Below are 144,179 nucleotides of genomic sequence, written 5' to 3'. Positions count from 1 at the left end.
TCTATAAAGGACTTGACCCACGTGGAGTATCAAGAGTTCAAAAGGTTTGTAGGAGAATGGGAAATATTCTGTTAAGGCAGGAATAGTCATGAGAACTCGTTGCATCTTTTTAGTGTTGGATTTTATCAGAGTTTTCAAATGGGTCGGGAGAGGACTGGAAGCCGCCCAGCTCTATTAACATGAATGCACCTAATGCTTTGCAGATTGTTTTCATTTACTATCTAAAAGTGACCTTGGTGGCTGTCAGGGATGAGGTTGCTAGCAAGTGTATAAATGCAATAACTGTTATCACATATGTGATGTTGAAGGCATACGTCAGAAGGAGAAAATTCAGATGCCTTACCAGGCTAGGATTATAAAACCAGACTGAGACAGTCTGGCCTATCCTAGGCCGCACCACTTCCTTGGATTATTAATTTTTGTTTACAAATAGAGCAGGCTTCCATGAAATTGTAAAGCGAAACTGCTACATAGCTTCTAGTATGCTGGTTTTGAATCTAGTCATAAAGTGTATTATTAAAACCATTTAACAGGCATGTAGCCAAGCTGCCTAGACAATGAACCTCGGCTGCCTGTATTACTGGAGTCTCTAGAGGAGGTTCAAAGCATCGATGACCCAAGGGATGTGAATTGCTTTTATTGCCTAAGCCTAAAGCCGCTTAAAAATAGAAATCTGATTTTTCTCATGTTTCCTCAGCAGCTCCACATGTTGTGTGTTAAACTGATGTATGGAAGTGCTAAGTTGAAACGCTTTCATTTTTTTGTTAGTGGTGGTTTAAAAAAAAAACCACAAAACAATCAAACAAAAGACCCAAACCCAAAAAACAAACCAAAAAAACCCTCCCAACCAAAAAAAACCCAGTGAAAACAAACAAAACAATTTCCAAGATCTTGAAGTGTACTGATTAATCTCTGAAAAGTGACTATTGTGACTAAAGCACAAACATTTTAATTGATACCTTTTTGCTCACTTTTTACTCAATTGAGTTAACTTGGTTTGTTACTTTTATTGGCTTATTTTCTCTTTATTATCCCTTTAGAACCAATGCACTCAGGGAGGAAAGCTGTATTGTATTTCCAGCTTGGGAATTTTGTTTACAAAATATTTTTGTTAAACAACAGTCAAGTGCAGTAGTGCAAATCAGAGGGTAAGATGGCTGTTTAGCATCCCTGTTAACATACCTTGATGTTTTTGAGCATTGTATAAGGGTAACTGAAAATTAAACTAAATCTATAGGATGTGTTATCGTCATTCATGTGAAACCGTGTTCATTTATATCCCAAGTTAGCACGATTTGAAAACCAAATGTTTTTAAAAAGCTTGTTACAACCATTTACATGGGAAACATTCAGAACCATTTAACCTAGATTCTTTTTTTCAAGAGAATTCTCTTAGCAGAATAAAATTGAGCTTTAAAAGAAGTTCATATATTAAGAGTAAATTAATCTTGGACTAAGTGTATTCTAACAGAAATGTTATGTTAGTTCCTGTAGAAAAAAGCAACTTAATTTCTTCTGTGTTTGATTTTAAGAAAACCTCTTGGAAACGGAAGGCAAGCCTTTATTTGGATCTCTACAAAATAGACAGGTATGGGCAAGTAAGATATGCTGTACATTTTAAACAAAAAAAAAGTTTATGTACGTATATATACACATATATAAAAAAATTACTGTTGAAACTGTTAACATCTTGCTAACATTTAGATAAATTGCATAAATTTAGATTTTGAGAAGTTTAGATTGATAACATAAAAAACATTTTGGAAGAATCACGTTTCTAGTTATACATGGAAGTTCATATTAAATTCTCCTGTTGATGTATTTTTCTGTTTGTAGAAGTAGATATGTTTTTACAGCTTTATTTCACTATTATATCTTCCTTTTTTGCTGTCCAACCATTTTTTCTTGCGCTCTAGCACAGCGGCCTTAAAGCATTAGTGCAGTTTGCAGCTGCTCAGAGAACAACATCCCCACAGGTCCTGATTCAGAAACATCTGGTTCGTCTTCTAGGAGGTATCATATTCCTTTTCTGTGTTACCTTTCCTGTTGCAGAAGTTTCTGGTGCAAAATGGCATACCCATTAATACAGCATAGAAGCAAAGGTTAGACTCCTGACAGCAGTGCTAACTTCAGTTTTCTAATGTTGTCTGAAGTCATGGAGTATTGATTGAACTTAAGTAATCAATAATTTTATTAACCCAGTCCTGTATCTTTGAAGTCCCCAAAAAATCCTCTATCCCAGATTACCTAGACCTGGAGATCCTCAGATCTGGAATATTTACAGATGGCTAGCAGTCTATTTCTGGCAGTGTTCAAAATTACTCAAATTCTGTGCTAAATGGGTGGATAAAGCCACAAAACAGGTATTCCTCTCTCTCAAATGTGAGACTTCAACTTTTTAGTACTTTCCAAAGGCTGCTTGCAGCCTAGTTTAAGGTATTTTGGTCTCAGGGAGAGCTAGTTGGAGGCACATAGCTATCCTTCATGTTTCTTACTGATGAGGTGAGCGTGGTGGCCTTTGAATCCCACTCTTTGACTTGCCTCCTGTTTGATAGGATTCTTTGGGGTAGCTTTTGCATTGGGTGAGGTTGTGAGGCATCTACTGCTGCAGTGCCTGAAGACGTTTGTGGACTTCACACTTATCACTGTGTGCTTTATTAGCGCTGGAGAAATAAATCAAAGCCTTTTATCTTAGAATTTTGAACATATAGTCCTTAAAGTTGTGAGCTGATTGAGCATGTGGAAATAGTTAAACAGATGCACACCTGATTAAATAAGTGTAAAATGGTTAATTAGGTACTTCCTTAGTTCAGAGACTTGGGCATTTTTTTGATGAAAACACAGAAATGATAGAGGCTCTAAAATCAGATTCTGATATTGCAGTTCAATCCAAAAGAAGAAAATACGTATCAAATGGGTAATTGATATCTTTATTTCCTAGTTCTTCTACCAACCTTTAAAGTGGAAGACACTCCATCCCTCTTAGAAGTAGATATGTTCCACGTTTTGGTAAGCAGGTTCATTTTATTCTTCATATTAATAGGTTGGGTTTTGGTTTTTTTAGCATGGATTTTTGGGTATTTTACCCTGTAGATAATTCTGCATTGTCTGCTCACTTGCATGAGTCAAATGATTATATATGAGCACTGCATACAAGCAAATGATTACATATGGCTGCTATATGTGAGTGTTTACTGTTAGTTCTGCTGTTCTTTTGGCTTAAAAGTCTTTGCTGTCTCACTCTTAGGAAATTTCGTGCTTGCAGTCTCAAGCTGGCAACCTCCATTGCTCTCAAACCTCCAAAAACCCCTGAGAAATGGACTCACTCAGCTTGTTTCCCTCACTCTCCTTTTGTCTCAATAGGCCTCTCATACCTCGATTCCTTTATGTTCACTCTCATCACCTTCTTTACTCTTCTTGGCCTCTTCTTTCTGTTCTTAATACGAATCTGTATTATACTTTCTTCTACTGTTGGAAAAAAAAACCACCAAAAAAACCCCTAGAAAACCACACAACAAAAAAGCCAACAAAAAAAACTCAACCAAACAAAAAACCCAAAACACCAAAATAAAACCTGTTTTGCCCTGGTTGCTTTTCTAACTAATGCTTGGTCTCTCTTCTCGCTTTTTTCAATGTGCTTTGTCTTATGTCGAAAACCAGAAATTAAGCTTTCTAGGAATTGGAGAAGCTTTCTTAGCGTATCTCTAAACTGGCAATTACAAGATACCTGAGTTTCCTACATGCCAGAGGGACACGAATGGTCAATATTTTCCAATGAGCTTTTGCCACCCTTTGTGAATTAAAACTAGCAAGATAAATGACCGTATTCACGTTGCCTACAGAAATTAAATATAAATGTGTAGTGAGAATATAATTTCTATTAACCATGTAGCTATTGCCAAATTTCTGTTACTTTAATATTTTCTCTTTCACTTTAGGTGGGAGTTGTGTTATCATTTCCATCTTTATACTGGGAGGATGCTGTAGACTTGCAACCTTCATCAATTAGTTCAGCCTATAACCACCTCTACCTCTTCCATCTGACAACACTGGCACACATAACACAAATCATCGTCTCTTCAGCAGCAGGTAGAGGTGTGTTTGGCTTGAAGTATTCTGGCGTTTTTACACAATTTCTTAAAAATAAGGGTTGGACACCATTAGTGTCTTCCAGGTATAAACTTCCTCATGACAAATGATACTTAGTGCTAGGTAGTAATAATAGCGTTACATCGTTTTCAGAGCATTTTATTATAATGCTTTTGTGTGCTTAGCCTAAGAAAACAAAATAGTTATTGATATATCAGTACTTGATCATGTCAGTCATTCCAGAGTGGTATCTTTCCCCTCTTCACTCCTTGTGGGAGGAGCAAAGCTCTGCCCAGCAGCAGCACTTGGAGCTGTGCAGCGACAGCATGGATTTGGGAAATAAACTTTTCTTTACCCTTCAACCTAGTAAATACCCAGAGCCAAAATATGGAATCCTATAAACTGATAGGAGAGAATTTCACTTTTCTCTGTATTTCATACGACTGTTAAAAACTGTCAGTAACCCACAGGCTTCCTAGGTACTACTTTCCTTTTTCTTCAGCATGATGGGAATTAAAAAAGCAAACAAAGTTTCCTGTAGCTTAATCTATGTGAGACAACAAAAGCTCAAGGGAAGGAAGCAGTTTTTATATGAGGATGAGCAAATGAGGCAGTAATCCTGATTCTTCTTTATAGCATGCAGCTTTAGGACAACCTTTGTTAGGTTAAAAACAGCAAATAGAAAAAGACTTAAGCAAAACAAAGTGGAAATATTTTTGCAATGCATTTAAAAATAAACAAAGAGCTCAGTATATATATAAAAAAAAAATAGAAGTGTGTCACAAATGAAGTGCTTTTACAGTGGGATTCATGTTTTTGTGTGCAGAATCCCCTACTGCTCGATCATCTGACAACAGCGAGGAGGCACGGTCTGCACAGTCTTTCTGTAGGGAGGTTTGTCAGTACACCAGTGGGTAAGTAGCAGCTCAGTTATAGCGTTGCATTTTCCTAGAAAGACATCAATCCCCAAGGGCTGACTTGAACAACACACAAAACAGGAAAAAAATTATCCATTTTATATGGGGAGTTCGCACAGTGTGGTGTGCTTTCTTCCTGTAGTCCTGAACACTGACAAAAAAGGAGATTTTTTTTTCAGACTTTTTTGATAGATATAGTTATGAACTCTTGAGTACTTCGGTATCTGTTTGTGAAATAAGCAAGAAAATATGGATGCCCCCTCTACAAACTCTGCTTTGATTTATCTTCCCCAAGGCTAGTTGCAAAGATATGTTTCTCAAGGATTGACAACACTACCCACTTGTCTAAAAGTTTTAAGTCTATATTTCTAAATATTTAAAAATTTATATTTAAATAATAAGAGCAATTTTTCTGAGGCATGAGCTCAGAATCATAGGATTTTGGAGAACCAAGTCAATGTATTGATGTCTCAGTACAGAATAAAATGGCGAAGTTTAGACAACCCAACAATGAACTCTTTAGTGGTTTAATTTCTGCACGTGCACTGTCACCTTCCAACTCTGACCTACCTGTGCTTAAACAGCACAATCTGCGTAATAATTCTGCAGTAGTCTATAATGTTATGGTACAGCTTTACAGTTAATTCCTCAGCAGGTCCTGGTCAACATTTATGTGAACATCCTGTGCACTTAAATGTGAATTTCACTCAGTTTAAAATTTTTAGAAAACAAGGACACTGTAAGTAAGTTAAATTTACTATGAAATTTAGACAAAATGCTCATATCACACAAACTACAAGAATAATTACTGAGAAGAGTATCACTCCAGTACTTTTTGTCAAAAATGGGATTATTATAGCTTTATTTTAAACAATCTGAGTGTTACTGTTGTGACTTCCATAATGAAGTATGAGGTATTAATTTTTCAATTATGTTGGTTTTGTTGTTCCTGAAGAGTGTTTATGTTTGGCTGTTTGTTTCTTTCCTCATTTTTGAATTGCATTAAAAACACCAACTGAATGAAAAACGTTCACCATTTCAAAAAATCCCTGGCTTTCGGTAATGAAAAAAAACAACCAGTGCAAGAATCAGTTGCTCCATGTGTTTAAATCAGGTTACCTTGAGTTACCTAGAGATGGACAGTTATGTGTTGGCTATTTATTTTTTTATAATTTTGAAAAATAGAAGTTGAGATAATTTGAAGGCTTAATGTTAAATGTTTTACGTAAACTCCTTAGGCGCAGGGGTGGTCAGAAGTCAGGGGCTGGTGGCTGTGTTTCACACAACTGGGGGTACGTTAGTGTTGAGTCTACCCAGCTGCCGTTCTACCAGTGCTAGCCAAAATGTGAAAGTGCTAGAAGGATTTGCACTGTGAACTGCTGCAGCTATTTCTCATTTGTGTGTTACAGTTGCTTTAGCCAGGATATTCCAGGCTGGCTTGTGTGGGATTGCGTTAAAAAAGGCATCATGCCTTACCTTCGTTGCGCTGCTTTATTTTTCCATTATTTGCTGGGAGTTTGTCCACCTGAGGAGCTGCTACAAGGTAAATATGAGAAAGCAAATGTAGCTGTGTATTGGCTTTGTTTACTGTTTTCTTGGAAGAATGGAATTTTCAGTGTTCACAGTAACGTGACAATAGTTAATACATTTAAGTAAGACTCACAAAGAAAAGGAAATACTAATTTGTATAGGAAGGGGCAGGCATGCGAGGCTGAGTTGTCTCCGTCGTCTTTGCATGGAAAAGAGTTATTTCTGAGTATGTGCAAATATGTGAATTATCAATGATGTATTGATAGTAAGTATTTGTGGATACAAAGACTCTGTGGTTTAAGGATAGTTCTAGGGGCTTAGAGTACCTTACCTAAGAAGTCGCCTGGAGTATATTTTAAAAGAACCAACAAACAAACCTTTTTGTGCAGTTGCTAATGTTGGTAAATGCTAACGACACAGGGATTCAGCAAAAGAGAGCCAAGTAGAAATAAAGCACGTTATAAAACTTAAATCTCCTTCTTAAAGGATCCTAATGCGTTACAGATACTAAACCCCAAAATAAAGATTTTTTGTCTTCTGTCAAAAGGCAGTGAAACACAGACTCACCAACTGTTTGGAAAGGAGGACCAAAATTGCTGTGAACAACTGAAATAAAATATAGCATCCTAAATTTATTTATATGAAGTTTGAATATGATTAGGATATACGAGTGAAAATTTCTGCACCTTGGGATATGCTGTGTTCAATACCGTTAGTCTGAAACTTTGATTCGATAGTCTTCCTAGTGAATCAGCAATGCTGTTTTCTGTAGCAGGGGCAATAAATGACCACGCAGCAAACTATTATATTAGCCCAACTTCGTGTAATGTGTTAGCACTGACTTGATCATAGCAAAATTTAATACCATTGCAGTCCAAAAGGATAGTCAAAAGCTAAAACGTGGTAAGTACAGAAATCTGCTGCACTAACATGTGTTGCATACTATGCAGTGAAAAGGAATTCAAGCAAGGAATTCTGTTATTACAGTCACTTATGCATGACTTAAAAATTACTTAATAACGTCAAATTTGTTAAACCTAAAGCAAATCTGCAGCTAATGCAAATTATTGTAGCTCTGCTTAAGTCAGTAGAATCACATCCAATTGTACTAGTTATGAGCTGTGCTGCAAGATATGTCTTAATGAAGAAGGGATCAGGAGATTTCTAGTTTTAAGTGAATTATTCAGCAGTGCTGAAACACTTTAACAGTTACTGATGTTTTCTTTTTCTTTAGCAGTTTCTGAAGAAGTGCAGTTCAAGGCACTTTGTAGTTACCTCTCTCTGCCTACCAATTTGTTCTTGCTCTTCCAGGAATATTGGGACACGGTAAATCCACTGCTCCAAAGGTACTAATTGGGACTGGACAGGCCATTTTCTGTTGCGATGGCCCTATGGGGTTTCAAGATTAGTATGATTAATAATAATAATCAATAGTGAAATGATTGAGCTCAAATTCATACTAGAGTCCTGTTGCACCAGTATACTGAATCTCTTAAAACACTTCAAAAACGTAAAACATTCTCTATTTTATAGTAATTCAGACATTAAACAATTACAGCTTAAGGGACAGGCGTCATTCAACCATTCAGTGCAGAAAGAAGTCATCATAAATCTTTGCTTGCATGGTACACCACGTACTGTTCATTGGCCTATTTTTAACCTGTCTACAGCAAAAGTGCTGATTACACGAGGTATAAAATAAGAATATGGAAAATTTATGTAGGCTTTGTACTATTCTCTGGATTTCCAAAATACTGATGAATGTTGAAGTTCGCCTAATGGTTAAAAGGTACAATTTGAATATTATGTACATGGCAATCTAGGAGTAAAGAAATAGTTGGTAAAATTCTCCATTCAAAACCACAAAATAAGCAGACACTTCCCCCCCGACTCTGAGAATAATCCTGGTATATTGTGTTGGAGAACGCCTCCATGTATTTTATGTGACTGTTTGTGCACTTGGTTGCATTAGTTACTATTACTGGTGCTTAGTTTCGGGGTTTTTTTTACCTCCGTTCTGTTTTGTTGTCTAGAGTCCTTCAGTTTAGGGACATTTTGAGCTGTTGACTCCACCTTAGAGTCCATGTGGCTGACCAAAAAATTCACTACATACAATGTTACTATAATTAATTGCAGTGTGTATATATATAATTGTAGTATATATAATTACTTAAAAATTAATGGCATTTTCACAAGTAAATTGTTAAATAAGTTTGTCTTATACGTTCCTACCTGTTTGCTCAAACACATGACAGTGCTTTTAAGAGAACACCGAGGACAGATGCTTGTGAAGATTAGGAAATGATGGCTGGAGGCAGGGCTAACAAACCCATCGTAGCGCTCCCGGTCAAAAACAGAGGGCTCAAGTAGGAGGCTACATATTTCATGCAATAGTAGCAGTTGTCAAATCATCATGCAGCTTCCCATATGTTTTTTGAAAGAATCTTATTTCAAAAGACTACATTTGATAATTGTTGAGAAATGTGTTAAATGAGGCTTACTGGACTGACCATCTGCCACACTTCTCTCTCCCTTCTTTTTGTAGAAATAACTTAAAAGGTACCTTAGACATACCAATTCCTCTCTTTAGCAACTTGCCAATATCTACCATTGTTTTAGTAGACACGTTTGGCTATTCTAAGCAAGCTCCAAGGTGCCACATGCAATAAAGCATTGTAAAATAACCATTGGGTGACGGTTATTAAATATAAACAATAAATATTTTCCTAGCAGAGCGTATGATATTTTCTTACACTGTGGCTTTCAGCAGATCTATTCCCATACTTGAGTATGTCTGAAGGCTGGTTCAGTTTTTAGCTCTGTGTGCATCTTGATAATTTTAAACATCGTTGTTTTTCACGAAGGTTTTTTTCCTTGTATACAAACTTAAATTCTTTTCCTGAAGCAAAACTGTAAAGAATAGCTGTTTCTCCTCGTGAAGTTTTAACTAGAGCTCTTAATGCTGAATCTGTGCTCTGTGTTTGCTTATTGCTTACTGGTTTAGTTTAGTGATCCTATATTTAGTATATTATTATCAAACGCTGTCATCTGCTTTTTGAAATAGGTGGTGTGCTGACGCGCTGGTGTTAAGTTGTTTGAAGGGGAAAAGCAGTGCAATAAAGTAAGTTGTTACTGCTGGTTTTTCTTCTGTTTCTGACTTAAACGTGTTGAATTAAGTGCTTGTTGTGGGGAAGTCACAGGGCTTTTATTTTCTTCCTCCTGCTCTACTATCAAAAGCACATTTCTCTTTAAACGGTTGTGTGTTACTCCTCATGTAGTGACTCTTCATTGAGAATGTACAACATTGTTAGGCAAGTTATCTGGCTTAGTCTAGGAAAAAAAAAGCTAACTGAAATTTGAAATGTCTTCATTCATGTAGCTTATGTATGAAACTTAATTTTGTCACCTTTTCTGGAATATAGCAACGCTGAAGCTCCCACGTGGAGCCTCTCACTTGGGCTTCTGGGACTGAAGAACTGCTGTAGGATTGCAGAAGTTTGCAGAAAGGCCGGAAAGCTTGGCAGGAATTTACAGCTATCCATTCTGTTCTTTGCTGTGACCTTTATTATTCTCATAATAGCTCTTTTTCACTTACCCAGGTATCCTAGGAAAAGAAATAGTTTAATAGAGCTTCCTGAAGACTATAGCTGCCTTCTGAACCAAGCCTCTCAGTTTAGGTAAGATACAGCATATTTAGTTGTCCTCCTGTTTGTTTTGTCACTTTTAGTCACTTTTGTATTCCTGCAGTCGCTGTAACTGGTGTTAAAACTATGTACAGAAATTATTTTGCAGAAGTGAAGGCACTGGCCAATACTAGCACATGTTCATTCTAACTAAATGAACTCCCTTGTGTTTGATAGAAATAAATATACAATTATTATAGCTTGATCCACTGGTCATTTTTCACCAGCGCAATGTGCCTTTGGTTTGGCCATAAGTCTGAAAATTATTTTTGCACTGAAGACAAGAAGCCCAGAAGGTTGGCACTGGTTTATGCCAGGAAGAGTGAATCCATAGGATAATTCTGGTTAGAAGTAGCATCAGCAGATCATCCACTCCAACCTCCTGCTCAAAGCAGGTATCTTGGCAGATAAAATATTTCAAGCGATTTAAAAACATAGCCAAAGGAGGCAGATATGTGAAATACCGTTATGACATAGCGTGCCTTCGGTCTTTGTTTGTGGGTTGAGGGTTTTGGGGTTTTTTTGTTGTTGTTGTTGTTGGAACATTATCCGTAGTTAACGCTTCTTTTGAAGTTTTAATACCTGCAGTAACATTCTGGTTATGCTTCTTCTAGATGCCCGCGGTCTTCTGATGATGAACAAAAGCATCCAGTATTGTGTTTATTCTGTGGGGCTATGTTGTGTTCCCAGAATACTTGTTGTCAGGAACTGGTGAATGGGGAGGAGCTGGGAGCCTGTACTTCTCATGCTCTTCAATGTGGAGCTGGAGTCTGTATGTTTCTCAAGTAAGTAGCTCGCCAGAATTTAATTCATGTGTTTAATTAAAAGTAAAGGGAAATATTTGAAGGTCAAAATTCACAACTTTGTCAAAGCACTTGATTCTTCTTGTCTGAGACGAAGAAACATTGCTTTGACCTAAAATACTGCTCACCCAAAAGTTAAGAACCTGCTGGGAGTTGTCCTGTGTTTTAAATGTAGCTATTTTTTCCTTAAGAATCAGGGAATGCAAAGTCGTCCTCATTGAAGGTAAAACCAGGGGCTGCTTATATCCTGCTCCCTACTTGGATGAATATGGAGAAACAGATCCAGGTCTGAAGTAAGTAAATGTTTGACTTGATTTCTTTCTAAATCTCCGTTTTGGTATCGTTTTCTTTCTTACACCCCTTAGACAACGTGTTCTGATGTACAGCACTGTAACATGTATCTTGGCCGGGTGAACTTGCTTAACTTCAAATTCGTGATGGCAGTTTCCAGTCATGAATTTGGTCATTCATAATGGAAAAATCCACTTTCTTGGTACTGTTAAACTTTCTTGCTTTTCTCAAGAATACTTTGTATGCTTTTCATCAGAAACTTGCAACTGCCATTGCTGAAATGTCGGCTTGGAAACAGCAGTCATTGCTTGTCGCGTGTAGAATTTTATTTTTTCATTTCCAGACTTGTTGGAATTGGTGTTTCTATGAGGTTTTAATATTTTCTGGCTGTCATTAAGAGTGTCAATGCTAGACTGTCCACGGGACAGCTTTTCAGTTGCTATTCTGATGTTGCTTACTGGATATTCTCCTCTTTCCTTCTGTGCAGAAGAGGCAACCCCCTGCACTTATGTCGGGAGCGTTACCGGAAGCTGCATCTGCTGTGGCAGCAGCACTGCATCATAGAGGAGATTGCCAGGAGCCAGGAAACGAATCAGATAATCTTTGGATTCAACTGGCAACTGCTCTGAGTCTCTTGATTTTTAGTGAAAACTTTGACCTTTGGCAGTGCTTTGGAAAAGGAAAGGAGGGTGGCAGTAAATAATCTACTCTTGAGTGGATTCTGTAGTTCAGACACGATCGATGGATTCTCTAGGTTGGACGTATGTATTACTGACACATTGAAACAATCTCACATCATATGTTTTGCTCTATTTTATTTTTTTTTTTGTTCTTCCCCCAAAAGAGAGGAAAACCACAAAACCACATTATATAATTATTACCGAACATTCAGGTCCAGAAATGTTTCCACTTTTTCGTGAAGTTGCAATTGCTTCATGTGTTTTGACGAGAACAGCTTCCCAAATCCTGTGCTTCAGGGCACGTACCGCGTTTCTGTCTCTTCCATGCCTTGAGAATATACCGAAATGGTGTTGCTGTGGAAAAGCCTCCTTTACTTTCTTCCTGGGTTCTTTTCCTAAGCTTAGTGAAGCTTTTAAATAGGTCAATATCTGTGGCATAATATTGGAGTGGAAGTGGAGCCAGGCCTTTAGTAATCTGTAGCAAGAGGTACAGCAAACATGAAGTTGTACAGAAAAGCCTGCATTCAGCTATCTCCTGGGATTTAAAGAAGAGTTTTCATTAATGAACTCCTTAAACGAAAAGTGTGGGATAGAAAGTGCATGGGGGAATTACCATCTTGCTTGTTGTATCCAAAAATAAAGTCTGTGCTTTTTGCATTGCCAGAACTGCACTTTATCTAATGTATTTGTCCTCTATTAATGTTGTATATCCTCACAGGTCTAGAGCTACACCATTTGCCTAGGTTGTGGTTAGTTTTACTTCTTTTACAGTGTTTCTTCTGAGATTTTCCCCGAGAACCAAATGTGACCATACTGTTAGGTAGTTGTAGTGTAGCTCTGCAAGTTGTGCAAGAGCCAGAGACTTCAGTAAAGTCGAAGACCTTCGAAGCTATCGCTGGACTAAAACCAAGGCCCAAAAGCAGCAAGTTTTAGAATCAGAAATCAGTTTTGTTTGCCCATATCTGGGGCATTTTCCATTCTTCATCCTCTGTCACTATTGTTTGGAGCCCTGTCTGCATAAATGAAATTGTGTGTTTCGGGGACGCGTTCAGTGGTTCGGTGCCACTTAGAGCAGAAAAGAAAAAGGTGGTGGCTGAGTCTGTCTCTTGGCCCTTCAGTAGTTAATAGCACGTCGTGATCGAACTCTCTCTCAATGGTACGTCATGGTGCTTCAGTTCTAAATGTCTGCTGTTCCGTTTTCTGAATTTCAACCATAATATACATGAGAATTTGTAATGTGATGGGTAAAAATGCTTTCCAAGGAAATCCCATTTCTGTGTGAAAGTTTGAAGCTGTCAGCACTCTAAATTTCCCCACCCCTTTGCTATTTGGATTCTTTTGTGTCATTTTAATAAAGGTAGCAAGGGGAGGTTTTCAAATTAATGTCTGAGAGCGTGATTTTGTATGATTTCTTCTTTGTTTATTTTTTTGCTACTGATTGTATGAGAGGTAGTAGAATCACAAATAATGATTTAGCATTAAATATCATTGTTCTCCTAGTTTTAAAATTTTTAGAGTACGTATGAGTGCACTGAACAGGACCATAACTCATCTGAAAATGGAATACCAATGAACTCCAATATTGGCCTGATTTCAAATACCTTTTTATAACTTGTGCTATAATCCTTCCCTGGTGATATAAACAGTTGGCTTTTTATGGTATATTGGTATATTTTTCAGATATTCTGTTTCTTGCAATTAAGATCATTCTCCTGATTTTGATTCTTTCCGATTTTAAACCTGAATATGAAACTCTTTAAAAGACAAACATTAATTCTCTAAAATGTATTTGAAATGCACACTGAATTTGGAAGAGCAGTTGTCACGAAAACTTGCATGCACTGGTGATTTCTAAGGTCATCGAAACGCTACTTACCAACAGAAATTTTGGATTAAGACTAGCAAATATCTGGCTCGTTGATACCAAGACTGTATTTACTTACTGTTTCCCTCTGATATTTACCTCTTCAGTTATCAAAAACTTTCAGTTACCTTGCACTTCACCGATACAAAAATTCCGTTACCGAATATGCAGTGAGATCACTTTATTTTGTTTTCTGTCTGAATTGTAGTATGTCAGGACAGGAGCTGGTCGGAGCAGGTGAACTCATGTTTAAAGCTCTACAAATCTCTCTGTAGCTGAAGAAGTGGGAGAGGAAAGTCGCATCTTTCTGTACGTTTGCACGTACTAATTTAGCAAATGGGCTCCCGTATCGTTCACGGACTCGCGTGGTCATCTTTCATTTCATAAATTACTATGCAGTTTTGTTCACTGTGAGTATAATCTGTATTTAGTGACCGCAAGACGCTTACGCCACTGGTTTCTGTTCCATCCAAGCTGACAGAAGAAGTTCTTTGATAATGCACATATTGGTATCTTTAATTGCAAAAATGTAAATTTGAAACTTGTATAATGTTCTTGTGCTTTTGAAATAAAATATCTTGTATATGTATATTTAAAAAAGGAAATAAAGTAACTTCTCATAGATTATTCAATTTTTATTTGGAGGCGCTTTGACACGTCACAGTTCATTTGACGAGAGCTTTAGGGGAGCATCTGTCAGTACGGAAAAGTGGAAGAGTTAGCAAATGGCTGGAAAACGATTCCAGTTCTCCCTGTAGTCCGTATCATCATTGTAGCCGTTAGTAACGGGGGCACGCTTTTTCTTATTTAAAGAAATATTCCATTTGAAACTTGTCCTAGTATTTAACAGGTGCAAATTCCTGCAGTGTCTACCTCAATTTCAAAAGAAGTCTTAAGGTTAATAAGTCTTAAATTTAATATTTGATGTCCTTAAACTGATCAGTTGAGTGAGTCTGGATTTGTAGCCTCTCGAAGAGCGGGCTGTTCTCTAAGTCAGACGCCTAACCTCTGGAAAGGGAACGGTTTTGTGGTGGTGGTCTAACGTGCTGTGTGATACAAATTTTTTTTTGTTTTTTTTTTTCCTTTAAAAAAAGTGCTTTATCACAGAGCTAAGCAAACAGCCAAGAAATCTTTTACGTAGAAATGGCCAGTACTACTTGCCCCTTTTTCTGTTCCAAGCTGCTGGCGCATTTTGGCTGCTTTGCTGTAGCTTCGGGCAGCACTCAGCTGACAGAGTGTGGGTGTTACCGGTGCTGCTCCCTGTGTTTATTCTTAGCAAAGCAAAGTGGTTTTAAGAACCAATTCCTGGAAAGGTGAAAGGTAGGGGTAGATAAAGTCTACTAGCAAAAATGTTGTGAAGATGATTGCTTAGTAAGAATCTCAAGGTGCAACGTACAAAATCATATAAAGGAGGATTTTGGCCATCATAGGCTTTGCTTTCTGCTTGAAATCCACTTTAGTCTCTAGACAAGATCCTTGAATGATCTCCATCGTAAACTTGTCAGATTCGTGGTACAACATCTAAGTTTGTTACTTAAGTTCTTTTAACCTGTTACTTGACAAGATCTTCAAAGATACTTTCTTCAAAACTGAGAGGTGTTTAATTTCGGTGGCACGATCTCTTTTATTTGTTTTTGCCTGTGTTTGCAGGTAGGCTAAATTTGGGGGTTGATACAGAAAACAAATGGATAATATTGAAAATCCACTCCTCTACAAGCTTCTCAAAGCCAGATATTTCTAATCCTGGCTACATTTCACTAAACTTACATTCCATATGGTTGAAAGCGTACGTGAAAGAGGTGTGTAAAGGAAATGCGCGGTGAAGGAGAGCGAGCTGAAATTCCAAGGGAATTATATACCTTATCATAGAATCATAGAATCATAGAATGGCTAGAGTTGGAAAGGACCTTAAAGATCATCTAGTTCCAACCCCCCTGCCATGGGCAGGGACACCTCTCACTAGAGCAGGTTGCTCAAAGCCCCATCCAGCCTGGCCTTGAACACCTCCAGGGATGGGGCATCCACAACTTCCCTGGGCAACCTGTTCCAGTGCCTCACCACCCTCACTGTAAAGAATTTCTTCCTTATATCTAATCTAAATCTCTTCTCTTCCAATTTAAAACCATTGCCCCTTGTCCTGTCACCACTCTTCCTGACAAAGAGTCCCTCTTCAGCTCTTCTGTAGGCTCCCTTCAGGTATTGATAGGCTGTTATAAGGTCTCCCCGGAGCCTTCTCTTCTCCAGGCTGAACAACCCCAGCTCTCTCAGTCTGTCTTCATAGGAGAGGTGCTCCATCCCTCTGATCATCCTCGTGGCCCTCCGCTGGACCCGTTCCAACAGGTCCATGTCCTTTCTGTGTTGAGGACTCCAAAGCTGGACACAGTACTCCAGGAGGGGTCTCACGAGCGTAGAGTAGAGGGGCAGAATCACCTCGCGAGACCTGCTGGCCACACTTCTCCTGATGCAGCCCAGGACACGGTTGGCTCTCTGGGCTGCCAGTGCACACTGCCTGCTCATGTTGAGCTTCTCATCCATAAGCACTCCCAAGTCCTTCTCCTCAGGGCTGCTCTCCAGCCATTCTCCACCCAACTTGTATTTGTGCCTGGGGTTGCCACGTCCCAGGTGCAGGACCCTGCACTTATTTCGGGTAACGGTGAGTAAGAGGAGACCACGTACAAAGTTAAACATAAAACATTAAAACTGGACCCGAGTTTTCTTTTTTATTTCTTGTGGGACTGTTTTTCACGAGATCAGTGTCAAAAGAAGGAGTATAGTTTGTGCTGTTTAATTACAGGTTGTCAAACAACTTGGAATCCATCAGACTTAATTTTAGGAGGTTTTCTGGCTTCATGCTGGAGTGAATGAGCCTCAAGGAAAGGTTGTGAAGCAGGTACTGGGGACTGTGGTTTTCACCATCGTTTCAAGTCCTCGCTGTGTCGGTGAAGATCTGTGGTCAGTCTGTTTCAGCGGACGGCAGAACCTTACCTCTCCTTCCTCTTAATAGCCCCCCACATGTAACATTAGCTTCCTTGGGCACAAGTTCTGAGTACAGACTCGTGCTTGGAGAGGGGTCACCCCAGTGTCCCAGAGTTCCTGCTGGAAGGGTACCCTGAACAGACCACGGCAGCCTGAGGAATAATCCACTCCAGATGCTAAAAAGCCTCTGGTCTTCTTTCATCCCACTTTCCTTCCTGTGAATCATGCTGGCCTTTACTAGAAGTGGCAAAAAGAAATGTATCTCAACCGTGTGATAGTGCACGTGATGTAGGAATACTTGTTTTCCCAATTCTTACCCAGAACCTAGTTGAGCAATTGGATGTACGTACGCGGAGCCGCCTGCCTCAGTTGATTGACGCAGAGGAACAGGACGAGATCATCGTTTAAGTGACGGTCTCCTCCTAAACAAGGCCTCCAGCTCTGTTCCGTCAGCTCCACACCTCCTGGCTCTTTGCTAAGCTACGGAGCGTGGCAGAGCCCAGAGTCTCCCGTGGTGGGAAACTGATACAAAGCAGGTGTGCACCAAGGGATTTGTAAAATTTCATACCTCACGAGTCTTGTGCTGTAGAGCATTGTATGATTGCGTGCAATTAAAAAAAATCCTTGTGGAAGGGGGGTTTCTAGCTTCTAAGGAAATGTACTGTGTTCATTTTTAAAATATAAATTAAACTCTAGATGTACTGTATCTGGATATTATTAGTTATTTTTTCTTTATGATCAACGTAGAACAAGTGTTTTCAGTGGTAATCAGAAAGCTTTAGAGGAAGAGCATCTTAATTGCAGTTTCTACAGGAAGTGAAGTGCCTTCACCAGAAACTGAACATTAAAAGGTTTCAGGTTTTTTTATGAAGAACTGCTCATAAAGAAGGTGGGTTTATGCACAGGTGAGTTCCTTGCTCTGGAAGCTGCTCTTGCACGAATGTATTGTTATTAATTCGGTCTGGATTAAGCATTAATAACAAATAGGATAAGAAGTGTCCCCCAAATCGTATTTATTTCTGTATCTGAGCAGATGCTCTGGCTTAAAGGCTTGGCTCGCTAATGCCATCTTTGTCTTTATAAATTACAGAGAATTAAAGATGGAGACTGTGCTGCTCCCTGGGTTTGTTTTCTTGATCCAGTGGCTGTAACATTAAATACTCCTGGAAACCCAAGCTGTTGTGACAGGCGCTGTAACGCAAGCCTGATGAGCAGGGTACGCTCCCCCTCTCTGAGGAACCTCATGCATACACAGCAAAGAAAGCAGTTATTTAGTAAAGTAAAACTTACCCTGATTGCTGTGAAATGAGCTGTCAATACATCTATTTCGATGGGGACTCTGAATGCCCAGACAGCATAGAAGGTAATAATCTAATTACCAGTAATTACTGGTAAAGGCAAAGAGGACAACCGTTCCCTGGGAAATGTGCGGCTACGCGGTGAATGCCGCAAGCGGTCACATCGCCAGCCGCTGCTGCGGGGTTTGGCAGCTGGCCGAGAGACGAAGGTTAGCTTGCCAAATATTAACTAGTCTTCTATGGTGAAATGTGTTCTCTTCACATGAAAGTTAATGAGGTGTGCGGGGCCCAGGGAAAACGTGTAGCCGGGCAGCTATTCCTCTGCTCTTCGTGCTCATGTGTTACAGCAACTGCTGCGTGAAATTTCTGTCTTTACAGAGATGCTCAGGCTGGATGATCATTTGAGTTCACTGTTCCTTTTAAATCTATTTTTTGCAGCAGATTCTTGATAAATCCGTCATACAGGGGCCTCAACTAGAGCCTCCTTGTCTCCAAACTAGACAAGCCGAAGTCCTTAGCCGCTCCTCACTGGACATTCCTTCCAGCCCTTCCACAAGCTTTATTGCCCTCCTGGATGCCTTCAAGGACCTTCACATCCTTCTTAAATTGTGGTGGGGCCCAGAACTGCACACAGTGTTCAAGGTGAGGCCGCACCAACCCTGAATACAGTGGGATAATCACCTTTTTTGACCGGCTGGTTGTACTGTGCTTGATGCACCCCAGGACGTGGTTTGCCCCCATGGCTGCCAGGGCACACTGCTGGCTCCCACTGAGCCTGCCGCCAGCCAGCGCCCCCAGCTATACCCATATCAAAGATTTTCTTAGTATTTTTATGGATAATTCTGTGAAAATGTTATCTCAATGCTCAGAAACAGTCAAAAGGGCAAGCAGTTATGGGAATTCTTAGGAGAAGAAAAGAAGAGCTATTTAGTTCATGATGTGTTCAGCTCTACACGGTGTTTTCAATTAAAAATAATAAATGGAGAAGAGTGATGAAAACTATCAAGGTGTGAAACAACTTCCATAGAAGAAAAGGTTAAACAGCAACTTCTTTGACTTGGAAAGACGGGACTAAGAGAGATTATAATGGAGGATTGTAAAATCCGGAATGATCGTCAGCTACACCTTACAGCAAGCATTAGGGGGTACCTGATTGAGCTGTCGGGAGTCAGTCGACAAGCAAAGAGAAGCAGGTTTTCAGACAATGTAGAATTGAATTGTGAGAAATTGAAATCTGAAGCTCATTGTCATGTTTTGGATATCAAAAACATGCAATGGGTTTAAAAAATAAATATGCAAATTCATAGAAAAAAAAGTCCACTGAGCTTTATTAAAACACAGTGATACCAATACCCTCTGTGTCACACCGAGTCCCCAAGCTGCTGCTTCCTGGACGTGGGAGGCTTTGTCAGGGAAAGAACTATTTTTTAACGGTCTGTTTTAAAGGCCTCTTACGTGCCTTTTGCAAAACACCTGCTACAAGCTGCTGTTGTAGACAGACCCCATCTGTCCTTTTTTATTTTTAACATACTTAAGGATACGCCTAAAATTTTAAGCAGTGAAGCAATTGCATTTCAAATAACGATCACGTATATAACCTGCTTGAATTACAGTATAGATTTTTACATCACACACTTTATTTACAGTATCTTCTTACAGTAGAATTTTTGCTTATTCTAGTGTTATAGAAAACAACATTGTTTAGACAGGTAAAGGAATTTTGAATTCTTACTGTTACTTCCATGCATTTCAAAAGCAGGAATAGTTCTGCTTTGGATATCCTAGTGATATAACTTCTTTTACTTGATTATGCACAGAGAATGCACAAGCCGTCCGGAGTTACAGTCAAACAATGTAGTATTCACAACAGTAACAGGTAAAATACTTGATTTGGTCTTTTATCCTCTATTCTGTACCAGTACGTTTTTCCTGCTTGCTATGAATGCTATTAGGCCACCCTGTAACTACAAATGTCTTGGGCGCAGAAGGCTTTTACTCCAAGCACTGACAATGTTCCTGAGCGCCGTACCAGGAACGTGCTGGGAGATCCATCGGTTTTTGCCTTCATCGTTTCCAAATAATCCTCATCTTCCAGCCCCTGGATCTGTGTAAGTACTTTTGAAATTAGGAGCTCGAAAGCACCTAGGATCGTCAATGTTAGTTTTACGGCAAGTATCTGCTTGCATTAAAACTTGTGCTTTCACGTGCTACTTGGAATTTCAAATATCCTGGCATGAGCTATTAATTAGTTTTCTGGAGCCCAGAGCTCCCTTCAGCAGTAGCCATTGACCTTCAGGGAGGTTTGGCAGCTGGCTTTCTCTGAACTACGGAGGGGGGAAAAATTAGGAGATAATTCAGACTATTTGGGGAAAAAAAAAAAAAGTTAAATACCTTATGCTACTTTCATTGTCTCCAACACAATTTCATCTGGCTGGTAGGTTCTGTTAGAAGGGCTGGAATATATGTATAATTGGGCTAAAATTTCCTCTATCCTAACTTAAAGTAACAGAGTTTTCATTTTACGGGTTTTGTGGTTTTTTTTTTTTTTTTTTTTTAAGGATCTTTTTACCTGGTGGGATTTCCATTGGGGATTTTCTTTGGGGATTTCCCTGCTGCTGGGATTTCTACAGATACAATGACAGACTCTGTTGGTACACAGTCGACCAATCTGTAGGTTAGCAGATGTAGACTCACCCCATCTGGAACATTTGCTCGTGCATAACGATTATTCTGCTGTATTCGGACCATGACAGGAGTCTGTACGCACGGGAGAGAAAGCGGGCAAAATTCCAAGTTTGTTTTGTGCAGGGGTGAAAATTGGCGATTTCAAAAGAATGAGTAAAAATGCACCCAGTCAAAGAAACACCAGCATTTTTGGAGCTGTCACCAGGCTGGGGTTTGTTCAGTTGTCTTATTGGGTTTACTACCTGTTTTTTCCCCCCATCAGTGAAAAAATCTGGTGACCGTAACATGTCAAAGCTACGCTTGTGATTTCACTTCTTCGAGGACTTACCTAGCTGGCTGCTGGGATCGATTTTGTTGTAACATTGGTTTTGCCACAGTTTGTGCTTTGAACGTCAATGTTGGGGTCGTTCATGCCTGAGACAGTGGAGATCTGATTGGCTTTGCCGAGGTTCTTAATGATATTGATGTTGTATTTGGCAGTTTCCACAAAACTGTTTTCTAGTAACCAACCGTCTGACTCGCCCTCTGGATCTCCCAACAGAAGGACGTTCTTCATTGCTGTTTGTAGGTACCGGACACCAATAAGCACAGAGAGCTGGAAGAAACAGTTAATGGTTAAACAAGAGAGTTTAAATTACAGCCTCAGTCCTACCCCTGAGTCAGCTTTCTGACTTGTCTATTTACAGGCCTACTAATTAATATTGAGTAAAGCAGACAAATTCTTTATCCCAGCAATATATCTGACCACTCTCCCAATTAATTACATTTTTTCAGAAAGAAAAATACCAGGGAGAGATTGATTGATTCTCTCTCCATTCTTCAGGTAGCAGTCACACCTGCGTGTTATTAGCACATAAATACCTACTATTACTTGGGAGCGCTGCAGCCTCAGGGACTACAACTAATTGATGCAGAATGGATGATCAAGTCATGGAACCATCAGTCACTGGGAAAAAAGATATTACATTGTAGTCTCTTAATTTCTGTGGGGTTTTTTTCCACTGACCGTGATTAAATTGGTATTTCCTCCAAGGAGTTCAATCATGCATATGTAAGCCATACGTGTCCTCCACGCCGACACATTAAAATTAAGGACAGCCTATAGTAAAGGCTCAAGTATGAGTTTAGGAGAAAGCCCCACTCTCAGCGTTCTTTTGGAACGGAGATCAGCGTGCCCGGCTTGTCAGGGTCTAAGGGAGGACGGAGAGCCAGCCCACAGCTTTTTCATGAGCTGCCAAAAGCCTGCTGTTTCTGGCACCACCACTCCATCTGGCACTGCTTGAGAGCTGCTGTGAACTATTTTAGTTATAACGCTAATATTTATGCAATAGAGCAATAATAAGAAAAATAAAACCTAAAGAGGGAAGAAAACCATATTTTAGCCAATGCCATTAGGGGGTCTTTTACCTGTGAATGACAACATCCAGACAACCTTCTTTACAGACGCCTGCGTCTTTGCAGGTGTATGTGCTTGCCTGGGATATGCTTATTTTGATTTGCACAATAAGCAGTCTAATCTACATCTAAAAAGGTATGCTGTGTTTGCACGCACTGTCTATATGGTGAAGCTACGTAACGGAAAAAGGAGGCTTTGAGATATTAATACTTATGCTCAATTTTTACTATAAATGAAATTAGTGTATTCAGCCAAAAGCCTGCTCACATTTTATATATTCTTTGTTAAAACTGACTTGAAACAATCCTCAGACCTTCTCACTTAATTTCCTTGCAGTTGTATCACTGCATGTATCACCCTGTGATCTGATCCCATAAATGCTTCAGGGAAGGGAATATGCCATAGTCTATTGAAAAAGCTCTATAAATGCACAAAATTTCTAATAGTTCTCATTTTCAATGAGATTTGCTTTTGCTCTGGGGACTTTCAGAAAGTTGTCTGTACTAAAGGAAGCCCCGCAATGTTCTTGAAGTGCTCGTGGACTTCATATTAGATACCGAGGCACTTCTTGTGTGTTACGCTGTAGTTGTTTCCCATCCTAGAGAGCAGGAAGCCTCTGATTAACCTGACGCAGACCATTTTTATGAGACTCACCTCAAACCACCAAATAAGCAATGCCGCAATGCCGATGGACCTCATAATAGCCGTGTAGTAATCCAGCAGGGCCTCTCTGCACCCCTTCACCCAGATGTTGAGCTCCTCCGTCAGAAAATCGTAGTTGTAGTGGGCGCTGTTGTTTGTCAGCTGGTACTGGATGCAGGGCCGCGGGGAGCTTGGGTTGCAGCAGCTGAAGGGTACCCCATCCACCAAGAACTTGCCATCGACGTTGCTCTTTAGACGGCTGCAACAGGACAGAAAGTCTGGGCGTTACGCATCTGGTGGCAGCAGCAGCAGCAGGTAGTGTCTGTGATTCTTATAAAATGACATAAGGCAAGTCTGCTGCGACGTAGGCCTCTCCAAAGTAAAACAAAAGGAAAATGGGAATATGTTTTCAACTGGAAAAGTTACTTACTGCAGCAGAAACTGCACCTGCAGTTGCAGGTGCTACTTTTTTATTTGCTGTATTTCTTAAGTGTGGTATCAGCACGGTATCTCAGGTGGTTCTTGGTACTGTGTGTGCAAGACGTGGGTTCAATGTTCACAGAGATGTTGCCTTTTTAGCCATCTGCACTGAAAATACTAAAGACAATTACTGAACTTGTTCTTGGTGGAACTCTAATGGAAGTTACGGACCCAGAAATCCTGTGTTTCTCTAGTTCTGGATTGATTTTCAACACAAGCATTCATTAAGACAGAACCTAATAGAAGAACAACTTTGCATGCCACAGGAACCACTGGAAATTGTCTGCTGGCATTTTGTCATTGTACCCATGTGCAACAGCTGGTTCGGCACATGTTTTGAGACTAATTCACAAGGGAGCTTCTAGAGAGGTCTAGAGCACAAGTCTTATGAGGAGAGGCTGAGGGAGCTGGGGGTGTTCAGCCTGGAGAAAAGGAGGCTGAGGGGAGACCTTATCGCTCTCTACAACTACCTGAAAGGAGGTTGTAGCGAGGTGGGGGTCGGTCTCTTCTCCCAAGTCACAGGCAATAGGACAAGAGGAAACATCCTTAAGTTGCACCAGGGGAGGTTTAGATTGGATATTAGGAAAAATTCCTGCACCAAAAGGGTTATCAAACATTGGAATAGGCTGCCTGGGGAAGTGGCAGAATTGCCTTCCCTGGAGGCATTTAAAAGACGGGTAGACGTGATGCTGAGGGACATGGTTTAGTGGTGGTTTTGGCAGTGTTAGGTTAGTGGTTGGACTCAATCTTAAAGGTCCCTTCCAACCTAGGTAATTCTATAATTCTTGTAACTATGCTTTTTGTAACTTTTGAAACTGTATTCATTGCTAAAAATTATTCTTTTCCCTTCCCTATAAGATCAGAAGAAAAACAAGTGGGGAAAAAAAAATATAAAGTGGGAAAAGAAAAAAAAAATAAAGAAATAGGAGGTAGAAAAAAAAAACCATAGGATGTAAAGAGAACACAGTCTCAGATTGATTGAGAGTTTCTGGAACAGTTAAATGAATCCTTGATACCCATTTTCCTTCTATTCCCTGCTCTTTAGCATCCTTGCGAGGGCTTCTGTTTCCGAGCAGGCTCTTCAGAGAAATAGATTTTTCCAGAAACTGGAGAGTATATAAGATGTTGCAAGATGCTCTCACCCTTTGGGGAAGTAGCCTCTCAGCATGTATCTATTTTCATGCTCACTGCAAAAGGCTTATTTCCTGAGACAGCCCCCCAGGTGAGAACCATGCCCTGTTTTAATGAAGTCCATGCCTTTCAGCCTTTGCTAGGGAGCCAGAGTACAAGAAAGAAAACTTTCTCTTAGATACCCAACTTTCACCATTTGCTAATAGTAGAATTTTTAATATTTTCCAAAACTTATCTTCATTTATTAAAGTTTACAAATCATATTTTCTTGTTCCATTAGAGATGATCTAAATTAAAGAGAAGTCATCACAAGAAGCTCATCAGGTGAAGAGAAGCAGCAGAACCTCTGTGGTCCAGTGTTCTTAAGGCTTTTTTGGGACTAAATGTATCCTTCAAAAGACAGAAGCTGCTAGGAAGGTCAGTAGTTGTGGCTGTGCTGGGTTGGCAGAATAATTGCCTTCATTTTATTGCTGTGGGTCTGCTGAATACAACATCCTGCCTTTTTTTTTTTGGGGGGGGGGGGGGCAGGGGTAGGTAGTGGTGGTGTGTTTTGGTTTGTTTAACATTTAGTCAAAAATATCTTCTTCAAAGATCTTTCCAAGTAAGTCAGAAAGCTCATCTGCCATTTCCCACCTAGGATAGGGTTAAGCATGAATTCCTCTCCATGTTAAAGTCCAGCTCTTCACTTTGTGGCCATCACATTCCAGGTAACAATAACCGAATGAAACCAATGCAAAAGAACCCAAACAATCCAGTGAAACCAGACTCAAGTGTGTGAACAGCATAAGGAGCGCAGGCAAAACCACTCACTGGGAAGGAAACGGGGAAGGGAGCCAGAGAGGTAGAAAATGGAAGGCTCCAATATGATAGGAGAAAAGAAACCTCACAGAGGGAGGCGAGTACGGCCAGCACATTGCTATGGGCCAGCAAAATGCCCTGTATGTTTCAGTGACCCGACCCAAATATAGTACAGCATCTAAAATGCTTAAAATACAGTTTCTTAAACTAGGTCCTAGGCTTTTCTTTTGATCCCAAGCATCAATTTAATTATATTTTTTTCTTCTTGCCACATGTTATAAAGAGGAACCTTCTTTCTGCTGCCAACAATAGCAGTTGCCAGACTTTGGTTACGTCCCCCTGCCATCATGTTTCCTCCACTAGTGGCAAATTAAAGAATGATGTATCTCGGTACCATTAGAAGGGAAGGCCCTGGTGACAGAGCTGAGGGAATGAGACATCCACTGCCATTTCTTGTTGCAGTTTGAAGCTGCTGTGGTATTGTAAAGCAAAACCGGCTTTTGAGACTATAAAAAGATGATTTTTACCCAAGCAAAGCAGTGATAAGATTGTACTGCTGTAACCTGCCTCTTCCTCCTACCCATCCCATTGATTCTCTCCATCTCTTGTCACATTGTGGTGCTGGCAATGGAGATACAGAAGAGAGAGGGGGCAAGACGATTATGAAGGAAGGTGAAAAGTTGTTTTACGAAGGTTACGTGTGAGTTGACAGTATGTCAGTTCTCAACTGCTTGACATACAGTACAAGATGAAACCAAGAAAAATATTTGGTTCCTTCTCCGTCCTTTCTGAACGTTACCAGCTGGACTTTGCTTCCAACAATTTCATATCGACTGTTTCACTACCAGATTTTTGGAAAGCATAGTGTAATTTGATTGTACAGCACCAACTTGGATTCTAACAATCAAGATGGAATTCTCCAGTTTATATACAGTAAAAGAAATTATGCAGTGTAACTACTTCCCTCACACGCATTTCACTGGCATCTTCTGCCTACATGCAGCAAAAATTAATTGACGGTGTATTTTCAAAATAATGGCAGAGCACAGGTGACCTTGTGGAAGAAAATAGAGTTTAGCTAAGACCCTGAGTAAAACTTTACTGTTTCTGTATGTCTCACAGAAATAAAAAGCAGTATATTTTACTTTTGTCCTCACAATATTACTCTTAAGTTGCTGTGGACCATCGTTCTTGTCATGTCACTTATCAGTGTAGAACCAGGATTTAACAAACCTCTTGGGTCAGTCTGCTTTGTGTCACTGTCTCCAACTTCTGTCTCGAGAAAACTTGTCCTAAAGCTTGCTTTATTTCCACATGCCCTGACGCATGGTGGCACCCTCTTGTCCATATTCCTCCCAAATCCTGTTCTCTGTTACATTTGCAGCAGCTCTATATTTATGCTTTGCTATAACGGCAGTTTCAAGTTGCAAATTCTATGAAAATAAGATCTTTGGCCTCCCTTCATCTGGCTTTATGTCACTGATTTTTGAGTTCAACAAAACAGAAGACTTGACAAATGCCAGTCAACTTTTTGTGTTTGTCTTTCCCAGGTACATATAGCTACTTCGCTCTCATCAGTGAAGACTTTTTTTTTTCAACTTTAGAAGAATTATTACATATTGGATTGTCTCCTTTTTAAATTTTTTTAGTTACCTTTTCTATTGTCTGAAGAATTACTAGATTCTTCTTGTTCAGCATACAACTTCACAATTACTACATCATGTGAAGCACCAACAAACTAAAATATTCAAGGGTTCTTCTCCTCTCGTTTTATGCAGTATGCATGGTGTTGGCAGTTGCTCACATGTGAACATATAGATTTGAACCTGGATTTGTGAAGTCTAATATCTTGAAGGAGAAAGATCTTACAGTGTTTACGATTGATTGTGCAATGTATTGGTAGTACCATCCTTTTTTCTTTCCATCATCAGCTCAATATAATGGGAATTCTGAGGTAGCTAATTCATGCATTAAAAAAGGAAAGATACACCCTTGCGTAGCATCCTGAAAAAAAGTTAGCAAAAGGTGACTTTGATTGTGCGTGTAGTTACAAAATATGCTAACATGGTCATTCTACAGTTTTTCAATTGAGACAAAGCTCCAGCAGAAATTAGTATCAACTTGGCCTTGTGAGGCGTATGCTAGAACCACAGAACGATTAAACAGAAGGATGTTTTTTGCCTTGAGTACTTCAGTACTTTTTGTTTGTAGAGGGAGCATATGGTTTAGACAGAGTGTTATTCCCACTATTATTCACTAAAGGTTACTACGTTAGTTAAATTATGAGACTATTTGTGAACACACCTATGACCAAAGAAACATTATCTCTTCTTGAGTTGGGCCCATTACCAGAATTATTTAGAATGACCTTTGAGAGAAGCCTTCTAGCCACAAGATGCTGTTTTAATAAGGAGGAAAAACACTGCCAGAATTTTTTGGCTGATGGCAGAGAACAAGCAGTTTTGCCATATTCTCTTTAACGTCAATGCATCTCAAGATCTTTTGACAGGACTGTTACTTACTTCCTGTTTGGTACAAATTCTTCTTGAATGAGGTTTTTTCCTAGAATTTTGTTCTTATAACTAGTTAATACTTACTCCAGAACTTCCTTGGAAGCCATATTCAGATAACGAGGAGACACCCACTGAATTTCAAACCAGTCTCTAAAGCCATTGTTTCCACAGCATTGGAATCCAATTTGTAACAGATCCACTGTTTTCTTTAAGAAACATCGTCCAGGTATGTCTGTGTCCTTATAGAACTTAATAGCATCCCTCAATCCCAGATAGAGAGACTCTTCCAGCTCGTTCCTCATGGTATAGCACATAAGAGCACCCACCAGGATGCAGAAGGTAAAACAGAAGGTACATACGATGTATGGGAGCATAACTAGTTTCCACCGAGAGAACTTGTTGGCATCTGAGCAGTCGTAGCAGATTTTGCCACCCAGAAAGTTGATGATACATGCTATGACCCCTACAGAGATAAGCATGTTGGGGACAGAGTTAACGTCCCCTTTTGCCATCACTTCATTGCGCTTCTTGATCTCTATTTTCAGAAAGAGGCCAAGGCTGAAGAGAATTATCCCGCTCACAACAGAAACCCAGTTGAGGATCCATAAGATCTGAGCCAATTTGTCCCTTCTAGTTTTGGTGAATTTTACTTTGAGGACAGCCATAGTCAGATCAGCGTTGGGAAAAGAAGCGTAGGTCAAGGAAAGCTTGTAAGCTGATTAAGAGCATGTATCCAAGGCACGCAGCAGAAATCTGAAGGAGAGAGAGAGAGAGAGATTACTGTCTGTCTGACTGGGTATTTATAGAGACCACAGAAAACTTCCTGTACAGCCTCATGTGCTCCGAGTCCTGCCAAGGGAGTGCCCCAGTGAAATTTATTGCCTAAATTTCATACAACGTGAATCACTTAAAAAAAACACCCCAAATTCTAAGGACTGACTAGAGCAATCAAAAACAAGTGATCAGTAGAACCAATGAACTCTAGATTCCTGTGGATTTTTGTCCAGAGCAATTTTCTGTGCAGATGTTCTGATGTCTGGAAATGAGTTGGATCTGCTGTCTTTCCCTCCAGAAAATTCACAGTGCTTTTTCCTTCTATTTGTTGCCTGTGTTTTCTTGATGATTCCAGGAATTTATAATTCTTACTGTGTCACGGTCAGATTTGCGTTCAGAAGTTGAACAAGCAGGATGAACAAGCAGATATATACAGCATAATCATATAAGTCTTTTTTCCATATGGAAAAACCCCATGAAAATAGTACCAGAAACACAGTATCCTACAGGTAATTTTAGTCATTTCATCAATTATGTGCAGTAAAACATGATTTTGCTAGCAAAGCGCAGTTTTATTCCTACTTATACTACTAAGATATGATCAGTTTGGCAACAACCGTAGGAGGAAGTGACTGTGGTTATTCAAAGACACAAAATGTTCAACAAGTAGTTAAACTACCAATGACTGTGTTGGTTTTCTAGAAAATATTATTAAAATTTTCTTAACTTGTAAGTGCTATGACCTGACTGTTGAACAAACCATCCTCCACCACATTTTTCCACTTGATCTGGCATAAAAGCACTACCATTTTTATATGAAGTAACATATCACCCTGCAAAAAAAAGCAGAACATCTTCACACCTTAAGAAAACAATGAGCAGTTTAAGACGCTCTATTTCTTTCTCTACCTGATTGCCCTTCCTTTCTTTCTGAAGTTCTTATTAAAAAACAAGTTTTGGAACAGTGTGATGTATTAAATGAGGCCTATTTAATCCTTAGGGAATCACCGCTACTGTCTTAACCTCTGCTCCTGCAGCTGAGTTCCTTATTCTTTCCCTTTGTCCTGAGAACCGTGGTAATCACACCTTATTCCAACACTCCTACCACCTGTAGACTGGTTTTCTTTCCAAGTTCCCCATACTCCAGTCACAATCCTAAACTTCATTCCTGGTTGTACTTTCTGCAATAACCTTGACTTCACCTCCCACTGGAACTCCTTCCGTTCTCCCATCTGAACAAGACTCTGCAGCCCAAGGGACACCATGATATTTTCTGAAGGGGAGCCACTTGAAATATTACAGGAAGCTACTCTTTTTTTTTGTTTGTTTTTGTAGCTTATACCTTGTATGTTTTATTAGTTTGTTTTTGATACACCTACTCTTATATTATTAACATTCCTTTAATAACTTTCCCATGTGATCTACAGACTCTTTCGGTTTTCTCTCCAAAGATCACAATGATGGACATAAAATATATTCAGAGAGACTCCTTCTGCCCTGAGTTTCAAATCTGATATTTCAGAGTTTCACAGCTGAAGGAGGACTTCTGTGTTTCAAGGTCTGTCTTCTTTCCCCAGCTATTAGTGGATCTAAAAAAAATATAACATATTTCCCAGCACTTTTAACCTGGCTTCTCTGCAAGTCTACTACTAACTTCTGCTTTGTGCTTCCCCAGTTATACCGCAATTGCAGGCAGGGAGCAGCTAATAACATCCAAGATATAAAACTTGTTAGAGCTGGAGACAACGTGGCTTTGGTGTACGTGATGTGGAGGCAGAACTATGCTGCGGTACCTCGGGAGCAAACCATGAACTTTTACCCTTCTTCAGTGCTTCCGATGGTTTGTGATTGCCTTTCCTCAACATGTGCAAGATATACGGAGTACTTCATTCTTTCCTCTCCAGAAAACCTGCTATCAGCATGGTCTTTTACTAGTTCAGTAATTTTTATTAGAGTGATTTTATACTGTACAACTATGTGTTTATATGATTATACAGTCATCTACTTCCACTAATACAATGGCATTTATAATTCTGTAAACTTGGGGAAATAGAGAAGTATAAGCAGCATTATTCTTGCTTAGTGTTTTTTAAGCTAGTGGATTCTACTACTTAACTTAATCTGAATAAAACTGGTATCAGCTAAACCAGCATGAAAACCAAGACAAGCTGTACAGAAGCAGGGCTACACATACCCACTAAAGGATCCACAGCAGCAATGGAGCTTAACACTGGGTAAGCAGATTGTTGTAGAGTACAGTTTAAAAAGGTAACAGTATGCCAGTCTTCACCTGTATGTGTTGGAAGGAACCAATTCTATGTGTACAGGTGAGAAAACGGTTCCATTCATATTAGGAATGGACACAGTTAGATATCTTCATGCATTTGAATATTAAAATATTTTAATGCTTGTGAGATCTAATTCATTCATGTTGCATTTTTTTTCTCCTGCATTTACAGAGGAAACTAATTCCCCTCAAAACCATTCATCTCTGTATATCTTTTGGACAATACACAGAGTAGTGTGCAAAATGTACAGTATTTTTTCTTACTGGTCTTATTTCCAAAGGTGCTGAGGCCAGCAGCTCTTTGACTTTAAAAACAAGGTCCTAATTTTAATGATTATTAAGGTTGATCATCAGTTATGGTTGAGTATTGATTGTGATCATATTGTGATAATTTTATCGATTATCATGACAGAATACTGATTACTGATAGGCACCTCTGTACAAACAAGGCCAGAGAACAGTCACTTATAAAATGACAATTCTTTCTTCACACCATTCTTCTACAGTATCCTTCAGACCTCATTTAAAAGGATCATGCTCCTCTGGCACAGAATTAAGCCTCCATACGAATTCAGCTGATGGCCTTGTCTGCTAAGCCAGGAGACAGCACCTTTGCTTCACCAGTTAAGCAGTTCATGACTTGAACTGAAATAGCTGCAGATGGCTGCTGCAAATAGGCCTATTTGCCCCTGATACTCAGGTCTCAGAGCTCACAGGAGAGAGAATCTGTTGTGGAATTTCCTGGCTGCTGATACGCAGTTCGCATTCAATGGCCGGCATATACAAATGCATCGCTCACTGTTCATGTATGACATCGCACCTGTACCACTCGTACGTGTTATGTATTTGCAAAATGCCTCTAAGTTGTTAGGCACAGATATAGTAACGGTGTCACTGGGAACACCCTATTCGCCAAACATCTTCTGCTTTAACATTTGAACAAAATTTGTAAACTGTTCTACTTTTACTTAAAATTCATCTACTCAAGAGACACTGTTGATTTAGGAAGAGGTAAATTTGAGATTTTCTGTCATTTTCTAGCCATAAAGCAACTTGAAGCTGAATTCCAGTAGTAGTTTATCTCATGTAGCTATTCTGACACAGTTCCTTCCCCCATTTTCAGATGCCTAAAGCTAAAAAACTGAAAAATGTACGTGCAAGAGCACCTCTCCTGCTAAGTCCTTGCCTCCAGTAATTCTCATAAGGTATTTCCCACTTCCTTGGAGTAATTTTAGTATTGTTGTAAGACCAGATTTCATGGAATATTCACATTCATCTAACAGAGGTACCCCACACCACAGTCCACCAGCAGTATAAGATCTGCTATTTCATACGAGCCATTCTGCCAGAGGAAAGGCGGGGAGTGACTGGTTGTTGTAGTGCAGTGACCACTTGTTGATTGACCCTGGCTGTCACTTATGTACCTGGGATCGCACAAAGGATCTTTGGGACCACTGTACTTCTGGTGAAACTTTGAGTGCGTCAAGAACAACTTACCTACTCTGTTCCTGTGTTCCCAGCTTCTACAAGGATACTTCTCTTGAGATTAGTTTTTTCCTATGCTAACAGTTCACTGAATTTAATTTAGATAATGAGAAGACTCTTTCCCATCACAATGAATTTTGTAAATACACCATAATATTATTCTTTCCCTAGCTGTTTGATGAAGTATTGAATATGTTTATTAGATAAGCTGTATTGGAACACAAATGCTGCCACGTAGAAGCATTTTTTGAGCACCAGCCGAAAGAACTGAAGTGCAGTTATGAGCTAAAAGTGTCATTGTCTTTCTCTGCAATACATATCTGTTCTTCTCCAAGTTAATTTGGCAGTGAGCTACTGTAAAACCACAAACGCTCCTAGTAGTTCAGTGGAACTAACACCTCTATCAAAGTTCTTAGAAACACTCCTCACCATTGCACACGAGCCACTCCAGAGTTATGAAGCATATACACACAGACATTTTTTCCCCAGCTATGGGACAGAAAGCTGGATTTTATTCTGTAAAGGGAGAAATATTTATTTCAACAGAAGCAGCCAAATAAATGTGGAAATCTCTCCCATATTATCAATTCTGTTCTCAAGCTTTTCTTGTCTAACTCACTTCAAACACAGCTTCCACCATCATACTGTAGCTTTTTGCTTCCACGATGCCACCGACCTGTTCCTTTCCTGTCAAACTCCCCTAACTACAGAGAACAAGACATAGCACAGCTATTTATTAATTTATAATGTTGACTTATCAGATGCAAATTGTCTAAAGCTGGGGGTTGGAACTTGATGATCTTTAAGGTCCCTTCCAACCCTAACCATTCTATGATTCTAAAGAAATTTGGCTTGCAATTTTTTCATAAATAAACCGTGTCTTACCTTAAACAATTTCATGAAAAGCTGCCATTTTAGCTAACCACACATTCCTATCTGTGATTTAATATAAAAGAAACCACTAACCTGCTTCAGAGGACTGAACAAGATCTTGAAACCGGTAACTTGCCAAGTACAGGGGAGAAAATACCTGGATCAGGCATCCTGAGGAAGATTGAAGAACTAATTTCCTGATGTCTGTGTAGTTCTTCTGTCTTCACACTGACTCACCTACAGAGATGGAGAAAAAGGCTTCAACTCTCCTGCCCGTGCTAATCTCTCTTTCATCTCTAATCGTAGCTAAGAGATTTATTTCAAGGTTCTTATGCCACCAGGTTAAATCCTGCAAAACAGGCCAATTAACTGAGTGTGAACTGAGACCTCACTGACAAAATGGATTTTTACTAACTTCTTTTGCCTGTTTATCCCCCAGAGGTTTGGGCTAGTAAGCAACAGAGACTGTTCTTCAATACCTGCTGATGTCTTCATTAGTTCTTAATTTGTTCTTAGCAATAATTATGGGTCTAAAAGACAGAAGAATGAGAATAATCAAACTTTGTGGCTCTGTGGGAAGGGAAAGTCTATCATAGGCAATCATCATTTACATTCACTATTATGTGCTTTATCTCTTTGGGTGGAGTTGTCCGTCCTCTGTATATTGGCTGTGTCCAAGGAAGGAATTCAAGTAAACCAGAGCAATTGGATCATCCTGTATGACTCACAGCAGATTCTGGTTTGGGAAGCTTTCCAGGTTCAAGAACAATCTAGTAGAAACCTCTGCCCTAGACTCTTAAAAGCTTTATCCCAAGTCAGAAGCAAAAGCATTTGTCCTCTGGCATTTCTGAGCCCAGCATGTGGGATGGATGTGGCTGGGCAGAACTGGCAACAGTAGTGGCAACAAGCTGAGCCTGAGCAACACTCCATTGAGTTAGTGGTGATGTTAGCACCAGAACTGAATCACTAACAAGGTCTGGGTTTGGTCTATAGGGTCTATAATACAGCAGTGGAGTAAGAACATACATCTGACTGAAGGGACCCTGCACCGGGGATTGTAATGCATATGAATGTTCTCAGAAACATAAACTGTCTACTCCCAGCTGATGATGAACAGTAAACTCCCACCATGATACTACTGTGATTCTAACTCTGTATTCTCGGAATACGCCTGTTCATCTCGTTTATGGTCTCACGCCTTTGTAAAGACAGACACCCCTCTGCATGCAACAGTATTATCACACTTATTACCAGGGAAAGGTGAAAGATTAGTTACCGTCCAAATCAGTCTATTGAGGTCTTGAGTAAAGCAGAGACTGGAATATCTAACTACAATATTCTAGGAAGAAAAAATAATTAAGACTTGTTCACTTACCAGAAGTCATTTCATACATTGCTGCGTGGAAAAGGGAGGCTCAAAATTGCCAGTGTTACTCTGTGCCTCCACGGGGTTAAAAATCCCGACGACGGGTCCCAACAGGATAAAGTCATACATACAGTGAAATTCTTTCCCTTTTCACTTTTTCTGATACAATCAAACTCGCAACTAATGTTTATACTGACTGCTCCATCCAACAATGCATCGCCTAGGACCATATGGCAAACTTACACAGAGCAGCTTCCTTGATGTGTGGGGGGTCCCTGGAGCCACACAGGCTCAATGTGCCTTTTGCTGGCAACTTCAGTTTGGGAAAATATAATTTACCATACCTTCACCTTTTTAAAGAAAATACCTGAAGTAGAGCTTCCAGCTTTCTCTCTTGCCTATGTGTGGATGTACAGCACATCCAGGAAACTTCAGATGAAGAGCATATGTGATACATCTGGGACCTGTTGGACCTACTGCATACGGACCACACAAATGCTTGCATATGATCAAATACACCCCAACTGCATTGAAACAGTCCTGTGCACATGGGTCATGCATGCTTTGGTCTTGGTGTACTTGTGCAGATGACAAGGAATATGTTAGATCCATTCAAATGTGTACATTTTTGTATGGATCACCTCTACAGAGCATGTTCAATGAGTATAATATATTCCTTGTGGACAGCACAAGTACACAAATGTACACAGTTGCCTTCTGCGATTTTTGAGATATTGCTCTGGCTGGGATGTGATACATTAGAAATCCTGGACAAATGTCTGAAATCCTTTTCTATGCCCAGAAGTTCACATGTGAAACCCACCCCCTCACCCCCATCTGTGGAACTCCAGGCGTATGTTATCCCTGAATATTAGAAAATTTTATTGCCTCAGATACCTAGTAGTAGAAAAAAGCACCTTTCCTGTTGTTGCTTTGCAGTATAAACCTAGTACTTCCATGCAGGAAAGAAAGCAAGCAGAAGATGGCAGTGCTGCTGTATGTAGGGTTTTTTTTGTTTGTTTGTTTTTTTACAATGCAAAGTAAGCAGCTGTCTTTTATTTGTGTTCAAGAGATTAGAGGTCCCTCACACAGCTAGTGGCAGCTCAGGAATGCATCATTGTAAGAAATAACTTAAAACCAGTCTTAATGTGAACAGAAGTCAATGCTACCTGTTTTTTTTTGTTCTGTTTCATATTGGGAAATGGTTTCAGCTGCAAAGTTAATATAAAAAGTTGAATTACTCAAAAATTACTTTTGTTTTATAGCCATCTATAAATAACCATGCTGCGCTTCCTTACAGACCTGCTGGGAAGCCTGGACACCAAGATCATAATGACAGAGTAGCATTTTGTAACCCAGCAGGAGTGGTTGTACATGGGGGTCTGCCATCTATCACCCAGTGGTGTAGAAAGAAAACACATACTTTCCTGCTAACAGTGGAGATTGCTGTGCCGTGGCTTCGGATCTGAGACAGGTAAATTTAATAAATGTTTGGCCAATTACTTATCTGTTTATAACCATTTATATATAAGTCCGCAAGCAAGGACAGGTGCGTTATGAATTAGCCTAGTTAAATAGCTAGTTGGGATGATGCATGCTGTAAAATTGAATTTTACATCTAGTTTCCAAAAATTAATGTTTTGGGTTTTTTTTTTAGTATATATATTTGGATGGCCTTCCACTTCATCTTGTATTTAATGTAAATGATAACTAAAGAGATTTTGGCGTAATGGACTAAACCTGGAGGCACAACTGTTGTTCAACATGTCAGTGCTTCAGAGGGACAGCCCATATTCTGAAAGAGATTCTCTCTGGTACGTGTTAATGGGGAAAGGGCATGAAAAAGGGAATTCAGACCATCTGCTTTTTATGGCATTGGTAAAGTTGTGAACCACACAGTAGATACTGAGAGGCATAAGTTATTAGGCAAATAGAAGCAACTGGGTCTTTACAGAATATTCACCTCTCAATTAAATTTTTGAACTTTTAGGAAAGAAGTATAGTGCTGTCTAGATGATTATGGTTGTTTTAGTTAGATGAAGATACCTACTTTAAATCACACCACCTGAAACTCTTATGGAATTGCAGAGACGGCAGAGGGCATGTTGAAACTCAAAGGAAAGAGATATTGAGTATAGACAGTAATTTAGAAGAACACAGTTTATACATTAGAATGCCACAAAGCTTATACGTTTTTACAACTAGAGCTATACACTGTACTACAGTTGTACCAGAAGACCCACTGTACTATGTTGCATGCAAAATACAAATAACGTAACTGTAGCTCATTGCATTGCCTGAAAAAATCACAGATTAATCGAATCAGAAAACTATGTATTATAATTCTCATTTTTCATATGTTTAAAGGTTATAACAATATGGATGATGGAGCCAGTCTCAGGCAGAAAGGAGATTACAGAAGACTTGCATGAACTGCACTGCACATGTACTGCTAGTCTTCAGGGCTCCTGTATATTCTGAGAAACACTGTGCAGGTACCTATCAAGCTGGCTCTGATTTCAATCCATAGGAGCTCTACTGTCCATAACCTCGGAGTCATCCACTCCTGACTCATGGTGAGTCATTACACATGGAAAACTAAGGCACAGAAATAGTGTGTCCACCTTAAAATCATACCAGCGGTCTATGGTAAAGCTGGAAAGTGAACCTGTATTTTAAATTGGTTAGTAACCTAAAGCTTCCATTTTGGCTGTAACTTTTTTTCTGAGGACCAGAATCCATTTTTACAACCTTATTCATAATTAGACCATGCAGCAATCTTGCTTTTCACATTCGTACCTTATTTACTATAGACTGTAGTGAGGTGGGTGTCAGTCTCTTCTCCCAAGTAACAAGTGATAGGACAAGAGGAAATGGCTTCAAGTTGCCCCAGGGGCGGTTTAGACTGGATATTAGGAAAAATTTCTTCACCAAAAGAAACTGGTTGTCAAGCATTGGAGCAGGCTGCCCAGGAAAGTGGTGGAATCGCCTTCCCTGGATATATTTAAAAGACAGGTAGATGTGGTGCTTAGGGACCCGGTTTAGTGGTGGACTTTGCAGTGTTAGGTTATGGTTGGGCTTGATAATCTTAAAGGTCTTTTCCAACCTAAATGATTCTATGACTCTATGACCATAGGCCAGTCATCAGGAAGCTTTATGCAGAATGGAATTATACACATATTATGAGGGCCCCCAACAAAATTCCCTTTACATAATGATGTAAAATTTCCGTTTTCTATTCCGTATCTCAGCATCAATACTCTGGTGCGCTGTACTGCCAATTAGCCCTTCTTCCCCTAGCAAAGGAGTCAGACATCCACTCTCACACTTCTCCTTGAAGAGACCTCCTATAGACCTCTTATACTAATCAGGAAGTCTCCCTGTTCTCACCTTATTATAAACCTGATGTTGATGCTGTTTTTCACTCTCTAGACACCATTTGAACTGAACAATATTACTCAGAACATCTTGTGGGGAATCTGAGATTCTTTTAGAAAGGAGACAGTTATGAAAAAAAAAAAAAAAGAGAGAAACTCCCAAAGTTTCTGAAGCTGTCAAACAGACAAAACCCAGCACCTAGACCCAGTGGTCTTAGCGCTCTTCTGAAAGAGATCCAAGATCCCTCTGTCCCTTCAGAGGGGACTTTATGCTTAGTGGCACTCTGTGTTTAGAAATCGTGATCTGTGGAAAATGAAAAAAGACTGAAGGAACTCGGTTTTCTTACCATAGAGAAGACTGATGGTGAGAGGTGAAAATTGTGTGCAAGTAATTTTAAGGTAGTTGCACAGAGAAAGGGAATAAATTCCTTTGGTGACAGGAGAAGAAGTAATGGGTGAAATCTTTCTTTTAGTGAGAATAGTGAAACAGACAATAAAAAAATTGGATTTCCATCAACAGAGTACTTTTAGAAAAGGTTGACAAATACTAGCCAGGAATGTCGTAGGACTGTTGGTCCTTCCTTGGAAAAAGGGCTGAACTGGATGTCTCCAGCTCTGTAATTTTTCATTCGCTATGAACTGGATACAAAGTTTTGTAGATGTTTAAACAGGTAAGTGCTAACCCACCTTTGGACAATACTTTTTTTGCTCACTGACTTTTCCCTAAAATGTGAGCTTATAAAATGTGTTTTCCTTTCTACTTTTCAGCGAGAGCACTGTTTCCACCGCTGTTTATGTATTCATTTTTAGTTGCAATTTTCAACAAATTCCACAATTTGATGGATGTTCATTTACTGACTAACCAAACCTGGGAATTTTCCATCTCTTGGGAATGAGTAATTATGAAGTGTCTGCATCTTACCATCTCTCCCTCCCTTTTATTTTTTTCTTTCTTTTTCTCTCTTCTCTTTTCTGACAATAATTTGATTTCTGACACTCCAAAAAATTTTTGGGAGCTTTGTCTCTTACTCCTCTGGTCAACTAAGCAGAAACAGTATTCAGAACTTCTGACTCATACAGAAATAAATAAATAATCCCAACACACTGACGTCTAGGCAAAGAAGTTCCAATAAAAGTATTTGAAAGCAAGGAGTCTGTACTTTGCAGGATGAATCATCTGCTCCCATACACATTTATTTCAAGAAAATAACAGCAGAGTTCAGAAGGTCTTAGACATTGTTAATCATGTCACCCTTCTCCATTGGCAGATATAAGCATATGCTTGTGTATAGGTGTGGTTTCTAATTTTTAAAGATTCCTTGAAGAAACATTAGATCATTCCTTTCAGACAAAAAACACTGATGAAAATTCTCACATCTCCCTTATCCCACAAAGAAGCTTTCCAGGAAAGCAAATATATTTTTCCATGATTATCCATGAAGCTTAAGAAAGCAGAAGTTGAAACACTAGAAAGTTGTGTTCCATCTATAGACAATCCTGGAAGTTCACCAACCGAGATATTTAAAAATCTTCAGAACAAACACAGAGGTGTCCATGTGCGGTGATTTACAGCTATTGACTAACTTTGCCAAGTTAACTTCATTTTTCCTCTGTTTTGGAAGTAACAGCCTAAAGTTTCTGACTTCAGAAAAGTCAAACCAGCAGCCAATTGTTTCCAGTACTTGCTCTTCTCCATCTCAAGGTGAAATCCACCTCTTGGCAAAATCTGAACCTTTGTTGATGTGAGTAATGAATTTCCCCTTCCTGTGATTTTAATCATTTATTTATAAAAGTTATGTTTTTGCTATATTTTATGATAAAAATGTTAACTTAATTTCAGTGTAAGCGTTTCTCAGGAATAATGAAAGCGATGTAATACTTTTAAGAAGAAATATTTAGGTTTACTGTTTACATGCACAGACAGGCAAAATGCACATATGAGATTTCACCTTCCAGGGAATATTCATAGTAGGAATAGACTCAGAGATCTGCAACAGATTGGAGTTAGAAGCTCCTCTTCTTTCCCCTTTTCTTTCTACATATGTACTAGTAAACCAAAATGACTAGATTAATTCACAGCCACATCAGAGTTAAATGTCTATCTGTGCTGGGTTACTGCACTTCAATATGCTTGCAAGGGTTTTGTAGTTTTATAGGAGGACCTAGGATGTTCTTACCATTCCATGCAGATTCAGAAGTGTCTCTTCACTCACGTATGTTTGATACAGCGATTCAAGGGCTGCATGATGAACTCCTATGCAAAAAAAACCAACAACCCAAAAGAAACCAAAAGAAGTTACATCAGGACATACGAAATACCCTTCAGGGTCAGATCAGTTATCTACCTGGCTCTCTAGTCTGTCTCTAACAGTAGCAAAAGTAAATACTATTTAGAGACACTTTTTACACTTAATCCCCCTTTTACTCCCTCTGCATCCAAAACTGTTCTTAATGGCATGTTATGAAACACCAAATAATTACCACACAGAGCCAGATACAGCAACAAAATACAGTTGGTTAAAAGATAAGAACAAGGTATAGTTACACTGCAAAAAGAGTCACAATCTTACACTGAGATAGCCAATTAGAACTAGCAACATAAAACCTGAATAAAGGTTGGCCCAGGGTAACTTTTTCCGGGCCCAATCAACACTATGCATTTAAGCTTTACTACCTGTACTACTGTAAAAACCCTTGATTCCATAGTTACACAAAAATAGAGATTTTAATGTCTTGGATTTGGGGTTTTTTTTTGTGGTGAATATATTCTGCAAGTTTGCACTGATAGAGGAAACGCTGGCATCTGCTACATTTACCATCATCTTTGAACCAAAAATAGTAAAACAGAAAGCCTTGAAGAACCTCTTGGTATATTTCTGGAGCAGTGAATTAAAAAAGATGAGATTTTTTCTGTAAAGACCTCCTGCATTTAAGTGGAAACAGATTTTTCTCTTTGAGAAGACTCAGTTTTAGTATATTTTTTTCCTGCTTGATTTCCATTTGAACCACTCAGGTTTTGTCTACTTATGAAGAGTCCGTGGTAATTTGAAATCTAACAGATCACTAGAACTTTAAAACTAACTGATGATGAAGAGAAAGAGTATTTTGTCTTTTAAAGCTTGCAGTGTCCATGCTGACTTACAGTATGCTAAGAAGACATGTATTCATGATGCTATTTCCATGATACTGTGCATGACAATGCGGTTATATTAGATAATGAATTAACTTGTGAAGTTACAAAGCGATGAGAGAAACCACGTCCCTTGGATTAGCAATGTTAAACAGGTAAACAGACAAACCAGATAAACAAGTTTGTTAAGGCCTTTCCATTCTCTTTAATTGAAACAGAAAATTTTCCTGAAGAATTGTACGCCTCAGGCAATGTGTCAATTATTTGGGGAACAATGAAGTATTCTTCACAGATGGATTCATATTCATGAGCTCCCCATTACACCTAGTACACAGCAAGTTTTGTTGGCATTACTTAAAATAAGAGGTGGTTAGGGCATTCATCTACCCTCAGTTGTAATCTGGGGAAAAAAGTACTGTCTAGTTTAGAGGGAGTGCGAAAAAATTGTTTAGAGCATAAGAAGAGTAGATATAAGGAGCAGGCCTATCCTAGAATAATTGCTACCTTTGCAAGGCCTTTAAGACAGGTCTGGAAGAATATGTACCTTCAGTAGAATATTTTCCATCAGAGAAACTGTAAATGTCTATCAAAAGTAAGGAAAACTCGTAACTCCATTTTTCAATTCGGCAAAAGATGTACTATTGAAAAAGCAACGCTCCGTTTGAGCAACCCTCCTCATTCACAAAACAAACATTTCTTAATAATATCTTTCTTACAACTACTTCAGTTGCTAGGAGACATTGTGCACATACACATTGTCTATATAGAGAGGAATATATGCTTATCACCAGTGCTGTATCCACCCCACTACCAGTGATAGACCACTGCTTGAGGTAGTTCACTTTGAGAATGAAGAAGCATCTGGCCGAAGCTGACATTGAGCAAGTCACAACTGTTTGGGCTCACTATTAGGTTATATTCACAGCTCACACTGCTGGGTAACTCATTTGTAAACTACTAGCACTCAGATCTCTCTACCCGTAGAGCAGCAGTAGGACATACTGTTTTCTAACCTTACTCTTTGACTATGATCTCCTTGTGACGAATCATAGAATGGTTAGAGTTGGAAGGGACCTTAAAGATCATTGAGTTCCAACCCCCCTGCCATGGGCAGGGACACCTCCACTAGACCAGGTTGCTCAAAGCCCCATCCAGCCTGGCCTTAAACACTTCCAGGGATGGGGCATCTACAACTTCCCCGGGGCAACCTGTTCCAGCGCTTCACCACCCTCACAGTAAAGAATTTCTTCCTAATATCTAATCTAAATCGCCCCTCTTCCAATTTAAAACCATTACCCCTTGTCCTGTCACTACATTTCCTGACAAAGAGCCCCTCTCCGGCTCTCCCATAGGCTCCCTTTAGATATTGGAAGGCTAAATGAAGAAACAGCTTAAATTATTCACACTATCAGTAGGGAAATATAAGCTTTTTTTTTTTTCTTTTTTTTAAAGAAACTTCACATGAAGGGAAGGCTGCAATGTGTTTACTCACTGCACACAAGCTGCTGCGAGCACAGCAAATCTGTCCTTCCCCCTTCCCACTGAACAGGTCTCTCCTAGCTGCCAGACGGATCCAGTCGCTGGGTTGACACCGTGTGGATCCGGCCTCTGGGCTGACACCGTGGCCCACAAACGCGTCCCGTGGGCTGTTGTGCGATGACATGCTGGCACCCACCCGAGAGCTCCCGTGCCATCGCCTCACCGGGTTGGAGAGTCTTGCCTGCAATAAGGAATCACCAGTGAGAGCTGAACCCTTCTCTTCGAAGGCCGTACTGGCCTATGTGCGAGACACATCAACCCTTTCCTACCGCCACAGCGTGGAGCCCACGGGTGACCGCCCTGCCGTGTCCTCTAGGGCAGCGTTTCCCGCCGCAGGGGACAGCGGTCCCTCAGGTGAGGCGAGGGGCCGGCCTCCCCCACTCCAGCCTCTCTTTCCTCAGCCCGCTCGCCCCTGGGCCCGGGCAGGCCCCGGGCAGCCCCGGGGGCGCGGGCAGCTTCGCCGATGAGGCCCGGGGATGGCCGAGCCCGGGCTGCTGAGGCGGAGGCCGGTACCGCAGCGAGGGGGCAGCTCTGCCCCCGGGCCAGAGCGCGCTCTGCAGCGGTGAGCGGCCCTGCGGCGGCGAGCGCCGGGGGCCAGCCTCCATTCCCGCCACGGGCGCTGCCCACCACTCCCTCAGAGGCCCGGCGGGAGGGCGACTACAGCGCCCAGCGGGCACCTCGGCCCCGAGGCTGCGCGGGGGTGGCCGTGGCCGGTAGCGGGGCTCGCCGGCTCTCAACCAACCCCGCACACAGCGCCGCTTCCAGCTGCGCCCGCCTCCGGTGTCCCAATTGATCAGGCTGGCGACCAATCGCCCGCGAGGAATCTCCGAGGCTGCCCAATCACCGCTGCGCTTGGGAGGCGGGCGGTGCCCCGGAGGACAGCCGGCTCGGTGGCGCCGCGGCTGAGGAAGGGCGAGAACGGGGGAGGCGGCGCGGGGCGAGCGCGGCCGGGACTGCCGCAGGGATGGCGGCGGCGGCCGCGAGGGGGTTAAGTCGGTTGGGGAGGGCCGCGGGTCCCTCCGTAACCCCCTGAGCGCCCCTCCGCGCTGCGCGCAGCCGTTATCCCTCCCCGCGGGCGGGCCGGCGCCGTCCCGGCACTGCAGTCGCCATAGAGACCGTGCCGCACGCCATGGGGCGGAGGCTGGGCCGGAGGCTGGCCCGGGGGGCGCCGCTTTAGCCGCCCCCCCACCAAGCGCCGCGCAGGCCGTCCCCCGCGGCGGCCGGGGGCGCTAGGCTCCGCAGGGACTCGCCGCCGCCGCCTCGGCCCCGTTCCAGGTGAGGAGACGCGGCGCTGCGCGGCGGCCCTCGCTTTTACCCCTGCGCGCCCGCCGGGAGGAGGTGTCCCTGAGGGGCCGCTCCGGCCGCCTCAGCGGGGCGCGGCCCTCGGGCTCCGGAGGGCGAGCCCCGGCCGCCGGCCCGGCCCCCGCGGTTGCTGCGTGGGAGCCGCGTCGCGGCTCCTGTCCCCGGGGGAGAGGGAGTTCGCCGGGTGCGGGAGCTGCGGGGGGGCGGCGGCCCGCCCTGAGGCGGGGGGGGTGCTTATTGCGTCGGGGGGCGCGCAGGCGGGACGGGGCGATGCTGTCTGAGGAGTTAGGGTCGGCAGGTCTGGCGGCCTCCAGCAGCAGGCGTCGCCGGCCCGGCCTCTACGGAGAATTCAAATTTATGGGCACCAGATTTTTTTTTTGTCCCTCCCACTTGCTGCAAGAAGGCAAACGGTACAGATATTTACGTCTTCTGACGGCGAAACGTCCCTGTTTTAAAATAGCTGCATCTATATTTCCAGTGATTAACCGTGGCGTGCGTGTGGCGGCTGCATATGTGGGCAAGGCTGGATGGGGAATCGGGCTGTCTGTCGTCTAGCGCTTTAAGTGCCGGAGCCATTAACAGCAGTTGCATCAATATATGAATACAGATATGCCTGGCTAGGCCGCAGATGCACTCGCTATGGTGACAGTAGTAAACGTATAAACTGCCATGTGGAAGAAATTAGAAAAACATTATTATACATACTTTTAGCTTTTTAAAAAAAGCAGACAGGAAAATACCTTCTTCCTAAGTCTACAGACGATCTCTGGAGCTGCAACTGCATCCTTGTACTTCTGTTGTCACTCTAGAGCCAAAGCAACGAGAGGACAAAGATCAGTATGAGGTTTCTAACCTCCGGTGTGAGCCAGAGCGGTTGGGAACAACTGGTAGTGTGAACGGGGGTGGATTTGCAGATATTAATAATACTAATGTAATATTCTGGGGGTGGGGCAGGAGATGGACACAAAGGAAAGACCCCTGACTATAGCACAGCCTTTTGAGAACCTTCTACCGTATTTATAATTAAGTTGGAAAGGACTATAGAAAATGAGTTATAAAATAGGTTGTAATGGCTTTCTTAGTTAGACTGTACATGCAGAACCAGTTGAATTTCAACTTAAACATTCAGGATTAGTAAGCTATATTAACAGGAAGGATGAGAGCCCTAAAATAAAACGTACTCTATTTATTTTAAAATCATGTTAGACTTAAAGTGAGAGATTAGTTTCCATGTTGCGGTTCTGGAAAAAACAAGTAAAATTTTTATGTATTCTGCGTAGTTAATGCCATGTGTCTGTTGAACATGTGCTAAGCTTGTAGGTATGTTAGTTCATTTTAGTGTTTTATCTGTGAAAACAAAAGATTAGAGCTTATTTTGCTGCTCTTGTTTAATTTTTGGAAAATTTTTGGGGGTTCTTAAGTACGTGAATTCATGGTAAAAAGATATCCAACATTTTTATTCTGTGTTAAATTGCATAGAATACTTTATTGGTGATGATTCCTTTGTTTTACAGTGCAAATTACATTTAACAAAGTATTAAAACTTCATGACTTGTTAAACAAGTATGAGTGTTAACATTTGTTTGGCTTGTCAAAAATTCTATGTAGGAAAGTGTGATTGCAGTAATATTCACTGGTCAAAAGTTATTTTGAAAATAGTGCATCAAGATAACAGTTTAAAAAATGTGAAAATGGAATCCATTATCTCTGATAAATACTTTGTTCTTTGATATATTTCTGATGTATCATTATGCTCTTGAAGTTCAGCATCTTTTTAAACTTCCTGTTTTGGAAATGAAGGGGTTAGAACGAGAAGAGCAAATTGAGCGCCTGGAATATTGTGATGTTGGTTAGGTGTAAGGTAGTCACTGTGCTGCTGCTGCATGCTGCAGGCTGTTATCTCTGGAATCACAAATTCCAGAGAGATTTTTCCAATGTGACTGATTAAATGAAGAAAGATTTTTGACTATGACGGAAGGGAGATGAGTGGAGTTTTCCCTGCTCGAAACTGATTTCTAAACGATCAGCTTCTACCAGTTCTAGGTACATGTGTACAGAAGGTTAAGCATTTTCTTAGCATGTGAAGTTGCACTATGCGGTATATTAATATACTGCTGTGTTTTCTGTGCTAGCGAAGACTTGTTTATCTAGTGGGAATGAATTGATACTCTACAACAGGAGATTGACAGTTTCTGTGTATTCCTGTGTGTTGTGTTGTCTCTCTCTCCTGCTCTGGGGAAGCACTACACAAAGCCTTTGTGTTTGGCTGGAGGGGAGGAGAAACAGCTGCCTTCTCACTACAAGACACCAGGATCCGTAGTGGTCTCACAGGGATGCGTTGTTGTTCGTGGACCAGCCACTGTCCTTCCTCCCTCATTCTGACTGTTGAAGCACTCTCTCCTCAGGGCAGAGAAGCCCGAGCTTCGTTTGATTGGCCTCACAGGGCAGCGTGTTGCACCATGGATCTAGCAGATCAGCCTGATGGGCCAATTGTTAAGGTATATTATTAAAACATGCAAAATTGACTAAATGCAAGGTGTACATTGAGGAATCCAAGAGCTACAGATTGTGTTGTGTTTAAAAATTACTTAGTATCAAATCAATTTCTTGTCCATGATTAGGATGAAAGACACTTGTTTAAATGGTTAATCTTTTACTTGTTTTTCTTTTGTTTAACAGTTTACACTATGTAAATAGGAATTAAACATGTTAAATTTAAGAGGAAATAAAAATTATTTCAGTTGGATGAAAGAGTAGAGCTAAATGGAGCAGTTTCATTTTTCTGCTTTCCATGCAGTAATAAGAGTGCTTTAATCACTGTACTGTATTCTGTGTCACATGGTGGTAGAATAAAGTTAACTTCCTTCTCTGTTGGAAACATTGGATACTATATAACATGGCTTTTAGTAACTGTATCTTGTGTGGTCTTTCAAAATTACTTGTTTGAAAACATCATCCGATCTTTTACAACTTTATTATATTTATTAAAATTTTAGAGTTGGATTATTGTTTTAATTTCACCTTCAGTGCTAGATATCCAGTAGTGTGCCTTTGAGAGCATCTGATAACTTTTTTTTTTTTTTAGGATGCTTATGAAATCGAGCTGCCATTCTTGGCCGTTTAAATTTATAGTCTATTTTGTTTCTGTATTAGCTTATAGGTCACTAATCTTGAAACCTAAGTAGTGGAAAATTCAAGCAATAAAATCTGACCTTTTGACGCTTCACCTTTTGATCTGGTTGAGTATCTTTTTCCCATTTTTGAGAACGTTGTGCAAGTCATAACTTATCCTTCAAATTTCTATTTCAATTAATGGAGACAAATCTTTGAAAACCATGAGGACTTTCTGGGGAGAAGGGAAAGATTGAATTTGAGAGGAGGGAGGAAAAGGGGGGCAAACTGGGAAACTTAAGAAGTCTTTAGCTTTTTTAACAAAACTGTATCTTGTTAAGAATTCAAAAATATGTTCATTGTTATATCCAGGCATGTTTTTCTGTGGTTCTTCTACTGTTGGTCTGAGAACAGTTCTGTGATGAAAAGCATTGCTCAAATGCTATTTCATGCCTTTGCTTTGTCTCTGAAGAGATTAATCAATTACTGAGAATTAGGTTATTTGCACTGATGAGAAACTCCATCCGGTAATTCTTCCTTTTGGAGAAATGTGTGTGTGTTGCTTAGCCTTGCGTTTGAGTTCAGGAGAAGCTTCTGAGTAGCTGGAAGAGTTGGAGGCTGGCTGGTTTTTCATGAATGAAGTTTACCAGCTCTCTGCTGATGAGGAAAGTAATTTTTTCCAATAGAAAGATATCAGATGTATAAAGAAAGGGTAAAATATGCTGAACTTGCATTGAGAGCTTGTTAAAGATGTGAAGTATTTTTAATATGAGGCCATTTTTTATATCTGGACGTTGCGAAGAGATTTGTTACTTGTTGCAGGAACAATTTGGAGCTAACATGGGGGAAAACTGAAATGATCAAGGTTGGTGTCTTCCTGGTCTGTTTAAATTAAAAGAATTTTATTATGTTTTTGGTGCACTCCTCTTGCAACTTAAGTTACACACAAATTCTATCCTGTGTTAATGGCCTTCCTCCACTGGAGTCATCCACAGTTAGGAAAGCACTTGCCTTTTAGTGTTTGCATCTTTTCAGTGCTTGGCACTTGTCTTCAGTCAACAACTGCTTACTGATTCTGCAAAAGGGGGTTCGTTCTGCTCTGTATCACTTCCCAGATAATTCTCAGATCATGTTTGTTGGGTCTGTCATGCAGTCTCTCTGGGTAGTAAGGTTTTGTGAGGGTTTTAGCAACACTTATTTGATACAGTGTTCTTTGGCAGCGTCCTAAGAATGAGATTGCCTTGTTGTATGGTGTATCAGCAGGATGTGCCTTGTTGCAGCTGCTAAGTTTACTGCTATAGTAATGCTTCAAATGCCACTCTTGGCGAGCAGTATAGCTTCTGAGCAAATTAAGTATGTCTGTTTAGCTTCACAGTGTTGAAGTATTTATAAAAAAAAAAAACCAAACAACCCAAACAAACCAAAAACCAAGCAGGGCTATGTGTGTGACCTATAAATAGGGCATGATTCTTTTCAGCATCAAACTGGTGACTTTTTAGAATGTATTTGTATTGTTATTTTGTTTTAAATAATGTTATGTTGACTTATATTCTGTCTTGCAATAATTCATTATTTTCCTGTCTTTCCATTTGTCAACATCCTGAGTTAAATACATCCAGAACGGGCAATATCAAATGACTGGAATTGTATTAGATGAGGAATGACTATGCTACTCCTTGAGTTTCATTGAATGCCCTGCCTTTGTATGTGACACTTTGATTTTTCCGTTTCCAGTAGTCTACAAAATCAAAAAATAATTCCCTAAGTAGAGTCAGCCTAGAACAAATTGGCATGTCATACTCTGAGAGCTGAAAGAGGGGAATTGTTATTGGGTCATGATTCTTTTACTACATAAAGTTTATTTGCTCTTTTGTCAAGCTTTAGGGTTTATTGTGATAACCATGATGATTTTGGTAACATTATAGTTTTACAGTTTTGAGCAAGATGGTGTTTCCAGTGGGGAAACCTGTTGAACAGTTTGTCTGAATGGAGCAAAATCATGAAAGAATCACAAAACGGATCGGTGTGAAGAAGGTATTTATTGGTCTTGTGGGAGAAATGTGCTAGCTAACCCAGACGGTTCTTGTCTTGACTAGGCAAGAACTAAGAAATTGATGCTGAAGCTGAAGAGCAGGTAGTGAGCCTCCCCCATTAAAGCAAATGCATGCAGGAAAGAAACTCCGTTATTGACTGTCTGGTGCTGGTTGTCATTTATTTATAGATACACATACATATAATCATATTTTTCATGTGTTAGCTTCTGTGGATGAAATTGCACATTATTGTTGAACCAGTGTAACAGCTGGCTGCTGTTTATAAATGGAAGATGAAGTCCTCTGCCTGTGCCTTTTCTAGTGCCCATTGATCTCTGAGCTGCGCTGATTCAACTTGCTAACTTGACAGAGAATGATTGTTTCTTACAAGGGAGCTGTTTTTTGGTGAGAGGTTTATAACTCTTGCTAGGTCATGCTGTTATGTGCAACTTCACCCTGAATATCTACCTGAGATAGTAGTCATAAGCAAATCCTTTCTATTACTGTAGCCTGGGTGCTCAGCTGATAGACCTTTCTGCTCATTGTCAGCTTGGTGAGGAGGCAAGAGAAAGAGGAATTGTTCTTATGTATTCTTACGTATTTCATAAATTTTGAGCCTAGGATACCTCAGTCACGTGGCCATGCTTCTGTACATACCTCCAAAGACTGGACTAACCTTTCCTTGATGAGTCAATTTTCCCTTGACCTCCCTCTGCAATCAGAGAGCAGCTGTACTTTGGCAGGCTTGTTGGAGTTGGTAGGTAATACATCAATTCTATTGTGAGGACCTGCATCGACATATAATGACTCCCTGGAATATTTTTTTTCCTGGAGTAAAGCTTTGGACAGAATTGATTTATGGTCTGAATCAGGACCAGAGCCTGCCATACAAGTAGCCCTGCAGTAGATATTGGTCATATTTGGTGTTGACATATTATAATGTACTCTTATATTCCTTGCTCTGAGAGAGGTAAAAGCTGCAATCTTGGTCTTAAGAGTAGTAATAACTATATTCTTATTTATTCCCTGTATTATTACTGTCTAGTTCCTAGTATTAATAAAAAAAAAATAATACAGATTTCACCCATATCATTGTATGTTTCCTGGTTCTCAGCAGAAATCTTATAACCCTGCTTGCCATATGGTACCATACCCGCCATGTTCTCTTACAGAGTAGAAGTTCAGTTTTGTTTAAATAATAATTTCGAAATGAAGCAGTATCTCACTACAGTTTAGAACTGAATATCCTTAAAGCAAATGTAATGACTGTTGCTATAGTAAAAAAACAAACAAGAAAAAAAAAAAACCAACCCCAATCCCAAAACCCTTAAAACTTGCGTTGATAGAATTGTATTTCTTATAAGTAAATTCAGGAACCTATAGAATAGTGTTTTAGGGTCATTACGCTTTTGCCATTATGTTGACATTTATTAATGTTTTCATATCTACAAAATTAGATCTGCACTCGGTCAATCTGAAGTAAAAATTCTTCAAATTTTAGACATTTGTATAGATCAAGTGTTTAAATGTTCAAAATATATGAATGTGGCAAGTTATAGGTCAGCGATTAAACCAGGATTATTTTTAAAGCCGCAGCTTTAATTCTGAGACATTTGGTATCAAATGTCTTTCTGTATGCACAGCTAATATTTCTTAAAACAGATAATACTTTATATTACTTAAGTAAGAATTAAATGAAAGGCCAGCTTTTTTGGGGGGGAAACTTTGCTGTTGTGTTCTTAGGAATAGTTTTGCGCTTGATTGGCAGCTAGTTAAAATCTGGGCTTATACTCTTGTCTCTTCTGATGTGTAAGAAATTCAAATCACTTGTGAGAGTCTCTTGATCCCCATGTTGATAATACATAAATTTACTGATTCTTATGCCTCATCATTCTGCTATGCTTTATTTTTTCAGCTGATCCGTGGGCAGTTGAAAAGTACTTTTGTGGACTTAGGACAGTCTCAGCATACTAAATTTACTTGGGATAATGATATGTTCATAATGAATTATACTTTTATAGTTAATTTTCAAAGATAAAAAACTCATCATATATCTCAGCCTGACTGCTTTAAGACCAAGGGAGCTGTTGTGGTTATTGAGGTTAATGTCATGCGTAACACCACCTTCCCTAGGACTTCTCTGAATTACTAACAGTAATTACTAACAGTGCTAATAGTAGTTGAATAAGAGCATATAATTTAGAAAATCATTCTGTTGTCTTTTAAGAGTTGTCAGTAATGAGGAATCCACTGAAATAATTCCTGAAGTATTCTAATAGTAGAATATCTTTATTGACTAAAATTAGAGACCTTGGAGATTTTTGTTTGTTTCAAAGTAACCTAAAGGTTCAACCTTTTTACTCACATGATTTTGTATGTCAGAATGATGATCTCTTTTAAGTTTTCTTGACTAAAGCAATTTTTATTAGATAATCTGAAGGAATTGAGCTTCATGATTTTGACAGTTAATACATGTTCTCCAGTAATTCAATAATTTGGTTTTCTGCATCTTTTTGTTTATTGAAAAATCTTTCCTTGAAATGTGAACACCAGAACTGGATATAATATTCCAGCAGCAATCCTAAAACGAGCAGATAAAGAGCTATTACAGTCTCCGTTAGTATTTATTTGCCTGCTCATCCGTAGTTGTCATAGCCTTAACACTGCAGCGGATGCATTTGTCAGAAGTGACTGGTTATCTGTATCACGTTAGGCGATGCTTCCATTTATTCACTGCTCCTTTATGTATAATGTCCTCCTTTATCTGAGTTGGAACGTGTAGTTTGATTGCAGTCCATTAAACAATTGATGCAGTTTGTTCTATACCACTTCCTGATCTCAGTATCAACTACAGACTTTATCTTTTTTTTTTTTTTTTCCTAGTGAAAAATGTTTCAGTTTAAAGTCAGGAACTGATTCTTATGGGATCAATTAGAGACATATTAGTTCAGTTAACTTACAGTTATATTTTGGGACCCATTATTTAACGTGTGATCTGATTATTTTCTGACATTTTAGTTTCTTAAAGACAGACTGTGCTGTGTGGTACAAATGTAGATGTTTGGCAGAAGTATAAGTGCCATAATATCATTATCTTTCTAGGCCAAACTTGTAACATCATCATAAAAAGTTTGACAAGAAGAGGAACTTCAGTTGAATGGCAGTAATTATATTGTCTTCCTTTAATTCTTTAATACTTAAGTACTCTGTTTTGCCTGGAATTGATATCAAACTGATGGACCGTAGTTACCAAAGTAATTTTATTTAACCTTTCCAAACATTAGCATTAACTGTCTTCTGGAGTTTTCTGTGTCTCAGGGATCTGTTAGAATCTGCATTGATAACTCAGAAATATCTTCGAAAATTCCTATTAAAAGTTATTCAAATGTGTTCTTCTCAACCTGTCTAACTTAGTAGCATCTGAGTAATAGTTATCGTGGGACTAGAAGATGCATCATCATGGTGCTAGGTGTCTCTGCTCTTTCCGAGTCATCCGTCCTTCATTGTCGCCCGCCGGGCTGTCCCTCACCGGGGAGCGGGGCGGCGGCGCTGGTGCGGGGCGCTGAGCTGGCCAGGGTGCTGACCCGACCCGACCCGCCCCGGCCGCTGCCCGCCGGCTCTCGCCGGGCAAGGAGTTAATTACTCCATTGCAAAAAGGCGGCTACCACTGGCTGTAGCATCCCGTTTTCATGTATCGTTATATCCTGGGAGTTGCACAGAAAATCTTTATGCAAATGCTGCCTATACTGGAAGAAGAGTCTAATGTGAAAGAAGTTTTCCCATAACCAGTGCTCCTGGCTTTTTAACAGCCCCAGTCACACTGAGTTCAGCATCAGAAGCAGATTCCTTGTCATTCAAATCACACCGAATGTATCTATGCCATCCTCGAGTAAGAGATACAAACCTTTCCATTGCACTTCTATAAAGTTTCACTCTAAAGTGAAACTTAAACAATCAGTGTGCATCACAGTGAACTTTCAGACAGCGTATAAAGGGCAAAAACATTAATCTGCCTGTAGCTTAATAATTTTCACAAAACATCTGTTTTGTGATCTCAGCTCTGGCCTCAAGAGAATTCTATAAAACAGCCTCCAAAGATGATCTTGGGAAATAACAGCAAGATTTATAAACAACTTTCAGCTTATTAGGGAGATTAGGTTTTTTTTTAATCTTTTCCTCCATGTCCCACTAACTCCTGTGTTCTGTCTTCTTCCCCACACCACTCTTTTCTTTCTTATGTAGTTTAAAGATGATTAGTAATAGCCCCATTTTTAATTATTATTAAACGTAAACCCTCTTATTTTAGTAATTCAGTTTTACAAATACCTTACCCATTTAGTAAACATTAGGGCATATTCATTTGCATCTGTGTGTAGCTACCTTGCTAAATTTGCTGCCATTTTGTGTAATTAGTTATGGTTAAATATGTGAATCCTCATTGATATAACTACAAAGTTCTGTATTCCCATAAAATATATAATACCATGTATGTAATGTACACATAATATATGTGTAGGGGCCAGTCTTGTTTAATATCTTTATTGATGATCTGGATAAGGGGATTGAGTGCACCCTCAGTAAGTTTGCAGATGACACCAAACTAGGTGGGAGTGTTGATCAGCTTGAGGGTCGGAAGGCTCTACAGAGGGATCTGGACAGGTTGGATCAATGGGCCAAGGCCAATGGGATGAGGTTCAACAAGGCCAAGTGCCAGGTCCTGCATTTTGGTCACAACAACCCCAGGCAACACTACCGGCTTGGGGAAGAGTGGCTGGAAAGCTGCCCAGAAGAAAAGGACCTGGGGATGTTGTTGGACAGCCGGCTTAACATGAGCCAGCAGTGTGCCCAGGTGGCCAAGAAGGCCAACGGCATCCTGGCCTGTATCAGGAATAGCGTGGCCAGCAGGAGTAGGGAAGTGATCGTGCCTCTGTACTCGGCACTGGTGAGGCCTCACCTCGAGTACTGTGTTCAGTTCTGGGCCCCTCACTACAGGAAGGACATTGAGCTGCTGGAGCGTGTCCAGAGGAGAGCCACCAAGCTGGTGAGGGGTCTAGAGAACAAGTCATATGAGGAGAGGCTGAGGGAACTGAGCATGTTTAGTTTGGAGAAGAGGAGGCTGAGGGGAGACCTCACTGCCCTCTACAACTACCTGAAAGGAGGGTGTAGAGAGGTGGGTGTTGGCCTCTTCTCCCAAGGGAATAATGACAGGACCAGAGGAAATGGTCTAAAGTTGCGGCAGGGGAGGATTAGGTTAGATATTGGGAAGAATTACTTTACTGAGAGAGTGGTCAGGCACTGGAACAGCCTGCCCAGGGAGGTGGTGGAGTCGCCATCGCTGGAGGTATTTAAGAAGCGTGTAGACATGGCACTTCAGGGCATGCTCTAGTGCCCAAGATTGTTGGTTTGTGTCTGTTTGTGGGTGGGTGTGGTGTGTGGTTGTGGATGTTTGTTTTGTGTGGTTTTCTTTTGTTTTGTTTTTGGTGTTTGTTTTGTTGGTGGTGGTGTTTTGTTTGGGTTTTTTTTTTTTTTTTTGTGGTTGGACTCAATGATCTCAAAGGTCCCTTCCAACCAAGAAGATTCTATATGTAAATAATGTAATCATATATGTGTATATATAATGTAAAATCATGTGTTGTGTGTGTACCTATGTATATAAAAAAGTAAGTGATGTAATATTCTTTATTACAAAGGATGTTAGTATAGCAGTATTATAAAGAATACTGTATTTCTGATTCCCTGCATTAATTTTTGCTTTGATACAGGTATACCTCAAAGTCTTGATGCAGAGCAGAAGCTACTAAGCTCATTAGCAATTATGAGGAAGTAGTAACAAGAACAGGGAGAGAAGCAAGACAAAGGAGTGCCACTGTGCTAGAAGGTGTTTTGAACACCTGGCATGTTCCTCCTTCTCCCCTTTTCCCATCTAATTCCTTTTCCTCAGGCCTTTCCTGATGAGAGGTTTGGAGGCCTTTCTGCTGTGAGGACTCCATGGCTCTCAGGCAAGAGCCTGAATTTCTTGAGATGACCGCTATTCTGTGCAGTGTGAAGCAATGCTGCACAAGGCTAGGGCAAAGAATCAGAACTAATAAGTAAGGGAACCTGAGGGAGGCAGCTGTAGATGTGTTAAAAAACAAAAGGCAAAAAACGGAGGATTCGTTTATTTTTATTTAGTTAGGCTTTGTGTGTGTGAATTGGATTGTATAGTCCTTAAACATGGCAATGGAAAATAATTTCTATGAATTGTTTTGCTTTAAATCCATGGCGTGTTTTGATAAGTTTGCTTCATTTCATATGTATCACCATATGCACACCAATTTTATTTCACACACACAAAAAAGTAATCTCTAGTTACTAGATTGAACTACTTTCCTTTTTTGAGAATATGATTATTGCTCTATCTGTGCATGCTTTTTTTCCTTAGATGTAAGTCTCTCACATCCTTTTTTGATTTCTCAGCTTTAGAATTGTTACTCAACAATTGTTAGTAGTTATTGAGCTCTTATTACTAGGTGCTGGACTGAAGCAAATTGAAAAGACTTTTTACACTTCAGTACTGCAGCTCTCAACACTTAAGTAAAACTTCTGAAAATGCACCTGAGACTCGAATCTCTTCTGGTGGTGTTCCCATCACCAGCTACCTCAGCCTAAGGTTTTCCAGGGACAAGTTGTCAGACTTGGCAACTGATAATGACCAACAAATGGATTAAAAAGCAGACTTCTACCCTGTTTTTTTTTTTTTTTCCTTTCATTATAGGTTTTTAAATATTTAATGATGTGGTAAAAGCCTAGTCCTCTTGGGGGAGGAAGTTCTATGTCAGCAAAAGTGTGTGATCACTTCTCTAGCCGACAATGTAGAAATCTCTGTATCATTCTTTCTTGCATGCAGGTAGTGCCAGACCAAAAAAAAAGGTGTTTACATGCTGAATGCAATTAGGAAAACAAGAAGTCTTAATCCAGTGGTAAGAATTGAACAGAAAAGCCTGCATGGTATTGCATGTAATCAGGACTTGCCTCTCTAAAGTGTTTCCTCTGGGAAAGGTATCAAAGATTAGAATTTAGCTAAAATTCAGAGATTTCCTATGAACTTATGTTGAGGAATATCCAATCAAAACCATTTAGAAAAGTGAAAAGAACATTAAGAGGCGTGACTATCCTGTCAAGTGGTAACAGAATGATAGGAATCCTTGTCTCTTTTTTCATCAGTTTTACGTTGTAACTTATTTGTGGAAGGACAGTCATATGTCTTCCCAGTTGTTTTACAGCAATTGATTGCGGCTGTTCATGTGAGATTTTTTTTTTTAATTATTTTTTTGGCTAAAATAAACACAGTATCTAAAGTTCTCTGAAGTAACCTAAAGTAGATATGAAAATCACAGTTGTTGTGCCTTTTTATACCATTGCTTTGCTTGGTGCTCAGATCTTTATCAGCCTAAAATTTTTGTCCTGTCACCTATATAAAATTCTCTGTCAAATGTGTAGCTGCTGCCAGAGGTAACAACCAATTTTTAAAATAAAGTTTTCTTTGTATTCAAACTTTAGCATGGCTGTACCTGACTGTCAGAGAGTTCAAAGGCATTCTGTGAATGTTCATTGTTAAAAATCTGACCCTGAATGCTTCCACCAGCTTTATTAAGAGAAAGGTAGCCTTGAGGTTAGGAGATGTGTTAATGTGTTGGTTCACTGCATCTGAGCTATAGAATTATTTGAGTGTAACAGTTAGAGGCATTTCCAAGTCTTTTCTGAAGGCAGATACAGGGAGGAAAAACCATCCCGTTTAATCAATATCTTTGATCAATCAGCTATAATTTGTTTTTTATCATACTGAACTCGTGTAACAAAGTCACATGTTAACATGATAACAGCAGAGATAATGGATTTGTCTTTTTAGGGTCGGCAAGGATGCATTTGGAGTGACAACTTTGGCATCTGTAGGATAAAGTAATGGAAAAATTCTAAGTAATGTATGAACTTACGGGTAAAACAAATTTGCTGTTTCCACCTGACCAGTGTGTGGAGCCACCCATAATCCTTACAGCTGTGGTGGTTTGTCTGCCCATGATCACCACTATTGAACCAAATTCTGCTAGCTCTGTTCTGTGCATGCATAAGACTCCCTGTTGAGTGAGGAATGCTTAGTCCTATTGAGAAAAATCATTGCATCATTGGCTGGTTGAGAAGTAGGTGAGACATTAAAAAAAAAAAAAAAAAATAAAAAAAACCTTGATTGTGATGTGATTATGATTTAACAGAGGACTAAACTTGTATGTTTTTAGTGTGTTTTTGAATTAAAATTCTTTTGCTGATTTCTCAAGTTTTTCTTGTTGCTAAGATAATTCAAAACAATTGAATTAACAGTATTTTGGCATAACTTCTGTCTCCAGAACAAAAATTTTATTAGAGTGCATTGCATAAAGCAAAGTTTTAACTAGGCTGGAGGGGAGAAAAACAAATTATTGACAGTAGTAATGTCCAGTTAAGCTAATGCCAGCTGTGCTTTGCTTTATTTTACATATACAAGTAGGTACTTTAAACTAGCACTGCCACCTTGACCAGTCACCCTCTCTCCTGGTAGAAGGATTTGTATTGCCACTTAGTGATTTAGATCACGGAATGGAGCTAGCTTAAAACTAAAATTTTCTGAAAGGCTTAGTATTATCTGAGATACGTTCCTTAGTCCAGGTCATTGTGTAGTCTGGACTGTTAAGGATGAGTTTTTGATGTGCTGGATGAATTGACTAAGTGGAGTGCACTGCTGGACCTGTTATCCGCAGTAAAGAAGAACTGGTCACACACTTGAAGGCTCATGACAGCCTTGGCTGCAGTGATTCTGAGACAGTGGGTTAAGACCAAAGGGAAGAGACGAAAGTGAGAAGCATAGGAATATCAGACTTGAGAAGAGCAGACTTCAGCTTATTCAGAATGAATGCATGAGATCCCGTGGCAGGCTACTGTAAAGTTTACAAGAGCTGAGGATATTTCTCTACAATTCTGTTGGTAGAATAGAACTAGCAAAAAAGTGTTGTGCTTCTATGGACTCTTAGTAATACCAGTTTGTTTTGTGAACTGAATCTCCAGTTTTGGAAAAGTTTTAAAAAACTACAACTCTGCTGCCAAAATTTGAACCAGAATCTCTGTCACATGGTGTAAATTGCAAGTGCAACGTGAATAAGAAAAAATTTCAGAAGTACTTTCTAAACTGATTTTGCTTCTTTTTATTAAATGAAAGAGCTGTTGTAATTCAAATAGCAGTACTTAGCTGTGATATCATTTGAGTATGATTATATGCTGTTAAGTGGTTTTGATAACATCATACGTTTTAATGTTTGAAAGTCTCTTACTATAATTGCATATTCTATATAAGTTTTTTTTCTGTAGCAGTAGGTATAATTTAAAACTTTACATTATTACCACACAGGATTTTTGCAAAAGCAGTATTATAAGAAACTATTCAATATTTATATAAGAATATAAATGTGGTTGTAACCATTAAAACATAATGAACACTAATGAATTAATGTCACCAAAACTTATTGTATTTAATAGCCTATGAATGGTTTGATCTCTGCTGTAGTTAAAATTGCTTGAAGTCCCACATTACACTGGAACTGCTCCAAGCCATGTTTCCTTTCATCTTTATGTAAGTTAACATTTTGTAAAATATACACGGAAACTCACTTTTAAAAGGGTTATTCTGTATGTTTTAAAATACATACTGTAATAGATTTTGACGCTTCAGCTGAGGAGGGTTTCTAATTTTATTGATTGACAGGATCACAATCTTGCTCTGTGTAATGCAACTAAATTTAAAAAGGAGTATTCTGCTTCAATCATAAGTGAAAAAAGATGAGTGAATATGGAAAGTCATTGAAAGCAGGCCTGTACTATAGCTGCAAGTTATTGAATCAACGTAATTTCATTGCCATTCATAGAGTGGCTTGATGCACCTGTTAGAGGTAGATGTCAAGCTTATAATACTAGTCGTTAGTATTAGTTTTTAATGACCAGAGGAAAACCTGTATTTGAATGAGTGGCCTGGTGCTGGAGGGAATAGGAAATATATCAATAAATGGGAGGAGTAATACCTGTAGAGACACTGAGACTAGAGACTAAACCCAGCATAAAATGGAAGGCACAACACATGACAAATAGAAGTTGAAATAATGGAACAAATTCTACTTGTAGATCTTGAGCATTTTTGCATGCAAGGGTTTATAATATATATATATTTTTAAAATAACATCCTCACAGAAGTGCCAGAAAAAAAGAGTTTACTTGAGTTGATTTTCATATCAGCACAGATGCAAAAAATCGCTGAGCTCCTCTCTTGCGGTCTTATATTCTTTGAATACACCTGTTATACCCTGACCATTTATTGGTCCTAGTTCTTCTCTGGCGAGCTTTCTATTCCCATTGTCTGAAGAAAGATTTATTATTAGTTTTAATGTATTTTATTTTTCTTCCTCAGTCTATTTTGCTTTGTCCTTGTTGTGCTTTTGCACTTGCTGTAATTTACCATTTCTTTTATTACTTGCTTTTTTCCACTTAGAAATTCTCTTAACCGGCTGTTCATTCATGTTGGCTTTCTTTTGACCTTTTTCCAAGTCTTTCTTAACTGATATTTTGTGCTTTGCTTCCTACTTGGTCTGTGTTAGAGATGCTGCTTGGTTTGCAAGACCAAAATAAAGCAGAGGTATGGTCAGGCAGTATCTCTAAAAAATGTGAACATTAATTATGTCACATGCTGAATAATGATCTTTTGTTGTGTTTAGATATCTAAGGAATCCATTCACGTTTGAAGGCAGAGCCATTAATGAGCCAGATGAAAGATCATGAGTCAGGTTTTCTGTATGTGAATGATTTGGGCAAATGTTTTTTTTTTTTTTAATAGAACCTGAATTAAAAATGTAAATATTGAGCTTGATAGCTCATCAGCCTAAAAACTATAGCTCTCTGTACTGTAGTGTGTATTCATAGATGATCTAGAAAAGATGCAAATGCTGCAGTTAAAAAATCTGGTGATACAAGGGTATTAGAGTTAGTAAAGATGGAGACAGACAGGGAAGAGCTGGAGAAAGACCTTGCAACTTTGTCTGAGGTAATGGCAAATGAAAATTATCATAAAGCAATTCATTTAGGGAAAAATAATTTTAAAATTTACCCAGTGATGAGCTTACTTCCATGGAATGAGGTCTTGCAGGTTCTTTCTAAAATAGCAGGTCAGTGCCTAATAACAATGCTGGTCTCCAAGTCTCAGAGGGGATGTAGCAGAACTGGAAAAAAACTCACACAGATGGTGATCAAAATAGTGAAAAACTAAATAGGTGAAGAGATAAATGAGGGGGGCATATGGTAGCAGTGTATTCCCTGTGTAGGACTAAGAGGTGAACAGGGAGCAACTGTAAACTCTGCCTTCCAGCACGAGGTTTAGTGAACCTCAAATGTAACTAGCAGAAGATAAATTGGAAACAAAGATATGCTTCTTCCCATAGCATGGAATTAAGTTACAGTTTGCTTGCAGTAGAGTGTTATGGATGCTAAAAGCTTTCCTGGGTTCAGAAAAGATCTGATGAACTCAGAAATGAAAAATCTTAAATACTATCTTTGGCTCAAAGTGTTTTGTGTCCCAACTTGGTATATCCTCAGAAAATATTCTGGGAAAGTGTGATTATACGCTTTCTGTGTCCTTGTATTCTTCCCTAGACGTCTGCTGCTGGCAGTAGAGACAGGAGATTGGGCTAGGGGGGTTTTTGATCTAATGCAGTCTGTCTGCTCCTGTGATTAGCTATCCATGCTATCTACTTTTTACTGTCTAACCTAATTTTTTTCTGCTGCAAATGAAGTTGATATTTTTGGATTTGTCCCAACTTTAAATGCCTTTGCCAAAGTTCCATTTCAGTTTTTAATACCTGTCTCCCATTTCAAACCTTGAAGGACCTCCCAGAATCACAGAATCTTCTTGGTTGGAAGGGACCTTTAAGATCATTGAGTCCAACCAACAAAAAAACAAAACAAAACAAAAAAACCAACCCCCCCCCCAAAAAAAAAACTCCACAACACCAAAACCAAAACCAAACCCAAACCAAAACAAACACCCACAACCACACACCACACCCACCCACAAACAGACACAAACCAACAATCTTGGGCACTAGAGCATGCCCTGAAGTGCCATGTCTACACGCTTCTTAAATACCTCCAGCGATGGCGACTCCACCACCTCCCTGGGCAGGCTGTTCCAGTGCCTGACCACTCTCTCAGTAAAGTAATTCTTCCCAATATCTAACCTAATCCTCCCCTGCCGCAACTTTAGACCATTTCCTCTGGTCCTGTCATTATTCCCTTGGGAGAAGAGGCCAACACCCACCTCTCTACACCCTCCTTTCAGGTAGTTGTAGAGGGCAGTGAGGTCTCCCCTCAGCCTCCTCTTCTCCGAACTAAACATGCCCGATCAAACTAAACATGCCTCACCTCCGATGAGGAGCTCAAGTTCCAGTCACTGTTGTTTGTAGCTGCCCTCAGCTACAGCTACAAAGCAAGTGCGTGCTCTCGCCAAGTTCTGCTGTTGGCTCTAACCTTGGTACCATGGAAGTTCCCAGAATGAATGTGTTTTAGGGGCAGACTGGTCAGGCAGTCCTAGATGACCTATGTATCTCCTTTGGTTTTGTGGATTGTGATCAATTTGATATTGTTCAAACTGAGGGTAAAGTAATAACTTGTGCTGTTCTGCTGGCAATAGCTTGTTATGTTGTTTATTTTAGCTGCCTTAGTGACACTTTCCCTCAGTATAGTCAAGCACCAAGCCATTTCCCACCTCTCGTGTCATTTGGCAATTCATAAGGGCTCACTTAACACGGCTGTCTCCTATCTGCTGGTCCTAGGGATGTTGACATCAGTGCTGAGTTGGTCTTGGCATGAGGGTCTCAGTGTTTTTTTGTCTTCTCTTTGTGCCTGACTTCTCTAGTGCTGTTGACCTACTGCTGGAAAGTACAATTCTCCTTGAATATACCGAGATGTCTTCTGCATAAACCATAGTGCGATGGTGCGTCTTTCCTCCTTAACTCTTTCAGGGATTGCTGCATTGTGTGGGAGGATGGCTGTGCATTCTCCTCACCGAGGAGGCCCAGGCCTGTCAGAGTTCGGTAGATCTCCTGCACTGCGTGGGCTCACTCAGATTCCATCTTCCTGTCAGACAGGCTCTTTTGGAGTCACCTTGCTTGGTGTAGCAGTCTTCATGTATTTAAGGAGATGGAATACCATTGTGTACGGCCAGTGCCTTCTCTTGATCACAATGCTGCTGCAGATTGAGTTACATGCCCTTAAGATAAAGATGCTAAGAGGTTAGACATTACAGATTAAAAAAAGATTATTCCTCTGTTTTTCTCCTGTTCTGCTTAGCAAACTGTCAGGCCTTATTCACCATTTTTTTGATGTGCTTTCTCAATTGACATATCGAGGGAATTCTCAGCTTTTGTTAGTGAGGTCCAGATCGCTTCCTGCATGATGCTGTGGCCTGGGCACAGTACAGTCCTGTGCTCTGTTAGCTGGGCTGCTGGTCTGCCACTGGTGGCCTTGTTGTTCATTAGAACACTGTTGGTGCAGACAGCATTCTGCTATTCACATGTCATTTACCTGGTCATCTCACTGAAGTTCCTCTGCTGATTTCTTGTTTTGTATTTTCAAAAAAGTTGTGTTATTCCCATTTATATTTAGACTTTACCCTGAACTTTGCTTGATTGGACTAAGCATTCAGAAATTAATAGCAGTTAGTTGTGTATATGCCCCTTTCTCCTCTATAAATCACTGTGTATCTACTGCCAAAAGTTGTGTGGGCTTTGGAAGAAATTCTTCAGAGCAGTGTAGTTTGCCTTCTGTAGTTGTGTGTTGTACGCCTGGGTTAGGTCTTTTCCTTACTGAGAAAACTGATCTATCAAATAATAAAAATAGATAGTACTAGTGGAAAGGGCAATACTTAGGAGTGTCTTAAAGGAACAATTTATATTATTCCTCGGTATATAAAGTTAGTGACATTGATGGTAATCTATTATTATTATTATTATTATAAGTGTATACTAAGAAGATAGCTGACTATTCCAAAAAATGGAAACAAATATTTTTATTTTGCTGATAAATCCAAGCTATAAGTAGTTTGGTATTATATTACTATGTTATTATTTAAAATATCTTAATTGTTTGACTTCAAGCTGTCTTCCTACTGGTGTTCAAAACCAGACTTTGCTATCACTTAACTCTTCTGCAATGAAAATTTTACAAGGATCTTGAAAAATAATTATTGTAACACTGTATAATTTAGGTAATTGCAAAACTGACTTTCCATTTGCAGGTTTGAAAATATTTTTCACTTGATATGAGTGATCAGAGAACTAGTTTCTTTGAGGAAGGCTTTCATGACAGGTAAAACAAATTCTTGTAATAGCAAAAAAAACCCCTTCTAGTTTCATTTAGGTTTGTTGTAAATATCACAACCATTATAGCAAATCTAAGACACAGAAATACAGCTCTTTTTTAAAACAAATGACACTTTTAGGGTTTTAAAACTAATTTTGGAATAATTAATAAGGTTTCACAAGCCTCTTTTTGATTTGGAGCTCACTCTAAGTTGTGGAAAAAAATTGAGAACAATACGGTGTTATATGGAATGAAATAAACCTCTCCAAAGGGTTAGGTTTCCACATTAGCCTTGGAGGCTCTGCACCTCAGGTTGTAGTTGAGCAGCTGATTTGAGTGAAAGCACCACAGCAGTCCAGCCTTTCCCTGTCCCCCACTGCTAATGTCCATTCTTTCTCTTGTTCTCACAGAAGTCTTTGTGCAATTGTGTGACAGATAAGATTAGGAAATTAACTCAGCTGAAAAGCAGTATGGCAAAAATATCATGGATTAAACAGAGTTTTTATTTTATGGATCATGCTAATTCTCCCTGACCAAAAATTTCTGATTTTCTGTAGGTGATCAACTACATCCTGTGTTTCTCATTCTCTCATAGGAGCCACAGCCCTATAGTCTTTTCCTGTCATGTGTATACCAGGTGCTTCTCTTTCTTTACAGCAAGATATCGAATACCTTTTATCTCAGTTCTCTAATCAAGAAACATAATGAAGTTTACTTCAGTGCATTTGTTTTCAAGTTCTATTTTGGATTTGAAAAACAGTTTGTGTGCCTAAAACTTGTATGTTTTTGCCACATTTTACCTGTTGGTTTAGTAAAAGATAATATACTCCTTCCATAAACTTTGCCTTGGGTTTTTGTAACATTTTGGTGCTGAATTCTCTTGCAAACTGGAAATAGTATGGTAGCTTGAAATATGTGTTTTTAAAATAAGACTGTTATCTTGAAACTAAATGTTTTATTTTTACCTCTGTCTTCAAACTGAGAAAATATTGTCACTTTTGTAATAGCAACATAGCTGTAAGTGCAGAAGTTGCCAGAAGGAAATCTAGACTCTTTGGCAATAGCACATAAGACAGTTGGGAGCTTTTCACACCTGGAATCTGTAAGTGGTGATGAGTATTTTGGCACCCACAAGCTTGAGATAGGAAAACCTAAAATGGCATTGGTTATGTGTTGAGCTTTTAAAAAAATTTTCTTCACAACCAGTACAGTTGGAAATTTAGGTCAAGGTCTTAAATTTAGTTTACTTGCTGACATGCTGAATGATGATTTTTAGGACTCTAGCTTCCAATGAATGTATTTAGAAAATATTCAGATTGTAAGTGTAGGATAACTTTCTAGTTTGGATGTTCAAGTAAGCAGAGTTAAAACATTTCTGGCCTTAGAATTTACATAGTGCTTGCTCATTAAGCTTGAGGAGGTGTTTAGGATTGTGCCTTCTGGCACTCAGGAGAGAACTTTTGCCTCCCATGCACTACAGTTTTAGTGCTTTGAATACCGGTGACTGATGATATAGAATAGATTTTATTGCTTTGTAATGCTATAAGATGACAAGAGATTTAACAAGGAATTAGTTTATTGGACTAGAATTGAGGAATTGTGTATAAATGCAAAAGTTTTTGTTACCCTGGCCGTGCAGATATTATCTACAGTAATAGGGTATTTCTATGATAATTCTTAAAGTATGGGATGGTTCTGTGGATATATGTATTGTACTGTTGCATTCTGGGCCAGTTACTGATGCTCTCCTAGTATGCTTAAGAATCCATGAATGAATAGCTCTCAGAAATGTCTCTCAGAGCTGTGACTATAAATTGTAATGTAAAATATATTTAAAATAAAAGTATCAAATCAGGTATGAGGTCAAGGCTGATAGCAATATTAACAAAAAACTTTAAACCCACTGATGTCATTTCCTTGCTTTAATAAATCATTTACTTTTCCTACAGGTGGTGGATTTTGCTCATGTTTGAAAGATTTAGCAAAAATCATACTTGCCAATTTTAGATTTAGCTCTGGTGAGATAAATACTTTCTCTGTTACTGTTTTTTTTAAACAGGTGTCAGAAAAAAAAGCCTTTGAAGTCCCAATATAGGAGTAAACATTACTTAGTGAAGGCCATCACTTACTTCATGTAACTGGTGGGTGATGGAAGGGGAAGCAAAGGTTTGAGCAAATGGGAAAATCACTGTACGTGTTGTAAGCAAGTAGTTTTGGAAATAGACCTTTTTCCTTTCATTAGTGCCATTTCATTTTCTCTTTGACTTACTTAGTACCTGACTATGTTATGATAATTTGGTTAGAAAGGCCAGTAATTATGGTCAGTAGTTGGTAATGTTAAGGGTGTTCACATAAATGACTACAGTTCTCTTTAGAATTTTGACCTTATCTGCAGGGGAGAATTTACCAGCACCGGTAGAATTTAAATTGGTTTAGTTCAACTTGATTAAATTGCAGGCTGGATGCTCTTGCTCAGAATATGCAATCTTAATTTGGTTTCCCTTCATTTGTTTGAATTAAACCAATTCAGGCTACATATTCTGAATGAACACCCTTTGCAGGGATGTAATCTACTCTAATTTGGTATAAATTTAGATCTTCAACTAATCCAGATAAATTTTTCTCCAGAGGGATCTGCTTTGTTTGGAGTCGGTTTAAATGTCAGAATTTACAATTGAAGCAAGAAAGGCATAAATGAAATGCAAAAAATAAATATGAAGTAATATGAAAAAACCCCACAGTTACTGTCACGTCAAAGAAACTTCTGTCTCAAAAGCCAGGTTGTTTAAGCAGCAGGTTGTTTTTTAAAAGCATACTTTAGTCCCAGTAGTAAACTTGGCATTTATCCTCATAGAAGGGCATACTGTTAATTTAAATCAGAATGGCTGTACTGATTTTGCATACCATTTGTGTGTTGATTCAGGGAGAAAAAATTTTTTTTAACTTTTAGTTTATGCTATTTTGGAAGTGATAGTAATAAACCCAAAGCAAAAACACTTTAGAAGAGTCTTATTATTGGATTAGACAGTTTGCACAAAGAGTTACACTTGTGTAATTATACCAGTGTAACAAATAAGCACAATTCTAGAAAAGCTTCAAACAAATGAAATAAGCTTTTAATTGGTTGTAGTAGTTGCTGATGGGAACCATTATGCATGGATCAATCTCTAAAAGACAAATTTTTATATTGCTGTATAAAATTCGATTTAGAGATGGTTGCCTAAAGCCAGAAAATTAAAAAATTAAACTGATAGAATTACCCAAGACAAGTTTTTTTTCCCTTTAGCTTTTGTACCCTGACATAAGCCAACAAAACTGTACTTTAAACTTATTTAATCATAAACAATCCTAGCTATGTGAAACATATAAAATGTGGAATAGTCCGTATGCAGTGCAATAAATGAAATTACAATTCCGATTTAACTATCTAATTTTATAATTTTTTTGGTTAATATTGCTTTAATCTTCTTATGTATTACTACTAATTACTTAACCAATTATTTAGTTAATTATTAATTACATTTTAAAAGTTGTTGTTCCTAAAATTAAATTTAAAAGTAATTATGATTTAATGCAATTCAAAACTGACTGCAGAATATAACTCTGAAAATGTTTGTATTCATTAGTACTATTTGGAGATTGGGCTTGGAGGTTTGAGAGAGAGCAGGTGAAAAAAATAAGGAAGAATATACTTGAATTTCCTTCTGTACTGGAAGTACTTTGGCTAGAATTTCAACATAAGTCACTGTGGGATACAAACAAGTAGTTAAGGTGCTAGGTGAGAAACACAGCTTTTTCTGTATTTCATGTTATTCTGTTAATCATTAAGATCCCATGTTCTGCTCTGTTTCTGCAGTCACTGGTTAAATGGAAGCCACTCCTGGGGTCTGGATGGTTTCTACTGACCTAGACTTTGCATAGCAGCTCCATAACGTCCGGAGGTTGCAATGAGTGGAGGAGGGGAGCAACCTGACATCCTTAGTGTGGGAATCTTGGTCAAAGAAAGATGGAAGGTGGTGAGTATGCCTTCTTGCAATTCTTTTTTTTTTTTTTTAAAACATGTTTTTGAAAAGAAATAGTTTGCGCTTTGAAATCTTTTCAAAATTCTTGTGAGATGTATTTTGCTTAATACTTATGTTAAAGGGTGAAAGGACTTTAAAACCACTTGTTTCTTTTATTCTACTTTAAGAAGAAGTGCTTTTATTCTACTTTAAGAAGAAGTGATACGGATTTAAGGTGGGTTTTTTTCCTGGTAAGGACCTAGGAAAGCTTTCAAATCCTGACTTAGTGACTGTTCATAGCACAACAGGAAGAGTCCTGTTAGTATATTGAATCCGATCAACCAGTGATTATGTCAGTCTGTTTTGGAAATCAGTCAGGCACCCTTTTGAAACTTGTCAGATTGTGAGATTTGTTACTTCTTGTAGGAAGGTCTTTCAGGGCTTTGCTGCTCTTCCAATTAGAAATTATTTTTGTTTGTTATATTTTGTAGCATAGATTTATTCCTGGCTGATTTGCATCCATTTCATTGTGTGCCAGTATTTGCTTTACCATAAATAGCTCTGTTCCCTTTTGGTCTTTGTATCCTTGATTTACGCCTAGAGGGAAAAAGTATCCATTTGAAACTATTTTTGCTTGGAAAAACAGGCTGTGTTCTCGTAGTTCCTTCTCCATTCCCTGATCACTTTAGATTTTTTTTTGCTTGTGGATTTTTTCGAGATTAAGAAAAAAAGACAGGAAGCCAAAAAGGAAAAAAAAAAGCCACTTTGTAATAGAACATTTTGGGTGTCTCTGTGTGTTCAGTTAAGCTGTGAATGGATCCTTTTTTTTGCACCGTCTTCGCTTTGTATTGCTCCCATATTTTGGTATTTTATTTAAACTATGAGACAGAACATAGAAGATACAGATTCATAATTCATTTCAATTTTATATAAAGAAAACAATTTCAACTATCTTATATCCTATCCTTCATTTAAAAATGCAGGAAGTTGATACTAGCTTTGTGAGGGAACCTTTATATTTCCTTTTGTGTAAATAGAACCTAAACAGCTATCTTGAGAGTGTATTTTTAAAATAGTTTCTCGTATTGCATCTCAGTATTGCAGTGAAGTTAAAACTGAAAGCATAGTCTTGAATCAGATCAAATAGAATAAAATAGCATTATAAATAGTTAACAATATACTAATATATGGCTATCCACAAAACTACTCAGTTGACTGATATGTGCAACAGTAGTCCTGTTTTATTCAGGTTTATTTTCTTTCCTGTGTAATGAAGAGTGATGATCACAGATCTGTGTCTTGTGGAATATTTTTAGAGTAGGCTGCTGTTCATCTCATGTGATTATACATTTTAACTTGTATGTTTTCCAAATCAAGTATTACAGATAGATGAGTGCCAAATATTGTGAGTAACTCTTCAATTTCTTAATTTCTGTAGCAAACATTATGGATTTCTTGATGGCATCAAAGGTGATACACTTCTTTCTGAATTCAGGATTTCATAGGACAGTCTGCTAGTGGAAGAAAACAGCATGCATTTTTAGAAATTCCTTAATGCTTTACACATATACATTAACGTAATACTTTTCTGTGAGGTTATAAGTATTGAAATCTTTTGCTAGTGTTCTTGAAGCAGTAGAGCATTTAAAAATTCCTTGTGTAGAAAGATGAGGTGGCATAAACCAGTAGACTTTCAAGTTTTGGTGACGAGTCCCTAATTATCAGTAGCACTTCTGATTGTTCCTTGTGCAAGTCTCCCAATATCCTGGGGGTTTTTCCCCATTGAAGAGTGGCTCTGTGGTATGATTGCATGAGCTTATTTTTTCGTAACCAGTTTGAGAAAAAAAAAAAGTACACATTCCGGAAGTCATGTGAAGATTTGCAGCTGAAATGCAGTTTTTGGAATTTTTGCTGTTCATGACCTTGGTCTTTGTAATCATGAAAATATACCTGGATTTTGTGGACACAACCATTTTAAAAAACTATGCTCAATTAGATTTAATTTTAGCCTAGATGTTCTTTAGGGTGATTCTATTTTGAAAAGTAAGCATAGAAAAGACATTATAAAAAATTTTTCCCTAGTGACACCCTCCCTCTCTACTGGTCTCTGTATCTATTAGCATTTGCTGTTACCCTCTGTCGATGCCTTTTCTTGTCCCTCTTTTTTTGCCTTTGAAACATTTCACAGAATCACAGAATCTTCTTGGTTGGAAGGGTGGAAGGGACCTTTGAGATCATTGAGTCCAACCAACAAAAAAAACAAAAACAAAAACAAAAAAACCACCACCAAACACCAAAACAGAACCAAAACAAACACCCACAGCCACACACCACACCCACCCACAGACAGACACAAACCAACAATCTTGGGCACTAGAGCATGCCCTGAAGTGCCATGTCTACACGCTTCTTAAATACCTCCAGCGATGGCGACTCCACCACCTCCCTGGGCAGGCTGTTCCAGTGCCTGACCACTCTCTCAGTAAAGTAATTCTTCCTAATATCTAACCTAATCCTCCCCTGCCGCAACTTTAGACCATTTCCTCTGGTCCTGTCATTATTCCCTTGGGAGAAGAGGCCAACACCCACCTCTCTACACCCTCCTTTCAGGGAGTTGTAGAAGGCAATGAGGTCTCCCCTCAGCCTCCTCTTCTCCAAACTAAACATGCCCAGTTCCCTCAGCCTCTCTTCATATGACTTGTTCTCATATGACTCTCTTGTTTATTACAATCCTGACTTGGAAGAGCCTTGATTGTAATGAGAATTGTTTTTAGGTGGGTTTAAGAATGTCATTCAATATGCAGCGTAAGCAAAAAGTATCGAGATAAAACATTTTGGAAATTGTATGCTTTAGACTCGAAGCATACAAAGAGATAGTAGTGGAAGAGAGAAAGGAGAGAATGAGTTTGGGGTGTGAGATGCTGAATGGAAAGAAGAGAAGCTTGTAACTAATGTACAAAATGGGAGAATGTGGTGCACTGTGTAAACGAGGGCAAACGAGGTCCTTGTCAAGGTAAGAGATGTTGAGCAGATCTGGCAGGAGGCCGGCATGATTGAACAGTCAGCTCCTGTCTGAACTCAAAGGCAAAATGCAAGAAAACAGAAGGTGGAAACAGGGATGGGCTGCCCAAGATTAATATGGAGACATTGCCTTTGTGTGTTGGGATGAATAGAGGAAAGGCAGAGCTCAGCTGGCTGTTGCAACTGGTGAGGGATGTGAAAAGCAACGAGAGAGGCTTCCACAGGGACCTTGGCAGCAAGGCGATGACCAAGGAAAATGTGGGCTCCTTGCTGAATGCGGTGTGTGACCCAGTGATGAAGGACGTGGAAAATATTTTTTCTGCAATCAAAGAGAGGCTAATTTGTGCCTGGAATTATTGACTGACGTCATTATTGGATGTATGTTAATGATTCTGGTGTACTTTATCTGAGGATAGAAATTGATCTGTTTATTTTATTAGTGTGGTGGTGTGTTTGGTTTTGTTTTGGGGTTTTTTTTTGTTCTAAATTTTTTTAAGCACACAAGCAGAAAAAAACCCCAACCTTTCAGAGGCAGTCTTTCTCAGTCTGGCTGATTCTCAAAGCTGGTGAATGAAGTTACATGATAAACTGTCATAAGTTTGTACAGGGGTGAGGATGGCTGTGTCACCTCTTTCCTTTTCCCTTCTCGCCCTTTTCACCATTCATTCTCACTGTCTCTGTTGTGCTTGTACTGTGCTGAAAATTTATGTGCTTGTGCTGAAAACTACAGTCAGATCAATGTCTGTGTTTAACTGTTGGAACCCTGTTAACAGCTCAGAGCTCAGGCAAGATAATGGCATTACCAGACCAAGAGGTGGAACGGAAAAGTGCAGGATTAAAATGGCCAAATTAGTCACGAAACTACATCTTTGAGAGCTATACATAGATACACACATACTCTTTAAAAAAAAAAAAATCACCAAAAAAAAAAAAATCATATTAAAACTTGCTATTTTTTGCAATATTTAGATGCCAGATCTCTTTCCTTTCTGTAAGTACTAACACTCTGCATATATTAAATTCATCTGAATGTAGCCAAGTTATACTGAGTATTTCGTCAAGCTTGAAAGGTTTCTATTTCTTATGATTTGCCATTCTTTCAAAGTTAACCCTGGATTCTTACCTGAATAGTACCTTAAACAGGTCATGTCCGAAGGCAAAGACTTCTTATTTAGGATTTGTGATACTCTGTACTGGAACTTAATAAAGTTCTTGAAATGTGCAGGTTAAGAGTAAGAGGTTTAGGCCTGTGTTGGTAGCGTGCATGTCATGCAGCTTCAGAGACAGTATGTGGAGAAGAGGAAATTGCGTTTGCCAACAGCTACAGTGCTTTTTAGAGAGAAGCGAACGTGTGCATTTGCAGTTAAGAGGTGTTACGCCAGAAGCAGATATTTAGGTGGGTTGGTTCTGTAGGTCTGAAAGTGCGGTGTGCTGTCTATCCTATGCACCTTTTTAAAAATGGCAATGAATTGGCCAGAAGTGAGTAATGAGATAATGCTGTGTGTCTTGGACCATATTTTTCTCATCTTAAGACTATTGAAATAGCAGTTGCTTGTGATGGTAAAAGGTCTTCAGGGCAGACAGTGCATGGTGAAATACTCAGTATTGTTGTAATCGTACAGAATAAAAATTGCATGTGATGTGACTTGAAAAATGCAAGCAAACAATATGAGTATTTTATCTATTAACTTCTTCCTTATTCTTAGGCTATTTTAGAAATTGTTTTCTTCTCAGTCAGGTGGGTGATTGTCTGGATTAGGAGACGTTAGATTTATTTTCAGAATCTGAAGATAGGTCAGCATATTGCTGATCTCTAGATCCCCAGAATGTTTAGATGACGTTTAATACAGTCTAGCCACATAACCTTAGCAACTGTATGTTTTCAAATGACATTTAGAAAACTATGTCAGTTCTTTCAAGGTAAAATATAGCAAAAATACAATACTGTGTGTTTCTTAGGGTACTTTCTTTTTGTCTCCTTTTATCTTTCTATCAGCTTTAGGATGGTAGCTACAGGGGAGATATCCATGTGAAAGCATTAAGTGAAATAACATTGATGTTTTTGGTACTGAAAGCCAGACAAGTCCCTGTTCCCTGTGAACATTTGAAGCAGAGTGAAAACACAACTATTAATATTTGCTCTGAATGTAGTTCAAACTAATTAACATGCCAGGAGCATTCTTTTTCCCTCTTTCTAACACAGATGAAACTTTCAGTGGTGCGAGTTTCTTTAGTATGTCTGTTAATGAGTGGTATTGGTGAACCATAAGTACATATGCATAACATTTAAAATATATATTCAAAGGTAATCTTAGCCATTTCTTATCATTTATGATTTAGCTGTTGTGTCTAAGTCACTGCATGTAATAGAAAATGCTGCCTCTTTTCGGTAAGCCCAAGAACTTATACACCTTTAGTATTCAGCGTGCATATTTCTGAAAAAAGAAAAAGATGGAATATTTTAAAAATGTGACTGTGCATTTGTATTTGAAGATCTCTGGGTAGTATGTGACCGAGGAAAGACTTTATTCAGCACGCTGACTTGGGTCAGATTCATGCTGGGAATGCTAGTGCATTCTTCTATTATATTAAATACAGGAAATGTAGTGCAGATGGAGATTCAGGTGTATTAACTTGTATTCCTAGGATACTCTATCAAGCTGTAACCGTACCTTTGTAGATTATTCAGTAGCTCTTTGGAAGGATATGATTATGTTATTTTAAAATATATTAGTAATACAACAGCATTTGCAGTATGGCCGATAGTACAAAGAAGTATTGATGATTTGTTTCCTTTCTTTTCTTCTCCCCTCTTCTAAATCTGTTTTTGTTCTTTCTTTTTTTCTCGATATAGTTGAGGAAAATAGGTGGTGGAGGATTTGGAGAAATTTACGATGCACTGGATTTGCTTACTCGGGAAAATGTTGCACTGAAGGTCGAATCAGCTCAGCAACCAAAGCAAGTGCTGAAAATGGAAGTAGCTGTGTTGAAGAAATTGCAAGGTAGGGCTGTACCCTGGGTATGCCAGAAGTAGAATGTCAGTGTGTCTTCTTAAAAAATCATTATAATCTCTATTTAGTCATAGTTTGAGTAAGTATTCCTGTATTCTGCAGGTTATTGCTAAATGGTTATTAGAAGTGGAATAGAAGCTCTTTCAGCTTCTGAAAGTTTTGCTACGACAAACCTTTTCTTTGAAACAGGTTGACATGAAAATAAAAAGAACAACAAAAAAATTAAATTTTTTTTTGCAAAACCTATGCTCAACTGTTGTTTATTCTGCATCCATATCTTGTCCTTACTTTTTTGCTCTGGCCGTTGTTGTTGTTGTTGTTGTTAGCTTCTTATTTCCTCTTCAAGATGGTCTCTTTTTTTCTGTACTATCTAGCATTGAATATTTGCGAGTCCTTCATGTACCATGCAAAATAAGAATATTTGTATTTCTTTGCCTTGCAAGTATTGCCAAGAATAAATTCTAATGTTGAAATGGGAAACATTTAAAAAAACCCACACAAACAAACAAAAAACCAACTTTAAAATACTGTAACTTGTAGAAAAAAAAATTATGGCTGTGTAGAGTCCTGAAATACTTTTAGGGTTCAGGTCCTGACCATTTAGAATCACGGTTTTGAGTAGTCACTTTTGATGTACCTTTAAATACTTTAGTGTCAATACACGGAAATATGCAATGGCCTCCCTTCATTGCTTTTCACAACATGAGATTATAAAAAGAAAGTTTAAAGGGTGACTTTTTTCTTTAGAAAAATTATTTCGAATCTGGAAGATTTTGACTAATACATCTGTCCCTGTCAGCAGCCCCATTTTTCCAAACTCTTAGTTTGAATATAACAAAATCTTCATGACATACGGTGCTGCCTAATCTGCTGTAAAGGTCACATTGCAGCAGAAATTGACAGCCTCTATAGATTTAAGGGGGCAAGCATGTCACATGGTATAATGTTAACAAACTGTTCCCATGTTTATATATTTTTAAAGAATTTCACAACAACCTCTAGTATTCATATAGTCGAGCAAGGAGATTCAGGGACTGCATATTAGCCGCCTTTGAATTTTAGAGTTTCTAGTCCAGTGATGAATAGTGGATTTCAGTATTGCCAATTGTAAATTTAGAAACCATTTGTGAGGATTCTTGCAATAAATTATCTTAAAGATAATGAGTTTTGAAGAAACAAATACTCTATAACTCCTGGGTTTTTAAATGCTGAGAATTTTTTCACAAGTTTTTTTTTTTTTTTTTTCTGCGCACATGAGCTTGATTCTATTTTTAACATACCCAGAGTCTTTAAAATGATGTAGGTGAAGTAGCTAAAGTAATAAGGAAAACAGTAAAAACTGAAATAAAACACTGGAATTTGGTAGCACTACAATGCCAATGTATTTATAAAAACATAACCTTATATATGACTGTATAACTGGAGTGCCTTATAACTTTCTACTGTGAATTTACGTATAGTGAATCATGGGAAATCCTGTCTAGATGAAAAGAACAGAAACACCTGAAAACAGATGCTTTAAGGCAAATAATCCAAATAAAGATCTTTCAGTTATTTATTTTCTCAATATTGTTTCTCTGAGAAAACAATAAATAGAAGTTTTTGTATAACTGAAACCCTGATTTTGTATGAGATCTTTAGAAGGAGGTCTTTTGACAATCTCCCTTATGAGAAAACAATCTAAATATTATTCCTTATTTTTTATCTCGTATTATTCCCTTGTACGGTTTAAAAAATAGAAAGAAAAAAAAGTCGGTGATTTCATGATAGTAACACTAGAGGCGACCTTTTGTCATTGCTGTCCAATTCCACGCTACAGTGTAACTGCTCTGGTCTTAGCTAAGGGATGTTCTAGATGATCAGGAAAGTGACTACAGTAAGAGATTGGTCAAGGATGAACCTTTTGCGTATATTGAGATTTATAGTTTGCACAGATATGTAACTATTTTTACATGCATATGTTTTTATCCATACTTAAAGGATTTTCATTAAATAAGACTATGGTAGAGACCATTTTATGTTTTACATAAAATCTTGGCTCCTATAAGCCATTCCCATTAATTTTTCTACCTTCCCAAGTTTTCAGTATGCAAGAACTAAAAATTTGATGCAGAGAAAAAAAAATAAGAAAAATGGATAAAAACGGGGAGTAGTAAACAATTTTGTCATTGCTTCTTGAAAAATATTTTTTAGTAAAATTTACCATGTAGAAACTTTTCTTATTTTTGACAAGTTTTTTTCATACAGATTCAGAGCAGGTGAAATTGTAAACAGTACTTTTAGGTTATTTTTGTAACAACCTTCTAATAGCATACATCCTCTGAGACCAACTTTTGTCTTGTTCTATCCCTTTTTGGCATGTGTGTGTATATATATATATGTATGTATATAATTGCTATCCTTTTCTCAGAGGGCTTATGTTCTTTTACTTTCAAGGTGTTCTAGTTACCTTGGACATAAATCAGAGGAAGGAATTTAATTGTCATGAAAGTCCTTTTTCTTGCAAATATTTGGAAAGTTTGACCTATGAATAGCATGTAATGAGAGAGAGTGAGCTGACAGCGTCATTCAGAATTCTCTTCATGTGTGGATCTGTTTGTTTTATTTTTTAAAAAGTTTATTATCATGCACAATTTCTGGGAAAATTACAAAGAAACAGGCTTTTAGGAAATAATTAAATAAACAGGTGTAATATGTCTCAATCCAGCAAAACAGCTCTTCCAGTCTTTACTAGAGCTAGGCACATTCTCAAGGTTATAAATATGCTTTCGAGTGTTTCTGAATTAGAATCTTATTTCACAGAGACTGTGAAACTGAAATGAGAATAGCTGGTGGCAGAAGTGCAGGGATGTACTATTTTTTATTATTTTTAATTTCAGGAATTTTAAAAATTAAAAGACTGTGGTCATTCATTGTGGGGGTGAAACAAGCCATAATTCTGTAGGTATGCACTACAGTGAATAATGAAAAACTTCAAAGAAGCTCTTTTAAGACCCTGATCTCACAAAACACACTTAAATATGTGACTAGTACAACTTCAGTCTTAATTATGAAGGAGGAACATGTTTACTGGTATGACCATTTATGACAGCTTAGTCATCAATTGCATCTTTGATTTTTATTTTTTTTAATTTTTTTTTACCTGCCAACAATGCTATCTCCTAATTATTGTTGTCAGAATACTGTTTAACTCTTTAAACTGTTTTTTTTTATTTTTCTTTTTTCTTTTTTTTTTTTTAAAGAAATCTGCTGCAACAGATGGTTGTTTTGTTTAATCATGTTGTTGGGCCATCTGTTCCCACAGTCAGATGGGAGAAGACAGATTTATCACATCTCACTCGGTGAGAGTAAGACTCACTCAGTTGGTTTCTGTCTCACACAACCTTACAGACTTCTCCCTCACTCATTTACAGCTCTCTACCATAATTCAGTGATGGGTTCTGTCTGGTGTAGGCTGAAAAGCCAGCTACAGTGATAAACTGCAGCCTGGGGAATGGCATGTACGCTTGATACCCTCCCTAGGAAGCTTTCCAAGGGCGTAGTTGTTCGTTGAAGCCTGTTATTGTCATCTTCTCCACCTGCTCCCCAGCCGTGTGGCTCACAGGTGTGAGAAAATACTGTTTTCTTGCTGAGGGAAAAGGAACTGAAGGTATCTGCAAAGGTGTAGTAGGTGTGAATAGCCACATTGGAGTGGCAGAGGATCATACTATTTGAATAAGGTGTACAGGCCCTACTTCTGTCCTTTCCCATTTCCCCAGATTTTCATAAAAATTCATTTCTGGAGAATTTACCACACAACTGGAGTTGCTGTTTCAGTTAAAATGGCGTTTCTCTGACCAAACCGAGTTTTGGACATTTACTGAATTTGTCAGATGAAATCTGACTAATGTTTCTCTGAAGATGTTCCCTCAGCAATACCCACTGTGGCTGTAAAATGAATCATAAATATTTGAGATGAGACTTCATTAACTGGAAACTGCAGCAATGAATATTCAAAATTTCATCTTGACAAATTTGCCGCAAATGCTTTTTCTTCATAAAATTATACTGTCTGTAATATTGCCTGTCTTACTTAAACAAATGGATGGAAGGAAAAATTGGAGGAAAAGCTTAGTGCTTATGTATTTGTAGAAGTTGTAGATATTTCTTTAAAAATAATTCTTTTATATTAAATTATTTTGATGAACGCTGTGCCATTTTCTTTGTTTAAATGGGCCTATCTGTTTTAATTCTCTGTGGCAGGGAGCTTCCTGAGGAAGCAATAAACAAGCAACTGCTCTTCTGTCAAGTGCAGTGAAAATGTTCAGAAGCTGTAGGGCCAAGTTCTAGGGGTCTGATGGAGCTGTGAGTGCAGTAGTAACAAAAAGTCCTCCCAGATCTGTAGCTGGTGGGAATGGTGTTTTGAAAGCAGTAATGGTTTTTTGAATTTTTTAATTGCTTTTCTCCTATCACTTTTTTTTTTCCAATTTATGACACTCAGGTAATCCTAAGGGTAAAGAAATTCATGAAAGAAACCTTAGGTGACACAAATTTCACACAGCTTTAGAAGCCACTTGCGACCATCAGCTTTCTCTTGGCTGTAGCTTCCGTGGTTTCAGAAAGGAAGGTAAATGGCCTGAGGGACTTAAACCCTAGAGCACCCTGTTGTGTCATAGAGTGGGTTCATAAGGGGTCCCAGGTTGTCTCCAAGTCGATGAACACAGATGCCAAAATGACAATGAGGGTGAGTTTCCTTTCTGTTTACCTACTGCAGTCTTTAGCTTGCCTTTTTCTATACCTGGAGAATCTTAAGCTTTGACTTACAGCTGCAGGATAACGAGGAGATTATTTTTGACCAGCCCTCTTGTCCTCCACAGGCTTTAAAGAAAATTGGCTTAAACCAAACTGTGATTTTTTTTTTTTTAACTACTAGAGTTTTTTTATCTTTGCTTCAGTGTACCTGAGCTGAATTTGTCTTTTGTAGCTAAACAGCAAAGATCATATTCTAGAAAAAGATATTCATAAATCGGATTAGTTGAATTACATTTTCTACACTTTTTAAATACAAAACATGACCTGCAGGTAACTACTACTGTTTTCTTTCATTGCAGCAGCTGCAGCCTATAGAAAAAGAGGAATAGTCACTAGGAATATTGTCTATAACAAGCCATCAGCAAGAAAATAACCTTTTCCCAATCCAAAATGCCTCAAATTTGTGGACATTTAGGCATGTTGCCATGCATGTTTTCTTAGGGAAGGGTGATAGCTGAGGTAGGGCTGTGCATACTTTTGGGAGCAGAACTGACATTGGTTTTGCAGCTGTTGAACTGTGGGATTGGGGAACTAAGTTTGTTAAAGATCTCTAAAGAAATATTAACTATCTCTGCCAGTAATTTGCTAGCTATTTAAAGGAATAAACCACAGAATTTCATTATTATTGACTAATTTGCTTCTTTTTCCCCAGGAAAAGATCATGTCTGTAGATTCATTGGATGTGGAAGGAATGACAGATTTAACTATGTGGTCATGCAGTTGCAGGTCAGTGTATCAAAGGGAGCTCAAAGTTTGCTTGTGTGTTTTGGTTTATTAGACAAGCATATATGAAAATACCAGTAAAATTTAAGAGGATGACAAATTAAAAAAAGCCAACAAAGATCATGAACATGTAGTAGTGAGCAAACCTAAATTGAGCATGTTTTTATATCCTTATCCTTCAATATCCTTTCCGTAATTCTCTCAGAAAGGAGAGAGTTTGCATCCTCAGAAAGACCTGACTGCTGAAGGAGTGAACTGTGATAATTCACATTCCTTTGAAGTCTTCACTTGAAGATAGTCTAAAATATAATATATTAGTCTCTGCATTTTTGTTGGCTTTTTTGGTGAAAGTGAAAAAATACCCTTTGCAAGTAAAAGAAAACACGTCACTTTACTGAAAGACTTGTTCCGGTGAAAAGGGAGTAAAATGGGTGATTAGCAATTAAAGTTATGGGTTTATTGTCCTTTACCATCTTGCTGAATATGAATACCGGAAAAAGAAGTGCACTGTAGTTCCTACTGTTGGTCATATGTTATTTTGACAGACCAACAGTTCTGTGATGTCATGGGGGCGCATTTCTTGCATAGTATATTTTTCACGTGTTTGGTTAAGTCATCTAAGATATACTGTATAATTAAATAAACTATTTACTTTTCCTTAAAGAGGTAAGCGTAAAGAAGTCTTTTGTGAACATTTTCTCAGTAGCCTTTTTTTCAGCTGTGACACAGAGATAACATTAACTAATAGCATATGTATTAGTCTTCTAATAGAGATTAGTTTGGTCCATCTTATTTAGGAGTAGAAAGATACTGAGGTTCATATTTTCAAAAATAGATTCTAAATTTAATGTTGGAGATACTCAGGGACGTATACTCATTACATTTAGGTGAGATTTATTATCGTGGAATATGAAAACAGGTAATGAGAGTGTTGCATGGTTAACCATGAACAGCTAAAGAAGAAGTAGGAAGACTTTACACTATTTGTGAATCTTGGTATTAGTATTTTTTAATGAAAATATCTTTTAATTTGATCAGGGTCGGAACTTGGCAGACCTGCGTCGGAGCCAGTCTCGAGGAACGTTCACCATTAGTACCACTTTGCGGCTTGGAAAGCAGATTTTGGAATCTATTGAAAGTATTCATTCTGTGGGATTCCTGCACAGGGACATAAAACCGGTAAGTCTGCCCATTAAATCAAAATAGGCAAGTAAGATGTGGTCATTGGATGGCTGCATTTATAAGAGTAGGTTCTATACTAGATATTAAAATGAAAAAAACGAGAAGAGACAAAAAATCGAGTGTTTCTTCATCAGGTAGGGTGGATTTTTTCTATTAATTAATGTTGGATTGCAACAACAATAACTTTGGTCTTTGTCATCATTGTCTTCGGTTACTTAGGACTCCTAGCAATTTTCTGTAGTTAAAACTTCCAACTTTTATCTGTAGCATCATGCAATCAAGAGTATTTGCCATGAGATATGATATAATGAGTTTGGCTAATGGCAATTAATATCTTCACATAATAAATCTAAGTGAATAGATACTAACTGTAGGATGTATTTTTAAGTTCTTCAATAGCAATTTTTTGTATTTAATGTAACAAACAAGGAAAGAAAAGACAGGCTGTAAGAGAAGACCATTCAGTTGTTTCGTGCTGCAATTCTAATAAAATCAGTGTTATCAAAATGTCATGAGGGCAGTGCCTTCCCGATAGAATCACACTTTTGCATTTTTCTGTTCTTCTTTGAATTTATTCCTGAAATTCCATCAGCTATTTTTAATATTGCTCTATGTTAAAAATGTCATCGGAAATCTGAACTTTCAAAATTTGTAAATGAGAAAAAAATAAGCAAATATTGTGTTTTCTAATAGATGCAAATAGGGCTGGTTCTATCTGACATATATAGACATATATAGGTAAATTTCCTGTCAGCTGAATGATGTTTACATAAAGCCTCTGATGAGTTTCTGTCCATTAGGGAATTTTCATTTTCATCACTTCTTCCTTGCAACTTTTATAAAAAGTTGTGTTCTCTCTGACCCATCCCCAAGACTTCATTTGATAGGGAAAGGACACAGAGACAGTGAATGTCAAGTGAAATAGGTGGGAAGGAGTTCGCTGGAGCGCAAGATTTTAATGATGAAAACAATTCCAGTTTTGAATGGGAAATGTGTTCCTTTTTGGCTGGCAGGATGGATTTGGGACATCTTGTTATCTAGCTGTGTCTTGGAGTCTGTGGACTCAAATAGGATGGAAATGGAGAATGCTGCTAGGGGATGGAAAAACCCCAGAAAATTAAATGATGAGCCAGGATGAACAGCAGTGTGAAGCAATACATTAGATTAATAAAAGAAAGAATTTTTCTTCCCCTTTAGGAGTTATGTTGCAACTTACACATGCAAAAGAAGGCATGATTGCTTTCTAGCTTGCAGTTTTCCTGGCTTGAATATACAAGTCCATTTTATCTTTTATTATGTATCTTCTAGATAGCATAAAGCTTGCTTTTAGTATAATCTGAGCTGATATCTTGAAGTCCTTAGTTTGTTATTTGCCTTGTGATGAATTAGACAATGCTGAAATTCTGTTCCATTTGAAAGTAACGTTGACCACACTCCTTTCAATTCATGGTTTTGATTGTTTTTTACTCTCAGCCTTTGACATGGAAGCGGCTGTGAATTTCAGATGTATTTAGAACAGTACTGCTGTTTCACTTAATGGAAAAAGAAAAGCAGTTTTGGTAGAGTTAGTTGTGTTAAGCTTCCGGCTTGCTCAGATGTGTAGTTTCAATTCTGTTTCACAGAAATTGTTTTTAGCTTTATCTTTTTTTTTATATCACATAATCCACTTTTAGGGGATTTGGTGGGGAGAGACTTCAACCAATTTAGCCAACGTGTTCAAGCATCATAAACTAGCAGTGTTGAAGAATTATTTTTTTTTTTTTTTAAAGGGCTAACATGGAATGTTAATCCGTAGAGGCAAATAAGAAAATTTACTGAAGTTTTCCAGAATGAATTAAGTCCTCAGTGGCTTCCCAGCTTTTACTGTTTGGTTGTTCTGGGGTAATTGTTTTTGTTTTTGTTTTTTAAAATCTGGTTCTTCCCCCTCCCATCAAAAGGAAAACACAGTTTGCACTCTTTATTCTGTATTCTGCATATATGATATTAGTGCATTTGTTTAGATGAACTTGTTAGCCCCTAGGTTGGTAGTTTTTTGAGATGTCCAAATCAAAACTTGAGTGAGTGGCATGATTGGAAAATTCTTGCTAAAAATATATTCTGAGGGATGAAGTAAGATGACAATTTCTTTGGACTCTGTAGGCTGCTGTTCAGATATGCTAAGAGGATGTCTGATTTTCTTAATATTTTCTTCCAATTTAATGGGAGTTTAGTAGAACCGAAAATATGGAAGGAGGGATAGAGAAGTAGAATGTGGATTTTCTACGATTGTGTTACTTCATTAATACATGCACATATTGAAACATGTGTGGAAGTATATATCTATATATCCATCTGTATTTGTTTTTCTTCCTAGTCTAACTTCGCAATGGGACGTTTTCCTAGCACCTGTAGAAAGTGTTATATGCTGGATTTTGGCTTGGCACGGCAATTTACCAACTCATGTGGGGATGTCAGACCAGTAAGATATTTTTTCACAGTTGTCAATTTGATTCATTCAATGTGGTAATATGCTGTCTTTTTTTTTCTGGAGAAGTATGGGAGTTGCATTGAACTGGTAACTGATATAAACTTGACAAACATCATTCCAGATCAGAAATGTTATGTGATTTATTGATTATATTAAAAGATTGGCAGTCAGGAATGAATCGGGTTTCAGATTTTTGGCTTGAGACAGAGGTCTGGTCTATGAATTTTTTGGGGTAATCTATCTTTTGGTTTGGAAAATCAAGTAAGAAATAGGTTTTCATTAAATATCAGAGCAATACAGCAGAGCTGAATTTCACTTGGTATTATATTGCATTAAAAAAAAAAACAACATATGTAGGAGAAAACGTCAAACACTAAACTGAATATATAATCTTCTGAAAGTCTGAATAATTAAAACAGTGATAGGATACTAATTATATAACGGGACGTAGTTGAGTGTACTTGAGGTATGCGATACAGTCTGAAGAAAGTTGTAGATAAAAGCCTATCAATGAGGACATTACCATTTTAAGTACAGTAGAGCCTCCCTAATTCACTGGCGGGCAGTCAGTTTTGTTAATTTCAAAGTTTGAAAACGGGCAGGTCAGTGCCGTGGTACATGGTGATGTTTTAAAGAAATATATTTTCTTTATTAAACTAGTTATCTTTTTTATTATCTTTATTGAACTAGTTTACGTTTTGATGGTGATACTGCATAGTGTACTAGTCAATATTGTGTAGCATATTTATTAATGCAATGCGTTTTGAGTGGTAGAAGCCACATCTATAGGATTTTCAATTTTATTTTGTCTATGAATTTGAAAAAGTGGCAAAATTTTGTGTGCAAATTATGAGGTGTATGAGTTAGCAAGGTAAATTAGTGGGGTTCTGCTGTACTTTATTCCTTCAGCCATAATGCTGGACACTGCAATGAAAGCAAAGACAGGGGAGACCAACAGAGTGGCTGCTGCTGTTGGATAGGTGAGCTAAACATTTTAAGTAGTTTTAAAATTTTTTTTATTTCTAAATGTTCTTGTCGTGTTCTGTATTATAATTTATATAATACTTATAATGTTTATAATGTTTTTCTAACTGACCTGTAATTTCGAAAACAATTCTCAGGATTCTGTAATTTCTATATGTATACACACCAATGGTAGTATTTTCAGAAAAAAGAGGTGATAACAACAGAAAATTTAATATTTCTGCTCTTCTTTCTTTTGTAACAACTCAGCTCTTGCCTTTTGTTTTTCATTGCAGTGCCCTACAATGTAACTGAAGTAATTCTTCAATTTAATCTGTTTAGAATTTTCTGACAGCGTAATCCGTATTAGTAGAGTGGTGGTGAGGGGAAAAAAAAAATGGCAGTACTTTTACTTGTACTTAATAGTCAGAAATGGCTCTTGTATAGATAGCAAACCATACTGTTGGCCTTGCTTACTAATAAAATTTTTTAATATTTTCATTAAATGTGCTGTGTGCTTCTCCTTAAGGCTATCCTTCTTCTAAACTCCATTAGATTTCTTCAGCAGATACTGCAAATAACCTGGAACAATGTAAAACCATGTTCTCCAAAAAACATAGTACTCTATTGGTAAGAACCCGTTCCTTAGTTAAGGTTGGTTATTAGATTTTTATGATAAGCCTAATTCTCTATATACCTGACTTCCGCAGAAAGAATCCAGTCCCATTGAGATTTTACATATCATCCTCGAGTCCTTGAATTTCCATGATGTATTCTAAAAGAATCATAAGTTTTGGAAATGATAGTATCAGGTTTTAGTCCTTTGGCAGCTTTGTATTTGCCCCAATGTTAAGGAACTCCTGGGGGCCCTAAATCTATTTGTTCAACTCAAAAAGATGGAAGGGGCTTATATGGATACTGTTGAAAGCAGGAAGGTTTATGACAGGACTGTATTTCCCTCCAGAAATCATTGGCCAGTACCACTGGCTGGCATATGCGTTCCAACAGGTGGAGACATAAAAAAAATGAAGTTAGCTTCAAGACTGGTAGACTTAGACTGGCAAGAGCGTTGAAACTTAAAGGAAATTACAAGAATAAATTATCATCAGTTTTATGTTACAAATCTCACTGTTAATATAGGTAGTATTCACTTGACTGAAGTTGAAACAAGAAGTTGAAAAGAGGCCCTTAGGTGAGGAAGGCTGCCTATTTTGTGCCATCAGGTCAAGAAGCAAAGAGGAAATGAGAAATTTATCAAACTCTTAAGCTATCCAACGTTAAACTCTTAGTTAATTCCAGGATGTTGTACCAAGACAGAGGAATGCAGCAGAGTTTCGTACGACTTCAGTGTGATAAGGTGGTGGTGTTTCAGATCTGTTACAAAAAGAGGAATTGTAAAACTTGGGACTCCATGGTTTTATTCCAGTATTTGACTGAAGTATGTGCTAGTGGCTACTGATACGTTCAACTGTCCATTCAGACCCTTCTGCATTTCTGTTAAGCCTGTACTTATTCTAGTCTGAATCTTTTCTTTTGTCTCTCCTCTCTAGTTTCCTTTCTACATCCGCCTCCTCATAATGCTTTGCTTCTAGTTAGACTAATTTCTCTTCTCTTTGCAATTTTGGTGCCAACTGGAACAGTACAATGCAACTAAGTGAAATTTTCTTTGCTCTCGGTTCATCTTCTTTGCACCACAATGAAACATGAAAGCATTCTGAAGGAGTAAGAGAAAAGAAATTCGAGCTATTGCAGCTCTGGATTGAATTATGCCTCATGACAGATAGAACATTTGAGGAATTTGGATGCCTGATTCAAACAAGGCTGTATTGAGTTTGTGTGAAATTTAGTTTCTCAAAAGCTCAAGCATAATCAGTTTTGGATGGCTAGTAGAATATTCCTTGACGTCATCATGGTATTCTTTCAGATCCCTCCTTGTTTGTCTTCATTCCAAGGCACACTGGGGTTATAGATTTCCTACAGATTATTGTGGGGGTTAATAAACAAAACAAACATTTGTTTCAGCTGCATTCAAGAACAGTTTGAAATGATTTACTGAATTAAAAGCATGCAGCTACAAACCAGTCATCTAACACGAAGGATTTCAGCTTAAATTGGTAATATGCAGAAAGTTTCAAGCTGCTGAATGCAGGATCTTATATGGAAAGTGTTGGCCACTGTTTATAGATTTTACTACGGGTGCCGTATATGGCAGTGAAGTTCGTAACCAGGCAGCAGTTGCTGATGAGTCTGGAGAAACTTTGATAAAGTTCCAGCAATATTCCAATAGAAAATGTTTACGCTTTTAGAAATGAAGAATCATTCAGGTTAGAGAACTTAAATATTTTTGGTACTGTCTGTAGTAATTACTCTTTTTGTCTCACATAATTATTTACAGTAGTTACCAAACACACCTGTTTTCAGTACAGAAAGTGTGTTGATGACACAGGCACTTCCCTGGCATGAACTTGGTTTTCCCTCATCTTTTCTGTGGTGTACAGACCCATGCTGAATGTTAGTTTCTTAGTTAATTTCCGAACATAGTTTGGAAGTTAGTTTATTAATTTCTGAACATACACACATTAGCTAGAATAACAATGTACTTTAATTTAAGGTTTACTGTGAAATAAAGTAAGGTTTATCTCACTGTTTTGTTTCTTCTGCTGTTGTTTACCATAAGTAGTGTTGATTACAAAGTTCACAACAGATAAAACTACTCTGGTTCATTCTGTCTTGAAATTAATAGTGGATCATATATATTAGTAAGTTGAAATTATTTTATTTGTTAAAAAATATTTTTTTTTAAAAAAGTGTTAGTTAAGTTATCGAGGGATCATAATGTAATCAAGCTTGCAAAGAAAATTGCATAGGTAGATTAGTCTGCAATTGAAAGAAAATGTTTACCTTGTCTTTATTTAAAGATGTTAGCATCCAAAACTTTAAAATTTATGTAGTTATGCCATCAGAACTAATTTCTAGCTTCTCCCATGCCCATGTACTAACAACATACCATCTATTGACGTCTTCTCCTGTGCTGGTTTTTCTTCTCAACATTACTAGCTTTCGTATTCTGTGACTCCTGTCAGCTTTCTCTCCTTTTCTCAGTTTTCTCCATTTTCCATTAACACAAGTCTTAAATCTGCATCCACGTAGTTTCTGCATCTTTATCTTTGGTGACAGTGTTCCTTTATCTGACTTTAGTCTAGCTCCAGCTTCTTTCACAATTTAATTTCTAGTTGTCTTTCTTCAGTGTATCCCTCTCTAGTTTTATGTTCCCTCTTTTTCCCCTCTATCTTCAGATAGCTTCCTTCATAAACATTTTTTTATCTTTAGGCACATGATTCGCATTCATGATGTCCCTGTTCCAATACTGTTTCCTTTTGTTCAAACTAAAACTGTCATCTGTCTCTAGTATCTTTGTGAATATCTTATGATGAATTCAAACTTAGTCTCCTTTCTCCTGTGCCAACCACTCATCACTGCTTCTGTTCCCAATCACTGCATGTGATAGATACCATCTTCCTGTTACCAAGGCTTCCTGGTAGTTTTGGTATGTCTCTACATCCCGTCTGTGTATATATCCTGACAGTGCTTTATGTATGACATGCGCATACATTCATATGTGTGTGTATGTATTCTTTTTGGGTGGGTTTTTTTTTTGTTCATTGACAAACCTGAAGTTCTTGTGTAGGCTCACCATCCCCACCTGACTGTTACAGTATCCTTTTTCTGGTTTGATAAATGCAAGGTTTTTTGCCTTGACAAACACTAAAATTCAGGATGCTACTACAGACACAATTTATGTCTTTTGCTTTGATTATGTTACCCTTCCAAAGTGCATCAATCAAGCTACTTATTTTCATTTTTAAGGCTCTTAGGGATCTCTGCCTGCACAGCCTATTATCTTTCATTCGAAGTAAAGATAAGCAAGAGTAAAGGTAGTGACCTGCTTCCATTACCTACTTCTGGATTTTTAAAGAAAGAAACTTCATTCTTTATTTCAGACTGTTCCTTATGTTGGAAGGGAGATTTCTGTAACCACCCAAAACCTCACTCTGTTTGGAAATGAAACTGGAAAAGTATCATTATTTTCTGTAGGAGTTGAAAATATCTTTGTTTGACCCTTAAACCTTCAAATACAGTCTGTTAGGACTGTAATTATTATTTAAGGTTTAAATGGAAGGCATGCTTAACAGCAAAAAGCAGAATTTAGTGCCAGTCTGTATAGAACTACACAAAGATGGAGATAACAGTGCATATGGAGAAGATTATCTTCTAATACAAGAAACCATACATAAATGATAGAAAGTCTTATTTATCATAGAATCATAAAGTTTGGGTTGGAAGGGACCTTACAGATCATCTAGTTCTGACCCCCCTGCCACGGGCAGGGACACCTTCTATTAGACCAGGTTGCTCAAAGCCCCATACAGCCTGGCCTTGAACACCTCCAGGGATGGGGCATCAACAGCTTCTCTGGGCAACCTGTTCTAGTGTCTCACCACCCTCACAGTAAAGAATTTCTTCCTAATATCTCATCTAAATCTCCCCTCTTTCAGTTTAAAACCATTACCCCTTGTCCTATCACCGCACCACACAGCTTGGCGTCGTCGGCAAACTTGCTGAGGGTGCACTCAATCCCACTGTCATGTCACTGACAAAATTTTTAAACAGCACTGGTCCCAGTACCGACCACTGAGGAACACTACTTGGCATTGGTCTCCACTTGGACATCAAGCTGTTGACTGCAATTCTTTGAGTGCAGCCATCCAGCCAATTCCTTATCCACTGAGTGGTCCATCCATCAAACCCGTGTTTCTCCTTTTCAGAGACAAGGATATCATTCAGGACAGTGTCAAATGCTTTGCACAATTCCAGGTAGATGATGTCAGTTGCTCTTCCCTTATCCACCAGTGCTGTAATGCTGTTGTAGAAGGCCACCAAATTTGTCAGGCATGATTTGCCCTTGGTGAAAACATGTTGGCTGTGACCAACCACCTCGTTATTTTTAGAGTGTGTCAGGTCGGCAAATGGGTGTCTCTGTACCTTTCAGAAGAGTCACCTACTACTATCATCTGTTGCCTTTTCTTAGTTGCACTGGTTGTTATAAGGGGAGCAGATCGGGCTGCCTTACTCAGCTCCAGCATCTCTGCTGATGCAACGGTTCTTTCCTCTTCAGCCTGCAGAGCAGTGAAGCTGTTCTGCAAGGGCATCTCAGGCTTTGGGGGAAGTCTCGTCCTCCTCCTGGCCCTCCTGCACATTTGTGCCTGTGCTGTGTTGCTGTGTTGCTGGCTTGTTATTTTGAATTTCCGAAAAAAGTAGTTTCAACATTGCATTTTCACTTTAACTGTTATTAATTGTTTCTTATGGACAGGTTTGAAGGGAGGATTTTTTGTGGTCTTTTTGTTATTTTCTTCCTGAGAAGTTACGGTGTCTCCTTGACTTCTTGCCTGGAAGAATGGTCAAGGCTGAGAGCTTAGAATGAGAAAGCCTCCCATGAAGGGTTCAAGTCATACTTCTGTATTAAAGGATCCCTCAGAGTTTTGCTGTTGTGCTTGTCAGATCCTAAGACATCTCAGTGTCATTTTCGGAGATCTCATTCATCTTCATACTACCCATCTTACTGTCAGACTCCATGGTGATTTAGCACCATTCAAACCATGCTACTGAGGAGCCCATTCAGCTGTAGCTGCTCCTATTTAAATACAGTTTTGAAAAATACAGGTTTAATATAAAGCGCTTCTTGGAAAGTAATATTTAAAGAACAGAAAGAGAAATCCCAAGTGAGCAATTTGGTTGTTCAGCACTTGTAGTGCTTACTGTATTTTTCATTGCATTTTGGATTTTCACATGTGGACTGTCTGTTTACAGAATTGAGGAGCAAGCAGTTTTCAGCCCATTTCACTGTTTTTTCCCCAGTGGGATTTGCAATGGCATGATTTTTCACCCTTGGATTAGATTATCTAAAATGACCTTCATTTGGTTTGCAGCAGCCAGATGACAGTATGAAAGTAAAAACAGTAAGACTTGAAGGAGATATATTGTATTTTATCCACCAAGAATATGATGGAATCTAAGAAATTGCTTCTGTAGGTATTAATGTCGTCTTTATTCCTGTATTTTTGTATCCATCAAACCCCCTTTTTCAAGAAAAGTGCAAAACAATCACAAAGCTTAAGCTTTTGAAGTCACTGAACAGCATTTTTAATATGAACTGATGCAAGATACACTGATTTTTATGTATCTGAAGGACCCAAATGATTCACATGAGGTGTCTGTTTCTTTTCTTAATTATCAGTTAGGCTTTCCTCATTTATTAACTCTGGGACATAGCCAATGATGTGTTGTTCGGGTCATCCATTCCATCTGCCCCAAGCTTTCAATACAAAGGATGGCATGGTGTTAAAGAGCAGAGGAGTTCCACTAGTTTTTAAAATTGGGAATAAATTAATTGCTATAAACATAGAAGCATATGTTTTTTGTTTGGGAAAACCAGTACCAAATTTCTTCCTTATTCTTCTTGGTTTCCCTTGTACTTCTGTCATCTCCTTTTTTGCTTTATTACATAAGCTTCTTTTCCCACATTGCAGCTGAAATAGCCTTTTTCTTCTAATTCTTTCTGCAGAACTATATAGTTTCTTCCTCCAACAATATCAGGACTCTTTTTCAGAAAAAAATGAAATAATACATCTCCAGTGTATTTCTCACATATTTTAATTGTAGCTGTCTTTATTCCCTTCCCTACAAAGCGAATGCAGGGTTTCTCAGTCTTATTTTTACGCATTGATTGTGTAGGTAGTAATCTGTTGTGAAGTTGGTAAAAAGGGATAGAATTGATTATAAATGTAATACAGCAAGTGTTAGAGAAGAACTAATCTTTTCTGGTATTCCATAATCATTATCTAGACTGTAACTTTAAATTTATCATTTTCCTTATGGGAAAATATCACCCCTCTTTATAAAGAGGACTAAGAGTTCATTTCAGAAAATTACAGGAAGAAATATTCTGAGAGACAATTTAATGTAGTGAAATGTTTGTGTTCAGGCATTATTAGTCTTATTGGACCCTGGTTCTTTGTCCATTTTATTTTTGTTTGCTTGGAACGTATTTTGATGACAAATACTTTTGGGAAACCTTGAACAACATTTTGTGTGTAGCTGGGAATAGGATGAAATAATATGGAAACACGGGCAGTAGTGTGTGCTTGTATAGGCTTCTGAAACTAAATGTTACGTGTTGGGGACTGTACTAGCATGCAGGTGTTTGGGGTAGACGTAGAATTGAATTCTAGAATGGAAGTTGATAAGGAAACGTTCATTGGTAGGAGGAGCCTTGTCTGGTGATGGAAGAGGTCAGAAGAGAGAGAAATGTGTGTGGGAAGGAGAGGAAAAGCTGTTGGGGATGATGTAGGCTGTTAAAAGAAGGAAAGAGGAAACAGAGGCAGAGGAATAAATTGTTGGAGAGAGGAAGCCAATAATTGAATTATGGGTGTAGATCAGAATTGATTACTGCAAAGCAGGGTAATTAGAATTTAATTGTGGGGACACTCTCTCTAATTATCAGGCAAATACATTTAGCAGGATGCAAATTTAGTAGATTAATGAAATTCATAGTCTACTGTTTATTGGGTTTTGAGAGTGTTGGCAAAGGTTTATTTTACCTACCATTTTGTTTGCCATTGTCCTAGTGGTAGCTCAAGTAGTACTAGCATCTGTTTTTTCTTGAGACAAAAAATAAATTATTCTTTTTGAATGTAAACCTAACTTCATACAGCCTTCAGTTTACGTGTCTCTGTTTACATGGTGGTGATAGAAAGTGAAGGTATCAGCTGTGGTACAGAAATAGAAAATTTAGAGGGACAAAATCTGAAGGACATTTGCATTCTTAATACGGGTAGTTTTCGTTACTCCTGTTTCAAAGTGATTTTTAACCACAGCTTTGCTTTGAGGTACTATTAAATTTAATATAAAGAAAGCAAAATAAAAGAAAAAAGAAGCTGCTAGTCTTTGCTCTTAGACGGATTAACCTTTAAAAATGAGTTTGAGGTCATAATTCTTTAAAAATCCATAAATTCAACCATCATGTTTTATCACAGGCCTGAGTTTTGTGTTCTTTTATTTATGTGGACTTGAAGTTACAAATAACTGAATTGTATTTGTTTTATAAAGAAAACAGTGTGACATGTACGCAAGCTGAGCTGACAAAGCTAGGGAAAACACAATTGAAAAGCTATCCAAAAGAAGGTGGTATTTAGATAAAACCTTAAAAATGTGTTGGTAAATATCAAAGCAGAGTATTAAATACATTTTGCAAGCCTTTGAAGTCTATTGTACTTCATTTAAATACAGGGATAGAAGGTATACATTTCTTGTATATTCATCCTTTTTTATTTTATTTTTTTTTTACTTCACGAAAATTTGGGAATGCTTATGCATTCAAATTGAGTGGTGTTTCTTTCTTTTAATATTCTGGAATGTCTTGATTGCTGTGGAGGACTGGAGAATACTTCCACCTTTTTCTACCTTACCTCCTTTCATCTTGGCGGAAGAATTGCAGACTGTTTATTTCTGTGGTTGGAAGAGAACATAGTTTTTAAGGTACTGAAAGAGTGGAAGCTGTATCCATTAAATGCTTTTTATGATGGGCAAAAAAGTGGGATAATTTTAAGAACTAAAGGAGCAATTGTGAAGCTACACTGTTGTGAGAAAAAGATGACTGCAAATCTTTTGTCCTCTCTGAAGGCAGTTTGGACCCACAGACATATAGCCTGGTCTGCAAACATTGATACTACTTTAAGAAAAAACTCTCAGAAGTGGTCCACAGATAGTACTGAGTAAAACTAGTGCAGTTTTCTTTATCTGCCCCAGTGCCACTGATGATTTAGAATTTGTGTCAGTAACTACTCCCACGTAATACCTTGACTGCATGTGTTTATTATAAATAAAAGTCTGTATACTGGAAGTTGTTCAATAATAGTTACTGAGCATTGTGCTCAGATTAAAATTTGGATTCATATTTAAATTTAAATGATTGGCAGCACTTTGGTCAACTCCAGAAAATAGTGAAATTTATCAGGTTTTGGTTTTATTTAAAGAGCAGGAGGATACATTGTATCTTCAGCAGTTCCTTGATACATTGTCTGCTTTGAGTGTCACAGATTAAAGGAAAATCCAGGACAACTAGGACATGGTTTATGAGTACAGTATTAAATGGCAGTGAATTACATGAAAAATAATTAAATAGTACAAAAAACTTCTAGGGAACTGTTTCAAATGATAGTGCTCCATATTAAGCATATAATAAATAATTGGCTAAAATATGTTAATTGGTCTAAAAAGACCTCTGTTCCAAACCTGACTAAAACTGTTAAAAGCCAGATACTGAAGGGTAATGGTGTATGTCACTTTATTAAATGTACTGTTCAGTGGTTATTTCATCCTGTCAAAGAAGCATTTTGTTGCTGCCATTTACCTTATGCTATTTTTTCTCAGTAATGTTCTCTTTCTATCCCAAACAGTACTTTACACAGGGATGTGACTAGTCAAGGATTGCATGTTTACATCTAAACAAGTAAAACATATTTCTTTTTCCTCTTGAAATCTTCTCATCTTCGAATCATAGAATAGTTTGGGTTGGAAGGCATCTTTAAAGGTCATATAGTCCACTATCTCCTGCAATGAACAGGGACATCTTCAATTAGATAAGGTTGCTCAGAGCCCTGTCCAATCTGACCTTGAATGTTTCCAGAGATGGGGCATTTACCACCTCCCTGGGCACCCTGTTCCAGTGTTTCACCACCTTCATTGTAAAAAATTTCTTCCAAAAGTCTAAGTCTTCCCTCTTTAGTCTAAAACCCTTACCCCTTAGCTTATTGCTACAGGCCCTGCTAAAAAGTTTGTCCCCATCTTTCTTATAAAACCCCTTTAACTAAGGCCGCAGTAAGGTCTCCTCAGAGCCTTCTCTTCTCCAGGCTGAACAACCCCAACTCTCTCAGCCTGTCCTCACAAGAGAGGTGCTCCAGCCTCTGATCATCTTCGTAGCCCTCCTCTGGACTCACTCCAACACGTTCACGTCCTTCTTATGTTGGGGGCTCCAGAGCTGGACACAGTATTCCAGGTGGGGTCTCACGAGAGCAGAGTAGAGGGACAGAATCACCTCCCTTGACCTGCTGGCCGTGCTTCTTTTGATGCAGCCCAGGATGTGGTTGGCTTTCTGGGCTGCCAGCGCACATTGTTGGCTCATGCCGAGCGTTTCATCCACCAGTACCCCCAAGTCCTTCTTGGCAGGGCTGCTCTCAATCCCTTCATCCCCCAGCTTGTGTTGATACTGGGGGTTGACCCAACCCAAGTGCAGGACCCTGCACTTGGCCTTGTTGAACTTCATGAGGTTCACACAGGCCCACTTCTAAAACCTGTCCAGGTCCCTCTGTATGGCAACCCTTTCCTCAGGCGTTTCAGCTGCACCCCTCCGCTATACTGTGTCTCATATTTAACATGTATTGTCACTTAAACTTGCCATGCAATTTTTGAGCTCCTCCATTTCATTTTTACCTTCAGGTTGTCATGAAATCATATTGTTTTCTCAATGAAATTTAAGAAAGCTTCTCTAAAATGTATCCACACACCTTCTCTTTTTGATAAAATTTTCATAATTCCTTAGGTTATTTCCTTACCAATTATTGCAACAACTTTTTAGCCTCCTCTTTCCACTGTCATTCTTGTATGAGTAGAGTTTACTGGAGTCATGTCTCATGAGTAATTGCAGTGCTGTGTAGTTAGGCCGCTGTTGTCTGGGCTGCAAGTGATGAATGCGACAAAGAAGTGTTTCTGCAGTTGTAGATGCGGTAGTACTATATGTGATATGTTACGTGGAGGAATTTGAACCTTAAAATAATGCTGTTTTGTCCTTTTCTTAACCTGTTTAGGAAAAACATGAACTTGAATAGTTCAGCATGCATTCTTAAGTTTAGCATGGAGTCACCCCATGGCATGGAACAAGAACTAGGTAACCATTCAGACATGGCACAAGAAGCACTGAAGAGCCTTCCAGTGCTCCCATGGGGCAAATCTGCTCAGGCTCAGCAAAGGATTCTCTTCATTACTGCTGTACTGAACTGGTGACACTATTACTCTCTCCTCCTCACTGTCATAGAAAGATTCAAATTATAGGAAGGATGATGGAGGAAAAAAAAAGCGTGTGAATAAGTTCCTATCTGTGTAATAGTCCTCTGATGCTTTTATACATTGAAATACTTTAGAGTAGACTTTTCATAAGTTGTCTCTTTGAGTGAACACATCATTATCTTGCAACATATTTTTTTTGGAGCAGGGAAGTGACAAAAAGTTGCTTTTCCTCCTCAGCATTTGCATGAAAGCCATGCATGATGTACTGGACAACTAAACACTAATGGTCACAAAGCAAAGACCTGTGCATGGTAAAATTTGGCATAAGAAGTTCCCAGGGTGAAATGTCTATAATTGGGCAATCCTAAAACCAGAATTCTTTTCATTATTTTCTAAATTGTTTCTCTAACGAAGACAGAAATTAATGTGAAAAAGGCACTGAACACACTGAACTAGTGTCAGGCATTAAATGGCTTTGTAACTTTGAGTAGTTCCTCCCTCTCAAATTCTTTCAACTGATCTTTACCAAATCACAGTGCATTCCACTTAACTCTTCAGATTTTCCCTTATTCCTTCCCAGGTCTGTGATTAGATTTCATGAAATAGAGGAGAGGAGTGGAGTGTATAAGGTATCAGGAAGTGCAAAGGAAAAACAGAAGGAGGAGGAGAGGGACAAGGATGACTGAGAATGAACGTTAGCTACCTGCCCCGTTCCCTCTCTGCTGCAGACGCATAGATAGCAGATGCTGAAACAAAGAATAAGAAACATTTGGTGATAACCTTAAAGGTGTCATGCAGACGCCTCGCTGAACTCTGGAAGTAGTCCAGCTGTATTAGTGTGAAGCTTCATATGGGCTATCTAGCTTGGGAAGGCCACGATGCTCTGCCAGGACCAAAAGTAGCGTCTGTCTCTGTAGAGCATCGCACTGAGTCAGCTGCTTCTTGAAATAGACTGGAACAAATATTTCTAGAAACTATATGAAGAGAGGAAGAAGACATGGCAGGGAAGTGGAGTGTGATGCCACAAAGCTAAATTATGTCCAATTTTGCATTGTTACCAGCTTACTGAGGAGTTTGACATGATGGAATAAGTTGGCAAGTAGCAGTTTTAGCTTGAACCATAGGATAGGTGGCTGAAACGTATTTTGAGATCAGCCTCCTAACAGCCACTTCTCTTCACTACTCTTCAGCACTTTTGGGGAAGATTCAAGAGCTGGGACTGTAAAACATTAAAAATAAGTAATAGTTTTATACTCAACTCTCTATAAACCAGCAGAAAGACATAAAATGAATGAGAAATTATAAACAAAGGAATATTTTCAATCTTTAGTGTGTAAATCTTAATTTATTTGAGTAATGTTGCTACACTGCTTGTGTTTTACAGCAATTAGCAAAATCAGTTTAGCTATTATGGCACAAATAAAAATAAAAGCAGGAGCAATATGTGGTATAATTCAGCTGCCAAATGGAATGTAGTAAGCTCCTGAAAATTGAGTTGGAAACTATTTACTGTAAGTTATTTCTAAAACGATTATTTTTATTAATAAATAATGATTCAAAAGTAGAGTTGGAAGAGAGGACTGGGGTAATTCTTTGGACACCTGACTATCCCTTCCTGTTATAGCCCACTTCTCCTTTCTGTGTCTATAAAATTATATTTTGTACATTTTGCTACTGCAGAACAAAGAAAATGTCTAAATAACAAATATTTTAAAACTACATTTTCAGCTTTTCTTCACTAAATCTGCATCAGTCAGACTATATGACATATATATTTGGAAATAGATGAGGTTTGCAAGATTTCCTTCTAAATTCTGAGCAAAGCATTTGATAGTTTATAGCTTTTTAAAAAATGAAGTACTTTAGAGAGGAAAAAAAAGCTTTGTTTGAGTACATGGAGTTCTGTTGAAGAGTCTAAGATGAATTATTACAGCTTTATATTTTCTAACTTTCAGTTTTGTAGGAAAGGAATTATATAATATCAGAGCCATTCAATGAAAGACGTAGACATATAGCCTCATTCTTAAATAACCTGTACATACTCCTTAATTCTTTCCTTCATGTCATCTAAGACAACAAAAACTGGAGCCTAATTCTTTTTTTTTTTTTCCTTAAATCCCAGGAGAAACTGAAGAAGGTTTAGATTTTTATGTCAAAACGTCCTATGTGGAAATGATTATTTGCTGGAAAGACTAAGTGAAGAGCCCTTTGTTTTATGGTTTTATAAGCAGGAATCTGCGTGAGCTGAAAGAATTAGTCATTTGAGGCTCCATTTCTGAATTAGTGATAACTTTATAAGGAAGACAAGGGAGTTAGTTTGGAAAGGTTTGTGCAGACGTTATTTTTTGAATAAAGAGATCAAAATAACCATTAAATTGCCAGATTTCAAAAGTTTTTGATGTAAGGCATAGCTGTGATATACCTATCAGTGACATACCTTCGCAGCTATAATGATACAGCTGTGTTATATCTACCGGTGTAACACTATTTATTATGTTTGTCTGCCATAACCTCTTTCAAGGACATAGAGGGAGATTATTTAAGGCACAATGTTTTAATGTATATATGTAGCATTTTCAGTATCCACTGAACATGATCCTTGCAAGTTTGATTGTATTACTGACAAAGAAGGAATGAAGGAAATCAGTGCTGTAGAGACAGACAACTGTCTCGTGTGTGAGAGTACAAGGTGAAAAAGGCAGCTAGTGAGTTAATATAAAAGATGAAAAAAAGAGCATTATGAATTGACTTAGAAGGTGACACAAGTAGAATGGATATATAAATTTCATGTGGTGTGCTATTATTTTGTAACATCTCTATGGAATATTATTGCAATAATTAAATGGAATGAAAAACTTAAGAAAATCACGTATGGTTATTTCTTTGAGAGGAAGATTCTTTGTGACCTGGTGTTTGGGTTTTTTGGGTGAAAAATAAAAAGAATACACTATCTATTAATATCTTGCCTGAAGGAACAGGTTGATACATAGTTGAGATATGAAAAAGACTTCATTCTCATAATACAATACTTTGTAATTATTGGGGTATGTTGGGTTTTTTCTCCTTTCCTGTGGTGTGCAGAACACTAATATCATACCCAATCATTCAGCAATTTAATTTAGAATTTCTGGTGTGCTCTATAGCTGTTCTGTATTCTGATATAGTAGTTCCTTTATTTTCTGTAGAACTGATAGACACTCAGGGGAATAGTAACAGTCCTTTGGAAAAAAAAATAAATAAGTTTTCCCCTGAGCTTCGATATTTTCTTTGAAAAAAATCAAATTATTCTATGAATGGTGAAACCTACTGCTTTCCTATGTTTTTTCGCTTATGCCCTCCAAATTTCTTAGTATTTTTACCTTTATACTACACCTTACTTTTCTGACCAGTGCATAGTCGCAGTTTTGGGACTAGGCATGTGCTTATTTGCCATCTAAAATTCATGCTGATTGACCAACTGATCAGTGTCTCTTAAGATGGATGTGAACCATTTTAATTGAATTTTAACTGTCTGCCTTTTGTGTCGAGGTCCTAATTTGGGTTCTGTCTTTAATCACCAATTTTCATTAAACTTTCAGGAACTGAAAGTCTTTGAGAGCTGTCCTGATTGTTTGAAATTAAAAGCTATTACAGTGGACAGACAGATGGTTTGGTCCGGTAGAATTTGTTTCCTGGTGAAAATAGAAGCAAACCAAAATCAAACCAGACACTTTAGTTTCTATTTCTTTCTGAGCTATGGACTAAATTATCTGCTGAGTTATGTAAAATTGTTTTGAATAGTTTAAAAGAAAAGAAGGAAAGTGTATTATTTTACGTACATTAGCTTTCTTGAGACCTTTTGCTTCTCATCCTTAGTTGAAAATAAGTCTGCTACTGAAATAAGTCTACTACTGGATTGATGCAACTCTTTAATGTATGGTATTATCATTATAAATACTAAGTATGATATGTACAAAACAATTAAGTGTGAAGGTCTTGGTTCTCCCATCTGTTGAGAGCACAGTACTTCCCATAATGCGGAACAACCATAAAATTTTTACTTATGGAGATATGTAAAACAATATTCTGCTGTCTGGGGAAATTCTCTGCCAAAGCATTAGCTGGCTTACGTGGGTAGTCTTCCTCTTACAGTAATCTCTGCTTCTGCTCCTTGTATGAAATGAAAAAGAAAGATTGCACAGGGCAAAGCAAACATACACGTGGCAGATCTGTCTTGTGTGATTTTTCACTGCAGTAAATTCAGGTTTGTGACAGACACTTAGTAGGTTGTTACCACCTCCAGCCCACCAGACTTTTTGTCTGCTTATGAATCAGCTTTGAAACGATTGCCATTTTCAGCTAGTGCATCACATTGGCTAAGTAAATACTCCAGATGGGAAACTGAGTAGCTCGGGAGCTGGAATTCACAGTTGTATTCAAATGTGGGATTCACCATCTCTTTAGTACAAATGCCCTTTACAGCTATATGCTCCAAAAATGCCATAGATTCTGTTGGTTGTCTTAATAGATCACCTGTAATGACTGAAAAAAACAGACCTATTAAGCTTTTTTCTCAACAAGAAAATCTACTTTGCCTTAAGGAAGCTCCATTGCTGTGGTAGCAGCTTTCTTAGATAAGGCATCTGGAAAACAGTACTATAAGCAATGTTTCTGCAAGGCTATTTCCCACCCCCCCACCGTCCCCCAGTTGGTAGCAGATGAGCTCAGATAGGAAATATCTGGAGGTGTCTAAAAACAAATTAACATGATCAGTACTAGCAGAGGGGGATTTTATTTGAAAAAATGTGGTGAATCATTCAGGAAATTGCTATTATTGCCTGTAATATTTCTCTTTGGCTATATGAGCTGTTGTGAGATATATAAAGAGCTCTGAAAGTGTTTCAGAAGTTTTCAAATGCTCAGAAGTCTATAAATTCTATTCTGAATTGGGCAAACTTGATTTGAGCTACCAGAGCCATCATTCACGTTGTTAGTGACATGATAGAATTAATTTATTGTTGCTGTGTTGCACTATTAAATAGTGACCATTTGCATTACTAAACGGTGTTGCATTGTGACTTACACTGTAACAGAGTTACATATGCTCTTACGTCAGATTTATACAAACTATTCTTTAAGGCAAGAGATTGTAAAAGGATTTAGATATCCTTGTAAAGAATTCAGAATTCATTTCATGGTAAACTGACATATATAAATAGTAATCATGCTTTTTTTTTTGTGTTTTTTATTCCTCGCCCCAGCCAGGTGAGTCTCAAATAATTGAAATCATCTTAGGGCAAATAATTTCCTAGGAATGGTTAATGATGGCAGTGACTTTAATATTCAAAAGCAATTGAGTTGGTACACAATGAAATTCCTCATATGGACTTTTCTCCCCCAGGACAGAACTGGAATAGGTCAGATTATTAATATTTGTAAGCTAGATGGGATAATTTAGATTCCCTATGCCATTTCTTACTCATTTTTTATTTCCTTGTCAAGCAACTGGAGTGTTTTTGTGCTAGTTATCAAGTAGAAATTGAAGTTGTTACCCTAGGAATAAAAGCCTCATTTCATCCTAGTTTTCATATTTTTCATTATTCTCAGAAGAATGGAAATATTTAACTTAGTAAAACTGAATGTACTCCTTCCTTTTTAACATTCAGACCAGAGGCTAAAGACAGTAAGCATTTGGTTTCATCTTCTGAAACTTTGTGCTCTTGGGATTTACTGACTATGTATTTTTGGGTGTTTTAAAGTTACGCTCTCAATGCCCGTCTAAAGTGCTGTTCATCAAACTGCATCTTTGTGGAAATGTACCTGTATTTTGATTGCCTTGGCAGCGATGCTATCTTATTCTTACTTGGATGGTTTGCCAATCGTCAGAACTACTAAGAAAGAGAGTAAAGTCCGTTTTTAAAAAAATTTAGTTTCCCCTGAAATTTAGCAGTTCCAAAGCATTTTGAGCTATACTTTCTTTAATTCCATGGTACTGTGAAATTCCTGCAACTACAGTGTTATGCTTCATTTCAGGGTAATTTTCAGTCTGGAATATGATATACTTAAAAGATTTAAGATAGTAACTCAATTGTCTGTCCTGCCTGAACACAAAATGTGTTCCAAGCACCATTTAAACTTTATGATTATCGTGCAAAACCTAAGATTTATGGAATATCATCTGAGAACCTGTTCATGTTAAGAACATCCTAGAAAATATTCTCCGCTGTACGTAACAGTGGTTCAGCTCTCATCGTACCTCTCTAGCAGACATTGATTATATTGGCTGTTGAATCCTTTTTAAAGATGTTACTGCATAATCCTGCAGATTTAATTGATAGGGTTGCTGACACTAATGGCAGCTCCTGATGTACTTAAACGATAGCTCTGTGTAGCATCTCTTGTTGGATAAGAAGAAATTATACCTATATAGAGAGCGAAATAGGGAGAGACTGAAGTGTTTTATCTTAAAAGGGTAATAATTTTGTATTGTGGTTGTCTTTATGTGTATATCAAACCAAACTCTTCAATGCATTGTGCAAAATTTTTTAAAATCATAAGAATTGTCATGAGTCTGGGACAGACAGACAAGACAGATCACCAATACCTCTTTAAGTACAAGTCGGTGAGGAAGATAATTCAAGTTTCTCACATTCACTGTTAGAGGAAACAGACAGAATTATTCATTGGGAAGACAAGACTGTGTAAAAGAAAGAAAATTTAGCAGTTCTGGCAGTTCTCTCTATACAGAATGATTAATTAAAGGGGTAGCATGGACTGGATATTTTTCTTAGGCAAAGTAATAACACCATGGTTTGATATATTTTTTTAACATTGTAAATATGTAGTCATTGTGACATTTATCAATTGTAAATTTTTTTAACATTTTATTTGAAGGAAAGAAGGATGGGAAAACATATTCTGTGGTTGTAAAACACCAATTGACTTCAGATCATACAATATCTAGAATGTCAGGGAGGAAATGCTGGTATTCAGAAACTAGAAAAGAAAGAAATAGTTTTAATTGGTGCCTGTAGTGCAGCCCTTGATATTTATTGCTCAGCCACAGCTTTGAGACTTACCTGTGGCTTTCCTTGCTTTTGGAATTTCTCAAAAAATTGATTGGGTTGCTAGTTCAGGAAATAATTTTTGAAAATGTTGCTAGCACATTTCAATAAATGGCTGGTTGTCTGTTCATACCACATAATATTGATGTATTTTAGCAAAGGGGAAGTAATCATTATGGTTTAGATCCTGTAAGAATTAAAAACTCAAACTTTGAGTAGTTAAAACCAAGAAGTAATTTCATTATTGGAGAAAAAAGAGGAATAGTTCTGCCATATAGCTGTTTTGAGGGATGAGGTAAACAGGACTTGATGCCTGTGGAGAACAGAACCTGACATAAATAGATGGTTTAAAAAGCTCTGACATATGTCATTGGTGCCTACTTGGATTTCCACTGAGAACTTGTAGAAACATGGTAAATTAAAATAAAACAAAAAGTCTCAAATGATACTTGTGGATCCATACTCACTTTGTAGATGCCAAATTAAGTAGTCAGCAGGTGTATTTCTGACAATGACAAACTTTTTCTTTTTCTATTCTTTGACAGCCACGAGCTGTCGCTGGTTTTCGAGGAACAGTACGATACGCATCAATCAATGCTCATAGAAACAGAGTGAGTATCTCAATCCATATCATATCCATCTCGTGTAGCTTAAAGCAGGCAGCAATGCAGTTGCTATTGATTTCCTTTTTTGTATTCTTATGTGTTTATTTATTATATAGGAATTAATACTTAGAAATTTTGGGAAAGTATACTTTACAGTAGTTGAGGGTAAAAAACTTGTTGTAGAAATAATAGTGGTTTTAATGGATACCTTTGGTGTTCAATTGTATTGCAAGTTAATAAATTAAAAAGTTACTGAGTTTTATAAAATACACAATGTCCAGTATGTTGTCTTAGCATTATACACTAAAGAAACTTGCATAAACAGCTCTTCCAGAATAGAGATTTGCAGTGTTATTTTTAACACACTTCAACTTCTGTTTTCTTTCTCTGTGCCTTCTATGGAGATTTCTTTGTATGTTGCTACTTAAAATAGTTGCTGGGTTTGATTATATGAACTTGTTTTGCAGCGTTGACTATATTAATTTTTATATGTGCTAATTAAAGTCTCTAGAACAGTAAAGAGTCTATCTTCGCTTTTGTCTTATAGGTATTTGTAAGATGCATTAGACTAGTATTTCTTTTTCACAGGAGATGGGTCGGCATGATGACCTCTGGTCCCTGTTCTACATGTTGGTGGAATTTGTGGTTGGGCAACTGCCTTGGAGAAAAATAAAAGATAAGGTAAACCTAGGAGTGAAACTAAAGAGCATGAGGGAGATTTACTTCTGGATTGCAAGTGAATGCTGTGACAAAGATTCCACTAAGAATCAGTGGTTCATTAATTATAACATTACATTTTCTAGTCTTTTCTAGTGTTAGTTCTAATTGTTAGTGTCACAGTCTAAAAAGCAATCAAGTTTTACAAACTCTTCTAGGCAGGAAGTAGATTGTGCTTCCAGTTTGCAAATGTTTTAAAATGCAAAAGTAAGTGTATATATGCCACTTACTGATTTTCCTGTTTTCACTTGAGTACTTTTTGATTTCATCTATCACACATTTAGAATTTCTAACCTATTTTGATTAGTTGTGAAATGGGCATTTCTTATTTGCTGATGAACAGAAGGGAATTAGTTAATATGCAGTAGTGTCTTTAGTCATATATAATAGGTGAGGTATGTGAAGAAACAACATATAATTAGCCTATTATTACTTCTTTCAACTTCTTTTGAAATTAGATTGAAACAAGCTTACTCTCTGATGTGTTTTATTTTAGATGACAATGTGGTATATAGGTAGCGTCTCTTTTGGTTTTGATTTACTGATCTTATACTAAACAGGATTTACTAATTTCACACCATATACTGTGATGACAAAGCATACACCAAAAAGTGACTGAACTCCGATGATGCAACAGGATATTTAAATCTTTAAAACATGCTTCTTAGGAGGATTGGAGTGTCTAATGACAGTCCTTGATATCAGGCAGAAAATTAAATGGCATTTCATATTTTCATATATTCAATATTTTCATATTGAATTTGAAGTTTGTACGTTATTTTGCAAGTGTACTGAGGGCTATGACAGAATCTCTTCTCTTGCTGTCTGATGTAGGATGGCCTTCCACAGTACTCCAGACAGTGCTTTCTGGCCAGTAGTGCAGGGAGTGGCTGTAAGATACAAGGTGAATATGTTGTAGCAGAGAATGAAGGCGTGTTAATGTTTGTTGTGTTATTTACTCCTAGGAGCAAGTGGGCTCCATTAAAGAAAGGTACGAGCACAGACTGATGTTGAAACATCTTCCTCAAGAATTCAACGTCTTTCTGGATCACATTTCTAATTTAGATTACTTTACAAAGCCTGATTACCAGGTAAACAGTTTTGCTATTTTGTCTCTCTGATTTTTAAATAGCAGAATGTTATGCTGTTTCATCTTCAATTTCCTTTGATTTCATTGTTTGGGACTGGTAGTGATTATGTATTATTCCACCACAAAGTTATTTTAGTGGCCATCTAGTGCCACAGAACTTTGTGGTTAAAAGATGTAATTTTTTTTCCATTGGGGAATAGTAAGAGAAATTTGAATATAAAAAAAATCTTATTACAAATGCAGAAAATGTTCATTGTTCCTGAAAAAGAAATACCTTGAATTTTTTCCTTTTCTATTACAAATTTCTATGGACTTGTTTACAATTAAGTGAGAAAAATGATTAAGAAAGTTTTGAGTGTCTTATGAGCCTAGTTATAAAGATGAATCAGATTTTTTTTTTTCTTCCATGGTAAAAAATACTGACCGCAGAAATTTTGATGTTGCATAGAGAAACCTTGATTGTAGACTGGTAAATATGTTTTATTTACATTATGTATCATTGCTGAATGATAAAACATACACAGGCATATTTTTGCAAAACCTTTTCTGTGGTCTACTTACATCTAACAGAGCACGTGCACTCAGGGATTAAGTTGACAGCAGGACAGAGTTTCTCCATGATAGAGACAGCCCAGTAATTTACAGTCCTATGGTTGGTCATGGAACATTTGCAGTTGAGTAGCTACAGCCCGAGCCTTCCGACACGGTCTTGCTCCTGTGCTTTAGAGCAGAGCAGGGTGATTTTATTTAGAGTGGTGAGAAAGTGCTTTACTTTCCATGGTCATTTAAGTTCTGCTCTCTCTTAACTAGTATTTGTTGTAGCAATGCTATTCTTAGCTTTGATACGTATCATTCTTTGTATTTACGGTTAGGCACTGAACAAGAATGTACATGGTCAAGATCCCTGCTTTGAAGAGTTTACAGTCTAAAAAGTTCATGACATAGGCCCAGAATCCACTTTTGATTTGGCAATGTCATATATTTATTTTATTCAGGTATTTATGCGCACATTGCCTCATCCTCCTGACAACATTAAGCATTTGAGTTTGTGTTTGCATTATAGCAGAAATTGGAGAAGAGGTTTAAAGAAGAATGACCTTAAAAATTACTTCAGAGAGACAACTTAATGTTTACGGGAAGAGGAGAATAAAGGGGAGTATGAACAGGACAGCGTGAACTATGGCTTTGTGCAGTTCAGTAGGGTTTCAGAACTGAGTAGGATAGATGGCACACCGAAGGTTCTTGAGAGTAGGGATAAAATGGATATGACCACTTTATACAAGAAAAATGATCCAAACTTCCCATCCGTTTTAAGTTGCCAAAGAGTATGTGTTTTTAAAGGGAGGCCAGAGAAAAATTTTCAGCACACTAGATTGGAAGAAAAAATGAAAACTGGAGTTTTAGCTTTTAGGAAAAAAAAAATTAATTTTAGAAATGCTAGAGAGCAAGCGATGATATGATATGGACACAGTCTTCCCACCAGTGACTAGAATGAGACAAAGTTTTTTCACAGGGAGAGGAAGGTAGATGCGATTTCTTTCCCTGTCATGGACACAAATTGTTCTAGATGCTTTTCCATAGCATAAAATGAGGGTGAAAAGTTCCCAGTGTGACATTTCTGTGGGATGAATGTTATCATTAGATAAAGTAAATGATACATGGTTCTAAACGACAGAAATGTATGAATTAGCGAAGTGGTGTCATTCCCTACCTACTCCTCATTCATTTCCTTGGTTTCTAATGGTGTTACTGAATATATTGTTTTATCTTCCTCCAGTGGAGAGCCATTAGATGCTATTCTGCAGCAATGTAGTCACACCTCCCTGTGTGCGTATGTGCCTTTCTGTCTCTTTATGGAAGCTTATAGCATATCTTTGCATCCCTTTACTCATAAAAACACAGATGTGTTTGCTGTTGGTTTTTTATTTATTTTAAATAACACAGAATCTTACGTATCTTGACTTTGAAACCTCAGAAAATGATAAATGGTTAATATAAAGAACTGTGTCCTTTTTTTTTTTTTGAAAATTGTTGTCAAAATCTTAAAGAGGAGACATGTTAAAGTATTGCAGGAGAATATTTTTCAATTGCTTGGTTTCTTAGACAAAAATGAAGCTTATTAACTTTTTTTTCTTCATTTTTAGCTTCTCATGTCTGTGTTTGACAACAGCATGAAGACATTTGGGGTTATTGAAAGTGACCCTTTTGACTGGGAGAAGAGTGGAACTGATGGCTCTCTGACAACCACAACAACTTCAACTACACCTCAGTTACACACTCGTCTTACTCCGGCTGCAATCGGGTATGTGGCACATTGTGGTCACTTAAAAAGCAGCCACAGAGTACCAATGGGAAATTATCTCTGTAATTTAGGGGTTTTTTCTGCAGGATGTTGAATAATAGAGAAATAGGGGTTTGGGAGCATTTGAAGTATTTCCCTTTTTAGGGCTCCTGTTTATACTATTCTGAAAGATAGCACTGCAGTCCTAAATTTATAGCAATAAAAAATAGTAGCTCAGGAAATTGCATGTAAATTTGCTAGTCCATCCTTTGCTAAATCATATTTTCTGAAACTAAATTATGCATCCTGAGTTTAACTGCCTGGAAATAAACGCATTGTTTTCAGTAAGCTTGGAATAAACTACTATCAGCAATTTCCTTACAACTTTGAAAAATGAATGGATCTTTGTAGGAAATTTGGACATAGATTTTGGTCGTGTTTGAAATAATATATAGTGTGGTCTTTGGGACCTTCTGTAATTAAGTAAGTCGGACAAGGTGTGATGTTTAATAACACCCATACTCATCTCACAGGACTGGAGAATATAAGAGAGATTTATGGGTGAGAAGGAAGACTTTGTGCCTGTTCTATGCCTCGAGTAGATCAACTGTCGCAAAGATTGTGACATGGGAGTTTTAACAGTGTGGTGAGGCTGAAAACCACCAGAATTTCATGTAGAATGTGTTGAATTTCCAGTATTTCAACGTAATTTAAAAAAAAAAAGCGTTACAATAAATATCAGTCAAGACATTAACTGGTGTTAATTTTACACAGGTGTACAGTGTGCAATATTGAACACTGAAGTTGACAGGGATTTTGCGTATGATTTAGTCCCATTATCACACTAAGCATCATACTGGAGTTATTGATAGTCTTGGCTGCAGTTAACAATGTTAGTGACTGTAAAGGAATGACTTTTAATTCACCTTCTGACTCTTTATAGGAATAACATTGCTTCAGTTTCACATACTGAGCTAAGCCTTAGCCGAAATCAATAGGATTACAGAACTTTAAAATATAATGTCTTGTTAGTGTTATGCTTATTTTTTGATTCTCAACAATTGGACCAAAATAGCACTTTGATAAGAATAGTGATTAAAACTACATTCAGTCTGCTGAGTGATCTCTCTTCCCCACATAGTATGTTTTATTATTCTACCAAATTTTGGGGAAAGGGAACTATATTATGAAAATCACCATTAATATTTTTGAATACAAAAATACGTGCAGGAGAGTCAGGAATGAAGTTAAGCCTGCACATGATCTCTAACAATTTTCTCAGAAGTTGCTTCAAAAACCAGCTTTTAAGTGATTGGTGTTTGTTATGTACCTGAATTAAAGAAACATAAATTATGAAAGCCAAGAAGCAGGGATTTTTTTATATTAAATAATTTACAAGATTTAGTTTTCTACAGAAGCATGCTTTTGCTTGTAATTTTTTGCGATTTTTTTTCTTTCAATAGAATAGAAAATAACTTAGAGTATCAAAATTTTTACCTTCTACTTTTCTAGAATTGCCAATGCCACTCCTATCCCAGGAGATTTGCTGCGAGAAAACACAGATGAAGTGTTTCCTGATGAACAGCTCAGTGATGGAGAGAATGGTATTCCAGTTGGTGTCTCACCAGAGAAACTACCTGGATCCCCTGGGCATCAGCGTCCTCAAGAAAAAGATGTTTGGGAAGAAATGGATGCAAACAGAAACAAAATAAAACTAGGGATCTGTAAGGTACTTAAAAATCTGCATTGCGAAGACCATCTTTGAACATTTTCCTGTCCCCATAGTGCACATAACATGTAATTAATAATGCAGTCTTACTAATATTGATTGGCCAGAATAGTCGAAGAAAACAAGATTTATGGTGGAGTTAACACATTTTATTAGAGTGATTTATATACTGTAAGAAGCAGACAAAGTTTTTGGGCCTTGTGTCACTTTATCTGGTCTTTTTGATGAATAGTAGATTGCTGATACTTTGAGATTCTTTGTAATTCATTCATGTTCTTCAGACAGGATTTTGATTCTTGCTCACTGAATGAAACCAAAGCACATTTCTTGCATTTTGCATGTGTAGAAGTTAGATACCAAATACACAAAAACCAGTCTGATGTTATTGTTCAATTGACAGCTTGGCAGTGTAATTGGCAGTATCCATTTAATTCAGTTGGTGTTTTTGTCTCCATAAGATATGATGCCTTTGTACTGATCCAGACAGGTTCATGGGCTGGTCTTTACGAAAGAATGCTGCTTAATTTTGAAAAGTGGTCTCTGAGAAATGGTTCCTGTCTCCCTTGATCACAGTCACAACATTTCATGCTCAGACCTGTTTTTTGATATAAAAATGTTTTGAACATGAAGAGGGATCTGGTACTGAAATGTTCTTTAGCTAGGAGAGCTGTCTAGTTTTGAGGTGGTTCCTTCTTGTTTACTAGAAAAAAATGTATTGTAGGAAAGAATAAGGCATGGTGCCTATTTTCACATGCACTTGTTTGTTTTTTACCAAGGAGGGAGAAAGGAGAGAGTTCTGGTTTAAACAAAGGCGATTTCTATTAGTTATAGTTGAAATATTAGCTGAAACTAAGGATGGTCACGATTTCCCATCTCTAAATCATGTCCAGTTAGTACATAAGATGGAATGCAGTTGGACTAAAACATAGTTTTAAGTCACAGAAATATTTAGTAGATTTAGTGTATAACAGTGTTATTTGTTCCAGAGGATCATAAAGACAGCTTGGAAGCTAACTTCTCTTTAATAAGAGCACTTGACTGTAAAGCAGACTGAAAATGCTACCAAGTGCTGGGTTTCAGACTGTTATTAAAAAAATTTCAGAGATGGGTGTGAAATATCACAGTAAATTTAAAAGTATTACTGGGTTTTTGAGACTCCTGTTCTCAGACCTACCCAGAACTAACATATTACCAGTATTGTCTTTTGTAGGTGTGCGCTGAAGAGCGTGTCTAACCTACCTTAACAGTGGCATGTACTTAATGACTATTCCAAATACAAATTGCCTTATCACAGCCTAAAAACCTGGATGGTATTCACTATGTACTACCTTGTCTTCCTCTGTTTTACTGCTTCTAGTGAGCTATGTTTTTACTTTACTTTTTGCACAGGCTGCCACAGAGGAAGAAAACAGCCATGGGCCAGTGAATGGAATGCTTAATGCACCGAGTCTGGGTTCTCCAATTCGTGTTCGCTCAGAGACCACCCAGCTCGACAGAGATGTCCCACTGGTGCGAAAGTTACGTTCAATTCACAGCTTTGAACTGGAGAAGCGCCTGACATTGGAGTCAAAGCCAGACACTGATAAATTTCTTGAGACCTGGTAAAGAAATTATTTTATTCTTATGCTTAGATTTTTTCAGGGTACATAGTTAAGATATTATCATCTTTCCTCTGCCATGTGAAAACCAGGAACGGAGCTGCTGAGTTATGGTTATGCAAGCTACAGCAAAGTATTAACTATGTTCATAATATTGCTCGATAAATGGATTTCACTACTGGGAAGCTTCTTTAAAAAAAAATTAGTGCTAGTAGACAGTTAAAGTTGGACTTCCAGAATTGAGATTTTTTTATTTCAAGACCTAGTGGTGTAAGCCTGATGCTTATTACCTTTTTCTCCAGTGGGATACTCTTGAAAGTCAGTACAACTCATCCTAAATAAGAATGATGACATCAGGTGCTCAATAGAGGTAACATTGGATTAGATTATATGACATGAGAAGTACAGTCTACAAGAAGTGGAGTTATGAAGTAAATTTAGAAATCTACCTGCATGCAGCAGGATTAGTTAAGCCCAAGGGCGTTGCACAGAAGACGAGGATTTTAAAATGGCATTTGAAGGTAGAGAAGAGGCAGATGTATGAGAACAGATTCAATCAATTTGCCTATGTGTAGAAGGAATAAGTGCAGAAGGACACAGTGAAATGTGACTGAAAGGCAGAGGCTGAGTGGGGACAGTAGAAGCCAGATGAGATGCTGATAGTGGCAAAATCCTGCATAAATAAGGAATCAATCAAAACAATCAATAATATTCTTCTTGAAAGCATCTACTAACTGCTGCTGGAGACATCTGTTTCTTCTGTTCTGCTTTAAGTCTCTGCTTTGTAGCATAAATTAAGTACAGTGGACATCTGGTGGTAGCCTCACCACTGAGTTGGTATCCACTCACTGTTCTCCCTTCTGGTAATGACGTTTACAATACAATATGCTAAATTACGATTACACTTACCATATGTGCAAATTTCTAAGACCATTCCCTCATTTTCACTTGATGTCAGAGTTATTTGTCTCAAATTTCGAATCTTTCAACCATTGTAGATTGTTCTAAAATATGACAGCAAATTTAAATATATATCTACTGAAAAAGCTCAAATGTAGCTTACATTATTTAATTCTTAACTAATTCAGATATTAACGTCTTTTCTTAAGTTTGGAGAAGATGCAGAAAGGCTTGAATGCTGCGGCAGAGACACCTGGTGCTGCTGTTCCTCCTCTTTCTCAGAAAACACCCATTCCTGCTCCTGTGACTGCTCGCATGGACCATGTTTGGCACTATGATGAAGAATATCTTCCAGACGCTTCAAAGCCTGTGTCAGCTAGTTCTCCAGAACATGTTGATGGCGCTATTAGCAATGGATTTGTAGCTATCAACTTAAACTCCTGCAGGCAGGAGGTTGATTCTAAGGAATGGGTGATAATAGATAAGGAACGGGACTTGCAGGACTTCAGGACAAATGAGGCTTTAGGGCACAAAACAACTGGAAGTCCCTCAGATGAAGAGCCGGAGGTACTACAAGTTCTAGAGGAGTCTCCTCCAGAAGAGCAGCCCAGAGAAGGTGGTTGGGCAGGAAACGGTGTTCATGCCAAGAACCAAACCTCCGGGGTGGAGTTTGCTCTAGCCATGGAGTGTCATCCTGCTGCTTCTGAACAGCTTACGGATAAATTGGAGCTTCTGTCTGGAGCTGCTGGACAGCTTCTTGCAGCCACCCCTACAAGTCCTATGGAAGCTCAAGCAGAAGGAGCACTCACTCCGGTAAGAGAAATGGTAGCAGTTTTATTGAACCTCTCTTTATTCAGAATTATATGAGGAGATAGTATGGGAAGAGGCAGTGATTAAAACACAATAGTGTAGATGAAATTCCTATCTTCATCAGGTATGGGACTTGATTTTGGAGGAATGATCTTCCATGTTCTGATATATCAGTGTTTACATTCTGCCATGGAAGTGGCTATTAGTTCTTCAGCTATGATCCACAGAACTGGCCTCAATAAAAAGAATGATTTTATGTGTATTGTTTTATACATATATATACGCACACACATATACATATATATAAAAAGAAGTTCCTTATGCAGTGGTTCCTAATCAGTGGGAGATACACATGCAAGTGTATATTTACTATATTTGCAGTACGTAAACATAAAATTGCAATGAATATGTAAAATACTGTGTTACAATGTTTCACGTGTTTCAGGAAAAGCCTAAACAGCTGGAATTAAAGAGAGTTACTTGCTCTCACCATTATTGATGTAATGTTTTCTTTCGGAATTCTCTTTGTTTCCTCCTGTTTCTTCTGAAGTTTCTAAAGATTCTCATACAAACAACTTGTTGGCTTTTATAAATTGTTGCTACTCCTCAGTTCTAAGATAATTTTGCAACTACTGCTTTGCTCTGAAAGTTTTATCTTCACTAAGACAGATTGCTTTGCTTCAATTGCATCCTCGTCTTTCTTTGTTTCTCCATCTTTTCTAAAGAATTCTCATTTGCACTGTTTTTTAACATGGTGGTTTTTTTTTTTTTTTTCCTCTGTAACTGATTCTTAATAAAGACTTCTTTGGCTTTACTTAAGAAGGAAGTGAGATTAATGGTTAAGTGAATGGGAATCACCTCCTGGTTTTATTTCTACCCTTTTCTCAGTAGATATTTTGTCATCTATGATATAAAGGTCAATTCTTTCAAGCTCCTTTGAGCCAAAAAACCTGGCTGTACTTCTCCCTCACTTATTAGCACTTTTTGTGAAAGTTACAGCCAGCTCATCAGAAAAAGAAACTCGTCACCAACCACGCATTTATTATAAGGTGTAGAATATCCTTTATGGTGAAAATTAACTACTCAATGTAATTAACTATAGCTGTACAGTAAAATGTCAAATACACCTAGGTTCTTATGGAAGATGAAAAACTATAGCTTTCATAGAAGGTTATATATAGATGTCATACTTTGTGAATTATGTCATTTATAGAAGATTCATTTTGGATGATTCAAATTGCAGAACTGTGTTAAACAAAGATTTTTTGAGATTTAAGTTGAAATATTAGTTGCCTGAAAGAGTTTTTGATGGGTTAGAAACTTGTAAAGGTGAAAAATTAATTTAACTTGCTCAGTTGTTTTCAGTTGTTCAATTTTTGTATTTTAATGTTAGTATTAGGAAAACAGACAAGTAAGAGCAACACTTAGTCCTGTACAAAATACTAATTATCAGGAGTTTTTATTTCAAAAGCCATTAAAAAACAACTTGGAATTTTGTACGCAGATGCACTATCCTACTGTATATAAACTTGGCTCTTTTGGGGGCAATAGGCATTTTACTTAAAACTAAAAATAGAGGTGATATAAATATCATGTACTAAAGTGGAAATAATGGAAAGTGTTTTTTTCTGGAAAAGGAAGAAGCTTCTGAGCATGGGAGCAGAAATAGTTATAAACAAGGTCAATTAACTGTAAGATGTATTGGAAGAAATACTGGTTGAAGTAGACACTGGGGTAAGATTATGTTTTAGTTTGACTTTGCAAGCAGGTAAGGGATATTTGGCATGACCTCAAAAATGGGAGAAATCAGTATGGTTTATATTATCCTGTGAGGGCAAGACAAACGGCAGGAAGAAACTTACTGTTTTGAAGCTGAATCGTGGAATTTTAAATATAAACTGAACTGGGAATAAAGAAAATCAAAATTATTTGGCTGATTTAGAAACTGGGAACAGAGTGTGTCTATGCAGCATGTCTATTCCAACTGTGATGGCAATTTGTGGTCATCTTCCATCTATTTTATTAGCCCTTGAAAGCCAAACAAAGCCCAGGAGGATTTTGGGGGTGAGTTGTTCTTTCTGTCCTTCGTTGACGGTATTCCACTTTCTAAAAGATACTTAAATATTCCTTGAGGTGGGTACTGGAACCTAGCTGTTCTTATAGATGAGCGTCCTAGTCACTTCACAGGGAGACAGCATATACATATATATATACACACATATATATATATGTGTGTGTGTGTATATATATATGCCTCGTCATACAGTAGTTCTCTCTATTCCAGAGTCCTGGTGACCTTAGGGAGCTGTTTGATAGAGTCCTTTTCCTTCTTCCTCAAGGCATTTAGCCACCTGAAACTGTTCTTTGAATGTGATCCTCGTTTGTGGATCAGATGTTCTTCTTCTCTAGTAATTTTATCTAGGTAGCACCTTCCTGACAATACAAATAATGGCAAAGGCTCATATTTTACTTTTCTGGTGATTTAATTATATTGCACCAGTTACTAAGAGTAGGCTTGGATCCAAGAATGTAACTTCAGGACCATAAATCAAATCACTTAAGTATTACTAAAAGGGGTTAAAAATAGATGTTGAAATTATAGTAGAATAATAGCTTAACATAATTTCTGAAAAAGTTTATTAATTTTAAATGGCTTGAAACTCTAGGACATGTCAGCATTCATGGTCATCGTGCTTATGAATATACCTCCCGTATGGATTTCTAGTGATCCGCTTCTCTATCACTTAGGAGCAAGTATGATGAATTATGTTCTTGGAGCTTATAGGTTTGTTAAATATGCAAGCGATTACTTTAATGGTCAATGAATAAAATAGTTTTCCTGTTTTATGTAGTTTTTGATTTTTCATTTTTACTCTGATTCTTCTTTATTTTTTCTTTATTTCTTTCAGGGCTTCATTGCGTACTATTTAAGTAGTAAGTAGTAGGAAGGATGTTTCTGCATGAGAAACTAAAGGTTCATATTCTCACCCATAATTTTATTTTCTCCTGAATGAAAGAAATTGCTGGACTGCAGTCCTTCCATTTGTAGACAAATGTTCTTCCTGAAATTGTGTGTATACGTGTACTTCGTGTAGTTGATGAGAATATAATTTCTTACCTGTTTCACACAGCGTCAGCATTCTAATGAGAATATAAGGTTGTAGCATTTCAGGAAGGAAACCTGAACTCAAAAAATAAGAGAGAAAATCGTGTAAGTTATTGGCTTGGGGATGAGAAAATTTCACGCATAAAAAATTACAGCAAATTATGCTATCTATTTTGAAAAAAAAAACAAACCCTGCAGGTAAGAGAACTAATTATCATGTTATCAGTCATGGTTTTACAGTTGCAATACAGATTCTGTGTGCTACCAGCAAATACCAGTTTGATCTGTCTCGGTCATGGGCACATGGTCACGTTTCTGTTGAACTGTTCAGAGCATGCTAGGGGATATATGCTGACTTTCTCCTTTCACAATGGCTTTATGTTGACTTTGGCTGCAAAAGGACAGACGGTACCTGTAATATCAGCTGGTATGAAGTTAATCTGTTAAAAGAATATGGACGGATCTAGACTAATGGTGAATTTATACTGGAGCAGCACTTTACGTCATACAGCCCTAGGTTTTTTTTCCCTGATGTGGTACTAAGAGCCTAAAGTTGGACTTGCTGTGTTGTTGAATCACAGCTTCATTAACTTACCATGTTTACATAGAATTGCAGTGAACTCCATACAGTGCATGCACAAAACTTTGCAACATATATTTTTCAGGCAGATATTTCAGCAAAGAAATAATAATGGAGTTGAAGTAATTGAATACGTAACAGCTAACTTGATTTTCATCTTCAGTTTAAATTAAACAAGTTTGCTTTAGTCACACTTGATTGACAACCTAATACCATATACATATATATATATGGATGGTTATAGAAGAGGTTTGACTGTGTGAATCTATCTATCTTTATTATTTAGAAATATTGATGAAATTAGCATTTTGTACATTGAAGTACTATTATGTTTTATCAAAAGCCTACTCTTAAATTTCAATTTATTTCAGAGTTCTAAGTCATTTTATTTTCATGTACCTTCTATCCTCTGTTGCTGCTTTTATGGGACACTGGAAAAACTTTTTTTTTTCCAGTTGAGAGACAGCTGTGCATTCCAGGAACTGAAGCTTTAGCACTGACATAATTGAAAATACCTTTTCCTTGGAAACTGAAATGCTTGATAGGTGCTCTCTGTTTCCAAGGAATACAGGTTAGAATTGCAAATACCATGGTAGGAAACAGAAAATCACCTTCATGAAGCTTGCAATAAGTTTTCGTATCTCTACTCTTCATGGTTTTGTCTAAATATACGTGGAACAAAGAATCTCAAACTGTAAATATCAATCTCATTTACGGGTATTTAGATGTGTCACCATCAGATATTTATTCAGCGCTGGAAAAGGTCTTGCAAATAATCAGTTGATTTCAGAGTTTTATGTTGAAGTTAGAGGTTTATTAGAATCATTAATAACCAATTTGAAAATGTACTTTCTCCAAAATTATTAGTTTGGAACACTTTGACTTTATAGTTCCTGTCCTTTTTTTCTCTTTTTTGTTTTCCCCTCTCTTTTCTAAATGCTTGTGTGATGTAGTTCAAGATGAAGCAATTGTTCGTGTATTCTCCAGGCCAGTATATCCTTCTAGTTCAATCCCATATTTGGGAAATTTTATCAAAATTGCTTAGTACTAATCTTACTGATTAGTCCTGTCAGTTACGGTTCTTAATATATGCTGCTGTAGCCATAGTTGTGCAGTCACATTTGTAAAGCCTAAAATGGGTGTATATGCTAAAAATATAGTCCTCTCAGAAAACAGTGTTGTTGCATGGATGTGCTAAGCGTTTGCAGGGACCAGTCAACAGTCAGCTAGTTTGTATACGCCGTGTCCTTGGAATAGAGTTTATTACATTTGCCCTAGATTGTTACTGACTGACTGAAGGTAGGAACCAGCTAGAGAAGGATGCTCACTTCTAATTTTGATACTGAATTTTTAAAAATTGATGGAAAATGTGAAGACTAGACTTAAGATACCTCTTAAATTGTCAGCTTTTAGCCTGTGAGGGAGCTGTGAATATCATCTTCTAAGAAAATGCATATAGGCAAGACATAAACAAGAATGATTAAAATATTGTTTTTTAAACCTTATTTTCTTCCCTGCCATGTTGTTCTCACAGCTCAACTCATCTCATATGCTGCATTTCTCCACTCCAAGAATTTCAAGTCCCATCCTCCGCACCATGAGCCCTATAGCCTATCTATCCATCCACTCGGACCCTCTGAGAGAGGCTGGTTTACCAAGGAGTCAATCAGCTGAGAGCCACTCCTCTTCCTCCCGCTCAACTGGCCGCAGGCAGCTTCCTGTCATTCCCTGTGGCAACAAGTTCCCCCCTGTCATTCGCATCTCAAAAGCACAACTTCAGCAGGTGAATAAGCCTCGTCTTCATAAAAGTGACTGCGTTGTAGCAGTCTTCTGCAAAGTTTAACATTTTCCGTTGCTCTGCATAGTCCGGTAGTAGGCATATGCTAGTCATACTGCTCTACACAGCATCCTAAAATGTGTTTTGAAAGATCAAGTTAGGGAATAAGAATGGATCTTGTTCAGGAATAGTCAGGAATACTCTATTGAGGAAGGCATATTTTCCCACTTAAAAGAGGTAAAATAAAAGAGAGGAATATTAAAGAGCTGTTATTCAGGTTATGGTTTGGACCACCAAGTATCTCTGGATGTTCTGGAAGATAGATTCACTTTCTCAGAGGGGTTTTCTCTCGAAAAAGGTAGGATTACAAAATCCAGAGAGCAGATTTTTGCTTCTTTCAAAACTAAGATTAAAATCTCTCTTTTTTCATGTGTTCCTACAATCAGTACCAGGTGGATTTTGAATTGGGAACACATATTAAAACTTGGACTATCTTAAATAATTTTAATGTGAGATAAAAGGATGTAGAGAGAGTCAAGTTGCTACTTTGGGAATGAACAAACAATTAATTGTTCCACTACTTTTAGTATACAAAGCAAAGATGGGAATTATCAGGGGTCATAGCTAATGGAAAACGTCACGAGAGAAAGGGGATTTTTCATAGTTTTATGTTCCCAGTTTCATTTCAGTATGAAAAAGATGAAGGCTTAGAATCATAATTGAAGTTAACTGTAATTTGTGTATTAGTATTAAAAATACTGAGATTTGCTAAGCAGCATGAGTTTGCATTGACTGGTAAAGCAGTATGACATAGCATTAATGCATAAGACTGTAACATATCATCATCATTTTACCATTAATATTTCATTTGGATTATATTTTGTGTTGCTTTTTATTTCCAATGTATTTTTCAGTATAAATATTTCTGTGTGAAAGACTTTTTTTTTTTCCAGTGAAGCATGCACAGGAGTATTGATATTAAAAGTAATCCATCAACATTAACTTCTTTCAGACTTCCGTAGGATCAGTGGTGAGTGATAACAAGGCAAACAAAACAGCCAGTGTACTTCTGTCAGCATTTTGCCTGTTAACGCAAAAAGCAGTGGTTTTTTCCTGCAACTCCTGGCTGCTTTTTATATGCATATAAACAAATAGTTCTGTCCTCAATGTATGGAAACGGAGAAACAGTAGCTCCCTGATGTTCATTATTGTGAACTTGATGGGATACCAAAATACCACATTCTTCATGATGACTGATGTATTGATTAGGGAAAAAGACTTAGGAGAAATTAACTCATTAAAAGTTAAGCTTCAGTATTTTTGAGGACTAGTTTGTATCCCAGGATGGAAAATGACCTAATTTTTTTTTGCCTGTATATCTATGATTTAAAATTTCCAATCAGAATGCATTGCAGGTATAATTAGCAAACTGCTCACAATACTCAAAGAAAGTAGGATGGCATAGAGGGCCTCCTCTGTCTTCATTAGTACCCAATAAATGAATATGACTGCAAGTGTTAATAGGGGTTGCAAAGTGATGTACTTTCTTGTCACGTGAAAAAGAGTTGGTATTGTGCCAGGTGCTGCTTCTGAGTGGAGAGTGGAGTGTAGCATTCTCAGCCTCTTCTTTCTTTTTACCTGGTAAGTCCATGACTGCTGTGTTCCTTTTCAAGCTCTGATTTTGAAAGTCCTCACTATTGAGAATTTAACTTCCAGTATTTCATTTGCTATGGAAACTACAAGCACGTGATTCTTATTTCATTCCAACAATGAAGGCCTCGTGTACTTTATGGCTCACTGAAGAACTGAAATACTTTTGCAAGTCCTTCTCTTTTCTACAGTGCAGTATTGTTAGGTATTCAGCAAGCTAGAAGTTCCAGCAGCATGAAAGATGAATATGCATGTTAATAACCTAAAGGTTTTCTCCAGCTAAATATTAAAAAGAGTTTTAATGTCATTCTATATAATTCGGTATAAATATTTGGTACTGAATATATTTTCCTGCATTTCCTGCTGTTTGCAATTTGGTTCAGCATTCATAATTAATGAATTGCCAAGGTTAGGGTTCTGTGCTGTTGAATTTAGTTTCATGTATTAAAAATTTTTTTTAAAAATATACTTTTGTTCCTGAAATCAAGCAAAGATATTTTCTTTCCTGATTGTTGATGAGTGAGGGTTCAGGAACTGTAACCCACCTTCCTCTAGTTTGACATCAGATAGAGGAGGTCATGAAATTTCTGTGTATTCTCTGCTCACTAGTGCAGAGACGGTATAGGAGCTAGGTCTACCTTTATTTGTTCAATAAAGAGAATGCCTCTCTTGCCATACGTATATTATGGAAAAGAATTGGAGTATTTTGCTTCAACTCCCATTATTCAACTTGCAGCACAAACAGTCTGGTAGCATTAGAGCTGACAAAACCAGATTTAATTCTTTGACTGTACTTGAATCTGAAGAGTGGGGCTAGAGTGCTATTAGCATCCTTTTCCTCTATAGCATGGACAAATTATACAGCAAATCCTCTTGAAACATAACCTTTTTCTTTCTTTCTGTCAATTTTTCAGCCAGATAAGTTGTCTGAACTCTGCTCATTAGAGGACTGCATAGAGTGTTGTGTGAGGTCAATGGAGGAGGTGATGTGAGTGTGGCAACCACTGGCCAGGGCTCTGTATGAAGAGATTGCTTAGGTAGACATTGTGCTAAATGTGTAATTGTGTCTTGAGAAACAATCAAAATCAGTGGCCTCAGATTTTTGTCTCTATGGTTTCTCAGCTCTATTTCTTCAATAAGATAGTGAACAACTCTTCTAGCCACAGCAGCCATCTAGAATACTTCTAGACTGGCTGCTATGCAATAAGATTCAGCCTTTAACAAAGGTGGATTTCACTTTTGTGTGTAATTCTGGCATATTTTCATTTTTCAATGTACTTAATGAGGCATGTACAAGGGGGCTAATTTTAATTTAATGATTTTGTAGTTATTCATTGTGTTAGGGAATGATAATCTGTCTCTCTCAGGTTAAGCAATCGGAATTAGTTGTCACATACAAATATTTTCTCTTATGCTTTAATTTTCTCAAATTTCTACCTTACTGGAATGTTTTAAAAATTATTTTATAGTGATATAGTTATATTATTAGTTACAAAATGCGCTGAAATCTTCCTACACAAGATGCTATGGAAATGCAAACCATCATATTCATATCCATATCCAAGATGAGAAATAATATACTGATCTGAGTTGAAAAATTTACCTTAATTTTTAAGCATCTCACTGGAATTCAGGGACCTATGGAAGAATAAGGTAAGACTTCTTGACGTGTTCAAGGGGTATTTAGAGAAAGAATGCATATCCCTTGTAATTGTCATTTTCTTTTGGATGTTTTAGGTTTATGAGCCAGGAGTGCACGTAAATGTTTACATTTTGCCATTTTTTCTGAACTAATTTTGGCAGGTTTCACTAGTCTGCAATAGCAAGAGATGAACGTTTACATTGTTTTTCACATTTAACAATCCCTTTTAGAATCACAAATAAACAAACAAAACCCCAAATATGCTCCTCTCTTGTTACAGTGTTCTTTTAAAATTATTTTTAATTTGTCAGTAGCATTAATTTGAAGTTGTCGTGTGCATTAGGATTGCCTTAGAACTCAGCTAGTTCAAACTCTGATTTAGCATTGTACCTATCCATTAAACATGTCAGGAATGGATATATTTGTCCAAAATCCTCTTCAGAATTTCAGTTTCAAGACATGGTACAATCAGATAGATGCGTCCTGGAAGGTAAAGAGGGAGAAGCTTTTCTCTGTTGAGCGAGTCTGGTTTTGTTACTGCTGCCATGGTTAAAGTTGGCTGTAGCAAAAACGGTTCTGATTTCAGGGTTTACAGAATTGTTATGCCCCCCTGTTCCCTATCCTGATGGAAACTATATCGCATCAGCATGAGGTTTAGGTTAGGTTTTTCCCAAGAAGACCGCTAATACCGTTTACAACAATGGGTTTAATCAAGGTAGAAATCTTAAGGAGTTAGTCCAGCTCATGGGTACTGGAACTGTTTCATATACAGTAGATTTGGTTTTGTTAACTAAGGAGAATGTGCAGAAATTATACCATCTCATTCATGACAGGGTAACACTTAATTTTTCAATAAATTAGCCTGAAAATTAAGTTGCTGTGATGTTACAGCCATCACTCATCATCGGTGAAAGTAATGTTTGACAATGCTTATGACCAGATTCAAAGGCAAGCTCACATTCAGAATTCTTACTGCTTTCAGTTGTTACAGTTAGGTTCTTGAAAGGCAATTGACATATGATTACTGGGACAGTGTCTTTACTTTCTTCGTTAGCAAGTTTCTCTGGAGTATGCTGATCTTTCTTACAAACCCACATAGGATGAGGAGTATCAGGAAGCATTATTTTAGAAGAAAAAAGAGAGCATCTGGGAGACACACATAAGCTCACAGGTTACTCCCATTCTTTTAAGCAACTGGATTTTGTATTGATGATGGTGTTTCTTTAACAATTTTCATCTACACACTCTGTAATGCAAACAAGTGAAGTTTTATTTTTTGCTTGCTTCCAAGTGGCAGAGGCAATTGCTTGATACGTAGAAATCTAAATGCTGCCTCCAAGGCTTAGTAGGGTCTTTTGTCTGAAGGAGATAAATTCTTCAGGTGTGCTTTTTTCACATCTGCCTTTGTGTAAAGAAGAATTAAAAATTACAGTAGGTTAGGTTAGCTGGTCTTTTAATGGAAACTTTCTAAGCTGTAAATTAAGGAATTAATAGTTGAGGACAAGCAGTCAGTATGAACGTCTTAGTTTTTTTCAGTGTGTTGCCTGTAGAGAACACATCCATTTTTAGCCACAGAACCCTCTTGGCCATTCTCCTTCTGCAGGTTTCTCTATCAGAAACGGGAGAAAAGTCATAGTGAAGGTCAGTACAATAAATTAGCCTTGGTGATAGCATCTGCACACACTGATTGTGTAGGAAGAAAAACTCTATAAAAAGTTATTAATTGTTTTAAATGTTCATTTTTTCTGGAATCCACAGTACTTTTTTAATTCATAACCACATGGTTCGTCTATTCTTGTCTGTCCTTGAAGTGGTATTTTTTTGTTTTATTTTTAATTATTTTTTTAAATGCCAATCTTAGCCCAAGCATATGTGATTTAGTAAATTTTTCTAGCATCATAATTTCACTGGCATAGAATAAGTAAGGATGTTTCAGGAAAGCTAAATGGTCTGTGGGATTTCCCATGGAGACCTGATCAACTCTGGTGTCAACAATTCTTTGTGTGATGACAATTCATACAGTAACATTCTTGGAATAAATAGGGAGTTACAATTCAGAGCATAATGTCCAATGACTAATGATTATTTCTGATGTAATTAAGGTATAATGGATGTAATTAATAGAATAAGTATTGTCTGTTATCTATAATATAATCCATAAAATAATCTTTAATCAAGATATATTTCTTTCTTAAAATCTTTTGTCTGCTATCATTAAATCACATATGATAGTTGTCCAACTAGAATTGCAGGAAAAAAACTTCTTTATTTGGAGTTTGTGAATTTATCATTATCTTAGCATTTTCTTCTGATTAGATACAGCTGTCATATGGAAGGAAGAGAGAACTTTTTAAAATAGAGAAAATAGGGAAACCTCTAAAAATAGGACAAGCACTAAGTGGAGGTCTCTAATACGTAATTTTTGAAAACTGGTTCTGTTTCAAATTATGATTTAAATTTCTACTATTTGACAATTCTACATGAACCAGAGGCAGATGTGTTTACTTATTACCTGGCTACAAATGTGTAGCTGCTCTGACTGCTTTCAGGCAGCTTTTAAACACAGACCATGATACATGTACAGAGCTCACACATTGGCTAAAGTGATGCTACCTTATTGGTATGTCTATTCTTAGTAATACCAGGATAGCAACCAAAACAGAATCACAATTAATTGATAGTGCCCTTGTAAGTATTTTTAAGGAGCTTGAATACCTAACTGGCAACGTGTTATACTGCAGGTCACTTGAGTGCTTGAATGGAATCAGCTGTGTTGTAACTACTTCATGGAGCTGTGCTTTACATTTATCGTCACTCCCTTTCACAGAGGCGAAACTATGTAACGTAACGGGCTGCCAAAAGTTTTAGGTATTTTGTTTTGAAAAGATAAGTTGGATTCTAATTGCATCTGCAAACTTTGCGACTATAAAACCTTGCGTGCAGAGGAGAAAATATCTCAAAAAACATTGTAAGAAAAGAGAAAGATCCTTAGTATAGATTAGACCTCCCGTCTCTAGGTCTGTCTTCTCTAAAGGATATCTATTAAGCATGCTTACAAGCAAAGTGAAAGCAGCTAGTTCTCTATGTGAATTACAGCTACTGTTGGTGGTAGCACGCTGTGGGCATGAGAAAATCTATAATGCTTTAAAACAGATCCTGACAATTCTGAGGAGAGATTTTAAGAAAATTTTAATCTGGATTTCAAGTTAGAAAATGGAATTTTATGGGTACAGTAATTTTAATCCTGCTGAAATTACAATTTGTATTAAAATTATAGTTGCATGGTTTCATCAGTTCTTCCAGTATGTTTGATTCATCCATGGAAATTTTAGTGTTCACAGATTCTCTTCCTTGCAAGCGTAACACAGCCATGGGTAACGTGCTAATATGGTGCCAATCTATGATAGACTGGATAGATAGAACTGGATTTAATTTATTAACACATACAAATGATCTCAGAGGTCCCTTCCAACCAAGAAGATTCTGTGATTCTGTGAAATGGGTGGATTCACTGGAGGATGACTGGAGAATCAGAAGTCAGGAAGACTCTTAATTTGCTTAGGTTTTTTTTAATGTGTTGTTGGAGCTTTATTTTAGAGTGTTGCTGTTTAAATACAAGAGATTCTTTTACCTTCACAAAAAGTCAAAAATATAGTGTAAATAGCAAAACTGAAGCATAAGTATAGCACAGCAGTAACCTAGAATTAGACAGTGGCTCATAGGAATCAGATATAAATAGAAAAAATTGACATATTTGAAATCTGTAAATAGGCATTAAGGCAGATCTTATGTATGAATTACCTGATACTTCATTATGATCTTTTATTGGAATTGATATATTGGAGAGGAAAATTCAGAATTAATCTAAACAGTAGTATCACAGAATCTTCTTGGTTGGAAGGGGCCTTTGAGATCATCGAGTCCAACCAACAAAAAAAAACCCCCCAAACCCCCCCCAAAAACAACAACCCCACCACCACCACCACCAAACACCAGTAGTAGCCAGACCCCACTGCTATTACACATAAAAGCAGGTTTTGTGTGATAGAGAATCTCTATGTGTGTCTTTATTCATGACAAAGAAAGCCTATTTACTTGGATTGAACTTGGATTTACTATAGAGCATTTCAAGTGATTTTTTCAAAGAAGATACTGTGTTTAAAAAAAAAAACAACAAAAACTAGTCCTTAATAAAAAGATATGATGTGGTTTTGAAAAAGAGAGTTTGGGGTTTTCCTGAAGAAGTACTAGCCTGTGTATTCTCTGTGTAGGGACAGGTATTAATATAGAGCTTAGCTTCAAAAAGATCATTCAAAAGTAGTAAAAAATTGTTTCTACTATAAGAAAAATACATACTAATATATTTCTCACAGCTAGCTGCTGAAACCAAGTGAGCTTTGCTTAAAGTTGCTTACATCATTATTAGCTATAATAATAATAGCTGGGAAAATATTTTAACTGTATTTTATATACCAAAAGTGGTCGCACCATTAATTAAAAAAAAAAATGTCACTTTTTATTTAATGTATCCTCTGTTAGAGGAGGAACCTATTGTTTTATTTTGCTTCTTAACTGTGTACCTAAGTATACTTGAGCAGCAGAGTCCCTAAGTATACTTGAACATAACCTCTCATGGAGAACTAATTAATATCCCATTGAAAATTGTTAGATGTTTTATAAAGTCTAGATTTAGAAATGTTGAATGTATCGTGCTACTTAGTGTGATATGAACTCACTGGCTTTGTTACTAAAACCACAATCCTCATGGAATCAGTCGTGTCCAGTTTTTCAGAGGAAAAAGTCTCCAAGTGGCCAAGCTTCTGAAAAAGAGTTCTTTAGCTCTTTTGTGACTTCAGAAAATAACCATGGTATGGTAGGAATTCAGTTTCTGTAAAGAATGAAATAATAGCATGAGATGGGAAGGTGAAATAGGCTTCAGCTGCCGTCTCTCCACATCTCTGAACTGTGCATTAAAGCAAATTCATGCTTTCTTTGTTAGAGGAAGACTGTCTCTGTGGAACTCAAGAAAAATATTACAATACTGGCCCATTTTTAATAGGAGTATAGGACAGGAGTATTGTGCGAATGTTATGAAGTAGTAGTCTGTAAGCGTTGCTGCTTCCCAGTTCTCCAACAATATACTTAAATTTCAAGAATATTCTTCAATTGGTTTATGCATATAATAACTTTAATTAAATGGGTACTTGTTTTAGTCACGCTACCAAACTAATTAGCCACTTATACAATGACAGTCATTCTCTAAAAGCAATTAAAGATACTGCTTTTAGAACAATCAATATTTGCCCTATTGGATGTTTGAGGATATGAGCTTATGTTAGAACAAAAAAAATCTTCCTTTACCTGGTAAGTGGCATAGAAATAACTGAAAAGGGAAGATATTTAAAGAATACTGAAATTAAGCCATGATTAATAAGCCTATAAGAAAGACTGTACACGCAGATTTGTATGTTCTTTATCCTCAAAAGTTACCTATCACATTAGAGAATAAGAAAACACAGTTGTCTTGTACATTCGCAGCTCTGCATCTGTATTCCATCCTCTTCCTATTTCCTGCAGCCTCTATATAAATTGATGCAAAAATTGGCATTATAGAATAGCATCAGGGATATATCTAAAGAGCTGTGGAGAGCAACATGCACCTCTTTTCAGGTAGATGTAAGTAAACCTTCATGTGTTACTTCTCTTTAGTTTAGGATTTGGGCCTATCGTGTGAATTTCTAACAACAGAAGGTAGTATCCTTGGGACCACCAGTTCCTACAAATGCCGGCAATGCTTACAGTACCATATGCATGGGACTGTTGAATGGATTCAGTATCAAAACTTACAGTCATCTCTGGTCTTACGTTCCATAACATCATGAATTACAGCCATACATTTCTCCCGTTTGTCCCCATATTAGTCTATCTGTAGAAATAGCCAATTTAGTTTAGTAAATTAGTAGTTAAATCTGTAGTTAATTAGATCTAACTTATTCCCTGCTGTGAATTTAATCTGGGAAGGAAATGTAAGGGGTACAAAGGATTAGGCTCTAAAGAGTCAGTAGGAATGATAGTAGTAGGTAGGGAGGATTTTGAAAAGTAGGAGGGCTGCTCTGAACAGTAAGCTGGGTGAGTTGTCTACAGAGATGTAAGCACAGCAGTGGTTTATTCATGCGAGAGTGTCACTAGCAGTAAATTACAGGACAGAGCACTAACATACCCTTTACACTTTCATACAAACGGCAGTTCACATTTCTTTGCAGAGGCATATAGTTGTGTGACAAAATAGAAATTAAGTGACATAAGTAAAGAAAACCTCATGCAGTTAGGGGAAGCTGGTGAACTGGAAAGTTTCAGGGAGGTTGTCTGGTACTGCAGAAGTTGCAGACTTTATACTAATATCGGTCATTTTCTTGGTAGGTGATAGAGCTAACAATAGATGTAAAAGGTAAACAGGAAAAAGAGAAAAGATACATGAGGTTTGTTCTCATAGATACACAAGCCTTACTAAGGTAGGAAAGAAGTTCTGAAGAGTAAACTGATTAGGTAAAGTGTCTTCAGAATGCCAAGTAATATGGTAATGGCTTATTAATGTGAGAAGTTACAAATAACGACAGGATTAACTGAACAACACATCAGTACACCCAGTTTCTAAGAGGCCTGAAGTCTGACAGCAGTTGACATGCTTGCAGAAGTAGCAGACAGCATGAGTGGACAGAAGAAGCTATTGCTGAGAGGTCAGATGTTTTACCTGCTGGTATTGTACAATAATCCATAATCACATCTTTAGATCTTTCTGATTTAGCAACTCTGCAGACCAAAACTCAGTATTTCACTCCTCTGCAATTTGTTGTATATGTTCACAGAGGATTTCATCCAAGCGTATCACTTGCTATTGCAGCCTGTCAAAGGTTTAAAGGAGGAGAGTTTGTCAGATGTCATAAGGGATGTCCAAGAGATATTTATGTTGTTGTTGTGGTGGTTTTGTTCTTTTTCCTTCTTAACATCCCACTCACCATCTTGTAAAGTTTCTTGAAGATAATGCAGGCTAATTTGTCATCTTTGTCAAGTGCTAATTTGAGAAATCAGAAAGGAATTAAGACATTATTTAGGGAAGCCCAAAGGATTCAAGACCACGATGGTAATAATTTCATTCAATGTTTCGGAGTGAAAGGAAAACCTCAAATTCATTGTTCCATATTTTGTCTCAGTAATCTGCTGTATCACATAACTTCTGTTGAAGTATGGGAATTGCAATAATCGGGTAGTGTTATAAACTGATTATCATAGTGAGCTGAAAGGCGGCATTTTAAATTCTGTTCCATGCATTTTTCTTCTTAGATGAATTGCCCACCTCACATTGTAATCTTTGCTCCTCAGGTTCAGTGTTTTACAAAATTGACATGATTAGCCGTAGAAATCTCATAGGATAAGATTTTAATTAGTGGCAGAAGAAAAGAAAGTATGAGGATTATTTATGATTAAGATGGGTTTCTTTAATTTTATATATTAGACCATGTATTATTTGTTTTTTAACTAGATATGTATTGAACAACCTTGGGATTTCTGTCTCTCTAAATAGACTAAATGATAATCTAAATAGGTATATTTTGCATGTCTCAGGATCAGCCCTTCTCAGACTCCATGATTATGACTTCTGTCTTGCAAGGTTTCACAAACAAGAGAGCGAGAAGACTTTCTGGGGTAATTAAGGCTACATGACTATATGTTTTTTGTAAATTGTTTTAAGGGACTCAAAATTTCCTCCGGTCTTTTTAATTAGAACCCTGCATAGTGTGAATCATCAAGTTATCTGTAGTGGCCAGGCTTGTAAAGAAGCTGATGCTTTACCCAAAGAAATCATATAAGGAGCCTTAGGAGGATTGTCAACAAGCTTCTTCCATTTCTTCAGTAATTGACTATTACATCCAAGTTCTTCCAAATTAAAGTGTTTGTATCCCTGCCCATGGCAGGGGTGTTGGAACTAGGTGATCTTTAAAGTCCCCTTCAGCCCAGACCATTCTATGGTTTAACAGGGTTCAGTTCTATACAAGTTCTGTTTTCTCATACACATTCCCAGATTTTTAAAAAATTTGCCTTGCTTTTTTGCTTCTCTTGTAAAGCTGCACCTGAAGTTGTAACAACCCTTGCATTAAAGGCACTTCTCTATGACGACTCATTTAAATTTCTTGCACATATAGGTGAAATGTGAAGCCCAACAGGGATATAATATAATTCTTATGCTTTGAGAATATTAATAAGAGGCTTATTGACCATCTGAGAAAACAAGCTTTTGTTTGTTAGTGAACACAAATCAAGAAAGTGATGTATGTGTTCCAAAAGCCATCAGTAACACTGAATCTTTGATGATACTTAGTCATCCAGTAGCCTTTTCTTTCCTCCCCTTGTTCGATTATTTTCTTTCATGTATAGCTCCTGCCTGTTCTACTGTAGGTTGTTCAACAAGCTTACTGTTCTATTTCTTGGGTGTAAGGGTTAAATCCAGGTTGGCCAAGATAGGCCTGAAAGACTCGGAAATTCTCTCTCCAGATGTGGCAAAGGATATGAAGTCTGTTTAAAAATGTAAATAGATTTCAGATCAGAGCTGGTTTTGCTTAACAAAGAATTGACACATGAGAGAGAGGGCACAAGGAAAAGAGAGTTTCCATGTAAACATATTTGAGCAAAGGAGGATTTAAATGCAATTGCAGCCCTTCTGGAAATGTACCAAGAAGATAAATATCCTCCTAAAAGCAAATGACCAAGGCTGTCTCACCTCTGAAAATTGAGAGGTCACCAGAATTGTTTTATTCTAAGGGAAGTCATCCTTATTCAGATATGTGGAAGACAACTCTGTCTTTTTTGATTCCCGGGTTATTTGAATTGGCAACCAGACTAGCTCATCAAGTGAAAAGTTTGGAAAAGGAAATATTTTACCAGATTTCCTTATTTTGGAGATGTCATCTGCAGCCCTAGAGAACAAGGTATTGAAACAAGCTGGAGACAGAGCTGAGTGGACAGCAAATACCCAAGTGATCTCTCTAAAATCTGAACCTGCTGTTCCAAGAATAATATTACATTAAAATTTCGTGAACCTACTTTTACCCAGCTTGGAGTTGAGAATTTCTAAGAGATCTGGTGATTTTTGTGTGACAGGCCAAAACATGTTCCTCTGTCATATGAAAGCAAGTCCTTCAGTGTATGATACCTGGAGATGTATTGCCTCAGAGCAACTTACTAGAGAGGTATGGAAACCATTTTTGTTTAACACCCATAATTTAGACACTAATTGACCTAATCATGGAAAGGTGCTTTAAAAAAAATTCTACTTCCTCTGTTCTTTCTGTAGCTGAACTGATGTGCTTGGATTCTCTAACTCCAGAGGGAAGTAGTGTTTCTTTCAGAAGAAAGAACCCAGACTGACAGTAAGAGGAGATGAGGAGGACTAAGTAACTTCAGTTTGTTTCTCAATCCAACATTTTAATTCATCAAACATGAAGGGATTGTATTGGCCCAAACTTGAAAACAAATTATGAGGGAGACAAAAAGTAGCCTCTTGCTGCAGGTCTCAGTGGTTTTTTTATCCTTACTTCAATAAATCTCAACTTGGGGAAGATGCTACAGACAGCTGAAGTCTATTTGGGAAAGTAAGAGTTCAATTATCTTACATTTCTGCTCTTTCCACCCCACCCTCCTACTCCCCGGTGAAAAATACCACTGCAGCCTAGCGTATCTTTTCCTCCAAATATCTTTTTCTCCAAATTTCCTTCCAAATTTCTCAAAAATATGTTTCCACATTTTTAGGTTAAGGTCCAGAAACTGCATTAGGTAAATCAGAGTGGTTTACAATACATCTTATAGTATAGAAATAATTTTTTGAGCATAAGTAATTGTCCTCTTTTAATTCAGCTTTATGCCTGTGATATGTGTTTCATGTTTTGTTCTAGTGAATTGTTTGTAATATCATTTGAATGTTTGTGTTTCATGGAGGTAAATGTGCACCCAAAATGATGGAAATTTTGTTACACAACTATGAAGAATATGCAAAAAAAAAAAAAAAAAATCCACAAGGATTTCAGTGAAGCTGTTACGCTCTCATGAGAAATCTGAGTATATCTACTTCACTGGCAGTTCCCATTTCTTATTTTGTAGAGTTGTTCTGTATTTCTAAAGCTTGAGTTTACAGTGTAAATTGTTATAAGTGCTGACAGATGATCTTCGTTTCTACCACCCAGTAGTACCAACGTACTAGCTCTTGCAACCGCCCATTAAGCTCAGCAGCATGTATAATTTCTGCAACAAGGTCAAGTGAAATCTGTCTTGTAACGTAGCAGAATCCTGGCGACACTGGAAATAGGCTACCACTAGTTGTTCTCTTCTACTATCAGTGCATCAAGAAAGTCTTTATGTCCACACTCAGACTCCAGTCTTCCACTTTCTATTCAGTATTGCAAACTCAAAATGTGTCAGATTCATGAGGCTAAAGAATACAAGGGAAAAAGGAGCTGAACTCTCTCCATGTAGAGAGAGATATAAGGGGCCCCCCTTGGGTTTTTTACTGTTTATACCAAATGACTCAATCCAAGATATATAAACCAGAATCTAGGACTCCACGTGAGAGTGCGTTCCTCCCTTGGCCATAAAGGTAAAACTCCTCTTACTTTTGTGTGTGCTTTCTCACCCTCTGACCTCATGACTCCTGGTTTTCTGTCTGTGCAGTGGCCTGACTTCAATGGGGAAGCTGAGAAGCAGCTCCATTCTGGTTTTATCCATACTTGATGGGAACTCTGGGCAGTGGGCTTATGTCCCTCAAGCGGGGAGAGACATGAGTGCAGGTTTCCCATTTCATGGACATACGCTCTAACAGTTAAGCTATGTACTAGAGGCAGCACTCATCATAACCAACTGTTTTTCAAAGGGACTCTGACTCAATACTATATATAGGTTTTAGGAGTGCTTAAAATGTATCTATTGGATTAGACTCGTTAGGGGATTTAGATGTGTGAATATTTAGTTTGTGAATCTCTTGACAAACTTAGATGTCCTAACCAGGTTGCTTAGTTAAAATGAGGCATAAGCTTCTATAGGGAAGGTAATAGACAAAATGTGAGTATTCAGGAAAGGTTTTCTGGACAAAAATGTCAGTATTATGGGTATGGATATATTTAATTAGGTAAATAAAGTCTTTTTCTAGTTGTTTTGTTAATAGGGTATCTAAATTCTGCCTAAATTGAAATTTAATGCCATTCCTGAATCTGGATCTCATGTGTTCTTTGTCTTCTGTACTTGTCTAAAAATATTGTTGTGTACTTGTACAAGATTTTATGTTTATATACAACTTATTCTAAGAGTATTCAAACTAATATAAAATAAATAAAAAGCCTACATGTTAGGCTGGATCTCATTTCCAGGAGGGTTGCTTGGTAACTGCAACATTTTTCACTGAGATTATGTTTGATTTTAGCCGATTATACACTTCTGTTTTGGGATGATAGTGGGTTTGTTTTTTTTTTCCTAATTATCTAGATGTAAATTATGAAGTTAGCTATTATTTGAACATTGTGATTCATAAGAATCGTTATATAATCTATCTTGAAGACATGCACTCAAAAATGCTATTTAAAGAATGTTGTCTCTATAACATTCCTGAGTTTCTTACCTTTTCCTTCTCTAATTTTCCAATGCAGATTACAATACCCAGACCTTCAGTGGCATCCACACAGTCTGTTTCGGAGAGCTTTCATTATGGCCACCAGCTAGAGAAAAGAGAGCAAGATGCTCAGTCTATGGAACACACTGTGGAACTTTCCTCTCCAAAGGAAAGTTTGCCAGGTTTGGTTGTGACAGAAGATGCACTTCCAGATAGTGCCAGCAGACCAGAATTGGTACTAAATATCAGCCAAGGGGTGCTTGACAGAGAAGGACTTGTCAAAGAATGTGTCAACGTCCTGGACTGTGGCCAAAAGGACCTACCTGAACAAAATAGTGGGATACAGGAAGAGAAAGAACTTGAAAATATTCCTGTAGAGGATGTTGAGGAAGAAAGGCTTCCAGTGGCTTCTGAGGACGCCATTGAAATGCTAAGCAAAGAACAGAATTCTTTGCCAGGAAACTCAAAATCTGCAGAGGAAGAACCTCTAACAAATACTGAAGCTGCTGAAGAATTAAAGCCAAGGCCCATCTGTTTGGTGCCAAATCAAGATGAGGTTCTGAAGTCGATAGCACCTAAAACATCAGAATTGTCTCCCTCAAGACTTACCAAACCACATGTTAATAGACAGGCAAGTAAAATTGCACCAGTTCAGGAAAATGGTTTTCATTCTAATAAGGAAGAAGTCCATATCCAAGACTTGAAATGCCACCAAGTGGCCCTTACTACTTTTTTGCACCAGGAGGACAAAAAAGAGAAAAATTCTCCCAGAAATGGAGAGTTACTCCACTGCATTTCTGAAAATGAGAATTCTCATCGCTCTACGAAGGACTTAGTTAAATCTCCTTTTGTATTCAGGCAGAGTCGAATTCCCGTTTTAGCACAAGAGATAGACTCAACCTCAGAGTCCTCTTCTCCTGTTTCAGCAAAGGAAAAGCTTCTTCTAAAAAAGGCCCATCAGACAGACTTGGTCAGACTACTTATGGAAAAGAGACAGCTCAAATCTTTCCTTGGTGACCTCTCAAGTGCCTCTGATAAGTCACTGGAGGAAAAAATGGCTGCTGCTCCAGTACAATTTTCTGAGGATGATGTCTTATCCTCGTTTTCTAGGTTGACACTGGACTCTCATTTCAACAAGCAGACGGAAGATAGCTCTTTATCTCCAAGCAGCCCTCAGTCCAGAAAAAGCAAGATTCCAAGGCCAGTGTCCTGGGCAACCACTGATCAAGTCACCAGTTCAAGTTCAGCTCAGTTCTTTCCTCGGCCACCACCAGGAAAACCGCCTACTAGACCTGGGGTAGAAGCTAGGTAATGCAGAGAAAAGAGAAATAGGTTTTCAGGTTGAAAATGGATTTGAGCTAGACTGCAGTTACTATGCAGTATGTAATCCTGTAGAAGTTCCATCCTTTAACTAATTTTTTTTAAATGTTGGGCTTCAACTCTCTGAGAAACCTTACATTGTTGGAGAATGAATGAGGAGAGGCGGTTACACAAAAATGAGCCTGCTTCACTGTTGAATCTTGTATCTCAAGAGATGTGTATTCAGTATTTTGAAACCTGTCAATCTATAACTAAATCTTTACACTTTTGGTTTTTTTTTAAAGCGGGGTCACTTTTCCAGAACTGTTGATTGTTCACAAACCCAGAAAAATCAATAGGATCTGTCATATCCAGCAATTTAAAAATTAAACTGTTCTTATTGTAGACATTTTAATTTTGGGGTTTCGAGATTCCAGCCATCAGTATTGAGTGAGTTAGTTATGCTCAGATCATGGCTAAGTAAAAACAACTAATTAAAGGAGGGCAGAGTGAATTCTACAAGCCTCCCTTTGCCAATTCTGTATATAGACAACCGTGTTTTAGTGTCTTCGGTGCCTACATTACCAGATAAAGAGATTTTTGATACAGTAGTGCGAAATCCTCTGAAGGAAGTTGTGGTGTACTTTGTCATCCCTTAAAATTGTGTATAGGAGTGTATTGATGGTGTGCAGGAATGGATGTACCCCTCCGAAACAGAGGTGATAAGCACTGCTCCTCAGTGCACTTCTTCCAGCACCACCAAGAAATTTCAGTTATTCTGTAAACACTTAGACTGTTTATGTGAGTGAGTTTGTGCAAATATGAATACTGTGTTGATCTGAACAACACAGACGCCAAAGCCTAGATCCAGACAACCTTATAGGAAAGTTCAGCTCCAGATGTCTGTTCTGCAATGTAAGATCATCCCTAGTTTCCAGTGATTCTGTGTTTCTATATGAACTTTGGTGAATAGGTGGGAAGAGAAATAATTTTTCTTCGTTTCTTCTTAAGGTTACGCAGATACAGAGTCCTAGGGAGTAGCAGCTCGGACTCAGATCTTATCTCTCGTCTGGCTCAAATCCTACAGAATGGATCTCAAAGACCAAGGAGTTCTACCCAGTGTAAGAGTCCAGGATCTCCACATAGTCCAAAAACACCACCCAAAAGCCCTGTCATCCCCCGCCGCAGTCCCAGTGCCTCCCCTAGGAGCTCTTCTTTACCCCGTACTGCCAGTTCTTCTCCGTCCCGGGCCGGGAGGCCCCATCATGATCAGAGGAGTTCATCCCCACATCTCGGGAGGAGTAAATCACCTCCTAGCCATTCAGGCTCCTCATCTTCTAGGAGATCCTGCCAACAAGAGCACTGCTGCAACAAACCAAGCAAGAACGGTCTGAAAGGATCTGGCAGTTCCTTCCACCATTCCCCAAACACTAAGACTCCCACAGGAAAGAGCAAATCAACCACTAAGCTTAGCAGATAGGAACTGGGCCTTGACAGGTATAAAGCCGCCTCCTAAATCTGATGCATGTTGTGTCTGTGTACTGTGTATTAAAAAAAAATAATCTAAAAAACTATATTTAAAAAAAAAATGGTGTTGAATCTGCGCTTTTTAAAGAAAGTAAGTGTCATAAACTATTCACGAGAAAGCATACTGTGTAAATAAGTGGCATTGCCTAAGAGCAGGCAGCAAGCAGATCTGTGAGAGGGAAAGTAGAGGCCAGGATGACTAGGTAGTCAAAGAGGTGCAATGTATTTAGGGTAAAAAAAAATCTCTTGAGGTGAGTTTTTTAAAAGGATATTTATTTCTGTCTTTTTAGTTTACCTAGCTAGAAGATGTGGCCTAGTTATTTAAGGCTTTACATACTTCTTGAGTATGTAAGCAAGCCCGAAACAGTTATTCCCAAAATGCCATCGGCACTTGGGAGATAAGTACTGCTCAAGCATGTCTTTGGAGTTTTAAAAAAGCACACAATTTAGAAGATGATGGTATTTCTACCTTATAAGGTAGAAATTCTCTTCCATTTTGAGCTGCGCACATCTCTGAGTCATTCAATGCTCATCCTGTCCCCTGTCTACCGTGGCACAGATTTTTTACCTAAGGAAGTATCATATACCTTGCCCCTTCTTGACACTGATATTAACAAAAATAATATCAACATTTGCCAAGATGTTTTTATAGCTGTATTCTTTATAAATTTGTTTAGTACTAATTAGGACCCAAGAAGCTAATTCTCAATTTTATATCATGCACTTCTCCGGGAGTCATAGCGGGGCTCTTCAAAACGTGTTCGGTAGAATCTGGAAAAACATCCCTGTCTGGGAAACAAGAGAAAGGAGGAGATATCTGCACTTCACTCAATGTTGCAGATTTACAACAAATTGCAATGTAAGTTAGAAAATAAGTTAAAAAACAAAAGTATCTTTTTTCACTTAACTGCAAAAAGAACCCTTGTTATTGCAGGCTTTTGTTTTTTCATTAGTTATGGATCACTTAAAACCACTGAAAGTACTGTGCAGAGATGATCAACAACCAAGATTTGCTTTTTTGTTTCACATTTCATGTATTTATAAAACAAATGACCAGAGATGAGTCTACTTTGTGAACTTGGAAGGTTATAGATGACAGAAATACACTTAAAAGTCTTAGGAAATCTGGGTAAGAATATTAGTCATCAAAGCAAAATATACAGAAAGCAATCTGAGATATTTTTTTATGTTGGATTCTTGTCATTCTTTCGCCCAAATGGTTTTTTGATAGCCAGGCTTCATTGTCTGTCAGTAAAGTCCACGGTGTCTAATTCTTCCAACTTTAGTAGTTATTTAATAGTTTCTTGTGCTCTACAGGACCTCTGTAGGGAACATAACGGTACAGCACCTTTTACTATATTCAGAAGAGAATAGTGGGTCAGAATAGTAACGCACAAGAGCGCAAGCCTGAGAAAAAGATGCAGCCAGCTCTCCCTGATTATTCCTGTTGTGGGGACACTGGATGCATAGGAGACTTGTCAGTTACTGATCTGCTTGCTGTAGTCATATGCCTCTCCAGCCAGCATCTGTGCTTTTTTATTTAACCTCTGCCAAATGAATACCTTTGGATTAAAAAGGGAATATTTTGTCTCTGAGCTAACACATTCTAATGCTGCATTAAAGCTGCCCTGGAGCTGCACTGAATTTCACTTGCTTTGTCAGACTATGTAGATTTTTCTTTCTCTTTTGTTACCATGAATATGTATATTGTTTCCCATACGTAATGTAGCACAGTGTGGAACCTTAATTTCATTCAGGTTTCAAGCACTACAGATGAATGCAATAGGTAGGGTATACCTGCTTTTTCTGAAGAAATTGTACCATTGGAAAGTCCTATTCCTTTGTATTATATTGTATAATAGGTGCTATAACAATAATTGCATGTCCTCATGGTAAATTATATAATATAAATATTTATATATATACATATATGTATATGCTTATATAAACTCATTCTTTCCCATTTTTCATTTGTAATTTATGGACCACAAATAATACAGTTCCCTTTTTGTTAGTTCCTGAGTACTTTTGGCATTACATCTTCTATTCCCTCCCCAAAATTTCTGGAATGCACAAATTGTGATAGCCTTTATACCTTGGTACAAGATCGAAGAACTGCTGATTTCTCAACCAGCCAATGTTTCATCTTGCAGCTTGCTTTTTTTACTTATAATTTTGTGTGTGTGTTTGCATATGGAACAAGAACAGAGACTCAAAGGTATTTTTATTTTTTATTACAAATAGGGCTTGTGGTTGGTCATTTTTATTTCATAATGTGAGTTCTTAATTGTTATGAATGTTAGTCATACAGGAGCAGTGACAGTCAATGAATACCTAAGAGATGAATGTGACAACAACAAATTCCATATTTTCCTTCCTCTTCTCCTCATGTTTCCTTATGTCATAGCATAAAGAGAATTTGGTCCCATTGTGATCTTTTTGCCCTGGGCACTGCTGGAATTACTTGTCAAGGTGGTGTAGCAACCTATGATTATTTTTCCTCTCCTTTCCCTTATTTCTGAAAAGCATTTGTTATGGTCTCATAAGCTTATTCCTACATCTACATGGTCAGTTTTAAGAGGTACCAACTTTATGCATCCTTGTCTGAAATGCTGAAATTGAGGTGTTAATATTTTCTCTCCAGTGTAGCAGGATCCAGAAACAGGTAATTGCTTTACAAGTGAGAAAAAATATAATACCTAAGGATTTTTTTTTTATGTTGTCTTCAAAGTACAGACTTGTCCGTTGTTACACGTTGCTATGTAAAATAAATCAATGCTGTAGAAATTCACTTGTACTTGAACTACTTGCCAATGTAAAAATAGTAAACTATGCCAAAACGGAGAGATACCAATCGTGATTGATGACCCAGGCTTCTTTCACTGCAGAAAAAGGTAAAAGGACTGTATATCCCCAGTTGCTTTTTGCTGTGGATTCAACAGGATGTAGTGGGAAAATCGTGAAGATATGAATGGAAGAGTGATCATGAATAACTGATCTTGAAGTACTTGCTCTTCTGGAGTTTTTTTTATTGGTTGATACCTTCCGCCCAGAAGTTTACAGAATTGCTTGCTATAGTCCAATGTAGCAATTGGTTAATGTAGTTAGGTAACGGTTGGCTGATCAACTCATACATAAATATTAGCTTAATATTTCTAGAGGGCCTGTATTATCAAGAACTCTGTAAGCTTAAATATTTGAATATGCAACTAACTCTGCATAAAACCACCAATGTACATGCGTGTGGCCCTCGTGCACAGTGTGAATGAATGGTTTATGGAGGGTTATCTGCAGCAAATTTTCAGGGACAGGGAAGGTCTTTCTCCGTTGTACAAAACGGTTACAGTTATTCTGCATAACACGCACACAGCGGCTTACGCAGGGATTTTATTTGGGAAACAATATCACTGAAGGAGCTGTTGCTTTGTCCTCTTCAAGCCTCCGTTTCTTTGGAGGGCAGTACAATGGAGCCGTGACATGTAGCAGATGCAGATGCTGCACACGCATTTCCTCTTTATGGTGTTTCCTGTGTCGTGGCCAGCACTTTGGAGCATTTTTTAGAGAAATTGAGGCATGAAGCCTTTTAGCGAAAATAGAATTTGAAAAGACCGAACATTTCACACGGACTTTTGTGCTGCAATATTGCATGGTATAATGAATCTAAGTTGCAACCTCAAAAATCTATGGTAATATTAATAAACCTCATTATTAATTACAAATGCCAATTATTACTTAAGTAAAACCCTGTTAAAAGTAATAGAAGGTGTGATACATTAGAGCAACACTGGCAAGTTGTATGATGCTGGGCACCTATCTACTACTTAAGCAGGATGGGTAAGCATAGAAAATTTCACTGCTCAAAAACAGGAGCAATATCAGGTCTTAACTGCTAGTTGTATACAATTATTCAGGAGGCAAACGCCCGGGGAGTGACACGGGGCATTCATTATGGCCACCAGCCACATCCTGTCTTGGGAAATCTGGACATATTCTTGCCTTGAAGTCTGCATGTTTGAGATCAAGCTTTCTCGCATACCTCACTAAACAATCTTGATGTAAAGGGAAGGATTCAGTCCTTGATATTTAAAAATAGCTTGAAAGATTTTTTTCATCTGAAAAAGATTTGCAAGAGCTCTATCATTTACAATTTGTAGTATTACGGTATTAACTATAGCTGGGAAAACACACAATTTTTATTTTATATATATATAAATACTCATTTGTACATAAGTGTATCTATATATACACTTATATAGATACTATATATTATATAGAAACATATACATACATACTTATGTGTGTATATACATATAGGTAGGAACAGTCTCAGCTATTGCATCCTGTTTACTGGAATTCATTTACCAGAATGAGCTGAGGCCTGTTTTGCTTTGATTTGCTCTGATCTCCTCTTCATCTACTGTAATTTTGCTATGCCCTAATTCTGATTCTGTGTCTCTTCCGTATTAGAAGGCCTGATCCTATAGTCCTGCTTGGGCAAAATTCCTGTAAGTCCTTCTTATTGCAGTATCACTTATGCAATGGTTGACTGTAATGTTTCTAAAAAATATTTTCTTTTTCTCTTTGATGAGAATCCAGACAAAGCCGGACTTAAAGTACAGACCCTTTCTTGTAAGCAGAATTTTTCCATCGTGAATTGGACATTTTTGTGGAACACTAAGAGGCATAAATTCTGGTAAGAAGAAAGTGATTATTCCAATTTCTTAAAAGGTTCTAATGGCAAACTAGAGATACATGTCTCCAATTTTTATATATATGTTCAATGAAAGAGGAATATTCTGAAAAGGAATAGGAGAATAAAAGAGAGCTCAAAGTCATGTTGGTTTCTTATTATAGGTATATAATATATTGATTTTTTCAAGCAGGACTGATCCTGTGAGGTGACGAGAACCATGCCCTTCTCAATTCCAGTGAGCAATGGGCTGTTTGGGTGTCTTAGGTTAACACCATGCTTCCCTATGGGGCGTTCTGTGTCTGCTTTTCCACTATAAGGACTGGTAAAAGAACTGTCAGCTATAGAAATAAAAGCCTTGATGGTTATCCGTGACTCTTTCTTCCACTGGTAAAAGCTTTGGATGCTCGTTCCTACTTCTGAAACTTGTGGAACGGTATTTTTATTCTTCTACTTTTAGTTAACTGAGTAGGCAGTGAACCGAAGGGTCTTGTTTGCTGGTTTGCTTTTGGCCCAAATGTCACTGGTTGCATTTACTGCAATTTTTAGTACCCAGTAACGCTGGTGAAAGGAAGTGAGGTTCAGCGTTTGGGCTACATGCGATCTGTAGGCTTAGGTCATGCCGTTCTTAGCCAATATATGCGAATCGCATAAACACGCACCTCACACGAGAATACCTCAGCCGTCCGCTTGAAGCCAGTCTCCCTTTTCCCTACACATAACATTTGTAAAAGAGAAACGGTATAAAAGTTAACCTGGATTGTGTCATAACCGTCTGGAATTATTTTAAGATACTGTCAAATGCCAAAAAGTTTATTTAATCACTCCTTTTCCTGTGGTTGAAATAATCAGGCTTTTTAATATTAGCCTCTGAGGGTTTTTCAAAGGAAGAAATGCATAGGTGTGTATTGTTTTAAAGTCTAATAGATTAACTTGGCAATTACTGTAGCCATCCAGTTTTGAACATGCAGGCTGATTTTACTCTCCATTGTTGGTAACACATTCTCTCTTAAGAGTAACAGTGACAAACCCAAATGTTAGCATATGTCATTTATGTATTTGGCTTTTGTTTTTCCTCTACATGAAGAGCTCGGATCCTTGGGATTTCTTGCTGTTCTTGTGCAGGTGAAACTTTTGTTAAAATCACCATAGGGTCTTGTTTTGTTCAGTTTTTTCCCTGTTTAGGGAGTAAAGGAATAAACTCACTCTATAAATATTGTATTTGCAATTGCTGTATTTTAAATTGGAAAATGCTTATTTTTTATTACTATTATGACATGACATACCTTTTGATCTCTCCTTTTCTGTAAGAATTACTGATGAGAGCCAGCTTTGGCCAAGAACACAAAGTGGTTTCTTCTAAAACAGTAACATGAGTGGCTACTCATACGCAGTGCTGATCATCCACAACCGTCTGTGGGAATTCAGCTGGAATTAATTGGCGTTACAGATGTTTGTTTCCTTTTGAGATCTTTGACCTAACTTTTATATAAAGGACCTATAATAACAGCAGACCAGCTTGCTCCAAAAAATTATTATCTTGGTATGGTTAGTTTGGTCTGCCTGGCTTCAAATCCTTTTAAACCCCTATCTGCTGCATGGCAGGCAAGGACATAAAGGTTTGACACAAGGTGAGGTGGGATTTTTTTTGGCTATTTCCCATCTTTTTCCTCTGGCTGGAGATCTGGATTGGTTGCCTAGCAGCCCTCTCTGCATCCTTCTTACTTTGCTTGGCTAGAAAGCAAGATTTGAAAATCTTCCCCAACTTCTAACTTCCTTTCTATAGACTCAGCCCAGAGACGAGTTGCAGTCTTGGGCCAACAGATGTCAATTTTCAAATGCTTTCCTATGAATATCTTAATTAGTAAATTAAGGAAATCACCAGCAACGCCTTCAGACGAGTACTGACTTTCTGAAGCTGCCAACCAACGGCTGCTAATCTAAAATCTCTGGGCAATACCAAAAAGAATGAAATCTGCGTATTAATTAAAAATACAATGTTGTCACCCCATAAGAAATTAAGTACTGAGTAGTAAAATCTGCAGCATGATTAGATTAAGTGGAAAGTAGTTCCAAGATTGATTGTTACCATTGAGGAAGACAAATGTTGAGTCCTTCAAATTCTCTTGCTGAGTAATTGCAGTTCCCTTCCCCTCCTTGGAAATCTTCTAAGCCATTCTTTTCCTTTTAAGTTTTCTCAGGCACCCAAAACCATAAAGAGTTAATGCCCTTGTAATGGTCATTTGTACATAAAGTTGTAATTATTTATTTTCTCATTTGTACCATATCAAGGCTTTGTACAATGTCTTAAGTTTTGTTTTCAAATTATTTTGTATTTTATTTTTATAAACTGGTTCTAAATAAAATATTCATTCAGCATGCAAAACTTCAATTCTTGCTTGTGTTTGTATAATGATTTAATTATTTATAAAGCTTCAGTTGAATTTTTTTCAGTATGTTTACTAATGTAACCCTGTACTTTAAATGGGGAAAGTGCTTTGACAGTGATTTTTTTTTTCCCTGTTACAAGAAAGCAAAAAGCAAGTGTCTGTTGGTGCTACTGCAACGTGAGTCAGATGTTCATGTTGCAAGTCGGAATGATTGGATCGATGCAAGTTTTACTGATTTAGTAGCTTCGTGTGTTGTTTATTAGTAAGAACAGAGAAACTCAACCGGCCTCCTCAGAAACCTCCCTTTCTGTTTGCTCTTTCTCTTATCCATACTCTCTGCATTCAGCCAAACAATGATTGCCACAGCCAGACCAGATCTAGTTTAGTAACAGCGTGGTGGAGCCCAGCCTTGTTGTTCTGAAGAGTCAACTACTTCTTTTTCGGTTGTTTTTGGTTGTTTTTTTAAACTTTTTCCTTCAAAATTGTAATTTCTTATTTAGTCAGAAGCCACCATAAGTTGATTTCTTTGGAGATGATGAGCTGAGTTTTTACAGCCTCGAGGAGACCTGTCTCATCCTCTGTACAACATGCTTCAGTGGCAGAGAGCAGAGAACTGAGCGCATGGAAGTTGTCACTGAATCCGAGCAGTTTGTGCTACGTGGAAACGCGGCATTAAACTACCAGCTGCTGCAGTTTCCTCCAACATCCTTTCATTTCTCTTTCTAGTAAAACTAGGTAAAAGAAGTATAGTATCATCACAAGTTGTGTTTTTGGTTTATGCGCCTGCATGTCTTAGTCCTTGCGTGCTGTGGAAAATACTGCCTGCTTTTTGCACAGCAGAACAAGGTTTTTAGGCAAATCCACAATAATTGGAGAAAACTCCCTGGATCTCTTTCTTGGCATTATCACTGTTATACCTTGTATGTAAGGCAAATTAAAAGCCAGCCCCTGTTCAAATCATCGGCAATATTTTCATTCAGCTTCGTGACCAGGTCATTAGCTCTTGTCATTTATATAAATAGCCCAAAGTGCTTCAGATGACAGGAAACAAACCGGGTATTCATTTACTCAGTAACAGTGCAAGAAAATTATATTTCATCTTGTGTTAAGAGTAGCCAGAAATTTCATGGTGTGCTTCTGAATGGTGTGTGGTTTTGGTACTCCCAACATAACATTTGTTTGATCACAGAAAAGGCGCGTAAAGAAATAGCAAACCAGCTGTATTAATTTGAAGATGAAAATAACGAATTTGGGCACTCTGCACTGGCGACGGGTAGCTCAGTATCTTTCCTTGCTTAAAATATTACGTAAATCCAGATCATACCAGGGATGGGAGAGTGGTTTTGATCTGGCTCCAGTATACATTAGTGGTACCACTGGCAGACTGTGGGAGAGAAGCAGTATTGGAACGAAGACGCTGTGGCAGATGGGTATTGAGGTCTGGTAGTTGTCTGACCGCGCCAGTGTCTTTTAGCATTGTCTGGCTTCTCGTCTTCGTTCATACAGGAGATCCAAGCTGCCCACTCAGCTCTTGGGGTCTCGCTGACTTCTCTGCACTCGCACTGTAGCTTCCTCTCATCTAAACTTGTACTCGGACATAATAAAGCTGTGTAGCAGACGGGAGCCAGCTCTCCCTAGAAATGCTGTGGTAAGGGAAATTCAAGCATTAACAATCGGAGAAAGAACTGAAACATTGAAAGAAAGTCAGACAGGTAAGAACTGGCTGTTACAACCAGGACAAGCTGAAACCGCTGCCCAGAAGGACCAGGTAAACTTTCGATCACATTTTGCTAATCTACTTGGAATGTCACAGTAGCATTAATTGGCTTCTTTGTCCAAGAGAACAAAATACAAATGAAGAATGCCTTCTTCAGTTACAGAAAACACTGCTCGAGAGAGACTGTCTGTACTAATGGGGGAGAAATAATATTTCCAACAGGTTAATTTGGAAAGCTTTTAACAGCATAGACTAAAAAAATCAGATTTAGAAGGATTAGTTCTTTCCAGTTTTTAAACCCAGTAATTCATGAATAAGGCAGCAATACCTGTCACTCGCACTGTCTCCTCTCATTAAGGTAAACCTGAAAATAACAACCTCCAAGGAATTAATCCCAATTAACAGTGTGCCGTACATGTATATGTTTTAGTTTTGGGAGATATTTGGATGTTTTTTGGGTGAAGGGAAACACTTGCTAACAATGTGATTGCCCTGTGTTCACCTTTTATAAGGCAGCAGCTGTCATTTTTTGAGGGGTGTGTGTGCGATCTGCACACCGTAACGGTATAATGGCTGAAGTTAAAGGAAGTACTTTAAAAGTACATTTTCATACAGCATAGTGCTCTGCCAAAGCCAACT

The 144,179-nt window shown here is 37.9% G+C and overlaps 3 protein-coding genes across 4 annotated transcripts in view; 2 read left to right on the top strand and 1 right to left on the bottom strand.

The window, feature by feature from the left end:
* The window catches only part of UBR1 (ubiquitin protein ligase E3 component n-recognin 1), a 67,004-nt gene extending 52,553 nt beyond the window's left edge, over window positions 1-14,451 (top strand). Inside the window, exons 36-47 of one of the 2 annotated variants that reach the window (XM_074149856.1) lie at window positions 1,533-1,588; window positions 1,917-2,013; window positions 2,942-3,009; window positions 3,939-4,095; window positions 4,916-5,003; window positions 6,416-6,549; window positions 7,771-7,882; window positions 9,601-9,657; window positions 10,136-10,213; window positions 10,834-11,004; window positions 11,214-11,315; window positions 11,801-14,451. In XM_074149856.1, the coding sequence (XP_074005957.1) occupies window positions 1,533-1,588; window positions 1,917-2,013; window positions 2,942-3,009; window positions 3,939-4,095; window positions 4,916-5,003; window positions 6,416-6,549; window positions 7,771-7,882; window positions 9,601-9,657; window positions 10,136-10,213; window positions 10,834-11,004; window positions 11,214-11,315; window positions 11,801-11,942 (1,262 nt within the window). In that variant the 3' untranslated portion in view covers window positions 11,943-14,451. The remainder of the gene's footprint in view (window positions 1-1,532; window positions 1,589-1,916; window positions 2,014-2,941; window positions 3,010-3,938; window positions 4,096-4,915; window positions 5,004-6,415; window positions 6,550-7,770; window positions 7,883-9,600; window positions 9,658-10,135; window positions 10,214-10,833; window positions 11,005-11,213; window positions 11,316-11,800) is intronic. The other variant, XM_074149857.1, reaches the window with a different exon arrangement.
* Window positions 14,452-20,686: 6,235 nt separating this feature from the next.
* LOC141465939 (photoreceptor outer segment membrane glycoprotein 2) lies at window positions 20,687-42,682 on the bottom strand. Its single transcript, XM_074149633.1, has 7 exons — window positions 42,561-42,682; window positions 40,116-40,192; window positions 33,353-33,432; window positions 27,861-28,529; window positions 22,867-23,113; window positions 21,145-21,411; window positions 20,687-20,888 (listed from the first exon to the last, which is right to left on the bottom strand). The coding sequence occupies exons 4-6, from the start codon at window positions 28,439-28,441 to the stop codon at window positions 21,145-21,147; spliced, it is 1,095 nt and encodes a 364-aa protein (XP_074005734.1). The 5' UTR covers window positions 28,442-28,529; window positions 33,353-33,432; window positions 40,116-40,192; window positions 42,561-42,682; the 3' UTR covers window positions 20,687-20,888.
* Window positions 42,683-67,406: 24,724 nt separating this feature from the next.
* Window positions 67,407-134,766, top strand: TTBK2 (tau tubulin kinase 2). Its single transcript, XM_074149007.1, has 14 exons — window positions 67,407-67,475; window positions 73,336-73,483; window positions 78,936-79,009; window positions 80,045-80,185; window positions 82,542-82,646; window positions 102,328-102,393; window positions 102,976-103,068; window positions 104,070-104,195; window positions 106,339-106,496; window positions 107,988-108,204; window positions 109,594-109,805; window positions 110,912-111,515; window positions 131,955-133,225; window positions 134,228-134,766. Exons 1-14 carry the CDS (start codon window positions 67,407-67,409, stop codon window positions 134,694-134,696), a joined length of 3,753 nt encoding a protein of 1,250 aa, XP_074005108.1. The 3' UTR covers window positions 134,697-134,766.
* Window positions 134,767-144,179: the final 9,413 nt, after the last annotated feature.

The sequence above is a fragment of the Numenius arquata genome, chromosome 6, assembly GCF_964106895.1.
Source record: "Numenius arquata chromosome 6, bNumArq3.hap1.1, whole genome shotgun sequence".
NCBI classification, from domain to species: Eukaryota; Metazoa; Chordata; class Aves; order Charadriiformes; family Scolopacidae; genus Numenius; species Numenius arquata.
This window is presented reverse-complemented; position numbering and strand designations above follow the sequence as displayed.

Bases quoted from the DNA above. Each gene is read 5' to 3' on its own strand.
- LOC141465939 (XM_074149633.1), bottom strand. From the start codon at position 28,441: ATGGCTGTCCTCAAAGTAAAATTCACCAAAACTAGAAGGGACAAATTG. The intron at 23,114-27,860 runs GTAAGTATTAAC...GTCCTGTTGCAG, and splicing joins GCTTCCAAGGAAGTTCTGGA to CCGTCTAAAGAGCAACGTCG. The intron at 21,412-22,866 runs GTGAGTCTCATA...TGTTTCTTCCAG, and splicing joins TGCTTATTTGGTGGTTTGAG to CTCTCTGTGCTTATTGGTGT.
- TTBK2 (XM_074149007.1), top strand. From the start codon at position 67,407: ATGAGTGGAGGAGGGGAGCAACCTGACATCCTTAGTGTGGGAATCTTG. The intron at 67,476-73,335 runs GTGAGTATGCCT...TTCTCGATATAG, and splicing joins TCAAAGAAAGATGGAAGGTG to TTGAGGAAAATAGGTGGTGG. The intron at 108,205-109,593 runs GTACTTAAAAAT...CTTTTTGCACAG, and splicing joins TAAAACTAGGGATCTGTAAG to GCTGCCACAGAGGAAGAAAA.